This window comes from Mobula hypostoma, chromosome 7 (genome assembly GCF_963921235.1).
Source record: "Mobula hypostoma chromosome 7, sMobHyp1.1, whole genome shotgun sequence".
NCBI lineage: Eukaryota > Metazoa > Chordata > Chondrichthyes > Myliobatiformes > Myliobatidae > Mobula > Mobula hypostoma.
The window spans coordinates 3,885,239-4,029,417 of NC_086103.1; the positions used below are offsets into that span (position 1 = coordinate 3,885,239).

Here is a 144,179-nt window from a genome sequence, read left to right on the forward strand (position 1 = left end):
TGGGTTAAATGTCTTATTCTGTTCCTATGTCTTAAGGTCTGAGGGTCCTATTAAATAAGCAACTCCCTGCTATAGTCATATTCACAGAGTTGTACTTTAAAGAAAACACATTGTTTTCTGCAATCAGAATTCCCTCATACAGTGCCTATAAAAAGTATTCACCTCCATTGGAAATATTCATTTTTATTGTTTTGTAACAGTGAATCACAGTGGATCTAAATTGGCTTTTTTGACACTGATAAACTGATGACTCTTTTGTTTCAAAGTGAAAACAGATCTCTACAAAATTATCTAAATTAATTACATGTAAAGCACAAGGTAGTTGTTTGCATAAGTAGCCTGTACCCCATTTAAGTCAGTATTTAGTAGATGCACCTTTGGCAGCAATTTTAATCTCTCCCTTTCCCAATGTAGAGTGCCCTTCTGCTTCAAAACATCCACCATTGTTCCTGTATCCTGTATCCTGTACCACCCACACTGAACCCCCTATGATTCGCCTACTGACACAGCCAATTGACAGATGACGCAATAACCACAGCTCTACACACCATCCTTACATATCTGGAGAAGAAGGTTACATATGTGAGAATGCTGTTCTTGGACTACAGTTCAGCATTCAACACCATAATTCCCTCCAGGCTCAACAAAAAGCTCATGGACATCGACCTTCACCTTACCTTGTCTAGCTGGATCCTGGACTTCCTATCAGATCACCCACAGGTGGTAAGCATGGACTCCCTCACCTCTGCCCCTCTGATGCTCAACACAGGACTGCATACTAAGCCCCCTCCTTTACTCTCTGTATACCCATGACTGTGTCACCACCCACAGCTCCAATCTGCTAATTAAATTTGCTGATGCCATTACACTGATTGGCCTAATCTCAAATAATAATGAGGCAGCCTACAGAGAAGAAGTCATCACCCTGACACAGTGGTGTCAAGGAAACAATCTCTCCCTCAATGTCTCAAAAACAAAGGAGCTGGTTGTGGACTACAGGAGGAATGGAGATGGGCTAACCCCTATTGACATCAATGGATCTGCAGTTGAAGGGGTGAACAGCTTTAAGTTCCTCAACATACACATCACCGAGAATCACACGTGGTCTGTACATACTGGCTGTGAGATGAAAAAGGCACATTAGCACCTCTTTCACCTCAGGCTGTTGTAGAAATTTAGTATGGGTCCCCAAAACCTAAGAACTTTCTATAGGGGCACAATTAAGAGCATCCTGACTGGCTGCATCACTGCCTGGTATGGGAACCGACTTCCCTCAATCTCAGGTCTCTGCAGAGAGTGGCGCGGACAGCCCAGCGCATCTGTAGATGTGAACTTTCCACTATTCAGGTTATTTACAAAGACAGGTGTGTTAAAAGGGCACGAAGGATCATTGGGGACCCCAGTCACCGCAACCACAAACTTTTCCAGCAGCTACCATCTGGGAAACGGTACCACAGCATAAAAGCCAGGACCAACAGGCTCCGAGACAGCTTCTTCCACCAGGTCATCAGACTTGATTAATTCATGCTGATACAATTGTATTTCTATGTTATATTGTCTGTCTTGTACATACTACTTATTATAAATTAATATAAATTGCATATTGCACATTTAGACAGAGGTGTAACGTAAAGATGTTTGCTCCTCATGTATATGAAGGATGTAAGTAATAAAGTTAATTCCATTCAATTCAATTCAATTACACCCTTGAGCCTGTGTGGATAGGTTCTATCGGCTTTCCACATCTTGACACTGTAATTTTTCCCCATTTTTCTTTAGAAAACTGCTGAAGCTCTGTCAGATTGCATGGGAATCATGACTGAAAAACACCTTTCAAGCCCAGCCACAAATTCTGAATGGGATTGAGGTGTGGGCTCTGACTTGGCCACTCCAGGACATTAACTTTGTTGTTCTTAAGGCATTCTTATGTAGCTTTTGTTTTATGCTTGGGGTTATTGTCTTGCTGGAAAACAAATCTTTTGTCAAATCATCATTCTCTTGCAGATTGCATCAGATTTTCCTCCAGGATTTCCCTGTATTTTGCTGTATTCATTTTACCCTCTACCTTTACCAGCCTTCCAGGGCCTGCTGCAGTGACACAACTTCAGTGGAAAAAGCATGCTTGCACTATCAATATCCATATGCCTGATAATTTTGGATACCTCTATGAAATCTCCTCTCAATCTTCTACATTACAAAGAATAAAGTCCTAACCTATTCAATCTTTCCTTATAACTCAGGTCCTCCTGACCCAGCAACATCCTTGTAAGTTTTCTCTGTACTCTTTCAACCTAATTTACATAATTCCTGTGGGTAGGGGACCAAATCTGCACACAGTACTCCAAATTATGCCTCACCAATGTCTTATACAACCTCAACATAACATCATATCTCCTGTATTCAATACTTTGATTTATTTTGCTGGATCTTCACAAACTTCCAAGAAAGAGGAACCGCCATGCCGTCTTAGTAATGGCATTTATGTGCAGGACCCAGGAACAGATCCTTTGAAATGATAAGTTTGTGCTGTTCATCACAAAACTCTTTTATCTGAGAGATAACATAATCATTGATATTTTCTCAATCCGAATACCTCCTATGATGACCTTGACATTGATCTACATGAACAAAATAAAGCTCGTGGTTTAGTTGACACGCCTCCCAGGTAATAACTTAGAGAGGGCTATAGACTGATAGACAGCACAAATAATATTGGCAGCTCAGTCTTGTGTACTCTGATGTAACATGGCATTCCACAGGCAGGAAGCAAGAAGTGCTTGAGGCAACAATGCTTCTGATATATTACTCAATCTTTGATTGTCTTTCTTGCAAATCTGGATAGTTGAAAAGGAAATTGATATACTATGTTTGGAAGAACATCTCACCATTCTGCTTAAATCAAAGAATCTTGGAAAAGCATGATTAAAAACAAGAAAATATAATTGATTCTCACAGTGGTGTGTTGATCTCATGTGAGGATAAACTACTGTAACCAAAATCAGATCTCAATTTATCTTCCAATCAGTTGAATTGCAAAACATGAAACAGTACAATGCAGGAAAAGATCCTTTAGCTCCCCATCTGATTTTCAATCATAATGCTGATCTAAACTAATTCTCGCAAACTTTGTCCTTTATGTATTACATTTTTGGATGGTAAGATCCAAATTCTTTTGGATGGTAAGATCATGATTGTCTCCTGAGAATCTCCAATCACTTACCAGCAGACAGAAAGTCATAGAGCACTACATCACAGAAACAGGCCCTTCTGGCCATCTAGTCCATTCTGCCTCGACACATTGACCTGCACCTGGACCATTGGCCTCCATACACCCCTACCCCCATCGATGTACTATCCGAACTTCACTTACTTTGAATGTTGAAATCGAAGCCACATCCTCCACTTCTGCTGGCGGATAGATATGATTATCTTCCATTACCTTTTCAGTATGTAGAGAGTGCGATACTTGATCTGCTATTAGGCAGGTGACAGAAGTTTGTGTAGGGAAATGTTTTGCATCTAGTGATCACAATGCCATTAGTTTAAAAGTAAATATGCAAAAAGATAGGTCTAGTCCGTAGGCTGAGATTCTAAATTGGAGAAAGGCCAAGTTAGGTGGTATCAGTTATTATCTGACAAGTATGGATTGGAAGAGGCTGTCTTCTTGCAAAGGTGTTCTTTGTTAAGTGAAAGTGAAATTTTGAGAATACAAAGCTTGCATGCTCCTGTAAAAGACAAAGATAACAAGTATACAGAACACTGGTTTTTAAGCGAATTGAGGCTCCGGTTAAGAACAAGGAGGTACATAGCAGGTATAGGCAGGTAGGAACTAATGAAATGATGATGGAGTATAAGACATGCAGAAGAACACTTAAGAAAGAAAACAGGATGGGTAAAAGAAGGCATAAAATTGCCCTAGCAGACAAGGTGAAGGAGAATCCTAAGGGATTCTACAGATATGTTAAGAGCAAAATGGTAACCCACGTGTCGAGTCAAAAGAGGTAAGGGAGATATTAAGTACTTGGTCTGGAGACGGACACAGTCTATGGAGGTGAGGCAAAGGGGCATCAATTTCATGGACTCTCTACAGACTACAGAGGAGGTGTTTGCTGCTCTGAGGCAAATCAGGGTGGATAAATCCCCAGGGCCTGACAAGGTGTTCCCTTGGACCCTATGGGAGGCAAGTAAAAAAAAATGCTGGAGCCCTAGAAGAGATATTTAAATCATCCTTAGTGACAGGTGAGGTACTAGAGGAATGGAAGCTAGCTAGTGTTGTTCCGATTTTTAAGAAAGGCTTAAACGTAAACCGGAAAATTATAGGCCACTGAGTCTGAAATCAAATGTGGAAAGTTATTAGAAGGTATTCTAAGGGGCTGGATTTATAAGTATTTGGATAGACATGGACTGATTAAGGATAGTCAGCATGGCTTTGTGTTATGTCCAGACAATCTTTTAGAGTTTTTTGAGGAAGTCACCAGGAAAGTGGATGAAGGCAAGGCACTAGATGGTGTCTATGTGGACTTTAGCAAGGCATTTGACATGGTCTCATATGGGAGGTTGGTCAAGAAAGTTCAATTACTTAGCATTGAAGATGGGGTAGAAAATTGGCTTTGCTGGAGAAGCCAGAGAGTTGTAGTAGAGGGCTACCTCTCTGCCTGGAGGCCTGTGACTAGTAGAGTGCCGTAGGGATCATTGTTGGATTCATTGTTGTTTGTCATCTACATCAGCGATCTGGATAATAATGCGGTTCACTCAATCAGCAAATTTGTGGTTGGAACTAAGACTGGGGATGTGGTGGACAGCGAGGAAGTCTATCATGGCTTTTACAGGGATCCGGACAAATTGGAAAAGGGTAGTTGGAACTTAATACAGACAAGTACGAGGTGTTGCACTTCAGTAGGACCAACCAGTGTAGGTTTTACACAGTTAGCAGTAGGGTACTGCAAAGTGTGGTAGAACAAAGGGATCTGGAAATACAGGTCCATAATTCATTAAAAGTGGCATCACAGATGGATAGGGTTGTAAAGAAAGTTTTTGGCAGATTGGTCTTCATAAGTCAAAGTACTGAGTACAGGAGATGTGATGTCATGTTGAAGTTATATAAGACATTGGTGAGGCCTAATTTGGAGTTTTGTGTGCAGGTTTGGTCACCTACCTACAGGAAAGATATAAATAAGGTTGAAGGAGTATGAAGAAAATTTACAAGGATGTTGCCAGGTCTGGAGGAACTGAGTTATCAAGAAAGTTTGAATAGGTTAGACCTTTATTCCTTACAACGTAGAAGATTGAGAGGAGACTTGATACGAGATTATGAGGGGTATAGATAGGGTAAATGCAAGCAGGCTTTTTCCACTGTGGTTGGGGGAGACTACAGCCAGAGATCACTGGTTTAGGGTGAATGGTGAAAAGTGGTGCATGTGAGCTCGATTTCAATATTTAAGCAAAGTTTGTATAGGTACATGGATGGTAGGGGTTTGGAGGACCATGGCCACAGTGCAGGTCGATGGGAGTAGGCAGCTTAAATGGCTTCAGCATGAACTAGATGGGATGAATGGCCTGTTTCTCTGATGTACCTGTCAATGTCTCAATGCTTAAGATTCCAGATTCAGGATTGTTTAATGTCATTAATGTCACAAGTGTAAGTTAAAAGGAAATTATTGTCATTATGGATCTGATGCAGCATAAAAGAGACATTAAAGAAAAAGAACATTGTAATAACAAGAACGATGGACATACAGCCATGCACAGTGAACACAAATATAAGCATTCATTAGTCTTGTGAGACCATGGATTTGCGCCTTGGAAGGTTTCCAGGGTGCAGGCCTGAGCAAGGTTGTATGGAAGACCGGCAGTTGCCCATGCTGCAAGTTTCCCCTCTCCACACCACCGATGTTGTCCAAGGGAAGGGCACTAGGGCCCAGTAGGGCTTGGCACCAGTGTCGTCGCAGAGCAACGTGTGGTTAAGTGCCTTGCTCAAGGACACAACACACTGCCTCAGCTGAGGCTCTAACTAGTGACCTTCAGGTCACTAGACCGACGCCTTAACCACTTGGCCATGCACCAACACACTAAACACAAATAAACACAATAGAATCAACAAAAAATGCACAGAAGATGAACAAACGATTGATATGCAGAAACCAACAAACTACACATTCAAAAAAAACATAATAACAATAATAAAAAAAAATAAGCAATAAATATGAAGAACATGAGGTGAAGAGTCCTTGAAATGAGTTCATTGGTTATGAGAACAGTTCAGTGTTGGGGTAAGTGAAGTTGAGTACAGTTATCCTCTCTGGTTCAATTGCCTGATAGCTCAGCCTTTCTTTGAACACCCAGAAGACAGAATAACACAATTAAACTAAAGGTTCTGCTTTGATGATTGAGATAAAATGGGGGAAATGACTTCCTCAAATCCAGCAATCCTGTGATCTTGATACGTTATGATAAATGTTGCTATAGTGATGAGTTTGCCATCACACTTGGTTCATTGACTTCCTTTGAAATTTGAAATAAATGACAAAAGTGACAGTAATATGTCACCAAAAGCAATGTAATTATGTTAATATAACCTCAATTTCTACAGGTACACATGGAAAACAACCACCCTGTCAAATTAATGTCAACGCCTAACAAAAATCTTAATGAGAAATATTTACTGGCAGAAAAGCTGGAACTTGTTGGTAAAAGAATGCTCAGGTGCTTTTAATTAAAATCCACTCTTTGGATGAAAGAGGGTGAGAAAGAGATTCAGCTCTAGAAGTATTTGTGGTCTGGGATATCTCTGTTCTGACTCTGCTACACTGAGCCATGGCAACCAAGAAACTAGCTTCAAAAGCAGCAGACTGAATCACAGAGTTATACTCCATAGAAATAGGCCCTTCAGCCCAACTTTTTCAGAATGACCCAGATGCCCATTTAGGGTGGTGGGGTGGAAATATATCTCCACCAAATGATGATCAAAACATCAAGTGAAGCCATGGGAGCAGGTGGTGGATAGTCACACAGACAGTTGGTATACATCACAAGTCTTGGTTAGACTGGGAGAAATTCAGAGTTCAGCAGAGGAGGACAAAGGGTTTAATTAGGAAGGGGAAAAAAGATTATGAGAGAAAACTGGCAGGGAACATAAAAACGGACTGTAAAAGCTTTTATAGATATGTAAAAAGGAAAAGACTGGTAAAGACAAATGTAGGTCCCCTGCAGACAGAAACAGGTGAATTGATTATGGGGAGCAAGGACATGGCAGACCAATTGAATAATTACTTTGGTTCTGTCTTCACTAAGGAGGACATAAATAATTTCCAGAAATAGTAGGGGACAGAGGGTCCAGTGGGATGGAGGAAATGAGCGAAATACATGTTAGTAGGGAAGTGGTGTTAGGTAAATTGAAGGGATTGAAGGCAGATAAATCCCCAGGGACAGATGGTCTGCATCCTAGAGTGCTTAAGGAAGTAGCCCAAGCAATAGTGGATGCATTAGTGATAATTTTTCAAAACTCGTTAGATTCTGGACTAGTTCCTGAGGATTGGAGGGTGGCTAATGTAACTCCACTTTTTAAAAAAGGAGGGGGAGAGAAACCAGGGAATTATAGACCGGTTAGCCTAACGTCGGTGGTGGGGAAACTGCTGGAGTCAGTTATCAAGGATGTGATAACAGCACATTTGGAAAGCAGTGAAATGATCGGACAAAGTCAGCATGGATTTGTGAAAGGAAAATCATGTCTGACGAATCTCATAGAATTTTTTGAGGATGTAATTAGTAGAGTGGATAGGGGAGAACCAGTGGATGTGGTATATTTGGATTTTCAAAAAGCTTTTGACAAGGTCCCACACAGGAGATGAGTGTGCAAACTTAAAGCACACGGTATTGGGGGTAAGGTATTGGTGTGGGTGGAGAATTGGTTAGCAGACAGGAAGCAAAGAGTGGGAATAAACGGGACCTTTTCAGAATGGCAGGCGGTGACTAGTGGGGTACCGCAAGGCTCAGTGCTGGGACCCCAGTTGTTTACAATATATATTAATGACTTGGATGAGGGAATTAAATGCAGCATCTCCAAGTTTGCGGATGACACGAAGCTGGGTGGCAGTGTTAGCTGTGAGGAGGATGCTAAGAGGATGCAGGGTGACTTGGATAGGTTGGGTGAGTGGGCAAATTCATGGCAGATGCAATTTAATGTGGATAAATGTGAAGTTATCCACTTTGGTGGCAAAAATAGGAAAACAGATTATTATCTGAATGGTGGCCGATTAGGAAAAGGGGAGGTGCAACGAGACCTGGGTGTCATTATACACCAGTCATTGAAAGTGGGCATGCAGGTACAGCAGGCGGTGAAAAAGGCGAACGGTATGCTGGCAGTTATAGCGAGAGGATTCGAGTACAGGAGCAGGGAGGTACTACTGCAGTTGTACAAGGCCTAGGTGAGACCACACCTGGAGTATTGTGTGCAGTTTTGGTCCCCTAATCTGAGGAAAGACATCCTTGCCATAGAGGGAGTACAAAAAAGGTTCACCAGATTGATTCCTGGGATGGCAGGACTTTCATATGAAGAAAGACTGGATGAACTGGACTTGTACTCGTTGGAATTTAGAAGATTGACAGGGGGATCTGATTGAAACATATAAGATCCTAAAGGGATTGGACAGGCTAGATGCAGGAAGATTGTTCCCGATGTTGGGGAAGTCCAGAACGAGGGGCCACAGTTTGAGGATAGAGGGGAAGCCTTTTAGGACCGAGATTAGGAAAAACTTCTTCACACAGAGAGTGGTGAATCTGTGGAATTCTCTGCCACAGGAAACAGTTGAAGCCAGTTCATTGGCTATATTTAAGTGGGAGTTAGATATGGCCCTCGTGGCTACGGGGGTCAGGGGGTATGGAGGGAAGGCTGGGGCGGGGTTCTGAGTTGAATGATCAGCCATGATCATAATAAATGGCAGTGCAGGCTCGAAGAGCCGAATGGCCTACTCCTGCACCTATTTTCTATGTTTCTATGTTTCTATGATGCCAGATAGACAGACTCTGAAGAGTATTGATAATGGCTGGGGACATCTGTCTTGTAAAGACACTGCCCAGAAGAAGGCAAAGGAAAACCAGTTTTGTGGAAAAATTTGCCAAGAACGGCCATGGTCATGGAAAGACCATGATCACTCACGTTATACAACACTCTATATAATGATGATGAAGATGCCCATGTAAGCTGGTCGTATTTGCCTGCATTTGGCAGTCCTCCAGACCAGGGGTTCCCAATCTTTTTTATACCATGGACCAAAACCATTAAGCAAGAGGTGCATGGACCCCAGGTTGGGATTACCTGTTCTAAACCTTTCCTATCCATGTAATATCCAGGCGTCTTTAAATGTGAAGGTACCTGCTCTACACTAAATATCCTCTACGTAAAATAGTTGCCCCTCAAGTTTCTATGAAATCTCTCCCCTCTTGCGCTATACCTGTGGCATCCAGTTTATGATTCCCTGATTCTGGGGGGAAAAAGATTGTGTGCATTCACCCTCATGATTTTATACACAGCTCTAAGATCACCCGTCATTCTCCATTCTCCAAGTCCCAACCTGCTTCGTGTCTCCGTATAACTCAGTCTCTTGAGCCCTGGTGACGTCCTCATAAATGCTTTCTGCATTTTCTCCAGCTCAGTGATATCATTCCAAAAGCCGGGTGACCAAAACTGGACATAATATTTCACGTAACACACATCAAAGTTGCTGGTGAACGCAGCAGGCCAGGCAGCATCTCTAGGAAGAGGTACAGTCGACATTTCATTAGTCCTGACGAAGGGTCGTTAGTCCTGACAAAGGGTCAGATGCTGCCTAGCCTGCTGCGTTCACCAGCAACTTTGATGTGTGTTGCTTGAATTTCCAGCATCTGCAGAATTCCTCGTGTTATAATATTTCAAGTACTGCTTCATCAATATCTTGTAAAAGTGCTGCCAGAGCCTTCGTTAGATAATGCCAGAATTTGAGACAGGCAATTGCTGAGCTCAGCTGGGTCAAAATTGAGCATAAAATCTGACCCATCACCTGTTAAAACTAACTAACATGACTCAGTCTTGTGCAACAACAGTTCAATACAATAGCTACTGTACCTTTTCAATGCACCTTACGGACTAAAACTTTCAAATACAAAAGTGCATTGTACTGGTGCTCAGGCATAATTATATTACAAACAAAAATACCCATTCTGAGATTTTTCTAATATTTTTGAATCATAAATTCACAGAGCACAGAATCAGGCCCTTCAGCCTATCGAGTCTATCAATGATCTATGGGTTGATGTTGTGTACTTAATATTTCAGTAATATTTGAGTAATGTAAATATATTGTTTGAATAAGCATTCATGCTCATTTAAATAATTTATAAAGGGTTATATGTTAAAATAAGTGAATTGCATGTTATCACATCACCATGTGATACACAAACAACACATTTAAAATAAAACAACAAAGTTAGGCTCATATCCCCAGTCCTGTATCTTTCTTTTAACTAGCTTAATGTTTTGGTGTGACAAAACATAACAGTGGTGATGATGTATATTTAAAATGAACCTGAGATGACTACTTACCTGTAGAAACACAACAAGATATCAGAATTGAAAGAAAACACTGAAGAAACAGTCAGGTTAAATAAAAGCACAGCACTATTTTTTTTTTCTTCAGAGCACCATATTTTCTTCATGAAAGGAAAGACAATTGAGTAAATAAGAAGTCAGATAATGATTTTCTAAATAATGAGTATCGGGTGATAATAATCATAAAAAAAGCAGAAGTAGCTGGCGGCATTGGAAAGATTGACACGTTTGATTACACAACAGACAACTAGAATATGTACACTGAATAGATTGAACAGTGTTTTAAATCAAATGAAATAGCCAATGAGAAACAAACACCAGTTTTGCTGAATGCATTGGGTTTAAAGGCATACAGTTTACTGTGAAGTTCAACTGCTCCAACCAGACCAGCTGAAATACTGATATCGTGAGCTAAAACCGTTGTTGATTGCAGAATGCTTTAGGTTTCATAAGCGGAGTCAAAAGAAAGGGGAATCCAATTCAGTGTATGTGGCTGAACCAATGAAGTTGTCTGAGGATTGACAGCTCAGAAATGGGCTTAATAATGCACTGAGAGATCATTTAGTTTGTGGAATCTTACGAGAAAGCATTCAAAAACAGCTTCTAACTGAAGCACAACTTTTATTTAAAAGAGCAGTTGAAATTGCTGAAACAGCAGATAGAGACACAAATGAGTTGCAGTCAGGATGAAAGCGAGCGTGAACAAAAGTGCAATGTCTAAACAAAAACTGGCCTGGATGGACAAATTGTGCTACTGTTGTGGCCTGGCCTCACATTCTCCAGACCAATTCAAATTTAAAGGTGAAACTTGCAGAAAATGCAACAAAGTAGGACACATTCTGTACAAAACCATATTGGGCAGACAAAAGATAAATGGACTGCAGAAGGTAGAAAAAAAGATAAAAAGTCAAGTTGTAATTTCAAAAAGGGCAGTTACCTGCAATCTGTTGATGAAAAATCTGACAGTGTGACATTGGACTGAGTAGCCTTAATATTTACAGTGTGAAAACTAAAAAGAGACAAGCAGCATGGCTTACACCAAAAATGCAACTTTAAAATGGAACTGGACTCTGGCTTAGCTGTTTCAGCCATTCCACAAAATGAGTTTGAAAGGCATTTCAAAGATAGTGAACTGTAGATCTCCAACTAAAAACTTATACTGGAGAAAAGATAACTCTTGTGGGAAAGACATTCGTAAAAGTGATTTATATGATTATTGGGCGTGTATGAGGTGAAAACAGCAGATCCAGCATTGTGGAGGTGTGAATGGCTGAGCCAACGACAACTTTATGGGAGATCCAGCCACCATTTGCATGCCATATACCCTGCAATAGAGTCAACTGAGAGTGAATTAAGAAAGTTACTAGATGATGCCGCACCAGTATTCAAGGAGTGCAGTGGAATGCTCAAACATATCAGGGGTAAAATAGTGTCAAAAGAAAATGCCACATGCAAGTCTTACAAAGTCCATCCGATTCCTATAACCATCCATGATAAAGTAGCCAGTGAGCTAGATCGTGTGGAGGCTGAAGGAATGTTTCAAAAGTTTAGGGGTGACATGTGGACAAACTTGGATTGTTTACTCTGGAGCAGCTATGGCTGAGAGAAAATCTGAGTGAGGTTTATATGACTATGAGAGACATACATAGAGTAGACAAATGGTATATTATTACTTACTTACTTACTTCCTAACCGGCTGGTGGCGTAGTGGCATCAGCGTCGGACTTCGGAACAAAAGGTCCCGAGTTCGAATCCAGCCGGCTCCCCTGCACGCTTTACGAGCTGGTGATCTCTTTAGAAACTCTCCCAGCAGAAGGCAATGGCAAAACCACTGCTATAACTTGCCTCATACATGGTTCCCCACTACATGGAGGGAAATCACCCACTAACCGGAGAAACTCTGGATCTGACGTACCTTTCCTACTTCCTACCAACTACAACATTGGTGTTTAGGACAAAATGAAGTTCTAAGACTTCTCTCTGTCTTAGCATTCTTCTCTATTGTGCTCAGTGTGGTTCAGGGTCCTCATTTCTGTCTCAACGGTACAATGCCAAGTTGTCTTTGGGCTCCCACATTTCCTCCAATAAAGTGCTGTCTTGATGATGCAGTTGGCCTCTCCTCTCATCACGTGTCCAATCCATCTCCAAAGTTTCTTCATGATGATTGTGTATGTCACTTTGATGACACTGAAGGAGTAGGAAGTGGTTGGCAGTCTTTCTTGACCAGAAGATGAGGAGGATCTTCCAGTGGCTTGTGGTGTGGAATGATGACAGCTGGGCAAGGTCACTCTCTGTCATTCTGACCTGTACAAAAGTGTGGACAGAACACAGCTCTGGTCTATCTTTGGCTGTAATGATTCATTTTTGCAGTTATTTGTGCTAGCATGTCAGTATTGTACATGGTTTATACATTCCAGAAACCAATTTTGGCCTTGGTCTTGGCAGTGTTCAGAGCTTCCTTCATCGTGCTAGCAGCTATCTATCCATTTTCACTACTGTCAGCAATGCAACTTTCGGGCGGAGACTTAAGAATACTGTTGCACACAAACGTTTAGTGTTGTTTCTGTAACATCTTTGCTTTACTGGTCAGGATTGTTATCCCTGAGCTGAACCTCAAAACTTGGAGAACTGGTGGACCATTCTTAATCTAGCCTCTACCCTTTGACCAGTTCAGCATAGGTGACTCCTACCAAAAGTCAGAGCTTAAGGCCTTGACTCCAGTCAGCATAGCTCTCTAGTCATGGAAGCACACAAGTTTCAAAACCATGACAAGGTTGTGGGTTGTGGTCCCCTTGGTGGACAATATTTTTTCCAGAGTCTAAATGTCTAATAGCAGATGGCATGCATTTATGGTGACAGGGAGTAATTTCAAAGGAGATGCAAGTGGCAAGTTTTTACACAAAGAGTGCTGGGTGCCTGGAATGCACTGCAAGGGATTGTGGTAGAGGCAGATATCTTAGGTAATTTTAAGAGGAGTTTAGATAGGCGCATAAATATGAGTAAAATGCAAGAATATGGATGTTCTGTAGGCAGAAGGGATTAGTCTAGTGTGTCATTTGATTATTAATTTATTTGGTTCAGTACAGCATTGTGGGGCACAGAGCCAGTTCACTGTTATGTATACTAAATCCCAGACCAGTCTGAGTTTCATTGTCTCATTCACCAATATTCACATTAGGGAAAATTTACAGTGGCCATTTGACCCATCGGTCATTCTTGGGATGCAGGAGGAAACCACAGCACTCAGGCGAAATCCACATGCTCTAGGGAGAACCTAAAACACCACAAAGCCAGCGTCTGAAGTCCGATTTGAACCCTCGTCACTGAATCTTTGAGGCAGTGACTCTATTACTTGACCCACTATGACTTTAACCAGCCTGCCAAACATAACATTTCAATGTTACAATCATGAGTCATTCTATTCATATTCTGCTTTTGATCTTGAGATCTTGATAGTCACTTACTTTCAGTAACTGGTCTTTGAAAAATAACTCACTGCATATGACAGAATAACATATATAGGCCCAAGTTCTTTGTATTTACAGCTCTCACATTTTCTAAAGTTACCTCATCACTTAAATTTTGCATTAGTTATTCTCATTTGAAATCGAAATTAGCTGCTTAAAATAGCTCAGTCCTTTAAATCAACAATTCAACACAATCACAGCCTTTTCAATGTGTCTTACATGAATAAAGCTTTCAAATATAAAGATGCATTGCACTGATATTAAGCACATTTATATTCTAAAGCTTCAGGCACGATTTGCCCAGCTGTGGGCACTTTTTTAATATTGTCGCGTCTGTTAAGTATGTAAGAATAAATGCCAATGATGGAGGAACTAATAAATGTTGGATGCAGCCAGCAACTCAAGGGATGGCAGTTAAAACTCATTGACTTTTGCCTAACAACACTGAGCAGATGTAATGTTTCATTTAATTAGGTTACAAAGCAATCACACTTTGAAAAGTAGCCCTAGGTTTACGTAAGAGATCTTGAGCCAGCAGACGATTGTGATATTCGTTTGTAATTCCTGCATGAAATCTAACTTAAGTTAACTATTAACCTATCATTTTTAGATGCACCTCCAATATTTTTTTAATTTTAACACTTCTTTCTGTCCTTTAAGCTCCATGTAACATATGAGATTTATTTATTTGTTTATTGAGATATAGCACAGAATATTCTCTTCCAACCCTTCCAGCCATACCACATAGCAATCACTTGATTTAATCCTAGCCTAATCATGGAACAATCCTAGCTGCATCAAGGCCTGGTATGGAAACACCAACCCCTTTGAACAGAAGATCCTTCAAAAAGTTGTGGATTTGGCTTAGTACATCGCGGGTAAAGCCTCCCAACAATTGAGCATATCTATGTAAAATACTGTCATAATAAAGCATTGGGATCCTCACCACTGAGGCCACAAGGCCATGCTCTTCTCTCCTTGCTACCAGAAGGTACAAGAGCCTCAGGACTTGCACCGTCAGGTTCAAGAACAGTTACTGCCCCACAATCATCAGGTTCTTGAATGAAAGGTGATAACTCACTTGCCCATCCATTGAGATACTCTCACAACCAGTGACCTCAATTTAAGGACTCCTTATCTTGTCATTCCATGTTCTGCTTATTTACTGCTATTTATTTATATTTGCATTCGTACAGTGTGTTACCCTTATGCACTTAGTTGATCTTTCATTGATCCTGTTACAGCTACTATTCTATAGAGTTGCTGAGTATGCCCACAGGAAAATGAATTTCAGTGTTGCATATGGTGGCATATATGTACCTTGATCATAAAATTCACTTTGAACTTTGATTTACCAATTAACCTACCACCTGGAACATCTTTGGACTGTGGGAGGAAACTGGAGCACTCAGAGGAAACCTACATGGTCACAGGGAGAACATACAAACTCCTTACCAGGTTTGTAATAGAACCCGGGTCACTGGTACTAAAAAGCATTGTGATAAATACTATGCTATGGGGCCGCCGTGCTTGGACAATTATCATTTAGTATGCAGACACAAAAATCTGGAATTATCGATATGAAGTGTTCTTGGCATTCTGTTCTGACAAGAACAGGACATGAGGAAGAGCAAGTTTAAAATAATATGCATGGATTCACAACTATGTTTGTACTCTGACCTTTACACCAGGTATACTCCAGACATTTTCTTTGTTTGACCTTTATCTCAGTAAGAATCAAAGATTTAATATTCTCATTTCACTGGGGCTTTTCAGGGCCTGTCCACAGTTAGAGGAAGCAGCTAAGCAGTCAGCAAGCTCCCTTGAGGGAAAATAAGACCGAAATGAGCAAAAATCCTTTAAAGGTAGAGTATGATGGGAGGTCAAAGGGCAGACCTGAGGCAGACTTGTCTGACTTGAATGAGTTGCTGCATCACTTGTTTTCCTCTGCAATTTTGGACTTAACTTCTTAAAAAAATCTGAGGAAATGCTAGGTTTGCATTTTGGAAGAGATCCTACAGTACTGTGCAAACATCTTAGGCACATATGTATATATACTGTAGCTAGGGAGCGTAAGACTTTTGCACAGTACTGTAGTAATTTTATGTATTGCACTGTACCGCTGCCATAAAAAGAACTGATTTCACGACATACGTGAGTGATGATAAACCTGATTCTGATATGGACCTCTATTGTGGACTGAGACTGGGAAGGGGGCAGGGAGAGGGAAATCATGGTTGGGAAAAGGGGAAGGGAGCTGGAAGTATCAGTGAGACATTCTGTAATGATCACTAAACCAATCGTTTAGAATCAAATGACCTTACCTGGTGTCTCAAGGCTGGATGTGTCTGCAGCTGTGGCACCCTCCGCCCCGGCACACATTCTCTGCCACATGTCCCTCACCCCTTCTGTGGCTGTTCTCCCTTGCCACTCCCAACAGATTTACAGACCTGCTCTCCGCTCCACATTGACAAAGACAGTACTATGCAAAATGCCTTGGAAAGGGAGTCCATAGGTTGTGGAATCAGTGTTAGGGTGGGGTGTTTTGGACCGAGACCTTTCATCAGGACAACGTCTGTGGAAGGAGAAGGATACACGATGTTTACCCAGCATCAGGAATTTGAATTAATTGCAATAGGTAATAGATGGCTTGACATACCACTCCCAGAATCAGACAAATTAGCTATGGTGGAACATTATAAACACATTTCATTTAATTGAACAGGCATAATTCAACATGAGTCAGTATCACACTTCTAATGACACCCTCGCAGTGACCAGATCACTGTATGTACTCATTGACTCTTGTTGTGTAACTTAGCTGCAGGATCCATGTTTTCCCTAAACAGCAAAATCTGAATGAGCACAGCTTGTTTACACTGGCCTCACGTATTATTGAACTTCACATCCAAAGCTCAGTCGAACACCATTTTGGTATTTAGCTTAACATCGGGAAGTATTTGCATATTTGTTTCAACAACCAAGACTGAATGTTTGATAAATGAGATACCTGACCTCCGAAAAGTGATTGTCAGTGGCAATCTTTTTATCCGCTGCTTGTCAGATTAGTAGCTGTTGTGTGGGAAATGAATAAGGAGTTGCCCCTGTCTGAACGGTGCTTTGCCACCACATGCAAAGGACTCCGTTAGGGTTGTTGATTGGTAAATGTGAATAGCTCCCGGCTGAAGGGATTATATAAACTGGGACACTGAAACGAGGCAAAGTGGCATTTGGAAAACAAAGAGACTGCGAGAAGCAACGTGAGTGCAAGATGTGCAGGTTTTTTCAGGAGATAACATTCTGGAGCTGAAGAAGGTTAATGAAGTTTATTTTATCCTCCATTTCATTTACAGATTTGCTTTGAGTTGATAGCTCGCAGCACTAGAACAGTGACAGGCAGGCACATGTGAATGACAGTCCTGTCTGTATGGCATGAAAATATGTGGGTTGCTTAAAATATAAGTTCTGGCTGTATGACATGAAAATATGTGGGCTGCTTAAAATATAAAATATGTGGACTGCTTGAAATATAAAATAGCAGGGCCAGTTTTGACTGTTAAGTATCTGTAGCTCCAAAAGAATTCATATCTCCTCAATTCTGTTAAAATCTGTTGATATCAATAATGAGGTTACCATCATAATGGGATCTTCAACATATCAACCAAATGGTTGACAATCTACAGTCAGTGACTACATGATTAGGTGCTCATTAATGCAAATATTTAATCAGTCAATCATGTGGCAGCAACTCATGAAAGTGTGCAGACCTGGTCCAGAGGTTCAGTTGTTCAGTCCAAACATTAGAATGGAGGACTTTGAACATGGAATGATTGTTGGTGCATCACTGGAAGGTTCGAGTGTGTCAAAAACTGCTGATCACCTGGGATTTTCACACACAACAGTCTCTGAAGTTTACGGAGAACAGTGTGAGAAACAAAAAAAAAGATAACACCCAGTGAGTAGCAGTTCAGAGGGTGAAAACACCTTGTTCATGAGAGGTCAGAGAAGAATGGCCAGACAGGTTCAAGCTGACAGGAAGGTGACAGCAACTCAAATAAGCACATGACAACAGGGGTGGTCAGAAGAGCAACTATGGATGCACGGCACGTCAGCCTTTGAAGTGGAGGAGCCACAGCCGCAGAAAAGCACGAATATGCACCCAGTCACCACTTTACTAACTGGAGGAGGTACCACGTCAAGTGGCCACTAAATATTTGTGAACTGCTTAAGTTATACAACAGTAGGGTCAGCTTTGACCTTTCAGATCTACGGCCCTCCAAAAAAGCAATAGCTCCTCAATTCTGTTAATAGCAGTTATCAGTTTACTGTCAAGCTGGGACCTTTAAAGTATCAGACAAATGGATTTATGATTTTTTTTCCAACAGGTGTTTTGTCATTAAAATACTTCGTGTTATCAAACACTGTTTTTGGAACATTTATAAAGAACAAAAAAGTCCCTTGTGAGGTGTATAATGCATTGTTGTTCTTTGTGTAACAGTGTATTGAAATTGATGCTGTTGGCTTTGGCAGCGTTTCCTACTGGTGTACAGTACAGCTGTCAGCACATAGCTCCCAGGTGTGATCTCAGCAGTGAGCTCTTCAAATAAACCATACAAGTCACGATACAAGTAGCAGGGACATGGATTGGTAAGGTTTAGAAGGTTATGGGCAAAAGGGACTTGCTTGGATGGGGCATCTTGGTCAACGTGGACCAGTTGGACTGAGGTCCTGTTTCTTGGCTAGATGACTTGTTACTCTATGACTCCATAAGACTCTTGCAGCTTGTGGAGAGCGTTAATACTGAATGAACAGATGCTGCATTATTGGAGTGGATGGTGGGAGAGTGCTCCCATTGGCGTCAAAGAGACCCAGGACAAGCTAGTGAAGATAAGTGAACACAGAAGCACATCATTTGTACTTTGGGGACAGGTAAACCCTTCAGGGATATTTTTCCCATGCAAGGAATGAATGCAGTTAACAAATGCCTGAAATATAGGAATGGTGACAAAAGCCCTCCCTTACGGGTGGAAGTTAAGGTGGATAAAAATCCTTGTCTTTCAGTGTGAAAACTGGGCCATTTCCAGAGCCCAACAATGAACATTATTCTGTGAGATGAGGCTGGGATCAAAGCAACAGCTAGGAATAAACCTGTGTCTGGAAGTGAAGGGTGACCTCGTGAACTTTGGGGACAAAGCATTGAAAACACGTGTGAGGTTATTCTTGATGTATTGAGTTCAAATAGATTAGAAAGCAGAATCATATTTAATATCGTTGACTTACATGAGTGAAATTTCTTGTTTTGTTGCAGCAGTACGGAGCCAAAATATCAGATGACAATAAATTGGTTCGCATCCGTCCATCTCAAAGGACAATGGGCGATGATAATCAATGATATCAAAGATGATATTCAATATTCAGGAGGGATAGACATGACAGAAAAGGAGGTGGGGTGACGTTGCTGGTTAAAGAGCAGATTAACGCAATAGAAAGGAAGGACATAAGCCGGGGAGATGTGGAATCGATATAGGTAGAGCTGCATAACACTAAGGGGCAGAAAACGCTGGTGGGAGTTGTATACAGGCCACCTAACAGTAGTAGTGAGGTCGGGGATGGTATTAAACAGGAAATTAGAAATGCGTGCAATAAAGGAACAGCAGTTATAATGGGTGACTTCAATCTACATGTAGATTGGGTGAACCAAATTGCTAAAGGTGCTGAGAAGAGGATTTCCTGGAATGTATGCGGGATGGTTTCTTGAACCAACATGTCGAGGAACCAACTAGAGAGCAGGCTATTCTAGACTGGGTTTTGAGCAATGAGGAAGGGTTAATTAGCAATCTTGTCGTGAGAGGCCCCTTGGGTAAGAGTGACCATAATATGGTGGGATTCTTCATTAAGATGGAGAGTGACATAGTTAATTCAGAAACAAAGGTTCTGAACTTAAAGAGGGGTAACTTTGAAGGTATGAGACGTGAATTAGCTAAGATAGACTGGCAAATGACACTTAAAGGGTTGACGGTGGATATGCAATGGCAAGCATTTAAGGATTGCATGGATGAACTACAACAATTGTTCATCCCAGTTTAGCAAAAGAATAAATCAAGGAAGGTAGTGCACCCGTGGCTGACAAGAGAAATTAGGGATAGTATCAATTCCAAAGAAGAAGCATACAAATTAGCCAGAGAAAGTGGCTCACCTGAGGACTGGGAGAAATTCAGAGTTCAGCAGAGGAGGACAAAGGGCTTAATTAGGAAGGGGAAAAAAGATTATGAGAGAAAACTGGTAGGGAACATAAAAACTGACTGTAAAAGCTTTTATAGATATGTAAAAAGGAAAAGACTGGTAAAGACAAATGTAGGTCCCCTGCAGACAGAAACAGGTGAATTGATTATGGGGAGCAAGGACATGGCAGACCAATTGAATAATTACTTTGGTTCTGTCTTCACTAAGGAGGACATAAATAATCTTCCAGAAATAGTAGGGGACAGAGGGTCCAGTGAGATGGAGGAACTGAGCGAAATACATGTTAGTAGGGAAGTGGTGTTAGGTAAATTGAAGGGATTGAAGGCAGATAAATCCCCAGGGCCAGATGGTCTGCATCCTAGAGTGCTTAAGGAAGTAGCCCAAGAAATAGTGGATGCATTAGTGGTAATTTTTCAAAACTCGTTAGATTCTGGACGAGTTCCTGAGGATTGGAGGGTGGCTAATGTAACCCCACTTTTTAAAAAAGGAGGGAGAGAGAAACCGGGGAATTATAGACCGGTTAGCCTAACGTCAGTGGTGGGGAAACTGCTGGAGTCAGTTATCAAAGATGTGATAACAGCACATTTGGAAAGCAGTGAAATCATCGGACAAGGTCAGCATGGATTTGTGAAAGGCAAATCATGTCTGACGAATCTCATAGAATTTTTTGAGGATGTAACTAGTAGAGTGGATAGGGGAGAACCAGTGGATGAGGTATATTTGGATTTTCAAAAGGCTTTTGACAAGGTCCCACACAGGAGATTAGTGTGCAAACTTAATGCACACGGTGTTGGGGGTAAGGTATTGGTGTGGATAGAGAATTGGTTAGCAGACAGGAAGCAAAGAGTGGGAATAAATGGGACCTTTTCAGAATGGCAGGCAGTGACTAGTGGGTTACCACAAGGCTCAGTGCTGGGACAATATATATTTTACAATATATATTAATGACTTGGATGAGGGAATTAAATGCAGCATCTCCAAGTTTGAGGATGACACGAAGCTGGGTGGCAGTGTTAGCTGTGAAGAGGATGCTAAGAGGATGCAGGGTGACTTGGATAGGTTGGGTGAGTGGGCAAATTCATGGCAGATGCAATTTAATGTGGATAAATGTGAAGTTATCCACTTTGGTGGCAAAAATAGGAAAACAGATTATTATCTGAATGGTGGCCGATTAGGAAAAGGGGAGGTGCAACAAGACCTGGGTGTCATTATACACCAGTCATTGAAAGTGGGCATGCGGGTACAGCAGGCGGTGAAAAAAGCGAATGGTATGCTGGCATTCATAGCAAGAGGATTCGAGTACAGGAGCAGGGAGGTACTACTGCAGTTGTACAAGGCCTTGGTGAGAACACACCTGGAGTATTGTGTGCAGTTTTGGTCCCCTAATCTGAGCGAAGACATCCTTGCCATAGAGGGAGTACAAAGAAGGTTCACCAGATTGATTCCTGGGATGGCAGAACTTTCATATGAAGAAAGACTGGATGAATTAGGCTTGTACTCGTTGGAATTTAGAAGATTCGGGGGGGGATCTCATTGAAACGTATAAAATCCTAAAGGGATTGGACGGGCTAGATGCAGGAAGATTGTTCCCGATGTTGGGGAAGTCCAGAACGAGGGGTCACAGTTTGAGGATAAAGGTGAAGCCTTTTAGGACTGAGATTAGGAAAAACTTCTTCATACAGAGAGTGGTGAATCTGTGGAATTCTCTGCCACAGGAAACAGTTGAGGCCGGTTCATTGGCTATATTTAAGAGGGAGTTAGATATGGCCCTTGTGGCTAAAGGGATCAGGGGGTATGGAGGGAAGGCAGGGTTCTGAGTTGGATGATCAGCCATGATCATAATAAACGGTGGTGCAGGCTCGAAGGGCCGAATGGCCTACTCCTGCACCTATTTTCTATGTTTCTATAATCGTCGTCATCACAAACTTGGGTGGAAGGTATGGAGATCCTGAGATGTCCAGTCATCAAGATCCCTTCTCACCCTCACCAATGTAGTCCAAAGGAAAGCTTATGAAGCAATACGTTTAGCACCCGCTTGGCTGCTGGAGCTGCCGGAAGGATGTTGAATTACATCCAGCTACCTTAGGGGCTCCACTCTGGAGGCTGCCAACAAGGCAGTGAGACTATTTACCCATAGCTGGGAATCTGGTGCATGATCACTAGGGTATGTCCACACACCAGTGGGCCTTTGCACTACATCTGCAGAAGCCAGACCTCCTGCCCAACCTCCGTAGTTCATCCTGAGTCTGAAGAGTTCAGTTTCCGTGCGTCATCAGCGAGGAGGCACTACAAGAGGCTTGCTGTTGGACAGGCTATATACTGGTCGGGAAAGACTCTCCTTTTCAAAAGACTGTTAGCTGGCGTTGGAAGCTGACAGTGAGAACAACAAGCACCTCCCACTGCACTCCACACTAGATGCATCACGGCAAACTGCAATTGAAACCACAAACTACAATTACACAGGATATTGGTCAAAGATCAAAAGTCCCTAGGATCATAAGACCAATGACATATGAAGAGAATTAAGCCATCCAGCCCACTGATCTGGTCTACCATTCCATCACTGCTGGTCTAAGACCAGAAGATGATCAGGCATAAGAACAGAATGATGCCATTTGGATCTTTGAATCTGCTCCGCCATTTCATCATGGCCGATTTATGATTCTCCTCAACCACTTTCTCCTGCCTTCTCCCTGTAATCTTTTCCCCTTTACTATTCATAACCATATCAAACTTGGATTTAAATATACCCAATGACTTGGACTCTACAGCTGTCCAAGAATTCCACAGATTTACTACCCTCTGGCTGAAGAAATTTCTTCCCATCTCTGTTCTAAGAGGACATTGTTGTATTCTGAGGCTATGCCCTCTGGTCCTAGACTCCTCCACTAAAGGAAACATCATCTCCATGTCCACTCTATCTCGGCCTTTCAGTCAAGCAACCCACCTCTACCCTAAGCAACATACGCAAAATACCGAAAGAACTCAGCAAGCCAGCCAGAGTCTATGGAAAAGAGTAAACAGTCAATGTTTTGGACCAAAACCCTTCAGGACATTTTGTGTTGGTTCCTTTGGATTGCAACATTTGCAGAGTTTTTCGTGTTACTTCTACCCTGCTTGGTTACCTCTTCAAAAAGCTCAATTAGATTTATGAGACATCATCTCCCTGACATGATTCCGTGTTAGCTTCTAATCAGTTCCTGCATTTCTAAGTAATCGTAAATCCTCTCCTTCAGGAACTGGCAAAGTAGCATTATGGTTAGCCCAGAGCTTTATAGTATGGGTGACCAGGGTTCAATTCCCACAGCAGCTTGTAAGGAGATTATATGTTCTCCCCATGACCACATGGGCTTCCTCTGGGTGCTTCAATTTCCTCCCAAAATATAAAGACGTACCAATTGGTAGGTTAACTGGTAATTGTAAATTGTCCCATGATTAGGCCAGGATTAAAAAAGAGGACTGCTGAGTGGCATCACTTGAAGAGCCAGAATGACCTATTCCACTCTGTATCTCAATAAATAAATATTTCCCTAAAATAAATATTACCCTCACTGACCTGTTGTTTGCAGGCTTATTGCTGCTACACTTTCCAAGAAGAGAACATTAGCTGTCCTCCACTGTTCTGGTATCACCCCTGAGGTAACAATGATGAAAACTTTTTATTAGAGCCTCAAAAATATCTTCCTTTTCTCTCCTTGGCCTCCTCTCTGGTCCAGGGGATGGGACAGCATGGTAGCATAGTGTAATACTTCACAGCACCAGCGATCAGATATCAGGGTTCAATTCCAGCAACTGTCTGTAAGGTGTTTGCATGTTTCCCCATGACTGTGTGGGATTCCTCTGAGTGTTCCGACTTCCTCCCACATTCCAAAGATATGCACTTTAGGGTTAGTGAGGTGTGGGTATGCTATGTTGTTTCTGAATCACTGTGAAACTGGCTGGCTGCCCCAGCACATCCCTGGACTGTCCTGGTAGTTTACACACACAATGATTTCACTGTATGTTTCAATGTTTTGATGTACGTGGGACAAATAAAGATTTTTTTTTCTTTTATTTATCGATCCTAATGTTCTCCAGCATTTGTACCACTTCCTCCATCCTGATACAGGCATGTACCAGGATATCAGTGTATCCCTGCATTAACTTCAGCCTCTCACAAGCATCCTTCTCCCTGTCATGAAATTTGTTGTTTTGTGGCAACAGTATAAAGCAAGGCATAAAAAATTGCAAGTAACAACTAAAAATAAATAGATCAATAATGCAAGCGAGGAATAGTGAGAATAGTGAGGTGGGTTCAGGGACCATTCAGAAAGATGATAGTAGAGGGAAGAAGCTGTTTCTAAAACACTGAGTGTGGGTCTTCAGACTCCTGTACCTCTCCACCCACCCCAACTGCTAGTTTATTTCTGAAGTTGACTTCTATATCTTCTATAAATTTGAAAGGACTTGTTGAAATCAATTCCATTCACTTGACATCCTCCTTTCCCTGAGCAAATCTTCAATATCTTTTGTTATCCAAAATTCTCTCAATGTACTGTTTTTGCTTTTTATCCTTACAGGAACGTGCTGAAATTTACCTATTACAGCCTTGATTTATATCCCTCCCATATCATTTAATGTTTTCCCCTCTAGCAGACACTCCCAGTCTACCTCTGCAGGGCCCTGTCTTGCACTATTGAAATCCACTTTCCCCCAAATTAGGCCCTGCACAGTCTGATTCATAGTCCATTAAAAACTCAGAACTTCTCCTAAGACCATTTTACATAAACTAACTTGCTGTTCAGCGCTGCTTCCAGAAGGCAGTCCACAGCTACATCAGCTTCAACAAAGCCTCACAGTCCCAGCATCTTCTGCTCTTTGAAAATTAACACAGGAGCAAGAAAAGTCCAAATTTACTGAAATCCCTGATTTGCCTGCAGTCTTACTAGAAATCTGATATGAAAGAAGTAAGCTGGAATTATTATTATTTTTTGCTTCTGACAAGAATCAAGGCCTAACATGCCAATGGCAAAATGAGGTTTGTGTCAAGTGTTGGGAGAATTCAGAGCTCCCGAGAATATGGCATTAACAGCACGGCAATCAATCTCTAAACCATGGTGGATGAAAGAGGGCTTGGGACAAAGGAGATGAAAATTACTTCACTCAGCTATATTGGACAGTTTCAAAATAGGGAGATCAAAGAGCCTACCTGATTCCCCTTGAGATTACAGCTCTACATGGTGCTATCTACGAAACTTCTACAGACGTACTGTTGAAAGCATCCTGACTGGAGAGTACTGGACTCAGCCCAGTACACTGCAGGGATATCCCTCACAACCATCAGCAGGATCTCTGGGAAACAGTACTTCAACAGATCAACATCCTTCCTCAATTTTTTCCACCATCCGAGCCATGCCATCTTCTTGCATTGGGTGCAGGTACAGAAGCTTGAAGTCCCATGCCACCAGGTTCAGGAAGAGCTACTTCCATTCAAACATTCAGTTCTTAGAACAATTTTTAAAAAAGATCCCTAATTACTGCAGCTTAGCGGCACTATGACCTCTTTGCAAGATGGCGCCAGCAACCAACACAACCAACGGTGATGACTGCAGACAGTTCACAAAAGTACTTCATTTTCTCTTTCTTCTTTTAATTATACTTCTACCACTAAACCGTGTGCAATTGGAGCCTGCAATTTACATTTTGATAGTGTGCATTTGGACCAACTGAGTGATCTGACAGGTTTACTGTATCTGAAGGAATTCAACACGTTGAGAGCAAGGTGGAAAATGAAGAGTGCATAAAAGTGGAGCGCAAACCCATGATTGGCTCCAATTTTCAACCAACTGATTAAAGAGTCGGGCAAGATTGAAATCAACGAGGATGAGAGTGGAAGGGGAGCAGGTGATCAGCAAGGTCTGAATTTTTGAATTTCCACCTGCCTGCATATGACCTGTCTCCCTCGCCATCGCACTCACTGCTTCTGGAGAATGGTGTGGGAATCTTGGATCCTGAGCAAGGTTTGATTGGCACGATTTGTGGATTGGACTAGTTTTTTAGAGAACTCTATAGTTCATGTTGTATGTGTTTCTGATTTCTGGTTACTCCTTTAGTATTGCTATTTTGCTCAAATTTGATCAGGGAGAACTGCCTTTGTGGTCTGCAGTTAATGAATGATACAGTGCTAAATTGAACTGAACTGTATGAAACTGAACATTCCTGGACTGTTACAAAAATTCTGTGGTTTGACGTTTAATATTCTGTGTGTTATCCACTCATTTTTTACCATTTGCACAATTTGTTCTTTTTTTTTGCGCATGAAGCTTTCTTTGAACTGGTCATGGTGTTCCTTTGTTTTTGTGGCTGTCTGTGGGGAAGACAAATTTCAGGGTTGTTTACTGCATACATACTTTGATAATAGTGTACTTTGAATCTTTGAATCTTTGATCATTTTGCACTGAAATGGATTTTGAGCTTTTTGCTTGTTCTTATTGCGTACTTGTAAAAATTATGTATAATTCATGTTTATGTGTTTCTTGTGAATGTTGTTTATGTGATGCTATGTCCCTGTGATGCTGATACAAACAAGCTTCTCACTGCACCTTTTTCCAAGGAGATGAAAAACAATCTGATTAAGATAGAGCAGTGGATGTGGTTTATATGGATTTTATTACCACATTTGAAAGGTTCCCCATGGTAGGCAAATCCAGAAAGTCAATAGACACAGGATCCATGGAAACTTAGGTGCATGAATTCAGAATTGGCTTACCCGCAGAAATGGGCAACTTAGAGGTTCAAGGTGAGATGTTCTGCATCAGTCTAATTTATGACTTCTGCACTTTATGATTTCTATAAATGAATTACCTCAAGAGTTCCCGACCTTTTTTAAGCCATGGACCATGAAGCAAAGGGTCCTTATTGTCTATGAGGAAGTGTATTAAATTGTTTGCAGATGACTTGAGGGTTAGAGGTGTTGTGGATAGTGTAAAAGGATGATGTAGGTTACAACAAGACATTGACAGGATGCAAAGCTGGACTGAAAAGTGGCAGATGGAGTTCAATCAGGAAAAGTCTGAAGTGATACACTTGAACTTGAAGACCAAGTACAGTGGACTCTGGTTAAGCGAAGTCAGAGGTAAGTTTTGTTTTACACCTAGAGTGGTGGGTGCCTGGAATACACTGCAGGGATATTGGTAGAGGTTGATATAAAAGGAATATTTAAAAGACTCCAAGATAGTCACATGGATGTATGTAAAATGGAGGGTTATAGATTGTGTACGAAGGAAAGGTTAGATTGATCGTGGAGTAGGTTAAAAGGCTGGCACAACATCACTGTGTTATAATGTTCTTTGTTCAGTGTCATACGTGTGAATATGACAATAAACTCAAACTTGAAATTTAAATTCTGATCCATTCTGAAATTGTCTTGAGTATTAAGGCTAAGTAGGTTACACCAACCCATCATGGTGAAAAATATTAACTTTCTCCACTGTCAGTAAACTATGGCTATAGTCTGTACCATTTACAAGATGCATGTAACAGGAAAGAAGACTTTATTATAAATGTCTATCAAACCCACAAATGCACTAACCATTTAAGTGTGTAAAAATATATAAATATCAGCATATATGTATAAACTTAAACAGCATTATAAAAAGAGGTTTAAAGTGTTTACTATTGGGGGAAAGAGGAAATAGATGGAGGATGGTGGGGAGGGTCTAACTAGAATTGTTGATCAGTTTAACTGCCTGGGGAATGTCCTGTTTCAATGTGTCAATCTGTGGCCTCCTCTTGTGTCAAAATGAGGCCACCCTCAGGGTGGAGGAGCAATACCTTATATTCCAACTGGCAGAACAAAATTTTCACTGCCCCTTCCTCTATTCCCCTCTCTCACTTTTTACTTTATCTCACCTGCCTATTACTAACCACTGGTTCCCCTCCCCATTCTCTTTCTCCTATTGTCTACTCTCCTCTCTTATCAGAATCGTTCTTCTCCGGCTCTTGACCTTTTCCAACCACCTGGCTTCACTTATTACCTTCCAACTAACCTCCTTCCCCTACCCCTATCGTTTAATTCAAGCATCTCCATCCCCCTTCTCCTTCAGCACTGGAAAACAGTCTTGACCCAAAACCTCAATAGTTTACTCTTTTCCATAGCATGTTGTGTCTGCCGCTATGGATTTCCAGAATTTGCAGATTTCCTCATGTTGGAAACTTTTAAGATGGTGTGAAGTTTTTGTTTTAATAGCCCCAGAGTGCTTTCCAGAAAGGAGCTTTTGGAAAAGACATTTTGCAGGATGTTTAGAATATACAATGATAATTTCCTGCCCACTTATTTTTCCTGAACATGTTCAAAGTCCTTCATTGATGGAACCAATGGCCTTTCCTGCTGCCTTGACAGTTCACTGTGGTTCTCATAGATTGGGAAAGAACACCTCACCAAAGCAGAAGGTAATGGCTGATGTGAGGATGCTCTCACATTGCAGCAAAGGCCAAGTCATGAGAATGACACTGCTGCTGGCAGTAACCTCAAGCCACAGTGATTCATTAACGTTAAAAAAGACACATCAGTTTGCAAGAGGATAAGCAGAGCAGACAATAAAATAAAGAAAAATAATGGATCTTGGCAATGGCTTCATCATATTCTAATGTACACCAAATCCCCATTGAATAAATTAAAATAAGCGTGTCTAAGATTTCAGCGTTCACTTTTTTCTTTTGATTTTGCCTGCAGGTTGATACTGGTCTTGCAACCGGTTGGATTTGAATAGATACTTGGCTGGGAATAAGATTTGCCTGTCAGGTCCGCTCGTACTCGACAGTTTAAACAGTGATGTGTCATTATAGCCAAGCTCATGTCTCTCCTTGTCTACAGAGCATTCAAAGTATACTGCAGAGGCAAAGACCCTGAATAGCAAGTTCTGTCGCCCGCATACAGTATGTTACTGTCATGTGCATGGATTGCTACAACATGATGCCTATAAATTGAGCTCCCTGGCTGACATTACCACAATCTGTTGTTTTCCAAGTGTGACAGTTGCTTTATTCAAGATGGGGTGCCCATAAGGAAACTTCAAATCTGCTTTCTGTTGCTCAATATTTGCCATTAGAGAATCCACCATCACAGACCGATATGGTACAGGTGATAAAGTGCGAGCTTAGAACTTGAGGAGAATGGATCCATAATGATTTTGAAATAATTGAAGTTTCAATATTTAGCTTTAGACATTGATTTTTAAAAGTGGAAATATTTTGTCTTAAAGAGAAAAATATGCACTTTACTTGTCCGATGTACATTGAATCATACAGTGAAATGCATCATGTGTGCAACATGGTCTGAATACTTCCTGAGAGGCAGCCCACAAGTGTCGTCAAGCTTCTGGTGCCAATATAACATGCCCACGGCTCCCTAACCTTATTAACCTCTGTGCAAGGAAATCAGAGCACGCAGGAAGAAACCCATGCTGTCACGGCAAGAACATACAAACTCCTTTCAGACACAGAGGGATGCTAACCTCAGTTGCTGATCACTGCGGCTATAGTAGCGTTACATTAACCACTACGCCACCATAGTATCTTACGCTACAATTACCACTGCAGTTATGGGAAATTACTGTACATTAGTTGCAAGTGTAAAGAATATTTTAACCTCTGCTTCCAGAAGAACTCTTAGTTTTCTCCCTTATTAAGACTGGTGTGAAATTATTCATCATTGCTGCTTGTTGAAACTCTTCACCACTTTAAGTAACCCGGAATTAATCCTGCGAAAGTTAGTTCATTTCTAACTGATTGGGAAGAGCATGCCTGGTGATAAATCTAGAGAATAAACTCAGTGCCAAAAGAGACTGTTTGGCCCATCTTTCAAAGGTTCATATTCTCAATATTATTTATTACTTATTTATTTCAAAGTTCAAAGTAAATTTATAATCAAAGTACATATATGTCACCATATACAACCCAGAGATTTATTTTCTTGGGGGCATACTCAATACATCTATATTTTAAGAACCATAATAGAATCAATGAGCACCTCCCAATTTGGATGATCAACCAGAATGCAGAATGCAGAAGGCAACAAGCTGTGCAAATACAAAAAAGAAAGAATAATTAGAATAAATAAATAAGCAGTAAACATCAAGAGCATGGGATGAAGAGCTAATAAGTATCAATGAGGTAATGACCAGACTTTTTTTCTTATTCTCATTGTCTGATTGCTGTCACAGCATTACATTATTGACCACACTCTTCACTCCTAACTGCATTCAACAATATTTGTGAATTTCCTAATTTCATTTTGTTTCCTTACTTCTATATACTTGTCTGATATAGGAGGAGACCGTTCAGTCTATCAGTTCAATGGGCATGGTGGTGTAGCAATTAGCATCACACTTTACGGATCCAGTGATCACTAATCACAGTTCAATTCCCACCACTGCATGTAAGGAGTTTGAACTTTCTCCCAATGACCATGTGGGCTTCTTCAGAGTGTTCCAGTTTACTCTGACATTTCAGAAAAGACATATATATTTAGGGTGAGTGAGCTGCACGCATGCTCTGTTGGCGCCAGGAGTGTGAAGACACTTGTGGGCTGCCCAGTAAAATCCTCGCTGATTTGATTTGAGACAAATGATGCATTTCACTGGATGTTTCAATGTACATGTCACAAATAAAGTCAATCTTTCTTTAACCTTTTTGTTTCCTTTCTAATTGCAACCCGTTCTCCCCACACAATGCTAACTCTTCCCTGTGTCTACGACCCATTCACGTTGCTGACTGTGGCCAATGAACTTACCAATCTACCACCTTGGAGATGCAGGAGAAAATCAGACTACCCAGACACTGACAGACTCCACACAAATATCATTAGAGGTTACGATTGATCCGAGGTCACTGGAGCTATGAAGAACCATCTCCACTAGCAGCACCACTTTGCCACCCTTGTGCTCAATTTTTCATTCACAGCCACTTCAAAGAAGAAATAATGGGCCAGATGGGATTTTGGTTACCATCAGTTGCTGAAATTTAAGGTTATGCACATTTTACTCTGCCTGGGAGGAATATAAAAGCTAGGATCCTCTATTCCTGTGGTCCAGAATCATGTGTGATTTTTATGATCGTTACTTTATTGCATATAATAAAATACACTTTTGACATTTCGCCAGCAAAAACAAAAGCAATTGTAGTGATATTCTGATGTTGAGCTCTCAAGCTAAGTGCAAAATCGCTAAGAGGGTTGATTTGATCTATGAATGTTTTGGAGTTTATGTGCTCAAAATAATCAATTACAGCAAAAAAATCAAATATTTTGGTATATTTACTTCTCAGATCATTTCTCCTATGCATTTATATTGATGCACTTAATATGCAACCTTCTGAGTGGCTGCGGATTCCACTGCTACTGTAACTGAGGGCATTGCTGTTATATTTTGTCACTCAAAAACATAAACCTAATTGAAAGGTATACATGGGAAGACTGAGAGAATGTGTGTGCTTTGTTACTTTACCTTTAGCAAGGCATGCATTTATGGTGTGGTGGTATAATGACGTATTCCTTTCATGTACTTCATATATAACCCCTAATGAATTATTTAAACAAACAAAGGATGCTTCAGCAAGAAGTATATTTACAATATTACAATATCAAATACACGACACTCCTCCCTGATTAGCTCTACACTCCTCCGCAATATAGAATACATTGCGATATGCATGGAGGAAATTGGCAAGCCTCTGATTCAGTGTTAGTGCATTGTGTTCTGCTGAGATTGCTTGCAGTGTGTTCTTTAGATTCTGCAGAAACCTTTCCACTAAGTAGTGGGGTGGTGTAGTGCAGATGTCATATGTCTTATTCCATTCATTTTCAGGAATGAATGAAGTTGTTCACCACAAATTGGTGGTTGATTGTCACTAAGTGTTCTGGAACATCCGTCCTTGAGTAGAGCCATCTCAACACATCAAGGCTGTGGTGAAGGCTACTGGGTACACTCGAACACTTTTTGCAGCTGCATCCACTACTCTCAAGAAAATAGTGCTCATGAATGATCTAGCAAAATCCACATGAATTTTAAGCTAGCACAATGCAAAGCATTCCCAGGGATGGAGAGGCACCGCTCATGGCATCTTTGGACATGTTGGCATCCCGAGCAGTGCATGTTAAGCTGTTCGATCTGCTGACCTATCCCAGGCCAATAGACAAAGCTTCAAGCCAATGCTTTCATCTTGACCATGCCTAGGTAACTGGCATGTAGCTTCTCCAACACTTTAGCACTCTGCTTGGATGGTACAACAACTCTCAATCCCCACATAAGGCAACCTCCATCAAGGGCAAGTTCATACCAGTGCTGGTTAAGATGGGGCAACTGGAATTTCTGCTGCACATTCCAGCCATTTTGAGTTGCCATGTCGACCTAAAACAGTGTGCAGTCTTTTCTGGGTTCCCTTTGGATCATCTCTGCTGTAAGAGGGAGACATTCGATTGTGTCAGCGAAAATATATCAGGAGGAGTGTCCTTTTTTTGTAAATTTTTCAGGTGTTTCTTTTCCCAAGGGTAAATGGAACAATCCAACAGCATCTCCATGATAAGTCATCCTCTTGAATTCAATCTTGTAATTGTGTCCGCCAAGAAGCAGAGCCCATCTCGCCCATCTCTTCATTCATGCTGCTGCTGTTAGTGGAACACCTTTCTGTGGATTGAAATTGGACACTGGTGATTGATAACCAGTTGTGAGGGTAAATTCACTCCTACACAAGTACTGGTTGAAACGTTTTACACCCCAGACCAGACTCAAGGCCTCCCTGTCAATATGTGCATAATTTTTCTCTGCAGCAGTAAGGGACTATGGAGCATTCACTTAAATCACTCATATCACACACATGTGACAGGACTGCACCTGTACCATAAGGTAAGGCATGACAAGCAAGCTTCACTGGATGGTGTGGATCGTAACGAGTGAGTACAATGGCTAAATTCACCATTTCCTTTGCCCTTTGGAAAGCCACCTCACACTTCTTTGACCATTGCCATGTCTTCCCGATCTGTAGTGATAAGTTCAAGGGGTGAAGCACAGCAGCCAGGTTTGGGAGGAGTCTGTTAGAGTAATTCGTGAATCCTAAAAAGGACCACAAATGTGACACGTACTTTAGCCTTACTGCTTGAATTTTCTCAGCAAACCTGTGTGTCAACGATGTGACCACAGTAGCTGATGCTTGTTTTAAAGAATTCACACTTATTGTATGGTGCCGAGTCCATAAACTCTAATCATTTTGATATTTATTATAAATTACTATAAGTTGCATATTGCACATTCAGACGTAAACATAATGTAAAAGATTGTTACTCCTCATGTACATGAAGGATGTAAATAATAAAGTCAATTCAATTCAATTCAATTCAATCTTGAGATCTTAGAGATGTTCCTTGTCATCTTTATTGGTAAAATAATGGCATCCAGGTAATACTGAGTGCCTGGACAGCCTTGTAACTTCTGGTCCATTGTTTTCTGCCAAAGTGCAGGTGCTGATGCTCTCCAAAAATAAACTTATTATAACAGTGAAGTCCTTTCTGAGAGTTTATGGTGAGAAACACTTTGGAATCTCCTTCCATCTCTATCTGTAGATAGGTTTAATTCCACTTTGCTGAAGTGTTTTACTGCAGAAAGATTTGCAAAGGTAACTTCTATCCTAAGCAGAGGGTACTGATCTACTTTCAGTACTGGGTTAATGCTAACCCTTAAAATCACCACTGATCCATTCCTCTTGGCTACTGGGAGACTGGTGTTGCCCAAGAGCGACACTCAACCTTGGAAAAAATTCCTTCTGCCTTCATTCGATCTAGTTCACTGGCTACTTTATCATGGATAACACAAGGAACAGAATAAATATTTTTTGACTCAAACATCTTGCTACGTTTCAACAAGTAGGTAGCCATCTCACATTAGTTTAAGACACCCTCATTGCCACTGTTATCTTCTGTAACTTCAAAACACATAAAACTAATCAAAATAAAACCATGGGGACACAGGGAGAGCAAGTCCGCTTTCTTTCCTTACTTTTAGCAAGGCTCGCTGTTGTGACGTGGTACCATAATATCATATGCCATTCACATACTTTTACAAATAATTCCTAATTAATTATTTAACCCAATGAAGAATACTTAATCGAAAAATATATTTAAAGTATCACTCAAACATTACCGAAAAATTAAATACACAACAAATTTCAAACAACTCTTATCAGGAACGTAAGTTATCTAGCACATTTCTGGGCCAGTCAGCTATTCCAGTTGATATATCTAATCTACTTCTCAGCACTATTTAGCAGTTTGGCATATTGATATCCCAACAAAAATCTATTGATTCAGGCTTGATGCAATTTCTGCAGCTTCTCTGTCCAGTGAATCATATTTTATAGACAATAGACAATAAGTGCAGGAGTAGGCCATTCAGCCCATCGAGCCAGCACCGCCATTCACTGTGATCATGGCTGATCATCCACAATCAGTATCCAGTTCCTGCCTTATCCCCATAACCTTTGATTCCGCTACCTTTAAGAGCTCTATCCATCTCTTTCTTGAAAGCATCCAGAGACTTGGCCTCCACAGACTTCTGGGGCAGAGCATTCCATACATCCACCACTCCCTAGGTGAAAAAGTTTTTCCACAACTCCGTTCTGAATGGTCTACCCTTTATTCTTAAACTATGGCCTTTGGTTATGGACTCACCCATCAGCGGAACATGCTTCCTGCCTCCAGCGTGTCTAATCCCTTAGTAATCTTATATGTTTCAATAAGATCCCCTCTCAGCCTTCTAAATTCCAGAGTATACAAGCCCAGTCACTCCAATCTTTCGACATATGACAGTCCTGCCATCCTGGGAATTAACCTTGTGAACCTACGCTGCACTCCCTCAATAGCAAGAATGTCCTTCCTCAAATTTGGAGATCAGAACTACACACAATACTCCAGGTGTGGTCTCACCAGGGCCCTGTACAGCTGCAGAAGGACCTCTTTGCTCTTATTCTCAATTCCCCTTGTTATGAAGGCCAGCATGCCATTAGCTTTCTTCACAGCCTGCTGTACTTGGATGCTTGCTTTCAGTGACTGATGTACAAGAACACCTAGATCTCGTTGTACTTCCCCTTTTCCTAACTTGACTCCATTTAGATAATAATCTGCCTTCCTGTTCTTACCACCAAAGTGGATAACCTCACATTTATCCACATTAAACTGCATCTGCCATGCATCTGCCCACTCACCCAGCCTGTCCAAGTCACCCTGCATTCTCATAACATCCTCCTCACATTTCACACTGCCACCCAGCTTTGTGTCATCGGCAAATTTGCTAATGTTACTTTTAATTCCCTCATCTAAATCATTAATATATATTGCAAACAGCTGCGGTCCCAGCACTGAACCCTGCTGTACCCCACTGGTCACTGCCTGCCATTCCGAAAGGAACCCATTAATTGCTACTCTTTGTTTTCTGTCAGCCAGCCAATTTTCAATCCATGTCAGTACTCTGCCCCCATTTTTATCAGGTGTTGTCTGAAATAAAGAGCTATTTGATTTTGTTGGTCCATGGTCTGTCTCTTATTTCAAGATGAAGTCCACATGTTATTTTCACATCTATTTATAGATGCACCCTTGAAAACATTCTTCTGGAGTGCATCACAACCTGGTATGGAAGTTGTCCTGTCCAAGACCGGAAGAAGCTGCAGAAGATCGTGAACACAGCCCAGCACATCACACAAACCAACCTTCCGTCCTTGGACTCACTTTACACCGCACGCTGTCGGAGCAGTGCTGCCAGGATAATCAAGGACACGACCCACCCAGCCAACACACTTTTCATCCCTCTTCCCTCTGAGAGAAGGCTCAGGAGCTTGAAGACTCTTACGGCCGGATTTGGGAACAGCTTCTTTCCAACTGTGAATGGACTGCTGAACGGATCCTGACCCGGATCTGGGCCATACCCTCCAGATATCCAGACCTGCCTCTCGGTTTGTTTGCACTACCTTACTTTCCCTTTTCTATTTTCTATTTATGGTTTATTATTTAAATTTTTAATATTTACTATTGATTTGTACTCCAGGGAGCACGAAGAGCAGAATCAAATATCGCTGTGATGATTGTACGCTCTAGTATCAATTGTTTGGTGACAATAAGGTATAAAGTAAAGTAAAGTAAAGTATTTATTTGGTCTGAGCTTGGTATGTGAGGGCATCCAGCATTACCTACCCTTCAGAATTCAGAAGGATTCGGGGTGACGTCATTGAATCCTATCAAATGGTGAAAGGCCTTTACAGGACGGACATGGAAAGAATGTATTCCATGATGGGGAAGTCTAAGACCAGAGGATATAGCTTCAGAATAGAGGGGCATCCTTTTAGAGAGGAGATAAGGAGGAATTTCTTTAGCCAGAGACTGGTGAATCTGTGGAATTTTTTCCACAGACAGCTGTAGAGGTCAAGTATATTTGTGCACATTTAGGGCAGAGGTTGATAGATTCTTGACTGGTCAGGGCATGAAGGGATATGGGGAGAAGGCAGGAGGCTGAGAGGAAAATTAGATCAGCCATGATGGAATGGTGGAAAAGACATGATGGGCCAAATGGCCTAATTCTACTCATATTTTATTGTCTTATAGTCTTTCAGAAGGCAGTGGTATCATGGATTTTGGAACTTCTACTTTCTTCCTGGGGATAGTGTGATGATATATAAAACAAAGATGATATATAAAGAGAAAGATTAACCTTATTTGTCACACATACTCTACATCGAAACATCGAAACAGTGAAACATGTCAATTTGCATCAACAACCAATGCAGTCCGAGGACTGAAGTGGGTAAAATCAGATTTATCGGAATGACACTGAGCTAAAATAAATGATGAGAATAGGTTCCTTAAGATTGTTTATAGAGTATTAAGTGGTGGTCAGAATAATGTATTCAAGATGTTAAAATGATTTGTGTGTTAGACGCAGAGTAACGGTTTCTTTTGATTGGTAGTTCAAGATCAGTGTTTCTGTATTTTCCCTTGCTTGATCTTTAATTTGGTGTTGACAGGCTGAGTAACTAAATAAGCAATTCACTCTTGTGATTCATTACCTTCTTCGGCTAGCGGTAACTCAAAATTTATGTTGTCAGTTAAATAGGTTTTGTTTAACATTCCAAGTAGCAAAAACAGGAAAGATTTTTAAAAATTGGGAAAAATCAAATAAAAACAATTGCAGTTGCTGAGAATCGGAAACAAAAACAGAAAATGTTGGAATTAATTTACAGGTCAGGGAGCATATGACGGAAAAGAAATAGACAATATTTTAGGTCAGAGAAACATGTTCAGAACTGAAGACCCAAATCCAACTCAGAACTGATGATTGATCTAATCTGTAATTAGAGTTGGAAGTCTACCATTGGTTGATCACATCATCAATCATTGGTCAGTGTGTCATGGGAGAGGTGGCAGGAAATTAGTCAAGATTGCAATCTATAACTGGTCCCCATTTACTGTTGTAAAATACTTCTTCCAGCCTAAGAACTTGACAAATAGTTGTATTGTGATTAAACACACTGGATCAGTGATCCAGCAACCAATCCTACTGTATTGGACACCAGTATTCAAATGCCAGCCCAGCAACTAAGAAACCTAAATTGTTAATTAAGTAAATCTGGATTGCAGTGTCAATTTAAAACATGATTATCTCTAATTTTTCCTCGTTTGGACAAAACAGTAATTGATTTAATTTTCTCTCTTTGCAGATGCTGCTGAGTAATTCCAGCATTTTATTCTTGTGCTCAAGTGATTTGTTTTGCTGACCAAAGATTTGCAATCATGTGAAGAGTTTTTTTTTTAATTTTCTTCTTGTTTCTGGAACTGGGCATTATCGAACAAGCCAGCTATCTCTAATTTATCCATACACGGTATCTTCCATTGATATTTCAGATTTCTAGCACCTGCTGCATTTTCTTGTTTCAATCAAAAGGAAAACTGTACATGAGAGTTAGCAGAATGCTGCCTGCATAAGAGCAGGCTTTATGAGGAAAGCTGAATGAGCTAAGGCCTTCCTCTTTGGAGTGAAAGAGAATGAGAGGTGATTTAATAGAGGTGTACAAGATGATAGGAGGCAAAAAATGAGTGGATCGCCAGAGATATTTTTCTTAGAGCAGAAATGGCTAATAATTTTCAGGTGATTTCAGGTGATTAGAGGGAAGTATGGGGTGAGGGGGAACAACAGAGTTAAGTTTTTTCTTATATAGAATGGTGAATATATGGAACAACCTGCCATGTGTTGTGGTAGAGACATATACAGTACATTATGATATTTAAGGAACTCTTAGACAGGCATATGGATGATAGAAAAATGAGGGGCTATGTAGGAGGGGAAGGTTAAATTGATCTTTGAGTTGGTTAACAGGTTGCCATAAATAATTAGCTGAAGGGATTGTACTGTTCGGTACTGGTCCATCTTTTTATCAGCATTGGTGAAAGAATAAATATTGCCCAAGTTATTGCAAAGGACACTGTGGTTTTCTCCTGACTTTGTTGAATTTGTCAGAACGCTTACAGAGGGGAGGAGCGGCAGTGATTTATCTTCTTTGGAAGAAAGGAAATAGTACTCCCCAAGTCCTTTGCAGCTGGGAAATGCCTCAAACCCACAATGATTTAATCCAAGACAAGCATGTAGTCAACTGAGCTGTAGCTGACCAAATGTGCAAATGCACTTTATCTTTAAGTCAGTAGATTCAGCAACTAAGGAGGGATAACCATTGATTGTGGTGCTGGAAATGTGATAAAAGACAATTTTATCAAATAAAAGGATTAGCCCTGGTGCCTTAATTACATCATTTCTCATGTTCCTTTGTTGATGGTCTGTATACAGTAAGTCAATACTCAGACTGTTTATCTTGATTCCAACATCCTTACATGGGCCTGTCCAAAGCAGCATCAGTACAGTATCATTAAACACATTACACTGTATTGATGAATATGGAGTGAGAAGCAATATTAAGGTGTACTTCATTCATAAAGTACTTTGTCCAAGATTAGGCACAAGAGGATCTGCAGATGCTAGAAAGCTTGGAGCAACACGCAAAAATACTGGAAGAACTTAGTAGGTCAGGCAGCATCTATGGAGGGGAATAAACAGTAGACATTTCAGGCCAAGACCCTTCACCCAAAACATCAACTGTTTATTCTCTTCCATTGATGCTACATGACTTGTTGAGTTCCTCCAGCAATTTTAGCATGTTGCCCTAGAATAATGCCAGTCCTGGGTTGCCATGGAGATGGTGGCTGGTAGTTCATTGAGTTCTGTTGTCCAATTAAAATGACATGATTCCCAGTTGTTTAATCCATTACACACCATTGGTGGAACATCAATCTGCTTTTTGGGAAATCAGCATATTGGGAAATCCTGGATGCCATGCTGGTGGTTCTGAAGAGAGTTACGTTCCTGAGAAACTTCATAGGATATAAAATCTAGTTACAGATTACCTTTATTTGTCACATACACTTTGAAACATACAGTGAAATGCATCCACCAGGGAAAAGGACTCTGGCAATTGTGGGGATGGCTTACAGTGGACTGAAATGTTTGAGCATATAGACATTGGGAAAGAGGATGAACTGGAGCTTTTAAAATGCATTAAGTTAGATAAGATACCAGGACGAGATATACCCCAGGCTACTGTAGGAAGTGAGAGAGGAGATTGCTGAGCCTCTAGTGATGATCTTTACATCATCAATAGGGACAGGAGAAGTACTGAAGGATTGAATAGTTGCGAACATTGTTCCCTTGTTTGAGAATTGGAGTAGAGATAACCCAGGAAATTATAGACCAGTGAGTCTTACTTCAGTGGTGGGCAATTTGTTGGACAAGATCCTGAGAGGTAAGATTTATGAGCATTTGGAGAGACATAATCTGATTGGGGATAGTCAGCATGACTTTGTCAAGGGCATGTTGTGCCTTACAAGCCTGATTGAATTCTTTGAGGATGCAACAAAACTCATTGAATGAAGTAGAGCAGTGGATGAAGTGTGGATTTCAGTAAGGCATTTGATAAGGTTCCCCAAGCTGTAATAGAGTTACACTATCTGCTATGCTATTGTGTCACTCAATAGTTGAACAGACTACAGTTGCCTTCAAAGGGCAGATTTATACAGTTTCTCCTGGTAACAATTGTGCTATACCCATTCTGCGAGAAAAAAAATCAGACATGACTGAATGGCCAACTTCTGTTCCTATTTCTTGTGGTTATGGACTCCAAAGTTCAAAGTAAATTTAATATCAAATTACAGATATGTCACCATATCCGACGCTGAGATTAATTTTTGTGCCAGCATTCACAATAGAATCAATGAAAAACTATTTACAATCAAAGACTGACAAGCAACCTATGTGCAAAAGAAAACACAGAAATAAGCTGTAGAGTACTTGAAAGTTAGTCCATAGCTTGTGTTCAGTGACCGGTTCAGTGCTGAGGTGAGTAAAGTTTCAGCCTGATTGTTGAGGGGTAATTATTGTTCCTGAACCTGGTGAAGTGGGACCTAGGGCTCCTATACCTCCTTCCAGATGGTAGCAGTGAAGGGGAAGAGCATGGCCTGTTCCTTGAAGATGGATGCTGTAGCAGGGCTCCTTGTAGTCATGCTCACTTGTCAACTGAGCTTTTCCTGTGATGGACTGGGTTGCATCCAACACTTTTTGTGGGTTGCTCTGCTCTTTCATTTTGGTGTTTCCATACCAGGTTGTGATACAGCCAGTCTGCTTATCACTGATGTGACCCAATGTTGTTCCTTAATCCATCAATCACATTATAATCAATTTGTCTAGTGAAAGCATGTTATAGCAGACTTAACTGAACTTAACTTTTCTTGGATGGACTCTCTTCAGTCTGAACAGATATTGACATTATATTAAATTTCTTCATCAGATACCTGATAGATTATGGGTAGGTTTTTCATTGGACTTCTGAGAAGTCCTGTGTTGAAACTGGTGAAAGTTGGACAACCCCTCCATCAGTCCTATACCATTGTACCCTCCTTATCCTACTCTGACCTACAAGGATTAATCAAAATAAGTGTCTGATGCAGATGAATGAGTGAGCTAGCACTGTGAGGAAGGGAGTGAATGGCTGACTGGATGCATGAATGCTATCTAATTCTGTAAATGAATGGTTGGCTGGCTGTATCTCACCGTGCACACATTTGCATTAGTGATTTTTCTAAAATATAATCATTGCTGTAATGTAGGAAGTATGTGTATGGGAGGCAGAGTATAGAGAGCGTAAGGAATTTCCTCCTCATCTCTGTTCTAAAGGGGCATCCTTATCTTCTGAGGATGTGGCCCCTGCTCCCAGGATCCCCCACTAATGGAAGCATCCTCTCCCCGTCCACTCTGATCACACGGTGGACAATTTACAGTGGCCTGCAATTCCATGCATCTTTTGGAAGCAAGCGGAAGCTAGATCATCCACACAGTCAACATATTAACCTGCAGCCTCCTCAGAGACAGCACCACATCTCCCCCGCTGCACTGTCCCGTTTAACTACAAGTATTAGCTTTAACAAGAAGTTGGAATGCTCAGTGGCTTTGATCAGTGTTGTCCTCAGGGTATAAATGCCAGGAACAGACTTCCTCTGAAGACAGTATGAGGAAGTATAGAAGCCAGCTGATAACACTCTCTGCAAAACCTGGTTATCGTACTTGAGTTCTTTGCACAAAATAGCACTCTTCGTAGTGCTTCATTCTGAACTGAACCATTCGAACGAAAATGACGCTGGACTCGTGCCTTAATAAAGAGGCTTTGATGTGAATCTGCGCAGCCCTTGATAAATACTGAGTATTGCAATGCATGTCAATGGCACATGCTCATGACAGTCCTATAGCTAACAGACTGCTTTCAAACAGCAGTGATAGGAACATTTTGTCAAAAATCCACTGTTTTCCAGTTTAATGTGAATTCTGTATGATCCTGTAAGAATGGAAATGTTTTTGAGCAAATTCACTGTCACTGACAACCCACCATGTTTCAAAATAGATCAGTGTAGTTTGTCAATGTGTGTCATTCCTGTGATTTTTACTTCAATTTTTCTCATGGCAATTTCTCTGTACTTTCCCTAATCCAGAAAGAAATAAAGAGGGGATGGAAGGAAGTAAAAAGAAAGAGAATCTCTGCCTAACAGTGTTCAGTATGAGTTAATGAGTTCCCTTTGGACAGTAAAGAATAGTAAAACATTGGAACAGGCCCTTTGTCCCACAATGCTGTCATAGAGTCATAGAATCATTGAGCACTGCTCCATAGACACAGGCCTTTCAGCCCATCTAGTAAGGGCCAAACTGTTATTCTGCCTAGTCCCATCCTCCTGTACCCGGACCATAGGCCTACGTACCCTCCCATCCATGCATCTATCCAAATTTCTCTTAACCCACATCCACCACTTCTGTTTGCAGCTTATTCCGCACTCTCACCGCCCTCAAAGTGACAAAATTTTCCCTCATGTTTCCTTTAAATATTTCATCTTTCACCCTTAACCTATGACTCTAGTTGTAGTCTTACCCAGCCTCAGTGGAAAAAGCCGGTTTCATTTGCCCGATCTATACCCCTCAATTTTACATACCTCTGTCAAATCTTCGCTCATTCTCTTTCACTCCAGGGAATGAAGTCCGAACTAATCCAGCCTTTCCCTATATCTCAGGTCCTCAAGTCCTGGTAACATCCTTGTAAATTTTCTCTGTACCCTTTCAATCTTTTTTACATCTTTCTTGTAGGTAGGTTACCAGAACTGCACACAATACTCCAAAGTCGGCTGTGCTGAACAAATAAAACTAACAGAGAATAGCTTAATTAATCTAGTCCCTACTTCCTGCATAAGTCTATATCCCATCGTTCTCTGCACATTCATGTGCCGAATTAAATTCATATATTGTCTTTGCCTCCCAGCATCACCCCTGGTAACACATTCAAAGCATCTAAGGTACTTGTCTGAGTAAGAAAACTTCCAATGTTTCTAATGCCCACATCCAGCCCCTGGAACTCAGTTCAACTGCTCAACTCTAGGCTCTGGTCTGAAAGATCTGGGATATCCATGTTACTTCAGTGCCATGTGAGATCCACATTCTTAACTCTTTGAGTCATTGCATGAGGTGGGATGTTAGGTGGGGCAGGGATGGTGAGTGGTGGTCCTTTTTGGTCAACAACGGAGTTGAATCTCTTTGACCAGAGAGCGGCAAGATGGTACAGCATCACAACTGAATCGGTGTGGAGTTTGTATGATTTCTTCATGACCATGAAGGGTTCCACTGGGTGATCTCCTATGTCCCAAAGACATGATGATTAACATTTGCACTTTACCCTTTAGTCCAGGTGAAGGCAAAAAAGATTAAGAAGAATCTGATGATTTACAAGGAATTTTTCAGGAATTGAGGATCTGAGTTATAGTGAAAGATTGAGGTCAGTGTCATGGTCCGGTCCATGAAGTCTGCATTCCGGTTCACGATCTGGTCCATTGACCCTTGCTCCAGGTTTTCCTGTCTACCCTGTTTCTGTTCCTGTTGAACACTAATTGAGGCAGCTGATTCTCGTTGGGGCTGGCTGCATAAATATCTCCAGAGACAAAGGCGTAGCTGCTGGATTGTTCTTGTCCTTACTCCTTGTAACCCTTCCCTTGCCTTCTGTTTCCTTGCCTGAAGCCTTGTCTTGTCGTGCCGGTAACTCTCGCCTCGCCTGAAGTTCTTGTCTCGCCTTGCATTGCCTGAAGCCTTGCCTTGTCTTGCTGGTATATCTCGCCTCATCTCACCTGAGGTCTTGTCTTGGAGCCACCCTGAACCTAGCTCCCTTCCTGTCCCTTGCCTCCGTCGGGTAAGTCAGGCCAGATTGCTGTTACACTGTGGTGGGTTCTGTCCCTTCCTGTCCCTTGCCTCCGTCGGGTGGAGATCGGCGCCCAGCCTAGGAGTACCGCGCCCTGCCCAGGAGGAGCTTCAAGACCCCAAGCCTCACGCCTCGCCCCAAGACAAGCTTCAAGACCCCAAGCCTCGCCTCAAGTCTCTGGTCTCCCGCCTCACCTCAAGTCTGAAGATTCCTAGCTCTCTTGTCCTGTCCTGTTCTGGGTTCCCGGTTTTCGTGTCCATGTCCTAGCCCTCACCCTGTATCCTAGACCTGTCCCTAGTACTTCTGTGTCTGTGTCTTGCACTTGGGTTCGTTCCCAGCTACCACCTTATGACAGTCAGGGTTTTATCCCTGGAGAGTAGGAGAATAAAGGGAGATTTGATAGATTATATAAATAATTAGGAATGGTATAGATATGGTAAATGGAAGCACACTTATCCCACTGAGATTAGGTGAAACTAAAACTAGAGGACATGGGTTAAGGGTGAAAGGGGAACTTGAAGGGAAACTTCTTCACTCCAAGGATGGTGAGAGTGTGTAATGAGCTGCCAAAGGAACTGATAGACGCAAGTTTGATTTTAACATTTAAAAGAAATTTAGATAAGCACATAGATGCGAGGGATATGGGATATGGGGTAGGTCGATGGGGCTAGGTGGAATAACAGTTCTTCATGAGCTGGTTGGGTCTAAGGCCCTGTTTCTGAAAGTCAAGAAGAAGTTATGTATGGCTTCCTGTCTTGGCTGGTGAGTATAAGGTGATGCTCTCTGTCAGTGGCTGCACTTGCTCATCTACGTGATAAAGGGTTTGAACATATTGTATCTGTTGTGTAGGCGCCATCTATCTCCCTTCTTTTATCTCAATATTCAGACATGGCGAAGTGGTTAATTTACTGAATCAAAACTCTCCCTGCCATACCCGACCACGGTCCGACTCCGAGTCATCCGAAAACTTCAAGCCTCCAATCAGCTCTCTGATACCGAGTACTGAGCGCCATCTCTGTCCGAACGATTCAATCTCAATCTCAGTTGCCAACAGCAGGCAAAGCCGGGGATTATGAGGCCTTCCCTCCGGAAGATTCCTGACCGTGCAGTAAGAACAGCAGCGAACTGGCGTTTCAGAAATTTCTCCAGATGTTCCTCTGTGCTTTCACGTCTGTCTCCATCAAATCAGAATTGTCCACGGCCCCTGTTTAATGGATACAATATCATTTTTCACCCAAGGACTGCGCACGTGTGGCACGCTGCTCTCTCTCCTCCCGCCTGATATGCGTGCAATACTGCTTCGCGTTGTGATGTGAGGTTCAGCAGGGTCACAGCCTCAGGGAAGAAGCTCTTCCTGTGCCTGCTGGTGCGGGAGCGGAGGCTCCTGTAGTGCCTATCCGATGGGAGGAGAGTAAAAAGTCCATGGTTAGGGTGAGATGCATCCTTAATAATGCTTTTCGCCCTGCCCAGGCAACGTTTATGGTAGATGTTCTCAATGGGGGGGCAATTGGGTGCTGATAATCCGCTGGGCAGTTTTCACCACATGATGGAGTGCTTTGCAGTCCGATACAGGACAATTGCCATACCACACTGAGATGCAGTTGGTGAGTATGCTCTCAATGGTACAGCAGTAAAAGTCCGTCAGTATCCTGGGATAGAGGTGAGCTTTCTTGATGCTCCTCAGGGAATAAAGGCGCTGTTGTGGCTTTTTGATCAGGATGGAGGAGTTGATCAGGGACCAGGTGAGATCTTCGGAAATGTGGACACCAAGGAATTTGAAGCTTGATACATGCTCCACTACAGCATCGCCATATATGAACCTGACATTCATTTTCTTGCAGTAATACGTACTGTCCATAATGGAATCAATGTAAAGACCTATTGACACACACTAAGACATAAGACATGCTCTCTAATCCAGGCAGCATCCTAGTAAATCTCCTCTCCATCATCTCTAAAGCCTACACTTCTCTCCTATAATGAGAACTGAACACAATTCACTAAATGTGGTCTATCAAGACCACACTTTGCACAGTTTGTGTGTGTTTTTCTCTCTCTGGTGTTGCTCTTTTTTAAAAATTGGATTATTTGGATTTCTTGCATTGTGACTGCATGTATGCAGATTTTAAGAGTGTATAACTTATACCTACTTTGACAAAAAATGTACTTGAACTTTAAAAAAGGTTTTACTGAGCTGCAACATTAGCTCGTGTCGCTGGAACTCAATCCCCTGACTAATGCAGGCCCACACACCACATGGCTTCTTAACCACCATGTTAACTTGTTCAAACCTTGTCACTCTAAGCACGGCAGATGAGAATACATCTGTCAAATTATTTGACTAGTAAGTCCAGAGGAGCCCTAAGAGACGGCATTGCTGGAATCTGGAGCAACAAACAAGATGCTGGAGGTTAACTCTGTAGGTCAGGCAGGTGCTGTGGAAGGGCCAGCCCAGTTCCCTCCACAGTTTCTGCTTGACCCATTGACTTCCTCCATTGGCTTGTTTTTATCTCCAGATTCCAACATCTGCGGTCTCTTGTGCTTTTTCAAATACATTTCCTTGCCTATGTAAATGTAAAATGACATCTATAAAAAAGGCTGTTGCTTGACTATTCTCAGGATTGGCTGAACAACCCATTAAGGTTCAAGGCCAGCCTCTGAATGCCACAAGTAGGCTGATATTTATGTCCATAAATACCAGATTTGCTGTGACATTCTTATACCACAGCTGATTAAATTAAAGATGCACTTCAAGGGACTTGTTCCTGCATCTCTCTGCAATACTTTTATTTATCATTCTATCCTTATATTCTCTGTTTGCCTCTGTGTCTGCCAATCATCCTTAATTCATTCATTCCCTTTTCAATCCATTTATTTCTCTATAGACTATCTTACTCTTATTGTTCTTTTTAATTCTCACTCTATCCTTCCACGTTAATCAGGATTCAGCTGGCCACTGACTTCACGAAGAATAAGCATCAGCAGCAACCTTAACCTATAGCCCAGAGTAATAATGTGCAAAGAAAATCTTCTGCTAGCGTAAACGATCTTAAATAATCTAAATGTCAGATTTAAGAAAAAAGTGCAGTGGGAACCAAGCTTATTTACAAGAATGATTCTGGGAATGTAAGGCTAACATATGAGGAGCATTTTATGGCTCTGGGCTTGTACTTACTGTAGTTTAGAAGAATGAGGAGAGATCTCATTGATACCTATCAAATATTTAAAGGCCTGGATAGAGAGGTCATGTGGAGGATATTTCCTACAGGAGGAGTCTGGAACAAGAGGGCACAGCCCAAGATTAGGAGGATGTCGCTTTATACTAGAAATGAGGAGGAACTTCTTTAGCTATAAGGTGGTGAATCTGAGGAATTCATTGCCACAATCAGCAGGGGGAGGTCAGGTCATTGGGTACAGTTAAAGCAAAAGTTGATAGGTTCTTGATTAGTCAAAGGTTACAAGAAGCAGGCAGGAAAATGGGGTTTTGAGGGATAATAAATCAACTATCGTGGATTGGCAGAGCAGACTGAATGGACCAAGTAGCCCAATTCTGCTCCTGTCTCTTATGGTCTAATTGTCAGAGTTAAGAGAAAAATGCACAGAGAACCAAGCTTATTTCCTATGGAAGATGAAACAGAGATATGGTTCAGGTCACAGAATTAAATTAAAACTGAAGTAAGGAAGTTAATTAATTTGGAAACTGTGAGATTAGTGCTGGAGAAGAGCAGTGAAGAATTTCAAGCAAAATTTGAAATTTGAAATTAAACATTTTCCCCAGACTATAGCATGTGAAAAAGCTAATTGATTTGTATCAATATACACTTTGAAAACAGAACTGGAACGATAGTGTTTTTATGTTAAGTAGGAGAAAAGGCATTCGTGTCCCTATACAATATGTGATGATGTTTTCCCTTGTATCTAAATTTCCTTTTCAGTCCCTGAAGTGTGAACTAGTGGAGATATGCAGACAATTCTTTATTGTTAGCCCTTTCTTACTACCTAACTTGACTTTGCCAACATTCAGTGCTGTTTACATGGAGACTGCATATTCTTGTAGCAGTGTTGTAGATTCCACCAGTTATTCCATTTTCCAAAGGTCTGTTAACTGACTGATGCAAACAGTTCTGAATATAAGGAGTGAAAAGAGAATCAGGGTGGAAGGAATATCTGAGATAGAGTAGGTTATCGGGAAATGTGAAGGAATGGTACTAGAGGGGTTACCATATGGTATAGGAGCAGAATTAGGTCATTCAGCCCATTTAGTCTGCTCTGCAATTCCATCATGGCTGATCTATCAACTGTCTCTACCCCCTTCTCCTGCCTTCCCTCCACCTTGACTAAACAAGAACCTATCAATCTCCACTTTAAATATACTTAATGATTTGACATCCACGTCCATCTGTGACAATGAATTCCACAGATTTACCACCATCTGGTTAAAGAAGTTCCTTCTCATCTCTGTTCTAAGTGGACACCCCTCTATTCTGAGGCCATGCCATCTCGTCCTAGACTCACCCACTGTAGGAAACATCCTCTCCACATCCACTCTATCTTGACATCTCAATATTCAATAGGTATAAATGAGATCCCTCATTCTTCTAAGCTCCAGTGAACACAGGTCCAGATCTGTCAAACACTCCTCATACGTTATCTCTTCCATTCCTGGGATCACTCTAATTACTCTGAGGGCTAGCATTGATTCAGTAGGCTGAATGGCCTTCTTCTATGATGCAAGAGAATATTATAAAACCATGACGGGCAAAGAAAGAAAAGAATCCATGAAATATTTTTTGCCTGGAAATAGGAACTGGTGGAGATATGCACTCTGGAGTGTATAGGTTTAAGGGAAGTGGTGAAAGTATTAAAAGTGATCTGAGCTGCAATTTTTTCACACAGAGGGAGCTCTATATTTGAGGCAAGCATGATAACAATATTTAAAAGAGATTTGGATAAATACACAGATAGGAGAGTTTGAAAGAGATATGGGCTATATGAAAGGAAATAGGACTAGCTTGGTGGGCATTTTGCTCGGCGTGGATGAATTGAGCTGAAGGGTCTAGTTCCATGCTGTATTACTCTGTGAAAGACATAAGAGTTGTTGTGCTGTGCATTCAACATGCCATCAGTTACAACCTCATACCTTGACACTATTGCTTCTCACCTGGCCTGTCCTTTCCTACATACAACTGCAGAACTTCAGGTGCCGTCCTGTATTCTCGCTTTTGCTCAGGAACTGAAAGAAGTTGCGATCAGCTTGACAGAACAATGTGATAGGTTGATGTTTATATTTGTATCTCTTCTCCCACTTGTACTTCCAATACCTTTACATATATCCTCTGGTCACGTTATCAGATACACCCGTATACCTGTGCATTAATGCAAATACTGTGTCAAATCAGCCAATCACATGGCAACAACTCAATGCATAAAAACATGCAGATGTAGTCACTTGTTGTTCAGACCAGACATCAGAATGGGGAAGACGGGTGATCTATGCGATTTTGGCCATGAAATAATTGTTGGTTCCAGGCTGGATGGTTTGAGTATCATAGAAACTGCTGATCTCCTGGGATTCTCGTGCACAGCACTCTCTAGAGTTTACTGAGAATGGTGTGAAAAACAAAAAAAAACAACCAGAGAGTGCGAGTTCTGTGGATGAAAATGCCTTGTTAATGAGAGAGGTCAGAGGAGAATGGCTGGACTAGTTGAAGGTGACAGTAAGTTGAATAACCACGTGTTACCACAGTGGTGAGTAAAAGAATGCACAACACGTCGAACCTTGAAGCAGATGGGCTACAGCAGCAGAAGACCACAAGAAAATGCTCTGGCCAGCTTATTAGATACAGGAGGTATCTAATAATTTGGCCACCGAGTGTACAACGGCCTACGTGGAAAGGGTCACATTGATGGGGTTTTATGAAAAGGCTTGTATTGAGCAAAAAGGCTGGTATAAAGTAGTTGGATTGAATGGTCTTTATTCCGGGCCTCCTATTCCATAAGTCTGCATAATCGACTTATTTCATCAACATGGATCTGGGCAGGATAACTCTTCAGTAGAGGTTGTCATGGAAAACAAAAATGAAAAAAAGATTCTGTGCCCAGCTCAGTGAAAGAACTGAATAACAATTGAACAGGACCTCTCTGAAGCAGGTTAACAATTTGGAATCCTCAAAATAATATTTTAATAAATGACAGAATATTCAATTACTGAGGCAATCTTTTTTTTTACATGAACTCAACAATACTTGAGGCTTTTCACATAATTCATAATCGCGTTATGCAGCACAGAGCACTGCATTGAATTAAAATTCCTAGTTTAAAGCAGTGTTAAGAACATGATAACTGTAGACAGTTTTAATGGAACTATGTAGAATTAAGAAGGTGTCACGGCTTTAGAAATTTAACAACCTCATTTTGCCTAAAGCTTTGATCATGCAAATTGAGTATTAAATAAATACTCATTTGGTTTTTGTAGCTCCAGGGAACTAAGCAGGAAGGCTCGATTTATGTCTTATGTATATTTCAGAACTTATCGTCATCTTTAATGAGGTTTTGGAGTTTGGTAAGCTAACAATAGTTTGTGTTATAAGACTGAGGGTAAAACTCCATTTCATCTTTCATCAGGTACCTGGCACATGGAAACCCACCTATGGCAGAATCTCCTCGGCATTTGTGCCTGCTGATTCTCATGTTCTGTGGTTGACCTCCACCATCTTCCCATGTTTTTCACAACTCTTTCATTGATTGGTACAATTAATTTAGCCTCTACTTCCTCAGTAGACTAAAATAAAAATTTGGCATGCCCCACCGACGTTTCCCAATTTTCATCAATGCACTACAGAAAGCATTCTGTCTGGATACATAATGGCTTAGTATGACAACTACTCTAGTCATAACTATAGGAAACTGCAGAGAGGTGTGGACACAGCTCAGCACACCACACGAACCAGCCTCCCCTCTATAGACACATGAAATTCTGCAGGTGCTGGAAATCCAGAGCAATAAATACAAAATACTGTGGATTTATTGAGTATGCCTGCAAGATAATGAATCTCAGGGTTGTATGTACTTTGATAATACATTTACTTTGAACTTTCTCAACCCGTCTCAAGTCCAAAACGAAGACATCCACAAGTTCCCTCATCGAGTTCCAATACGCAGATGACAACAATGTTGCAGCTCTTTCAGAAAACCACCTACAGCAGATTCTGACTGCCTTCAACCGTGCATACACTAAACTTGAACTTACCATCAATTCCAAGAAGACTCAGATCATCAATCAACCGTCACCAATTGAGACAAATTGGATAGAACCATCAATTCAACTTGGCAAAACAACCCTGGAAAACGTGGACCACTTTCCGTACCTTGGAAGTCACCTCTCCTCCAATGTTGACCTTAATGACGAGATCCAACATCATCTTAAATGCACTGGAACAGCTTTTGAACGTCTCCGAACAAGAGTCTTTCATGATCGTGACATCTGAACAGACACCAAAATGTTAGTGTACAAAGCAGTGGTAATCCCAACGCTCCTGTATGCATCAGAAACTTGGACAACATACCGACGACATCTGAAGGCACTTGAAAAGTTCCATCAACACTGTCTTCGAAACATCTTAAATATCAGCTGGGAAGATAGAAGAACCAACGTCAGTGTGCTAAATGAAGCAAAGCAACAAGCATTGAAGCCTACGTCATCAAGAACCAACTAAGATGGAGCGGTCATTTTGTGCAGATGAAAGACGAACGTCTGCTGAAACAAATCTTCTACTCCCAGCTTGAGAAAGGCAAACGTAAAAGAGGCGGACAACAGAAGAGATTCAAAGACATCTTAAAAGCTAACATGAAGAAATGTAACATGGACATCAACAATTGGGAAACCAATGCCAAGGACAGGAAACTCTGGCAATCCATCATCCGACAAGGAACAGCAACTTTCGAAGCCGACAGATGTTCAGAATTAGAAGAAAAGAGAAGAAAATGGAAAGAGGGGTAGCAACAACCAAAGCCCGATCTGCCATCTGGAACTACCTGTCCTGAATGTGGAAGAACTTTCAGAGCCAAGATTGGACTCATAAGCCACTTGAGAGCAACAGAATGAAGACCATCATCCTCGACCTCGAGGGATAGCCACGACGACTTTGAACTTTGATCAGGTAGACTCTTGGCCTCATAATTTACCTAGTTATGATCTTGCACTCTGTTCTTTAACTGCACTGCACTTTTTCAGTAGCTTTTACACTTTATTCTTCATTGTCACTAGCTTATCTTATTCGAGCTTGTTGCACTGTGTAATGATTAGATCTGAATAAACAGTATGTAACAAAAAACTTTTCGCTGTTTCTTGGTACCTCTGACAATAATAAACAATAGCAATATCAATACCAATGCCAATAAGCTTGTCTCAAAGAAATTGAACAATGGTGTTTCATTCTTGAGAGATGGCCAGTCCATTTGTGTTTCAACCTAACTGCGTCTTGAGTCTCATCATGTAGCTCCATTTCACCAAGTTAGCTTTCAACCACACAGCTTCTGCACTGAGGTGATTTCGGGCTTCTGAGATGGTCCGTTCTTTTCTCTGGCCCTGCAGGAGTCTGTCCAATCACCCTGGTATCCTTGCTAACCTGGCCTCACTGCCAAGCTCTGTAAATCGCACCTACCATAACTCTTATAGAGTAACTGTTTGATTCTGAGAAACACCCTACAGATGTGCTGGGACACATCATCAGTGATGTAACCTGGGGTCGTCGGGTGCTTCGGGTCTTTCAACATCATACACCCTTGGCCGGGTGACCCAGCCGGGGTTGATCAGACCCCAGCTTGTGTCCCAGCAACATTGGCCCATGGATCACCCCTCCTGATCCACAGCCATCTGGAGGCTCTCTGAGCGGCCTCTGTGATGGTCCTGATGGCTTTCCTCTTGCCAGCCGCAGTGATGCCAAGTAGGGTGTAGACTCTGCAGAGTGAGTGGCCAGCAAAACCCCTGCACCCGACTTTGATGGGCTCGCAGTGAGCCTCCCAGCCTTGCCTTCGGCACTGCTCCACCAGCTCCTGGTACTTGGCCCGCTTCTGCTCATTTGCCTCCTCAATGCGGTCCTCCCAGGGAACTGTCAACTTGATGAGGACAACCTGCTTCGAGGACACTGAAGAAAGGACCACATCCATCCTGAGTGAAGTTGTTGCTGTTTGGTCGGGAAGCTTCAGCTGCCTCCCCTGATCAACTTGAAGCGGCCAATCTGCTGCGGTGCTAAGCAGGCCCAATGATGATGCTCGTCTGGGCTGATGTAGGGGCTGTACTCCGGCTCTGACAAAGGAGGTGTTCTTCCTCTGACCACTCTGTTTGCTGGTGGTCATGGCCATCGCAATGCTCTCTGCCACTGTCTTCAGTACCTGGTCATGACGCCACCGGTAGCGACCTTCCCCCAAGGCTTTAGGGCAGCTGCTAAGGATGTGCTCCAGTGATCCTCTTCCTGGATAGAGAGGAAATGCTGGTGTATCACTCTTGCCCCAGACGTGCTGGGGTTCCACCTGCCAGATGTCAGACCAGGAGATTTTCTGCTCCAGCGCACCTTCCCACCTTGTCCATGCTCCCTGATGCCGCATTCCACCATCCTGCTATTCTCCTCCTCTTCAACACCAGGCCGTACTTACTCCAGGACTAGTTGGCGTCTGTCCTTGCCTTTGGCCTTGTTATAGCGAGGTTGTGAAACGGAGCCCAGCCCCGCTTGCCCAGTTGACACTGTCCCCACCGGAGCCCTGTGTCTCAGCCGGGACTCTGCTACCACCAGCCCTCCCTGTGCCTTCCACTTCCTGCCCATCCGTACCTGGATGCCTGTTGCTGCCACTATAGGGTCTTTGGAATCCCTGTACTGCAGCACCTCTCTTGTGCGGGAAACCCTGAACTCCTCATCCAGGCTGCTGAAGGGAAGTCGCAGCTTACTGCACCTTCTGTACAGTGCTGCACCGCTCAGACTATGAGGTAGGCCCAGCCACCTTCGAAGGTAGTTACTGACCTTTCTCTTCAGCAACTCCACAGTTGTCACAGGCACCTCGTATACCAGTAGCGGCCATAGGATTCGGGGTAGGAAGCTATGCTGGTAAATCCAGGCTTTGAACCTTCCAGGTAAGCCTGACTTGTCCACCGAGGTGTGAGCCAGCTCTCAAGCTCCTTAGAAGCTGATCGGACGGCAGCTGCATCTCTGAGGGTACAGTCGAAGACCTTCCCCAAGCTCTTGACTGGCTTCTCGTTGATAGATGGAATTTTAGTGCCATCCAAGGTAAAACAAAATTTGTCCACCACTTTGCCCTTCTTCAATACCATGGACCTGGATTTAGCTGGTCTGAAGCTCATCCTTGCCCATGCGATGAGCTTTTCCAGGCCCCTGGAGGATCCACCTGCTGCCAGGAACTGATGTTGTCGTGATAATGAGGTTGTCCATAAAGGCTCTGATCGGGGGCTGCCAAACACCAGACTTGGTCAGCGGGCCTCTACACTCTGCCTCAGCTTGACTATCATATTCATGGCAAGGGCAAAGACAATAACAGAGATTGTGCACCCAGTTATAATCCCCTTCTCCAGCCTATACCACCCTGATGTCATAGTCCCAGAAGTGACTCTCAGTCTGAACTTCCCATAGTAGTTCATGATGAGGTCCTTGATCTTTCTGGGAGCATGGTGTTGGTCCATTGTAAACTCTAATAGTATTGGTCAAATACGTTGCTTGAATTATGGCACTTCTCTGCAACATTGTATCTATGCTGCAGGATAAATGCCATCCTCTTTCTGGTGATTCATGCCAATTAGGAGCAGAAAAAAAGACTATTCACCCCTTTGAACCTGCTTCCCCATTCAATAACACTGTTACTAACCTGATTATGACTCCAGTTATACATTCCCAATTACTACCAGTAACCTTTTGTCCTCCAACTTATCGGGTATCCATCAACTTCTGCCTTAAAAAGATTCTGCAGCCACCATCCTTTGAGGAAGACATTTGCAAGGACCCTGGACATTCGGAGAAGAGGAAGCAGATTGCTTTATTCCTTTTGTAAATGAATTGCCACTTATTTTTAAACAGTGACTAGTTTATTTGTGGATTCATGCACAAAGGGAAGCATCCTTAACACATTCAACCTGCTGGAGCCCTCACGAATAATGATGGCTCTCCAATTATCTGGAACCTCAGTGAGACCATTCATGACATAGTATGGTGAGACTCTTTGACTAGTGATCTGCTATCACATTCATTGAGCACCCTGCAACAACTAAATAGGTCTGATCCAATCGTGTGGCTTAAAAGTTAATGGAATGTAGTTGACTTAAGGATGTCGCATATTGCCTGTCTTTTATGCTTAATTATCATGTACTGCCTGTTACACTGCTGAGCATTTGGGGCAGCAATGAATATCCTCCAACTCTTGCAGTGCTCAGGGCTTCCTTCATCATGTCAGTAGCTTCTTCTTGGTTTTCACTACTGTCGGTCATGCAAGTCCTGGTTTGGAGACTCAGGAACACCGAAAGTAAACAGATGTTGAAGTCTTCATTGGTGTTTCTGTTACAATTTTGTTTTACCAGTCTGGATTGTTAGCTCTGAGCGGAAGCCCCAAACCTGAAGGACCGGCAGAGCAATCTTAGTCTGTCCTCTACCCTTTGACCTGTTTGGTATAGGTGACCCTACCAAGAGTCAAGGCACAAAGCCCTGACTCCAGACGAGAGAGCACTCCAGGTCATTGAGACATGCAAGTCTCCAAAACAAAACAAGGTTGTGGCCCTCTTGAAAATGTCTTTTATACATTTCCTGCAAAACATCTTTTCCAAAGAATCTTCCACAAACCTGACCATTGCTTGAGGCCCGAGTGGCAACATTTCAAGTTTGTGTTGATGTAACGATTTCTCAAATTTAAGATCCAATCTTTAAGTACAGTTGGAAACAAATCCATTTTCTCTGATATCTTAATTGCAATGCCTTGAATATTTCAACAACAATTATGTTAACTTCATCTTTTCTATTCTGTGAATGCAATTTTCATGGGATCTGTATATGATCCATTAAAATTCTTAAAAATTCTTAAGCGCAATGTGCCTGAGTTAATAATTTAATTAGTTAAAACAGAACCAGATTGTACTAAGTTCAAGGTACCCAGTTATTTATTTTGATCTAAGCCCATTTTAGGTTTACAGTTTTTCCAAAACAAATTGATTTTATTCAATGCTTCGTTTCACTTTGCCATTGCTATGGCCAGAATCTATTCACCATCACCAACTACCCTTGAGAAAGTCTCAGTGAAACAAATCACTTTCCTGTACAGCTTCAATCCTTTTTGTTAAAAGTAACTCAGTCATGTTCTGGGATAGGAAGATCCACAGCAATAATGAATAATATATTATAATGATAATATATATATTTCCAAGTCTGGATGGTGTATGATTTGTATGGAAAGAACATAGAGGTAATAGCGTTCCCCTCTCCTTGATGTTCTTGGTGATAGAACTGGCTTGATTGAAAGGTGCCATTGGCTTAACTTACACAAGTAGCAACAGTGCCTTTTGTACATTATATGCACCATAGCTCCAAGGATTGTTACTTTGGAGAAGTTTCTGAGCTTCTAACATCCTGAGAGTGATGCTGTCTGATGTTTAGCCATTTGGCACTTAAATCCTGGTAGGGTCACCAATGGCAATTAGGTCAAGGGTTAGGTCTTGTATTCATGCCACTGGATCCTGATCTTGATCTATCAAGGACCATTTGGTAGCTGCCCATGCTTCATCCTCCCATGTTAAACAAGGTCATGTACAGGCATTCTCCAATAGAGGAATCCACAGTAACATCCTATTTATATGGATCCTGGATCGGCCTCTACAGCCACTTGAGAGCCCACCGATAAATAGCCCCTTTGGAGAAGATCATATTCGACTTCACACTACTCTACACGATGGCTACTACAGAAAACAATGTAGTGGTTGCATCATGATGGATGGCATCAAATTTATTGAATTCAAGTGGAACCACACTCATCTAGGCCAGTGGAAATGATTCCAGGCTTTGTGCCTTGTAGACCATAAATCGTAAGATCATAGACATAGAAACAGAACTAAGCCACATGGCCCTTTGAGTCTGTTCTTCCATTCGATCATGGCTGATTTATGTTTTCTCTCAACCCCATTTTGGTAATGGATCATATAGAACCCCATATTCCAGCTACATTGGACCCTTTCAATTTCCTTGGCCCTCAACTACATCCTAAACAATGCCTCATACACCAGGATGAGTTCATCAACTTCAACTTGTTGTTCAATATGATCATTCCTCAGAAGTTGGTGTCTGAACTGTCCTCACTCAGATTCCATACCCCTGTCCGTAACTGGTTGCTGGAATTCTTCACAGAAAGACCCTAGTGAGGCCAAGTTAGCAGTAACCTCTCAAGCTCCATCGTGCTGAGCACTGGTACCTCCCATGGCTGTGTGCTCAGCCTGCTGCTGTTCACACTGTTGACTCATGAACACACTGCCAGATCCAGCTCAAACCACATCTTCAAGTTCACTGATGAAACAAGAGTGGTTGACTGCATCAGCAAAAATGATAACTCAGCATAGAGAGAGGAAGCAGAGAGGCTTGTCAATTGGTGTGAGAACAACAACCTGAGTCTCAACATGGACAAGATAAAAGAGATGACTGTGGACTTCAGGGATGCACAGGTCAACTACTTTCCATTGTACATCAATAGCTCTGCTGAGGAGATTGTGAGACCACAAAGTTCCTTGGTGTTCACATAATTGACAATCTAAGCTGATTCCACAACACTTTCACATTAGTCAAGAAGGCACAGCGATGTCTACACTTTTTGTGGAAACTGAGGTGTGCAGGGTTCCTTGTGCCCATCCCAACAACTTTCTACAGGAGCAACATCGAAGGGGTCTTGTCTGGCTGCATCATTGTGTGGTACAAAAACTGTGAGATGTTGGGCCTCGAGACCCTACAGAAGATAATAAAAACCACTGTGGATCACTGCGGTCTCCCTCCCCCGTATTTGTGACGTTTACTGGGAGCGTTATGGGCCTGAAGCATTGTTGAAAATCCCCATCCCACAACCTTTTTGATCCACAAGTATATAAGCAAGGAATAAGGTATATAAGCATCAGGTCTAGGACTGCCAGTTGGGGTAACAGCTTCTTCCCTTAACCTATGAGGCTAAGGAATATTCTGCCACCACTGATATCTCATAAATAAGAACAGCGAGCTGTTTAACCTTTACTGCATTGTTTATTGTTTACTGTTTACCTCTGCTGTGCACGGCATGCCTTTTGAATTATGTTTCCATAAGACCATAAGACAAAGGAGCAGAAGTAGGCCATTCAGCCCATCGAGTCTGCTCCGCCATTTTATCATGAGCTGATCCATTTTATCCTATTTAGTCCCACTGCCCCACCTTCTCACCATAACCTTTGATGCCCTGGCTACTCAGATACCTATCAATCTCTGCCTTAAATACACCCAACGACTTGGCCTCCACTGCTGCCCATGGCAAATTCCCTCTGACTAAAAAAATTTTTTCGCATTTCTGTTCTGAGAGGGCGCCCTTCAATCCTGAAGTCATACCCTCTCGTACTAGACTCCCCCATCATGGGAAACAACTTTGCCACATCCACTCTGTCCATGCCTTTTAACATTAGGAATGTTTCTATGAGGTCTCCCCTCATTCTTCTAAACTCCAAGGAATACAGTCCAAGAGCGGACAAACGTTCCTCATATGTTAACCCTCTCATTCCCGGAATCATTCTACTGAATCTTCTCTGTACCCTCTCCAACGTCAGCACATCCTTTCTTAAATAAGGAGACCAAAACTGCCCACAGTACTCCAAGTGAGGTCTCACCAGCGCCTTATAGAGCCTCAACATCACATCCCTGCTCCTATACTCTATTCCTCTAGAAATGAATGCCAACATTGCATTCGCCTTCTTCACTACCGACTCAACCTGGAGGTGAACCTTAAGGGAATCCTGTACGAGGACTCCCAAGTCCCGTTGCATCTCAGAACTTTGAATTCTTTCCCCATTTAAATAATAGTCTGCCTGTTTATTTTTTCTGCCAAAGTACATAACCATACACTTTCCAACATTGTACTTCATTTGCCACTTCTCTGCCCATTCTTCCAATCTATCCAAGTCTCTCTGCAGACTCTCCGTTTCCTCAGCACTACCGGCCCCTCCACCTATCTTCGTATCGTCAGCAAACTTAGCCACAAAGCCATCTATTCCATAATCCAAATCGTTGATGTACAATGTAAAAAGAAGCGTCCCCAACACTGATCCCTGTGGAACACCACTGGTAACCAGCAGCCAACCAGAATAGGATCCCTTTATTCCCACTCTCTGTTTCCTGCCAATCAGCCAACGCTCTATCCACGTATGTAACTTTCCTGTAATTCCATGGGCTCTTATCTTGTTAAGCAGCCTCATGTGTGGCACCTTGTCAAAGGCCTTCTGAAAATCCAAATATACAACATCCACTGCATCTCCCTTGTCTAGCCTACTGGTAATTTCCTCAAAAAATTGTAATAGGTTTGTCAGGCAGGATTTTCCTTTAAGGAACCCATGCTGAGTTCTGCCTGTCTTGTCATATGCCTCCAGGTACTCTGTAACCTCATCCTTGACAATCGACTCCAACAACTTCCCAACCACCGACGTCAAGCTAACAGGTCTATAATTTCCTTTTTGCTTCCTTGCCCCCTTCTTAAATAGCGGAGTGACATTTGCAATCTTCCAGTCTTCCGGAACCATGCCGGAATCTATCGACTTTTGAAAGATCATCGCTAATGCCTCTGCAATCTCAACAGCTACTTCCTTCAGAACACAAGGGTGCATTCCATCTGGTCCAGGAGATTTATCGACCTTTAGCCTGTTCAGCTTCCTGAGTACTTTCTCTGTCGTAATTGTGACTGCGCACACTTCTGTTCCCTGCCACCCTTGAGTGTCCGGTATCCTGCTGTCTTCCTCAGTGAAGAATGATGCAAAATACTTGTTCAGTTCCTCTGCCATCTCCTTATCTCCCATTACAATTTCTTCAGTATCATTCTCTATTGGTCCTATATCTACTCTCACCTGTCTTTTACTCTTTATATACTTGAAAAAGCTTTTAGTATCCTCTTCGATATTATTTGCTAGTTTCCTTTCATAGTTAATCTTTTCTCTCTTAATGACCTTCTTGGTTTCCTTTTGTAAGGTTTTAAAGACTTCCCAATCCTCTGTCTTCCCACTAATTTTTGCTTCCTTGTATACCCTCTCCTTGGCTTTAACTTTGGCTTTGACTTCTCTTGTCAACCACGGTTGCATCCTTTTTCCACTCGAAAATTTCTTCTTTTTTGGAATATACCTGTCTTGCACATTCCTCATTTCTCACATAAACTCCAGCCACTGCTGCTCTGCCGTCTTTCCCGCCAGTGTCTCTTTCCAGTCAACTTTGGCCAGTTCCTCTCTCATGCCACTGTAGTTTCCTTTACTCCACTGAAACACCAACACATCAGATTTCGGCTTCTCTTTTTCTAATTTCACAGTGAACTCAATCATGTTATGATCACTGCCTCCCAAGGGTTCCTTCACCTCAATCTCTCCAATCACCTCCGGTTCATTACACAATACCCAATCCAGTACAGCCGATCCCCTAGTGGGCTCAACAACAAGCTGTTCTAAAAAGCCATCCCGCAGACATTCTACAAATTCTCTCTCTTGAGATCCAGTGCCGACCTGATTTTTCCAATCTACTCGCATGTTAAAATCCCCCACAGTTATCATAACACTGCCCTTCATTAATTTAGATGTGGCAATATTTTGTTTTATGTGCTCTGTCATATGTTTTGTGTGTGCACTGTGGTCTGGAGGAACATTATTTCATTTGGTTGCTTGTATGTGCAGAATAAGGACAATAAACTTGAACTTGAAAATTCTCTTTCCTTCTCCCCATAACCTTTGATATCCTTACCAATCAGGAACCTATCTACCTCCACATTAAACACACCCAATGACTTGGCTAACACAGATGTCTGTGGCAATAAATTTCACAGATTCACAACCCTCTGGCTAAGAAAACTGTTCCTCATCTCTGTTCTAAAGGAGTATCCCTCTATTCTGAGTCTGTGCTCTCTGGTCCTAGTTTCTCCCACCGTAGGTGGTGGGAAGACTTCCTTGTATCAGTAGGTAAGTTAATCTTAGCAGGATACTGAATCTCTGAGCTGCTGCATAACTAGATCAGTTGAGTTATTAGTTGCTGCTTACCTCAAGAATATTGATAGTTGGAGATTTGCTAACAGTAATGCTATTGATGGTTAGTGGAGATGGTTAGGCACATCTTGAGAAGATTGAGATGAGCTAGGCTCCCCTCTCCATTCTAACAAATTTTTACAGGAGCACCATTGAGAATGTCCTGACCAGCTGCATCACAGTTTGGTATAGGAATTGCACAGCATCTGATTTTAAAACCCTGTAAAGGTTTATGAGGATGGCTAAGAGGATCATCAGTGTCTCTCCTTCACCAACCGAGATATTTATTAGGAGCGCTGTGTATGCAGGGCCAGTAGCACTGTCAAGGACTCTTCCGTCTATCCCACAAACTCTTTGAACCCCTACCATCAGGCAGGATGTTCTGTAGCCTTAGGACAAGGATTGTTAGGATGGGAAACCACTTCTTCCTGCAGACCATGAGGCCACTGAACTCACTGCCACCATCCAGGTCTCATCACGTACAAAGCACCAGAAGTGTTATACTGTTTACTTTTTGACGTGTTGTAAATGCATGCTATTATTTATTAATTTATTTGTAATATGGCGCCTGTGTACAATGCTCTCATGATTGACATCTTCTGGATAGACCACAAAACTCTTTATTTCACTTCTCTTATGCCTTTTTCAGCTCGAATGTGTTTCTGGAACTGTTGAAGCCTGTGATTTGCAGTTTGGAGATCATTTGAATGATCCAGTGCATCGCTGTCTCAGAGAGGATTCTGCGAGGCGGAGGCAGAGAGGATCAGCCTTGTGGCGCGGAGGCTGACGTTCAACTCCTTTTTGCAGATCAAAGCAACAAGAAAGATTGAAACATTGAGGCAAATGCAGAAGGTGAGTGCCAGCTGCCTGCCTTTTGATCACTGGTGGGATTGCTCTGCTATCAGAGAGGGGAGACTTTGTGCCCTGCCACTGTACCTAAAGGATGTTACTGAGATTTTCTGTGCTTCAGATATAATCTTTGACTGTCGACTATGGACTTTTCTCAAACTTGTAGTTCTTTATGTTCTGTGTTTCTCACCAAGTTTTTCTTGTTTTCTTTGTGCAAGGGAGGGGACTCTGGGGATTGTTGTTCTTGAGGTGTTTTGTGTGCGGGGGGTGTTGGGAGGTCAAAGTTCCTGGTCCATTTTGCTAATTTTTTTGTGTGGGGGAGGGGAATTGTGGGTTGATGATTGTGTTCTCTTTTTTTCTGGTCTTGTGGCTATCTGGAGAGAAGAATTTCAGAATAGTATGCTTTGATAACAAATGAGCCTTTGAACCTTTGTACTAATATTACCTTTGTGTTGTGTGTGTTGTATGTACTGTGCTGTGCACCTTGGTCTGGAGGAATGTTTCATTTGTCAGTATACTGTATATGTATACAGTTTAATGACAGTAAAGAATTTAAACTTGAGACTCTCTCATGTTGGAGATTTTCATTCCCTGGCATTTGTGAACTGAAAATATGGCTTGCCTTTTATCAATCCAAGTTCTATATCTTTGTCACTTCAGATTCTGCAAATGCTGGAAATTTTGAGCAACACACTTAAAATTCTGGAGGAACTCAGTATGTCATGCAAAGTTCAAAAATCAAAGTAAATTTATTATCGAAGTACATGCTGTATATGTCAGCGTATACAACCGTGGATTCATTTTTGCAGGCATACTCAATAAAACCAGGGAATAATAACCATAACAGAATCAATCAAAGATCGCACCAGCCAGCATGCACAAGACAATAAACTGTGTAAACATTAAAGGAAGAATAGTAATAATAATAATAATAAATAAACAGGCAATAAATATTGAGAACATGAGACGAAGAGTCCTTGAAAGTGAGTCCATTGGTTGTGGGAACATTTCATTGCAGCATCTGTGGAAGGGAATAAACAGATAAAATTTCAGGCTGAGACCCTTCAGGACTAGTAAGGATGGGCAATAAATACTGATATCTTCAGCAGTATTAACATGCAGCCAATGCCAAAATAAAAGATTCAGAAATCTAAAGGTCAGAAATTTCTAGTGGTACCCTAATATAAACTCATCTCTGAGGTCGTTGACGTTAATTCCAAAACCTGATTCACCATTCATTTCGATCAGGGGTTCCTCGGTTAACGGTAGGACTCCATGGCATAAAAAAAGGTTGGGAACCCCTGAGTTAGATGACATCTGCTTCATAGTTTGTCTTTCTTATGCATCATAACTCTGACTAGAAGTAGGATAGAATCCACAAACTTCTGCAGTGAACAACAAAACTATGAATATGCTCAATACAAAGAAGCAGATCCATCAGCTGAGGGAGAGCTGCAGGTGGTGGACAGAAGAATCTCTCTGTCATGGAGTCTGAGGCTTGGTTGGGTCTTGAGTTGATGTTGGGAACTCACTAGGTGACCTCCACTCTAACAACATGAATGTTTGTTTGCTCATCGAAGCCCAGGTCTCTGTCCAACTCCACGGCAGCCACCGGGAGAATTTTTTTAGGAGTAGAGCTTGCAAGATGCAAAGTCCATGACTGATGATAGGAGTACAAATAGTCCTCAATAGCAAGACTTCTTGTTCTAAGATCCATTGCATTACTGAATTTTGTCAGTGACAACCTGACTTTAAGGTACAGCCTCCAACGATGACCTAATGAGATTATTTTCACTGCTTCTACTAACAGTAGTGCTTGTGTTGCTAATTATAATTGGTGTCAGCGCTTTGTATTGTTTTGTGCTTGGTCACAGGAGGGCTACCATCTCACTACTACAGGCTGCCAACATGTATGGGAATCCTGCAGTTAGAGCTGAAGATCGATCAAGTGGAAACCGTTTGAAAGAATTCTCAGTGTGGTCGAAATTGTGTTTCTACAGCTTTCACACCTCTTATCCTGGTATCTACCCATGGTGTGCAAAGCAAGAATCCCACAAATCTTCACTGCTCACAGCACAGCCAAAATCACAAAACATTTTGTAAAAGCTACGGTATCAGGAATACCTGATATAATTGGTAATTAGCAATTGGTTGAACTGTATTGGATAGATTGCGAGAATGTGGCAAGTGTGCTTTCAGTCAATCGAATGGGTCTTTCACTAAATTTATTTATTTTTATTCAATGAGATGCAGTGCGGAGTAGGACTTTCTGGCCCTTTGAACCATACAGCCCAGCAACCACCAATTTAGCCTAGTCACAGGACAGTTTACAATCACCGATTAACTTACTAACCAGCATGTCTTTGGATTGTGGGAAGAATTCAGAGCACCTGGAGAAATCTACTCGGTCATGAGGAGAATTGAACCGAGGTCCCTGCTACGTCTCCTATGTGCAGAAGGTCCTCTCTTTTGGATGGGCTTTCGAATGCGCACTTTTTTTCTAATCACCAGGCTTGGCTTATTGCTCCTGCACTGTAAGATGTTCAGTGTGTACCATAGGTAACATGACTCCATAAAAAAGTTTAATCCTGTTACTTTGTTGTTGTTCCTTCTCTGTACACATTCTATAGTACATAACAATTGTCATATGCACTGGGATACAGCGAAAAGCATTAGTTGTGTGCTATCTCAGCAGTTTGTTCCATACATAAGTACATCAAAGTAACGCAAAAGGAGAAACAATATCAAAATGCAGAAAAGAGTGCTGTGGGTGCAGAGAAAGTGCGGTGCAGGTGGACAATAAAATCCAAGGACCACGATGAGGTAAACTGAGAATATAGCATTAATGGCAAGACTCTTGGCAGAATGGAGGAGCAGGGGGATTTTGGGGTCCGAGTCCATAAGACACTCAAAGCTGCTGCGCAGGTTGACTCTGTGGTTAAGAAGGCATATGGTGCATTGGCCTTCATCAATCGTGGGATTGAGTTTAAAAGCCGAGAGGTAATGTTGCAGCTATATAAGACCCTGGTTAGATCCCACTTGGAGTACCGTGCTCAATTCTGGTCATCTCACTACAAGAAGGACATGGAAACCTAAGAAAGGGTGCAGAGGAGAATTACAAGGATGTTGCCTGGATTGGGGAGCATGCCTTAAGAGAATAGGTTGAGTGAACTTGACCTTTTCCCCTTGGACCGACGGAGGATGAAAGGTGACCTGATAGAGGTGTACAAAGTAATGAGAGGCATTGATCATGTGGATAGTCAGAAGCTTTTTCCCAGCGCTGAAATGGCTAGCATGAGAGGGCACAGTTTTAAGGTGATTGGAAGTAGATACAGAGGAGATGTTAGGGGTAAGTTTTTTCACACAGAGAGTGGTGAGTGCGTGGAGTGGACTGCCGACGGCAGTGGTGGAGGGGGAAACGATGGGGTCTTTTAAGATACTCCTGGATGGCTACATGGAGCTTAGAAAAATAGAGGGCTATTGGCACAGATTTGTGGGCCAAAGGGCCTGTATTGCGCTGTAGGTTTTCCATGTTTCTATGTTTCTGTGAGAAATCATGAATTCAGCTTTACTGTACAAAAGGTAGGTTTAAGCCTGTTACAGTAATAGGATGGAAGCTGTCCTTCCCCCTGGTGATGGTGGTTCTCGAGCTTCTGCATCATCTGCCCGCTGGAAAGGGGAAAAGAGGGAATGAATGGGGTGAGGAGGGTCTTTGATTATGTTGGAAGCTTTTCAGAAGAAATGGCAAGTGTAGACAGAGTCCACAGAGGGAAAATTGGTTTTCATGATAGGCAGAGCTCTATCCACAACTCTCTCCAATTTCTTACAAGGTTTGGCAGAACAGTGGTTTCTATGCTTGCTATGAAGCACCTGTGAAAATTGGTAAGTGTCATCAGGGGCATTCTTCTGTGTCATCTGATGTAGGTAATCACATTCTTTCCATGAGCATGGTTGTTCTTGCCAAATTTTTTACTGAAGTGGTTTGCCATTGCCTTCTTCTGGGCAGTGTCTTTACAAGACGTGTGACCCCAGCCATAATCAATAATCTTCAGAGGTTGTCTGCCTGGCATCAGTGCTCACATAACCAAGACTTGTGATATGCACCAGCTGCTCATACGACTATCCACCACCTGCTCCCATGGTTTCACATGACCCTAATCAGGGGTATAAGCAGGTAATACGCCCTGCCCAAGGGTAAAATGCAGGCTAGCGAAGGGAAGGAGCACCTTACACCTCCTTTGATGGAGTCGTACCTCTACGGCGCCTCCCATCACGGACGTGCTGTATAAAAACATAGTGGGCAGTTCTGGTTGCTATACTAAAGCAAGGATGTGGTGGCTTTGGAGAGAGTACCAGTGAGCAATTTTGTTTTTGACCCAGGATAGGAATGCACACATTTAAGGTGGGGGGAGGGCAAGTTTAAAAGAGATATGTGAGGAATATTTTCCACGAGGGAGATAGGTGCCTTGTCCGGACTGCCAGGAGAAGTGGTGCAAGCAGATATGAAGATAATTTTTAAGAGACATTGAGATAAGTATATGAACAGGCAAGGATACAAACCTCTTGCTGGCAGATGGGGAGATGGGGTTAGGTTAAATTGGGATCATGGTTTGCATTAGACATGATGGCCTGAAGGATCTGTTCCTGTGCCATATAGTTCTATTTACTAGATACATGTGAACCTCTGCCTATCTCTATCCTTATCTTCTGGATCAGACCCTGGGACTGCTCATTTACAAATAGAAAATGCTGGAAGTACCACATCTGTAGTAAGAGAAAAGAGATTAATGTCTGACCTCTCAGCTGAGAGCACTCCTGAGTCCTGCCACATCTGATCTCCGGTCTGCGTGTGATTTAGGCATTGCATGGGGAAGGCAATAACGCAAGAGACAGGTTTGATCCATGAGGAGGCCACAGCTGGCAATTCTCTGTGGAACTCAAAGAACTAAAGCAGGATTTGTATAAATGAGTCCAGCTGTAGTCCAGATGAAGGGTTTTGACCTGAAACATTGACTGTCTGTTTCTCTCTATGGATGCGGGTTGACCCCATGAGTCGCTCCAGCAGTTTGCACTTTTGCTGCAGATTCCAGTCTTTGCTGTCTCTTACGTTTTCCTTTTAGCCTCAATGGATGGTAGGTGGTCAGGTTCAACTCAGGTTTAGCCTGTTGATACCATGATTCTATCACTCCATGGAACTGCAGACAAGGAACTGAAGTCCTGCTGAAACAAATGTGCATTTTCAGCATGGTCTGTTGCTACAGCTCTTTGTTCTTTTGTGTCCTTAGGACAAATACCTCATAACACCTGGCCTCATTATACACAGTGTTTGGTCGTGCAGCCTGGGTAATAATAACCATCATTCTTCCCTAAGAATGCACGCTATGTAAATCACAAAGATACATTGATCTCAATATATTGTGCAAATTGTTCCTTCTTATGAATAAACATGCATAATCTGTCTCTAAATAATCTGAGCACAGATGAGGTTAATTGGGAACTAGTTAACAAAAGATTTGCTTTTTCTTAAAAGACTGCACAGCAAATTGCAGGCATGCATTTTTCATGAATTGCTACTTAATACATTTTCTAAATTAATAAGTGGAAATATTTGCAGTGTTGAATATTACATTCATTACTGGTTACGTAGAATTTGTTGGTCCTGGCAGCTCACTTCTTAGTTGCTGTGTTGAGGCAAATCCAATGTTTATTTTGCTGGTGAATTAATATTTTGTCATCTTACTTCGTACTGAGCAAACAAAACCTAATTAGATTTTTTTTTCCACTAAGATGCTTCTGCTCTGCAACAATGCTGTAGTTTCTTTCTTACTAATGCAAGATAAAATGTCGACAAGCTTACTATCGTAAGGGCACTGGTGCTAATGAAGTTTATGATGGGAGCAAGTACAGCAAACCTATTTGAACATAGAAAGACCGAGATAAAAGTGGAGGTTCCATAAGGTTGTTGTAACTGGGGATAAACTATAGTGGTAGTTAATAGTGGTATTCCTATACCTCTCAGTAAGCCATTCCCATATGAGAGGAGTTTACATATTGTACATGTAGTGTTATCAATAAAGTTCATTTGAGTATTCTGTCTGCTGGCATCCTGGTGTGCTCTGCACTGTCCCTCAATAACAAACACAATATGGCATCAGAATTGGTTGATCATCAATGAACTGGTGCCACAGACCAAGTGTGATACCAGACAAGAAAGAAATTACAGTAAGTTTGTTCTGGTCTCCCACTACCTGTTGTGAAGCTCCCAACGGTGTGTGTCTCAAATAACCTCAGACAACCAAGTCCAGCTCTTGGCCTTTACATGTGGCTTGCTACTAATCCTTGTGGAACTGCTTCTACTTACAGGAGAAGAGGCAAAGGCGGGTTACTGGCACCTTCAAACCGGCCTTGGTTGGCAGCAGAGCAAGGAGGAGGAAAACTTTGATCTCAGACATCCGCAGGCTTGCAGCTATACCCACCCACAGGGAAAGCTTCAGGAGTAAACCCTAGTGAAAAATGTGAGCTGGAGTCCCTATCGAAGTCCTAAGTTGAGTTCAATGTTGACTGGCAATTCCTCCAGTGCTGCTGGAGCCACGCTATATTGGACGCTTCCACTCCTTTTGATTCATCAGTGGGGTGGAGGGGGGAGTCTGCTCCACAAGCAACAGCTTGCTGTCCATGTTGTATTCCACTGCTTTGCATATAATGTAAGCAGCTACAACACAATATCTATGGTTGACCCTGACCAATGGAGGGCCTCACAAATAGAATGGACATGGAAAGGATGTTTCCCATGGTGAGAGAGCTTAGGACCAGGGAGTACAGCCTCAGAATAGAAGGAGAAGAGGAGGAATTGATTTAGCCAGAGTGTGGTGAATCTGTGGAATTCATTGCTGTGGAGACCAAGAAATTGGATGTATTTAAAGTGGAGGTTCGTAGGTTCTTTATTAGCAAGGACGTCAAATCTGATGGGGAAAAGGCAGGAGAATGGGGTTGAGAGAGATACTAAGTCAGCCATAATGAAAAGCGAAGCAGGCCAGATGGGCCGAGTGGCCGAACTCTGCTCTTATGGCCAATTATGATAAATATAAGGACTGCTAGTGGAAATAAGCTGTCAAAGAATCACACAAGTCTCAGTTCAATTTCAAGTATCAAAGGTTTATTCTATATCTCCAGTTGGGAGAGAAGCACCAAATAACTCAGGCAATCAACTCCACATAACAAAGGGAAAATCCATTATAATGTAATTTCTCAGTTCTTTCCAATTTATTACATATCATTAATATTAAGAACAACACACACAAAATACTGGACTAATTCAGCAGGTAAGATAGCATCTATGAACAGGATTAAACAGTCAACGTTTCGGGATGAGACTCTTCACCAGGAATTTAAAGGAAGGGGGAGGAGCCAGAATAAGGAAGTGGAGGAGTGGAAGGTGTACAAGCTGGCAGACAATAGGTGAAACAACGTTCTGGGGATGGTAGTTGGGTGGGGGAGGTGGAATGAAGTGAGAATATGGGAGGTGATATGTGGAAAAGGTAGTGGCTGAAGAAGAAGGAATCTACTAGGAGTGGGGAATGGATCAGGGAGAAAGAGAAGGAGGAGTGGTACCAGAGGAAAGTGATGGTCATATGAGGAGAAAAGAAGAGGTAAGAGTGGTGCCAGAATGCAGGACGGAACATCAGTGATATTAATAGTTAATATAAGTAATACTCTATACTTTATACTTTATTGTCGCTAAACAATTGATACTAGACCGTACAATCATCACAGAGATATTTGATTCTGCTCTTCATGCTCCCTGGAATACAAATCAATAGTAAATATTAAAAATTTAAATTATAAATAATAAATAGAAAATAGAAAAGGGAAAGTAAGGTACTGCAAAAAAAAACGAGAGGCAGGTCCGGATATTTGGAGAGTACGGCCCAGATCCGGGTCAGGATCCGTTCAGCAGTCTTATCACAGTTGGAAAGAAGCTGTTCCCAAATCTGGCCGTACGAGTCTTCAAGCTCCTGAGCCTTCTCCCAGAGGGAAGAGGGACGAAAAGTGTGTTGGCTGGGTGGGTCGTGTCCTTGATTATCCTGGCAGCACTGCTCTGACAGCGTGAGGTGTAAAGTGAGTCCACGGACGAAAGATTGGTTTGTGTGATGTGCTGGGCTGTGTTCACAATCTTCTGCAGCTTCTCCTGGACTTGGACAGGACAACTTCCATACCAGGTTGTGATGCACCCCAGAAGAATGCTTTCTATGGTGCATCTATAAAAATTAGCGAGGGTTTTAGGGGACAGGCCAAATTTCCTTAGCTTCCTCAGGAAGTAAAGGCGCTGGTGGGCCTTCTTGGCGGTGGACTCTGCTTGGTTGGATCAAGTCAGGAACAATTTATTATATGTATTGCATGTAAATGGAAGCAGTTGTTTAACAAATATAAGGGGAGAGTCTATTATATTGTGGACGACTGACAGACAGCTCATGCATCCTGGCTGTACAACACTGAAAAGTCTTGGGTACAACATATAAATACCTAGGGTGCCTAAGACATTTCCACAGTACTGCAATAATTTTATGTATTCTGCTGTACTGCCGCCGCAAAAAAAAACGAAGAAGAAATGTATTGACAATGTGAATGATGATATGTGCATAATTCTGATCTGGGTCTCTATTGTGGACTGAGAGTAGGAAAGGGACAGGGAGATGGGAATCATGGTTGGGAAATGGGAAGGAAAGCAGGAAGCACTCTGGTGTTTCAGGTGAAGAGAAGAGAATAGGTAAGAGAGAAACTGTCCATCTAAACAGATGGACAATTAAAGTTAAGGATGCTCAAGAGGTTGAAACTGAAAAGGCACAGATATGTCAAATAATAGTCTGGTTGGAAGAGATTACAGAGTTGGTGAGAAATGGAACCATGAAGGACTTGAAAGAAGGGTAAGAGTTTTGAAATTGAAATGATACTTAAGCAGAAGGGTAAGTCATTCAACAAGCACAGATATAGTAATTGGATGGGAAATGGAATAAGTTCAGACATCAGCAGCAGAGTTTTGTTTAAGCTCAGCATTGGGAGGCTAAGGTACAAGGACACAGGAACACATACAAGATGCTGCAGGAATTCAGCAAGCAAGTAGGTCCTGCCAAAGGGCTGCAGCCCAAAACATCGACCGTACTCTTTTCTATAGATGCTGCCTGGCCTGCCGAGTTTCTCCAGCATTTTGTGTTTGTTGCTTGGATTTCCAGCATCTGCAGATTTTCCCTTGTTTGTGGTTGGACATAAGGAACTACAGATGCTGGCATCCTGAGCAACAAATAAGCTGCTGAAGGAACTTTGGAGTTAGAATCAGATTTATTATCATTGACTTATATATCATGAAATTTGTTGTTTTATGACAGCAGTGCAATGCAAAGACATAAAAATTACTATAAATTACAACATAATTCAATAGTGCAAAAAAAAAACAAAAGTAGTGCTCATGTCCTCGTGTCCTCATTGACCATTCAAAAAACTTATGGTGTCAAACATGATGCAAACAATGGGTCCAACAATATCTGCGGGGAAAAGAAACTGTTAGTACTTTGGGTTGAAACCCTGCATCAGGAAGATTGAAATCATCGAAGCGAGAGTGGAAGACAGGTGGGTATTCAGTGCCGTCTGCTTGTCTGTGAACAGTCTTTCTGTCCCTCTCATTCGACGCTGCTGGAGAATGGTGCTGAAGTCCATGGGTCTTGGGCAAGGTTTAATTGACGAGGGCTGTGGATTGGACTCTGTAGTTCACATTATGATGTGTTTCTGGTTTCAACTTGTTTCTTTTTCTTGCTGTTTTATGCAATTTTGATTGGGGTAGACTAGCGTTGCAGCCTGTAGTTAGCAAGCAACTGAGCTGAACTGAATAAGCTTGGACTCTTTCGATGTCTTCGTGATTTGATGTTTTGTACTCTGTGTTTTTCACTTTTTTGATGTTAACACGATTTGCACGTTGGGGGTTAGATGTTTTTCTTTAAGTAGGTTCCATGATTTTTCTTTGTTTAGGGTTGTGGGAAGACAGATCTCAGGGTTGAATACTACATACATACTTTGCTTAAGGTAAAAGAACCCTTTGGAACCAGTGATCACAATATACATTGATCGTGTGGATAGTCAGAGGCTTTTTCCCAGGGCTGAAATGGCTAGCGCTAGAGGACACAATTTTAAGGCACTTGGAAGTAGGTACAGAGATGTCAGGGGTAAGTTTTTTACGCGGAGTGGTGAAGGCGTGGAATGGGCTGCCTGCATCAGTGGTGGAGGCAGATACAATAAGGTCTTTCAAGAGACTCCTGGACAGCTACACAGAGCTCAAAAAAATGGAGGACTATGGGTAACCGTAGGTAATTTCCAAGGTTAGGATATATTCGGCACAGCTTTGAGTGCCGAGGGGCCTATATTATGCTGTAGATTTTCTATGTTTCTATGTTTCTAAATGTACTTTGACGATTTGAACCTTTGGAATATCAGAGGCAGATGAGACAAAAGCAGTTTCAAGAGTGAATAAGCCATATTGGAATAGGGTCAATTTTGAATTTAGCCACCACCCATAATAGACAAACACTGATATATCTCTCTATAGGTTTTCAATTACAAGGAGAGAGCTTACCCAGCTATTCCAGGGTAACCATAAGACCATAAGACATTGGAGCATAATTGGGCCTTCTGGCCCATAGAGTCTGCTCCGACATTCAATCATGACTGAGCCTTTTTTTCTATGTCCTCCTCAACCCCACTGCCCGGCCTTCTCCCCGTAACCTTTGATGCCATGTCCAATCAAGAACCTATCAATCTCTGCCTTAAATACGCCCAATGACCTGGCCTCCACAGCTGCATGTGGCAACAAGTTCCACATATTCACCACCACTTGGCTAAAGAAATTTCTCCGGCTCTCTGTTTGAAAGGGCGTCCCTAAATGGGGAAGGCCATGCCTTCTTGTCCTAGAGTCTCCCACCATGGAAAACAATTTTTCCACATCTTCTCTGTCTAGGCCTTTCAACATTCAAAAGGTTTCAATGAGATCCCCCCTCATCCTTCTGAATTCCAGCGAGTACAGACCCAGAGCCATCAAACGTTCCTCGTATGACAACACTTTCATTCCTGGAATCATCCTTGTGAACCTCCTCTGGACCCTCGCCAATGCCAGCACATCTTAAGATGAGGACTCCAAAACTGTTCACAATACTCAAACTGAAGCCTCAGCAGTGCTTTATAAAGCCTCAGCATCACATCTCTGCTCTTGTATTCTGGACCTCTTGAAATGAATGCTAACATGGCATTTGCCTTCCTCACCAACGACTCAACCTGCAAGTTAACCTTCAGGGTGTTCTGCAAAAGGACTCCCAAGTCCCATTGCATCTCAAATTCCTGGATTTTTTCTCCGTCGAGAAAATAGTCCGCATATTTATTTCTACTTCCAAAGTGCATGACTATGCATTTTCCAACAATGTATTTCATTTTTGACTTTCTTACCCATTCTCCTAATCCGTCTAAGTCCTTCTGCATCCTACCTGTTTCCCCAAAACTACCTCTCCCTCCACCAATCTTCGTATCATCTGTAAATTTGGCAACAAAGCTATCTGTTCCATCATCTAAATCATTTATATACAGCATAAAAAGAAGTGGTTCCATCACCGACCACTGCAGAACACCACTAGTCACTGGTAGCCAACCAGAAAAGGATCCTTTTATTCCCACTTACTGCCTCCTACCAATCAGCCAATGCTCTAACTATGTTAGTAACTTTCCTATAATACCATGGACTCTTAAGTTGATAAACAGCCTCATACGTGGCACCTTGTCAAAGGCCTTTTGAAAGCCCAAATATACAACATCAACTGCTTAAAGAGTTCCAACAGGTTCATCAGTCAAGATTTTCCCTGAAGGAAACCATGCTGACTTTCTACTATCTTGTCCTGTGTCACCAAGTACTCCATTACCTCATCCTTAACAATTGTCTCCAACATCTTTTCAACCACTGAGGTCAGGCTAATTGGTCTATAATTTCCTTTCTGCTGCCTTCCTCCTTTCTTAAAGAGTGGAGTAACATTTGCAATTTTCCAGTCCTCTAGCACCATGCCAGAGTCCAATAATTTTTGAACGATCATTTCTAAAGCCACCACAATCTCTAACGCTACCTCCTTCAGAACCCCAGCGTGCAGTTCCTCTGGTTCGGGTGACTTATGTACTTTACAGCTCTTTGGGCACCTTCAGGCTTGTAACAGTAACTGCACACACTTCTCTTCCTTCACACACTACAACATCAGGCGTACTGCTAGTGTCTTCCCCAGCGAAGACTGACACAAAATATTCAGTTAGTTCATCAGCCATCACCTTGTTCCCCTTTATTATTTCTCCTGCCTCATTGTCTAGCGGTGTTATATCCACTCTCATTTCTCTTTTTTTTTAACATAATTGAAAAAACTTTTACTATCCACTTTGATATTATATAGAAACATAGAAAATAAGTGCAGGAGTAGGCCATTCGGCCCTTCGAGCCTGCGCCACCATTCAGTATGATCATGGCTGATTATCCAACTCAGAACCCTGTACCTGCCTTCTCTCCATACACCCTGATCCCTTCAGCCACAAGGGCCACATCTAACTCCCTCTTAAATATAGCCAATGAACTGGCCTCAACTGTTTCCTGTGGCAAGGAATTCCACAGATTCCACTCTCTGTGTGAAGAAGTTTTTCCTCATCTCCGTTCTAAAAGGCCTGCCTTTATCGGTCCTTTATCCTTAAACTGTGACCCCTCGTTCTGGACTTCCCCAACATCAGGAACAATCTTCCTGCATCTAGCCTGTCCAATCCCTTTAGAATTTTATACGTTTCAATAAGATCCCCCCCTCAATCTTCTAAATTCCAACGAGTATAAGCCTTGTCGATCCAGTCTTTCTTCATATGAAAGTCCTGCCATCCCAGGAATCAATCCGGTGAACCTTCTTTGTACTCCCTCTATGGCTAGAATGTTTTTCCTCAGATTAGGGGACCAAAACTGCACACAATACTCCAGGTGTGGTCTCACCAAGATTTTGTACAACTGCAGTAGTACCTCCCTGCTCCTATACTCGAATCCTCTTGCTACGACTGCCAGCATACCATTTGCCTTTTTCACCGCCTGCTGTACCTTGCTTTTGTATATGTTAGCTTGCTTTTCATATTTCATCTTCCTCCTTCTATTGAATTTTTTAGTGGCTCTATGTGGGTTTTTAAAAACTTCCCAATCCTCTATCTTCCCACTAATTTTTGCTTTGTTGTATGCCCTTTCTTTTGCTTTTACATTAGCTTTGACTTCCCTTGTCAGCCACAGTTGTACTATTTTACCAAATGAGTATTTCTTCATTTTTGGAATACACATGTCCTGCACCCTCCTCATTTTTCTCAGAGAAACACTCGCCATTGCTGCTCTGCTAACATCCCTGCCAGCAGCTCCTTCCAATTTATTTTGGCCGACTCCTCTCTCATACCACTGTGATTTCTCTTACTCCACTGATATCCTGCTACATCAGACTTTACTTTCTCCCTATCAAATTTCAAGTTGATCACAATCATATTGTGATCATTAGTTCGTAAGGATTCTTTTACCTTACACTCCCTAATCGCTTCCGGTTCATTATATAACACCCAATCCAGTTTAACTGATCCCCTAATCGGCTCAACAACAAACTGCTCTAAAAAGCTATCTCTTAAGCATTCAACAGACTCACTCTCTTGAGATTCGTTACCAACCTGATTTTCCCAATCAACCTGCATGTTAGAATCTCCCATGACTACCATAACACTCCCTTTTGACTCGCCTTTTCTATTTCCCGGTGTAACCTGTGGTGCACTCCCCAGCCACTGTTGGGAGGCCTGGATATAATTACTAGCAGTGTCCTTTTACCCTTGCAGTTTCTTAACTCAACCCACAAGGATTCAACATCTTCCGATCCTATGTCACATCTTTCTACTGATTTGATGCCATTCTTTACCAGTAGAGCCACACCACCCCCCCCTGCCTACCTTCCTGTCCCTCTGATATAACATGTAACCTGGGCCCTTCTACAACCATCCTTCAGCCGCAATTCAGTAATGGCCACAACATCATACCTGACCTAATATTGCAACAAAAGCAATCTGTAATAACAAGAGACAATATTATTCTGAATTATGTCTACCATAGACTCTATTGCAATGGGATGCCAACATTGGTAGCAGAGTATTTTGGGCATCCAAACATACAAAGGTAACTATCTCCCGAAACATAATTCTCTTATTTTGAGCAACACATACAAAATGCTGGAGAAACTCAGCAGGTCAGGCAGCATCTATGGAAAAGACTAAACAATCATCATTTTGGACTGAGACCCTTCATTATGACTGGAAAGGAAGAAGAGGAGTCAGATTGAGAATGTGGGAGAGAGAAAGAAGATGTACAAGCTGGTCGGTGATAGGTGAAACCAGGAGGGGAGGAGGGGGTGAAGTAAAGAGTTGGGAAGCTGATTGGTGAAAGAGATGAAGGACTGGAGAAGGGGGAGGCTGATAGGAGTAGACAGGAGACCATGAAAGAAAGGGAAGGGGGAGGAGCACCAGAGGGAGGCATTGGGCAGGTAAAGAGATAAGAGAGAGCGAAACATGAATAGGAAATGGTGAAGGAAAGGAGAGATGGGGCAATTACCAGAAATTTGAGAAATCAATGCCAATTGACTGTTTCTCCTGCTGGTTTAATTATTGTGTGTTATGTCTCCGAACACCTATTTATCAACTTCCCAAACCATTGCTTTATAAACTTATGACACCAAGGAAACATTGAGAGCTACTCATTGCCTTTCAAGTTATTCACAGTAATGTATGAACTCAAGCATATTTACTTGATTAAACTTCATTGTTTACTGAGGCAAAGTGCATGACTAGATCACTGTTAAATCAGACTGGAGCAATGAGTAAATTAGAATATAGCTTGTAGAACACAATGGTCCAATAATGTTTGAGGAAGTAAAAACACATTCATTCGGGTATGTAATTTTCTATTACCATATGAAAAAGAATGTTCTTTTATCCATAAGAAATCTCTTTACTACAACATTTAATACAAGACAAGGAATTCTTTTATAATTAATCTCTTACATAAAGAGTGTGTTGAGGGCACAGAATGGAGAACTCTGTCATGTGAAGCAGGAAATTAAAGTGCTCAGTGGTGGTTCTAAACTTATTTTAACTCTGTAGTTCTTGATACCTTGAAGCTGTCATTTTGTGTATCAGAGTTCTGGCCTGGTGCTGTTGTAACTGCAAGGAAGAAGAACCTTCATCAGCCTAAGTATTGAGTACAGGAGTTGGGATGTTATGTTGAAGTTGCATAAGATATTGGAGAGGCCTAAGCTGGAATATTGTGTTCAATTCTCATCAAAGATTCAAACATTCAGACTACATTTATTAATTAACAAAGTTTTGTATGCAGTATACAATCCTGAGATTCATCTTCCAACAGACAGCCATAGAACAGGGAAACAACATAGAATCTGTTCAAAGAAAACATCAAATGACCAACATGCAAAAAAAACAAATCGCACAAATGGCAAAAATGAGCAAAAAAATGCAGAATATTAAATATCAAACCACAGAGTCATTGAAACAGTCTAGGAATATTCAGTTTAGTTCAATTCAGCGCTGTGTCGATCGTTAACTGCAGGCCGCTTAGCCAGTCCACTACCTACCTACAGGAAAAATATCAGAAGGATTGAACACTTACATTGACTTTGCCAGGACTTGGGGAACTGAAATATAGGGAAAGGTTGAATAGGTTAGGAGCACTCACAACACACTGGAGGAACTCAGCGGGTCGGGCAGCATCCGTGGAAAAGATCGGTCGACGTTTCGGGCCGGAACCCTTCGTCAGGACTGTAGAGGGAAGGGGCAGAGGCCCTAGAAAGAAGGTGAGGGGAGAGTGGGAAGGAGAAGGCTGGTAGGTTCCAGGTGAAAAACCAGTAAGGGGAAAGATAAAGGGGTGGGGGAGGGGAAGCAGGGAGGTGATAGGCAGGAAAGGTGAAGAAGGAATAGGGGAAAACATAATGGGTAGTAGAAGGAGGTGGAACCATGAAGAAGGTGATAGGCAGCTGGGGGAGGGGGCAGAGTGACATAGGGATAGGGGAAGGGAGAGGGAGGGAATTACCAGAAGTTGAAGAATTCTATGTTCATACCAAGGGGCTGGAGACTACCTAGACGGTATATGAGGTGTTGCTCCTCCAACCTGAGTTTAGCCTCATCATGGCAGTAGAGGAGGCCATATATGGACATATCTGAATGGGAGTGGGAAGCAGAGTTGAAGTGGGTGGCTACCGGGGGATCCTGTCTGTTTTGGTGGACGGAGCGGAGGTGCTCGACGAAGCGGTCCCCCAATCTGCGTCGGGTTTCACCGATGTAGAGGAGGCCTCACCGGGAGCACCGGATGCAATAGATGATCCCAACAGACTCACAAGTGAAGTGTTGCCTCACCTGGAAGGACTGTTTGGGGCCCTGAATGGTGGCAAGAGAGGAGGTGTAGGGACAGGTGCTCCCAGTGCGGCCTCCTCTACATCAGTGAAACCCGACGCAGATCAGGGGACCGCTTCGTTGAGCACCTCCTCTCCATCTGCCAAAACAGACAGAATCTCCCAGTAGCCACCCACTTCAACTCTGCTTCCCACTCCCATTCAGATATGTCCATACATGGCCTCCTCTACTGCCATGATGAGTCTAAACTCAGGTTGGAGAAGCAACACCTCATATACCGTCTAGGTAGTCTCCAGCCCCTTGGTATGAACATAGAATTCTCCAACTTCCGGTAATTCACTCCCCCTCCCTTCCCCTCCCCCTATGTCACTCTGTCCCCTCCCCCAGCTGCCTATCACCTCCTGCTTGGTTCCGCCTCCTACTACCCATTGTGTTTTCCCCTATTCTTTCTTCACCTTTCCTGCCTATCACCTCCCTGCTTCCCCTCCCCTACCCCCTTATCTTCCCCTTACTGGTTTTTCACCTGGAACCTACCAGCCTTCTCCTTCCCATCCTCCCCCCACCTTCTTTATAGGGCCCCTGCCCCTTTCCCCTACAGTGCTGATGAAGGGTTCTGGTCCAAAACGTCGACCGATCTTTTCCACGGATGCTGCCCGACCTGCTGAGCTCCTCCAGCGTGTTGTGAGTGTTGCTTTGATCCCAGCATCTGCAGATTATTTTGTGTTTTGAATAGGTTAGGACTTTATTCTTTGGAACATAGGAGAACGAGGGGTGACTTGATAAAGGTATACAAAATTATGAGGGGTATAGGTAGGGTAAATGCAATTGGGTGAGACTAGAACTAGAGATCATAGATTAAGGGTGAAAGGATGAAAGCAGACAGATATTATCTTTCTTCCAGGGTTGAAATACCCAATACTAGTGGGCATGCATTTAAGATGAGAGGGTAAGTTCAAAGGAAGTGTGAGGGACATGTTCTTTACACAGAGTCTGGTTGGAATACACTGCCTGGGGTGGTGGCAAAAGCAGATACATTAAGGACTTTTTAGAGATGTGTAGACAGGCACATGAATGTGTGGGAAATGGAAGGATATGGACATTGTGTGGACAGATGGGATTGGTTTAGATGGGCATTTGATCACGAATTTAATTGACTTGATACAACACTGTGGGCCAAAGGACCTGTTCCTCTTTTGTACTATGTTATATGGAATGTGAGGGTAGTGTTCTTCGCTTAGAGGATGGTGAGAGTGTAGAACGAGCTGCTGGAGGAAATGATGGATTCGGGTTCAATTTCAACTTTTAAGAGAAATTTGGATAGGGATATGGATGAGCTGGCAGATGGTGTAGTGGCATCAGCACCGGACTTTGAAGCAGATGGTCCTGAGTTCGAATCCAGCTGGGTCCCAGCGGTATCTGTGCAGAAGAAAGGCCTGGCACTCTACTTCCACATCTTGCCACAAAATCCCAATGGACAACTGCACTATCTATAGCGTCACCATGAGCTGAACGGCAACTCAACAGCCCTCAATGGGAGGGGTATGGATAGCTATGATGCAGGTCCAGATTAAGGGAAACTAGGCAGAATAACAGTTTGGCATGGACTAAATGAGCTGAAATCCTGTTTCTTTGTTGTAGTGCTCTGTTCACTTTATACATGTTCTGACTTTCCATCATATCTTTCAGTCTGCCTGTCATTTGTGTGATGGTAGCCTTTAGCTACGGTTGCCACGGTGAAGGGAACACAAGCAGAAGTGATGTGTGTTGCTGATTGTGGTCAATTTATGTTAAATTTGTCCTTTGCTTTTTATGGATTTTATTTCATTGCTTTTCTGAGTGAGTTATGCTCATGAGAAGTTGGAAAAACTATTGTAAATCTGCCTAACAAAATGAAGAAAATCGCTCCTTTGGTGGGGCATTGCTAGTAAGAGGTACGGCAGGTTTACATCGCTTTTCTTATTTTCTAATGTTGCTCTTGTGGTCAATAGAGATAGAATTACTACTGCAATGCAACTGAGGTGGAGATGGTTGAGAACTTCTTGTCCCAAAAATGCATCCTGGTCTACATACTTGGATGGTACTTGTAAACATCCTCAGAAGATTAGCAAAATTCAACGTGTCCCCAATGACACTCACTGATTGTTGTCAATACAGAATAGAAGATTTTCTTAAGGTTATTATAGCTGAGAGTGTAGTGGGGATCAGCTCCCACTGTCTATTAAATGCTCCCAATGGCACGCATCTCAAGTGACCTCCCTCTGACAACCAAGTCCAGCTCCTAGCCTTCACATGTAGCTTAGCTACTAAGCCCAGTGGAAACGTTTCTACTGACAGAAGAAGGAGCAAAGTCGGGTTACTGGTGCTTTAAAACCAGTCGCTCTGGGCAGGTAGAGCTTGTCAGCCATAGTTGGCAGCTCAGCTAGGGGAAGGAAAACTCTGATCTCAAACCTCTGCTGTGCTGCAGCTATACTCACTCATGTGGAAGGATAAATCAAGAGCTGGAGTCGCCAAGGCAGGCCTCTGTTGAGCTCAATGTAGTCTGGCAACCCCTGCGATGCCACTGGTGTCAAACTGTATCCTTTGGATTCATGAGCTGCGTGGAGAGGGGGAGCCTGCTGCAAGGGCAACAGCTTGCTCTCCGTAAAGTATTGCCCTCGCTTGCTTATGCGTAGACAACTAGGGTGCTGATCGACCTCAAGCAACAGAAGGCATCCTGTCCAGATGGATCACAAGTTGGTCTGACAATTGCATTACTTGTGACAGCAGAGAGTTAGAGTGTGATGAACACAGCCCAGTCTATCACATTCCCCTCTAATCACTCCATCTACACTCCTGCTGCCTCGGGAGGCAGCCAGCATCATCAGGTACCATTCCCACCAGAGCCAATCTCTCTTTTCTCCTCTCCTGGTCAATGGAGATGGAATTGCTACTGAGGTGGAGATGAGTGAAAACTTCTCGTTTCAAAAATGTGACTGGACCAAAATCTTGAAAGCACATACCATCAGTCTCAAGGACAGCTTCTATTCCACACTTATCACACTGTCCTACAATAAAGATGAATTCCAGATTTCATTTACACTTCACTTTCCCTATGGCTACAACACCACATTCTACATTGAAGCACTTATATATGCTGTATTCTGATTGGGTGGCATGGTCCTGTAATGGTTAGCACAATGCTTTACAGTACAAGTGACCCGGGTTCAATTCCTGCCGCTGCCAGTAAGGAGTTTTTACGATCTCCCTGTGACCACATGGGTTTCCTCCCACAGTCCAAAAATGTACCGGATGGTAGGGTAATTGGTAATTGTAAATGGTCCCATGATGAGGCTAGGGTTGAATCGGGGATTTGCTGGGTACGCACTCAAAGGGCTAGAAGGGTCTATTTCATGCAGAATCCCAATAAATAAATAAAATAATTTTTCATTGTATCTCACTATATATGAGAATAAATTTCGTTTATGTGCCATATCATATGACGTGGGCGATCATAGTCTTATGACCATGATTGTTCTTGGCAAATTTTTCTACAGAAGAGATATGTGTGATGAGAGTCCTTGACAAGAATGGTTTGGATCCAGATGCTGGGCTATCCGAAGCGAGGTGTGAGGCTTGATATCCAACTGGATTTGAGCACAAAACAAATGCGAAATGATTTCACTAGTAGGCTAACAATTGAGCACCGAACCACAGTTCAGGTGTTCCTTACTCAGTTCTTGGGGCTTGAAACATGACTGCCAATTAGTGGGACTGTCTTGAACACCTAAAAGAGCCGTGTCAGCTGTCCGTACTCCGACAGTCATGATGGAACGGTGGAGCAGACTTGAATGGCTGGATGGCTTAATTCTGCTCATATGTCTTATGGTCTTATAGCTTAAGAAACCTTACTAGTATCTCTACTTCTTCAGGAGACTAAACAAATTTTGTGAGTCCCCTTTCACCATCGCCAACCTATCAGGATGCATTAGTGTTTGGTATGGCAACTGCTCCGCCTGAAGTCACAATAAACAGCAGCGCATCACAAAAGCCAGCCTCTCATCCATGGTCTCGGACTACACGTCGCACTGTCTCTGTGAGTGGTTAGCATAATCAATAACCTCACTCAATCACCTGAATATCCTCTCCTCTCTCTCTCCCATCAGACAGAAGGCAGAAAAGCCTGAAAGCACGTTCTACCAGGCTCAAGCACAGCTTCTATCCTGCTGGTATAAGACCACTGAGGAGACCTTACAGCCTTATGTCTTTTCTCCTTTTGACTGCCTGCACTGCACTTTCATTCTAATTGTAACATTTTATTCTGCATTCTGTTACTGCTTTCGCTTGTACTGCCTCAATGCACTATTGTGATTAAATGATCTGAATAGACAGCAGGCAAAGCAAGGTTTTTCACCCTACCTTGGTATATGTGACAAAAATAAACCAATTTACCGTATATTACTTTGCCTTATTAAAGAGATAAAATCTGTGCCAAGTGGGTAACAGTCAGGAGAGGGAAGGGCAAGAATCAGATACTAGAGAGTATGCCTGTGGCTGTCCCCCTTCACAATAAGTACTCCTATTTGAGAACTGTTGGGAGGCGGATTGCCTACCTGGGGGAAGCAACAGTGGCTGAGCCTCTGGCACAGAGTCTGGACCCGTGGCTCAAAAGGGTAGAGAATGGCAGCAGTAACAGGGGACTCTAAAGTTAGGGGGTCAGACAGGCAATTCTGTGGATGCAGGAAAGAAACACGGATGGTAGTTTGCCTCCCAGGTGCCAGGGTCCGGGATGTTTCTGATCAAGTCCACAATATTCTGAAGTCGGAAGGTGAACAGTCGTGGTGCATATTGGTACCAATGACATAGGAAGGAAAAGGGTGGAGGTCCTGAAAACAGACTACAGGGAGTTAGGAAAGAAATTGAGAAGCAGGACCTCAAAGGTAGTAATCTTGGGATTACTGCCTTTGCCACGCAACAGTGAGTATAGGAATAGAGTGAGGCAGAGGATAAATGTGTGGCTGAGGGATTGGAGCAGGGTGCAGGGATTCAGACTTCTTTTCATTGGGACCTCTTTTGGGACAGGCGTGACCCAAATACTGATTGGCATCTCCCTAGAGTGAGGGGTTTAGAAGAGGGAGAGTTTGTTAGGTGTGTTCAGGAAGATTTCCTGACACAATATGCAGATAAGCTTACAAGAAGAAAGGCTGTACTTGATCTAGTATTGGGAAATGAACCTGGTCAAGTGTCAGGTCTCTCCGAGAGAGATCTTTTTGGGGATAGTGATTACAATTCTATCTCCTTTACCATAGCATTGGGGAGGGATAGGAACAGACAAGTTAGGAAAGTGTTTAATTGGAGTAAGGAGAAATATGAAGCTATCAGGCAGGAACTTGGAAACGTCAAATGGGAACAGATGTTTTCAGGGAAATGTACAGCAGAAATGTGGCAAATGTTCAGGGGATATTTGCGTGGCGTTCTACATAGGCATGTTCCAATGAGATGCAGAAAGGATGGTAGGGTACAGGAACTGAGGTTTATAAAGGCTGTTGAAAATCTAGTCAAGAAAAAAAGAAAAGCTTACAAAAGGTTCAAAAAAGTAGGTAATGATAGAGATCTAGAAGGTTATAAGGCTAGCAGGAAGGAGCTTAAGAATGAAATTAGGAGAGCCAGAAGGGGCCATGAAAAGGCCTTGGCAGGCAGAACTAAAGAAAACCCCAAGGCATTCTACAAATATGTGAAGAGCAAAAGGATAAGACGTGAGAGAATAGAATCAATCAAGTGTGACAGTGGAAAAGTGTGTATGGAATCGGAGGAGGTAGCAGAGGCACTTAATGAATACTTTGCTTCAGTACTCACTATAGAAAAGGATCTTGGCGATTGTAGAAATAACGCAGCAGATTGAAAAGCTTGAGCATGTATATATTAAGAAAGAGGATGTGCTGGAGCTTTTGGAAAGCATCAAGTTGGGCAAGTCTCCGGGACTGGACAAGATGTACCCCAGTCTACTGTGGGAGGTGAGGTAGGAGATTGCTGAGCCTCTGGCAATGATCTTTGCATCATCAGTGGGGATGGGAGACATTCCAGAGGATTGGAGGGTTTCAGATGCTGTTCCCTTATTAAAGAAAGGGAGTAGATATAGCCCAGGAAATTATAAACCAGTGAGTCTTACTTCAGTAGTGAGTAAGTTGATGGAAAAGATCCTGAGAGGCTAGATTTATGAACATTTGGAAAGGCATAATATGATTAGAAATAGTCAGCATGACTTTGTCAAAGTCAGGTTGTGCCTTACGAGCCTAATTGAATTTTTTGAGGATGTGACTAAACACATTGGTGAATATAGAGCAGTAGATGTAGTATGTATGGATTTCGGTAAGACATTTAATAAGGTACCCCATGCACGGTGTATTGAGAAAGTAAGGAGTCATGGGATCCAAGGGAACATTGCTTTGTGGATCCAGAACTGGCTTTCCCACAGAAGGCAAAGAGTGGTTGTAGACAGGTGATATTCTGCATAGAGGTCGGTGACCAGTGGTGTGCCTCAGGGATCTGTTGAGGACCCCTTCTTTTCGTGATTTTTATAATTGACCTGGATGAAGAGGTGGAGGGATGGGTTAGTAAATTTGCTGATGACACAAAGGTTGGGGGTGTTGTGGATAGAGTGGAGGGCTGTCAGGGGTTACCACGGGATATCGATGGGATACAAAACTGGGCTGATAAGTGGCAGATGGAGTTCAACCCAAATAAGTGTGAGTTGGTTCATTTTGGTAGGTCAAATATGATGACAGAATATAGTATTAATATTAAGGCTCTTGGCTGTGTGGAGGATCAGAGGGATCTTGGGGTCTGAGTCCATAGGGTACTCAAAGCTACTTCGCAGGTTGACTCTGTGGTTAAGAAGGCATACAGTGCATTGGCCTTCATCAACTGTGGAATTGAGTTTAAGAGCTGAGAGATAATGTTACAGCTATATAGGACCCTGGTCAGACCTCATTTGGAGTACTGTGCTCAGTTCTGGTCACCTCACTACAGGAAGGATGTGGAAACCATGGAAAGGGTGCAGAGGAGATTTACAAGGATGTTGCCTGGATTGGGGAGCATTACTTATGAGAATAGGTTAAGTGAACTCAGTCTTTTCTCCTTGGAGCGATGGAGGATGAGAGATGACCTGATAGAGGTGTGTAATATGATGAGAGGCATTGATCATGTGGATAGTTGGAGGTTTTTTCCCAGGGCTGAAATGGCTGACACAAGAAGGCATAGTTTTAAGGTGCTCAGAAGTAGGTACAGAGGAGATGTCAGGGGTAAGTTTTTTACGCAGAGGGTGGTGAGTGCGTATAATGGGCTGCCAGCGACGGCGGTGGAGATGGATGCAATAGGGTCTTTTAAGAGACTCCTGGATAAGTACATGGAGCTGTGAAAAACAGAGGGCTATGGGTAACCCTAGATAATTTCTAAAGTAAGTACATGTTTGGCACAGCATTGTGGGCTGAAGGTCCTGTACTGTGCTGTAGTTTTTCTATGTTTCTATGTTTCAAAATACTCAGGGTGCAGTCTTAATAATGCTCTAAACAGTTGCAATCGGACCTCCTTACTGTCATAATCACACCCTCTCATTATTAAGGCCAGAACACTCTGGTCCCTTTGATACACTCACCATTCAAGAAATGTTCTCCCAATCTGTTATTTTCACTTCACACTTCTCATTATATTCCCCTTGCACGGCTATCAATCAAACACTCATCTTATCAATACCCCTTTAAATCCTTATATTCTCTTCTGTTCTCATAACCGCATCTGATTTAGCAACTCTGTATTTTAATGTGTATTTAGTGCTTCCTAGAGTCAGAGATACATAACAGAGAAACAGGCTCTTTGTCCCAATTTGTTCATGGCAGCCAAGGTGCCTTCTGAAGCTTTTTCAGAGCCCTCTTATGGAATACCTCCCTTTAAATCTTTTCTATGCAGGTACCTGTCCAAATGTCTTATAAATGCTCTAATTGTATTGGTCTCTACTATTTTCACTGGCAGCTTGTTCCATGTACACATCACCATCTGTGTGACAAATCTGGCCCTCAGATCTCCTTTAAATTGTTTCCCATTCATGTTAAACCTCTATCCCCTAATTTTAGACACCCCTAAGCTATGGAAAAAGACAGCAACTATCTATGATCTCTATGCTCTTATAAAACTCCACAAGGCCACCCCTTCAGCCTCCTGTACTCCAGGAAAAACAGTTCCAGTCTATCCAGCTCTCCTTGTAACTCAAGTCCTCTATTCTCATTAAGATCCTTGTGAATCACTTTTGTATCCTCTCTAGTTTAATCACATCCTTTCTACAGTATTGGTGACCAATCATCAACTGATCTAGGTTAGGCAATTCACTGCACAACCCTTAATTAATCGAAGCTCACACTTTATTGTCTCTGCACAAACGACATGAATATGTTGACCCCAGGCCAAAAACTTAAAACATGAATTCTACTGATCCCTCTGTACCAATACACATTCAGACCACTTCTCCAATTTATAACACTGAAATAGGGAAACTCCTATTGGCTAAATGATTGATCCTTCTTCTCCTAACCCTGGCATGGATGTCTTCTTTACAATGCTTAAGTTTCCAGAGTTCTTGCTGGTTTGCATTTTAGCCCCTAATTCTTATGCTCTTTCCTTATCAGTTAAAGGTTGCGTTTCGATCTCATTAGCTCCAGGTCAGCTGACTGACTTGCGTCAGACTCCCATTGGATGTAATCCAAGCCAACAACAATTTATTGTCCTTCTGCAAGCGACAACTTTAGATTAGATTGTGAGGACACGCAGACCTCTCTTATTGTCATTTAGTAATGCATGCATTAGGAAATGATACAATGTTCCTCCGTAATGATATCACAGAAACACAAGACAAACAGACTGAAAAACTGACAAAAGCCATATAATTATAACATATAGTTATAACAGTGCAAAGCAATACTGTAATTTAATGAAGAACAGACCATGGGCACAGTAAAAAAAGTCTCAAAGTCTCTCAAAAGTCCCAACATCTCACGCAGACGGTAGAAGGAAGAAAAAAAACTCTTCCTGCCATGAACTTCCAGTGCCGCAAACTTGCCGATGCAGCACCCTGGAAGCACCCAACCACAGCCAACTCTTTGAGTCAGTCCGAAAACTTCGAGCCTCCTACCAGTCTTCCAACACTGAGCACCGAGCACCATCTCTACCGAGCGCTTCGACCCCGGCCCCGGCAACAGGCAATAGACAAATCCGAGGGTTTGGGGCCTTCCCCTCCGGAGATTCTCGATCGCACAGAAGCAATGGCAGCGAAGCGGGCATTTCAGAAGTTTCTTCAGATGTTCCTCCGTGCTTCTCACGTCTGTCTCCATTAAATCAGGATTGTGCACGGCCCCTAGTTAACACATACAATATCATTCGGAGTGGCCGCGCGCGCTGCTTCGCATCGCCATCTTCTCCTCCCCCTTTCCATATTAACTTATAATTAATGTCTCTTTGTTCTGAATCAGCCTGCTGCTAGACTCGAGTTACTCAGGTCAGACACAAACTCCACCATTCATCAACTTGGCTGCGCCAAAAAACACCTCACAAATAACTTCTTATTTGGAAATTATCTCTAGTTTAACAGATTATCAGGAGCATCACTGTGTCCACTTTAAAGCACTTCAATAGAATTATTCTTGAGCAAGAACAGCTCACCAGGTAGCTTACAAAACGGAGGTTACAGAACAGCGTCACAAAATGGCAACTTCCATTCCTTGAAGAACATGGCAAGAACAAAAACATTTGCTTTGTCTACTTCCACTGTTCTTGACCAATTCAAGTTCAATATTTCCTTCCATAATTTATTTCCTTCATGGCCAACAGTAGGGCAATAAGAACTGTTTAAAATGTTCTGGATGCCACCTCACAAACACTTGGTACATCTCCAGCACGTACTCAGTGCCATGTCCAATGAGGCAAACATAGCAGATGTATTCTTCACCATCCTGTCTACTTGTGTCACCATCTATTGTGTAAGTCCTGCCCTGACTTAATTTCACAAGTACCTCTTTTCCCACTTGTCAGAATTGAAATCTACCTGCCATTCTCTTGCCAACTTTTCCAATCATTGTAGTTCTTGGTGTAACCTTAGACAACCTTTTTCACTGTCCACATGGCACCAATTTTGGTGTCATCTGCAAACTTATTAACCCTGCCACTTCTGTGTGTAATGCCCTGCTTCATATTTTTTACTGTTATGCTGCTGTAAGCTGCTTGTTTGGGTTACTGTTGAAGGTAAGAGATAGGAGAATTGTGTGCTATCCAATCAGGATGGCCAGATTAAGGGGAGACTTTTCTGGTGAAGGACACCAAGGTTGGGCTTGGGGCTTTTGCTTGGGGGGAGATAAAGAGAGAAGACGCCAGAGAGAAGAGGTCATAGGATTCGACCAGGAGCAGGGCCATGACTCGATAAAGCCCAGGGTGAGATTGAAGGGTGATCAACGAAGGGGAAACTGTGATCTCCAACTTGTCCATATTAGGCAGTTTCATTAAAACGGGCCTTTACTTTTTTAAAATTCTTTCTTTATTAACCCTGATTCAAATTGAGAATTATAAATCTAAATGTTTTAATTTTATGCGGTGTACTATCTGTTATTTCGTGGCACCTATCTGTAACGGTAACAAATCGCGCAGCGTCCGCACAAACAGATGGGCTCATGTCTCAATGTCACACGTTGGGCTGGGGCCAGAGATTGTCTTTCCTAGAACCTACGCAGCCGATAAAACCAGAGCATTTCATGTGTTTAATACGTGTTTAATATGCAATTTTGATGTTTAACATTTTGTGTGTTATTCAGTCATTTTTTTGTCTTTTGTGTGATTTGTTCTTTATTTTTGTGCATTGGGTGTTTGTTGCTTTCTTTAAGCAGGTTACATAGTGTTTCTTTGTTTCATGGCTCTCTGTAGGGAAGATGAACCTCACAGTTGTATACTGCATACATGCTTTGTAATAAATTTACTTTGTACTTTTGTACTTCGTAAATCATTACATATTATGACAAACAGCAGATGACATAGAACCAATCTCTGTGGTACACCATTGGTCACAGGCCTCATTTGCGAAATGAACCCTCTGTTACCATCGTGCCTCTCCTTCCACCAAACTAATTTTGTAGCCAGTTTTCTAGCTGACTCTAAATCCCTTGTGATCTAACCTTCCAGTCCAGCTTGTCAAATCCTTGACCACCCTGTTATCATCAGCACACTTAGTGAACTCCTCAAAAAACTCAATCAAATTCACGAGACAAAATTTCCTGCACATAGTTATGCTGGATATTCTTAGTTAATCCTTTCCGAATGCATGGAAAACATGTCTCTCAGAATCTGCTTCAGTCACTTTCCCACAACTGAGGTTAGTTTCATTGGCCTGTAGTTTCTTGGCTTGTCCTGGGGGGCTTTCTCAAGTATCGGAACAGTATTAGTCAACCACCAGTTTTCTGGGTCCTCATCCATAGTTATGGAAGATCTCTGCCAGGGTTTTTGCTATTTCTTCCTCTGTTTCTCACAATGTCCTAAGATACTCTAGGGATTTATCTACTTTTATGAACTTCAAGTTCACTAATACCTCCTCTTTCATCAGCCCAATATGTTTCAGGATATCACTGTTCTCTTCTCTGAAATCCCTATCTTCCATAACCTTCTCCATGTGGTGTAGTAGTTTACATAATGCTATTTCATCATCAGTAACAGGGTTTCAATTCCCACCACTGTCTGTGAGGAACACACAAAATCTTGGACAAACTCAGCAGGCCAGGCAGTATCTATGAAAAAAGTACAATTGGCCCAAAATGTCGATAAACATTTTTCATAGATGGTGCCTGGCCTGCTGAGTTCTTTCAGCATTCCGTGTGTGTTGCTCAGAGTTGCAGCATCTGCAGATTTTCTCGTTTGCTGTCTGTGAGGAGTTTGTCCATTCTCTCAGTGATCACATGACTTTCCCCTGGGTTCTCTGCTTTCCTCGCAGATTAGTAGGCTTTTGGGCACATTGGTGTAATTGGGCTGCACAGGCTCGATGGGCCAGAAGGGCCTGTTACCATGCAGTATCTCACACCTTTCCCAAGTCCCATAGCTCCATATATAGACGAACACACTAACGTTTAAAGGGGTCTATTGTCTCCCTAGTTGCACTTTCACTCTTAATACTCTTCAGACTAAATCTCTTCATTCTCTACTTTATTTGCCAGAGATACCTCATGTCTCCTTTTTACCATCTAGATTTCCTTCAGTGTATCCCTCCTTCCCTTATACTTCTCAAGTGGTTCACCTAATCGCAGCTGTAAGACATGACATTTGCCCACTTCTTCTTTCTGATCAATATCCCTCATCAAACAAGGCTTCCTAATTTTACCAGCCTTGCCCTTCACTCTAGGAGAAGCCTGTTGCCCCTGTACTCATTGATAAAGTACTTCATCTGTAATTCAGTGTAAGATAGGAACTGCTTCACTACAGGTATGTCTTCATTCTTGGAAGAGTCCGATAACGTTAATGAAGATATTATTAATTAGCACTTACTCTAATGGGAAAAGCAACAATCCTAACTTGTCGCAAGGGTGACTAAAATTCCTATTCATTAAAATTTATTTTATGATGCTTCATTCCCAGTCTGATATTTTGTAAACTATTATTAATTATCTAAAATGTTGTTAGAACTTTAAATAAAAATCAGAAAATGCCGCAAGGTTTTAGCATTTGTAGAAAGAGAAACAGTGAATGTTTCATTTCTGGGGCTTTTCATTAGAACTGGAAAAGAGAAAAACATGTACCTTGCACCTTATGTCAACTTGTCAATCTTCCGAACATGCCTCTCAGGGACTGCACTATGTGTGTTATGTTTTGCACCTTAGCCCCAGAGGAAAATTGTCGTGTTTAGGTGGCATACATGTGTGTGGTTGAATGACAATAAACTTGACTTGAACTGAAATTAATAGCTTTCAGTAGTGGTGATGGGCAGAAAATCTCTGATCAGGTGAGACCCAGTGAGTTAGTTCAGTAGCAGATCAAATCAGATAATACTTATTTCCCTGTGTAATGTGTTGTTACCCGGACAAGTACAGATAAAAAAGTTTTAGAGGGACATGGCTCAAATGTGGGCAACTCAGACAAGATTCGATGATTCTACCTGAGTTGGGCTAAAGGGCCTGTTTCTGTATTGACCTTATGTTAGAAAGGCTGTAGATCATAGCCAGAAGATTAAGCTATACAATAGAGGGAAAAAAGTTGAGCCAAAATGATTACAGGCAGAAATAGCCAGTTCAGATACAAACAGTAAGAAAAGGCTAATTATCTGGAGTTGGAAGTTCAATACTGAATCCCAAAGGCTGCAATTACCCTGATGTCAGACCTTGTATATTCCTCAAACATAAGCTATTTCACTCTATAGATGCTTTCTGACCTGCTGAGAGTTTCAAGCATTTTCTGCTTTTATTTTGGATTGCCAGCATGTGTATATTATTGATTCTTGATTTACTGTAGAGGAAACTTGTTTTAAGGCTAGGTGTTTATTAAAGTCAAGGTCATATTTACTGTCATATGCACAGGTGCGATGAAAAACTTATTTGCAACAGCATCATAGGAATATACAGATGCACAATATTCACAAGAAAAACACAAATGAACATAAATTAATCAAAATATATAGAACAATTAGAACAAAATGAAAACAAAGGTCAATTTTAGAACAAAATGATCAAAGTGCTGCAAATCTGTTGTGATTTGTATTATGTGAGCCATTCTGATATGCACCAAGGATTTTGCTTGTTGTGTAGTTTTCTGGTCCATTATGAATTGTTTTTTTCTTAGACAAAAACCCCAAGTGTATTAATTCTTCAGTTTTAATCCAGCATTATTCCATCTCCAGGAAGGAGTGAGTGAATCTTTTCATGGGTTAATGTGAACTATAAAGGACAAACTCTTCTCAACTACCCTAGTGCTACCTATAGCTTTGTAGTAACAGTTCAGCCTCTGAATCATTTAATTTGTCAATTTATTTTAAAGCTCAAAGAACAAGGAACTGATGTTTCTAGGAAGCTGGCACAGAGAAGGAGAAGCCGACTGTGGTAGACCAGCCATATTCATATTGAATGGCAGGGTAGGCTTGAGGAGCCTGTTTCTCTTTTATTGTATACCTTTGGTTAAAGATAGTGCAAATATCTGGTCTTTCATTCAATCTTGATGCTTGCAATGTCATGAATTAGTGAATTGTGGTTTATGATCTCACTCATTCACACCATTGTGGGCACCAAGCTCAAATGAGTTATTCAATCCTGCCCGATTTGCCTTGCAGTAGAAGGTCTCAGTCTACAGCTCTTAAATAAATTAGGCTGAATTTCATACCCAGATGAAATATCTTGCCTAGAAGCAATAGAGCAAGATTTAGCCATGCCATGTTAGGGCCAAACTGCATAATTGTTCAACTAGATTTCTATTCTTCTGTCCTGTCAGCTGATCTCCCCACTCCCAGTACTGGTGCCAACAGATATATAGCCAATGTACCGGTGGATGTACAGTAATTGTGGAAAGACTCAAGATTCAAGATTGTTTAATGCCACTTCCAGTACAGTACACAAGTGTAAAGAGTTTGAAATACTTGTAACTCCAGATTGAATACAGTAGAAAAAAACACAAATCATGCAGAACACAATAATAATAATAATAATATATAAATACATGAGGTACAGTATACAAAGATTGATTGTATATCCATAAAGTGAGACTAGGCTGTACATATGGTGATTGATGGGGAATAGTACAGTGGTGGGTTAGTGAGTGGAGGTGTTGATCAACTTTACTGTCTGGGGAAAGGAACTGTTTTTGAGTCTGGTTGTCCAGGTGTAGGTGCTACATAGCCTTCTCTCTGATGGGAGTGGGACAGACAGTCCACGAGCAGGGTGAATGGGGTCCTTTATGATGTTACTGGCCTATTCTGGCACTTCTCTGAATATATGCCCTGGATGGTGGGTAAGCTGGTGGCAGTGATATGTTGGGCTGTTTTGACGACTTGTTGTAGTGCAGCTTCCACACCAAGCAGCGGTGCAGCTTGTTAGGATGCTCTCTACTGCATATCTGTAGAATAACGTTAGTGTGAATGTGAAAAGTCCAGCTCACTACAGCCTCCTCGGAAAGTAGAAGTTGTTTGGCCATGAAGTCACGTGTGAGTCATGTATGGCAATGAGCTTGGCACATGGGCATGGGCACTCATGTAGAGGATAATGGGCAGGCAGGAACAGTTGTGCATCCTGCCTATTTGACATCAGTTGGTTAGGAAGTCCAACACCCAGTTGCACAGTAGTGTATATAAACCATGGAGTAGGAGTCTGATCACAAAGGTCTGTGGGGCAATTATGTTGAATGCCGAACTGAGATCCAAAATCAGCATTCTGACATAAGTATCCTTTATAGATTCTCTTTTAAGTAGCTGGAAGATTCAATAAATGATACAAAGAAGGGTCAGAAAGCTAAAATAATCCAGTTCAACTTCAGACTCATGTTGGTATTGACATTGGTTTATACTCTCATATATTGGGATGGTGGGATGCAGATACATCTCTGCCAAAGGAGGTGTAAGGCACTCCTTCCCTCTGCTAAATTGCAGGTTACCCTTGGGCAAGGTGTAGCACCTGCTTAGCTCCCTGATCAGGGTCACGTGAAGCCATGGGAGCAGGTGGTGGATGGTTATCTGAGCAGCTGGTGCACATCACAAGTCTTCGTTATGCGATCACTGACGCCAGGCAGACAATCTCTGAAGGCTATTGATAATGGCTGGGGTCACCCATCTTGTGAAGACATTGTCCAGAAGAAGGCAATGGCAAATTGTTATGAGAGACATCCAACCACAGCAGCTTCCAGGATTCAGACACTCAAATTCCCCAGAGTACAGATAGCTGAGGCATCCCTTCAGGATGGTCCCACTAATTAGTAATCATGTTTCAAGTGCCAAGAATTGAGTACTTAAGGAACACCAGAACTGTGATTTGGGGCTCAAACGTAAGCCTCCTAGTGATATTGCTTAGCATTTGTTTTGTGCTCAGATCTAGTTGGATTTTGTGTCTCAAACCTTGCTTCGGATACCCCAGCATTTGGATCCAAACCATCCTCATCACAGTACGATTGACACAAAATAGAGCCAGCGGGGTATCAGAGCCTTTTGTCAGCCGTGGTCAGTCACAGCAAGAAATTTCCAGACAGCCAAGAGATACATGACCTACAGGTCGCTGTGTGCTTCCTATTGCAGGACGGATGCCAAAGTCGCTTGGGTGCGGATATCGAGCATTCTGCAGTTGGTTGTCAATCAGTTTTCAAAAGCCTGCAAGTTCATTGCCTTGGAGAAGCTATGTCTGCGATGGAAATGGCTGAGGTTACCCTGGACCTGGTCTTCAGGATCCACCAACTCCCTGTGGACATTGTTTCAGATCATGGTCCACAATTCACATCACATTTCTGCAGGGTGTTCTGCAGACTGATTGGGGCAACAGCAAGTCTTTTCTCTGGGTTTCACCAGCTGTCCAATGGCCAGATGGAATGGACCAACCAGGGTTTAGAATATACCTTAAGGTGCTTGATCTTGGAAGGACCGGAAGAGTGGTGTGACTATTTGACGTGGGCAGAGTTCTGTCACAACACCTTACAGGATTCAATGCATGGGATGTCACAATTCGCGTGCCATTTTGGTTATCCTCCATGCCTTTTCCTGGAACAAGAGGCCGAAATTGGGGTCCCTGCTTCCGAAGCTCTCTTTCAAAGCTGCAAGCAAAGATGGATTAGGGCAAGAGACATTTTGTTTGGCTCTACCCAGAAAGCAGAGACCAAGACAAACTGAAAGAGAAGTCAGGGACATGCTTTACAGCCTAGACAACAGGTCTGGCTGTCCAGTCATGATTGCCTCTCCAAGCAGAATCGAGAAAGTTGGTACCCAAGTTCACTGGACCCTTTGAAATCCTGAAGAAAGTAAATCCAGTGGCTTACATCTTGAAGCTCCCCAAGAGCCTAAAGATAAATCCTATTTTCCACATTTCTGAACTGAAACAGGACTGCACCAGTTCCGTAGCCCTGCCACAACCCAGGTTTGTTGAGGGGGAACAGGTCTTCACGTTAAAAAGATTTTTGGGCTCTCATACTATCCGAGAGGTTCGGCATTATCTTGAGGAGTGGGAAGTATTCGGACATGAGGGGAGGTGCCCGGTGCCCGAAAGAGACATCTTGGATCCAGCTGTCATCCACAATTACATCATCGCCTCCCCCAGCAGCCAAGTCCTTCAGGAGCTGGCCATAGGGGAAGGAGTTCTGGTTCAAGATGTCTCCAGCTGCGCTAGCTTCCGGGATCTCAGGATGTTCAAACTCTTCGGGACTGATTTAATATCTCTCTCAACCTCATTCTCCTGCCTTTTTTCCATGGCATTTGATGCCTTGATAAACCAAGAACCGATCAACTTCTGGCTGAAGTATACCCAAAGACCTGATCTGCACAGCCACCTGTGGCAAAAATTTGCACAGATTTACCACCCACTGGTTACAGAAATTTTTCCTCTGTTCTTCGTGGATGTCCCTCACTTCTGAAGCTGTGCCTTTTGTTCCACTATAGGAAACAACCTCTCCAATCCAGACCATTCAATAATATCCTTCCTCATTCTTCGAAACTCCAGCGAGGACATGTGAATTTATAAGTCTAACAGTTTGTAGAAAGAAGATATCTCATATTCTGTTGGTCCTGGCTTTAAGGCTGTGGTAGCATTTGCCAGACAAAAGCAGCTGAAACAGTTTTTTGTCAGGGTGACTGGTGTCTCCGATGATTTTCCAGACTTTTTTTCGTATCTACTGCTATAAATATCCTCAGTGGAGGGAAGTTCATGTCCACAGATGTGTTGGGCTGTCCATACCACTCTCTGCAGTGCCCAGCGATCAAGGTTGGCGCTGTTTCTGTGCCAGACTGGCATACAGCCAGTCAGTATATTCTCCTGCCAAACCTGATGCCACTCCACAGGTCCAGGGGTGTTATCCTGAAAGAAATAGAGAGCCACCTAAAAGACTGAATCTTCAGTAAAATGAAGTTAGTTGTGGACTATTATTGTGAAAGCATTTTATTTGGGATATGGTTTGTGAAAGGGATATTGATTGTTTTGTACATATATAGTTTTATGTTGCATTAATCTGAAGGAGGAGAAGTGTAATGTACAGTTCTATTTCTTTTAGAGCAATAACCCCCCCCACCTTAGTATTACGTAGGTACTTACCTATAACTTACCTATCCGAATTGATCTGTTATCTACACATTGCTACAGACCTCTGTCTTTCTGTCTCTCTCTCTCTCTCTCTCTCGCTGCAATGTGAATACACTAATTAAAGTCATATCCCACGTGCGTGCTTTTATTTAACTGAGATGTAGTTGCGCAGACACAACAGAAACCAATCCAGAATCTAGTGATTCTTGAAAGATCATTACTAATGCTTCTTCAATCTTTTCAGCTATGTTTGTCATAACTCTGGGGTGTCCATGAGGTATAGATCAGATGACTTATCTACCTTCACAGTTTTCAGCCACCCAATCACCTTCTCCTTAATAATAGCAATGACACTCACTTCTGCCCCTTGACACTTTATAATTTCTAGCACTCTGCTCATGTGTTCTACACTGAAGATGGATGCAAAATACTTATTAAGTACCATTTCTTTTCCCCCATTACCACCTCTCCAGTACCATTTTCCAGCAGTCTGATAATCACTCTCATCTCTCTTTTACTCCTTTAATATCTGAAAAATTTTTGAATCTTTGTTTATATTTTTGGCCAGCTTACCTTCACATTTCATCTTTTCTCTCTTTATGGCTTTTTTAGTAGCTTTCTGTTGGTTTTTAAAAGCTTCCCAATCATCCACCTTCCCACTAAGTTTTGTAAGATTATATGCCCTCTCATTTGCTTTTATGCTGTCTTTGATTTCTGTTGTCAGCCACAGTTGCCTCACTCTCCCTTTAGAATTCTGCTTCATTTTTGCGATGTATCTTTCCTGTGCCTTCGCAATTTCTCCCAGTAACACCAGCTGTTGCTGTTCTGCCGTCTTTCCTGCTAGTGTCCCCTTCCAATCAACTTCGCACAGCTCCCCTCTCATGCCTCTGCAATTCCCTTTACGCCACTGCAATACTGATACATGCGACTTTAGTTTCACCTGTTCAAGCTGCAGGGTGAATTGTAACATACTCAATATACTTCTACATACTCAATGATTTGGCCTCCACAGCCACCTCCAGCAATGAATTCCACAGACTTACCATCCTCTAACTAAAGAAACGCCTGCTCACTCCTGTTCTAAATGGACATCCTTCTCATGTGAGGCTGTGCCCTCTGGTCCCGGACTCCCACATTATTGGAAAAATCCTCCCTATATCTACTCTATCCAGCCTTTATCCATCCTTTCTCCTATGGCCCACTCTCCTCTCCTATCAGATTCTTTCTTCTCCAGCCCTTGACCTTTCTCACCCACCTGGCTTCGCCTATCACTTTCCAGCTCACCACTTTCCATCACCAACCCCCCACCAGCTTTTTATTCTGGCATCATCCCTCTTTCCTCTTGGTCCTGAAGAAGGGTCTCAGCCTGACAAATTGAGTATTTATTCATTTCCATAGATGCTGTCTGACCTCCTGCATTCCTCCAGAATTCTGTGTGTGTTGCTTTGGATTTCCAACATCTGCAGACTTTCTCATGTTTATGATTGTCCACTCTATCTATTTCTTTCAATATTCAATAGGTTTCAATGAGATTCCCCCACTCATTCTTCTAAACTCCAGTGAGTACAGGACCAGAGCCATCAAATACTCCTCACATATCAACCATTTCAATCTCGGAATCATTCTTGTGAACCTCCTCTGGACGATCTCCAATGTCAACAGATCTTTTCTCAGATATGCGGTCTAAAACTGCTCATAATACTCTATGTATGATCTAACCAACACCTTATGAAACCTCAGCATTACATCCTTGCTTTTAAAATCTAATCCTCTCAAAATGAATCCTATCATTGCATTCTTCTTCCTTACCAACGACTCAACCTGCAAATTAACATTAGGGAGTCCTGCATGAGGACTTCCAAGTTCCTTTGTATTTTTGAATTTTCTCCCCATTTAGAAAATAATCTACACCTTTATTCCTTCACCATACTCTTCTCTCTGCCATTTCTTTTCCCATTCTCCCAATATGTTTAAGTCCTTATGTAGATTCCCTGGTTCCTCAACAGGACTTGCTCCTCTACTTATCTTCATATCATCACAAACCTAGCCATAAAAGCATTAATTCCATCATCCAATCATTCACAAATAACGTGAAAAGAAGCAGTCCCAACACTGACCTCTGCAGAACACAACTATTCACCAGTCATCAAGGCATGGTTTTGCTAACAAAGATCTAGGAAGGGAGCTGCCCACGTCTGCTGCAAGCTCGCTGGTGGCTGACGAGGCCAACACGGGACAGGCAGGCCCGGCCACAGCGGCTGCGAGGGAAATTCTGTTCTGGGTTTGGTGCTGCTGTGTCATGGTTCTTCTTCCTTCTCCTTTTGCCCTCAATGCCAGCCCTGCGTGCGTTCTCGAAGGAGGAGACAGACTGGTGAATGGTATGTCGCCAGGCCTCGCGATCAGAGGCTAGGTTGGACCACTGGTGATGGTCAATGTGACAAGCACCAGGGGATTTCTTCAGTGAGTCCTTGTACCTCTTCTTCAGTGCCCCTCTATCACGGTGGCCAGCGGAGAGTTCGCCATTCAGCACAATCTTGGGCAGGCGATGATCCTCCATCCTGGAGACGTGCCCTGCCCAGCGCAGCTGCGTCTTCAACAGCATGGCCTCAATGCTGGTGACCTCCGCCTGTTCAAGGACTTCGATGTTGGTGACGAAGTCACTCCAGTGGATGTTGAGGATGGTGCGGAGGCAGCGCTGGAGGAAACACTCAAGGAGTCGCAGGTGGTGACGGTAGGTGACCCACGACTCGGAGCCGTACAGGAGGGAGGTCAGTACAATGGCTCTTGTACACGCTGATCTTTGTGCCTTTCTTCAAATGCTTGTTGTTCCAGACTCTTTTGTACAGCCTGCCGAATGCGCTGTTTGCCTTAGCCAGTCTGTTGTCAATCTCTTTATCGATCTTGGCATCTGACGAGATGGTGCACCCCAGGTAGCTGAACTGGTAGACTGTCTTTAGCTCTACCTCACTGATGGTGATGCAGGGAAGGTGGTAATCTTCCTGAGGTGCAGGCTGATAGAGAACTTCTGTCTTCTTCAAGCTGACTTCCAGTCCAAAGAGCTTGGCAGCCTCTGTGAAGAAGGGTGTTATATGCTGCAGGGCTGTCTCTGTGTGGGCAACAAAGGCAGCATCATCGGCGAGGAGTAGCTCTCAGGTGAGTTGCTCCAATGTCTTGGTGTGGGACTGTAGTCGCCTCAGGTTGAACAGGCTGCTACCAGTGCAGTATTGGATGTAGACACCGGCCTCGTCATCAAGGTCTTCTGTGGCCCTTTCGAGCATCATGCTGAAGAAGATGGTGAAGAGAGTCGGCGTGAGGTAACAGCCTTGCTTTACTCCGTTGCTTATTGGGAAGGGTACTGAGAGGTCGTTGTTGTGTCTGACTTGGCCACTCTGATCTTCATGTAGCTGGATGACCATGCTGAGGAACCTTGGGGGGCATCCCAGTCGTTCCATGATTTGCCACAGACTTTCCTTGCTCATGGTGTCGAATGCTTTGGTAAGGTTGACAAAGGACACGTACAATCCCTTGTTCTGTTCCCTACATTTCACTTGGAGCTGCCTGAGAACAAATACCTTGTTGACGGTGCTCCTGTTGGCTCTGAAGCCAGACTGGCTCTCTGAGAGTTGTTCTTCTGCAATGATGGGCACCAATCTGTTCAAGAGTATTCTTGCCAGGATTTTTCCTGCGATAGAAAGCAGAGTTATTCCCCGGTAGTTGGAGCAGTCGGACTTTCCTCCCTTGCTGTTATACAGGGCGATGATGACTGTATCTCGGAGGTCCTGTGGTAGCTTACCTTGTTCCCAGCAGCAGTCAAAGAACTCGTGGAGTTTGGTGTGTAACACTGGGCCCCCATGCTTCCAAATCTCAGGTGGAATTCCATCAACTCCTGCTGCCTTTCCACTTTTCAGCTGCTCTATGGCCTTGACTGTCTTTTCTAGGGTTGGAATCTCGTCCAGTTCTGTTTCCTCTGGCTGTTGTGGGATGCGATGAATTGCTGAGTCTTGGACTATACGGTTGGCACTGAAGAGAGTCTGGAAATGTTCCGACCACCGGTTCAGGATGGATGCCTTGTCTGTGAAGAGCGCCTGACTGTCTGCACTGCGCAAGGGACTCCGGACCTGGTGCGAAGGGCCATACACAGTTCTCAGGGCTTCATAAAACTCTCTGTAGTCACTGGTGTCTGCGCAGAGCTGAGCTCTCTTTGCGAAGTTGGTCCACCACACGTTCTGAATCTCTCGAAACTTGTGCTGGAGGTTGCTGCATACAAGATGGAAGGCTGCTTTCTTATCAGGACAAGACAGCTGAGCAAGGTGCGTCTGGTGGGCGGATCTCTTCTTCGTCAGGAATTCTTGGATCTCCTGGTTGTTTTCATCGAACCAGTCCTTTTTCTTTTTTGTGGAAAACCCTAGGACTTCATCAGAGGTTTGCAAGATGGTGGTTCTTAGGTGTTCCCAAAGCAGTTCTGAAGAGGAGCCTGCAGGGAAACTGGGATCCTGAAGCCTCGACTGAAGATTCGTCTGAAAGTCAGCTTTCACTTCAGCTGACTGGAGGTTGCCAACCTGAAACAACTTCTTCTCTTTGGCTTGGGTTTGAAATGGAGACTGAGTTTTCAGTGGACATGATGATGGCCTGTATGACACTCTGCGCTGGGCATCACTCGGGTGAGTAAGACATCCCGAAGGTCTCTCTGGCACACCAAGATGTAGTCTATGAGGTGCCAATGCTTGGACCGAGGATGCATCCAGGTTGTCTTCAGACTGCCTTTCTGCTGAAAAATGGTCTTAGTGATGGTGAGTTGCTGCTCAGCACAATACTCTAACAGAAGGCGCCCGGTGTTGTTGCAGTTTCCAACACCATGTTTACCAAGTACTTCTTTCCAGGCTTCTGAATCTTGGCCTACTCTGGCATTGAAGCCAATCAGAAAAGGCCTTCTTTATTCCCACTCTTTGCCTCCTGCCAGTCAGACAATCTTCTATCTTTGCTAGTATATTTCCTGTAATGCCATAGGCTCTTATTTTATTAAGCAGCCTCATGTGTGGCGCCTTGTCAAAGGCCTAATGGAACCATGAAACTATCAGATTAATGTGATAGGTCTAGCCTGAAAATTTGACTATACTCTTTTCCTTACATGCTCCCTGGCCTACTGAGTTCCTCTAGCATTTTGTGTGTGTTGCTTTGATTTCCAGCATCTGCAGATTTTCTCTTGTAAAAATCCATTTCATCCACTAGTTTTCTCGTGAAAAGAAAATATAGCATTTTATTTAAGCTTCTCTAATTGTGATTACTGTCCAACTAGTTATGGTTGACTGTTAGCCCACAAGAGTTCAGGAAGCAGTTATACATGGCCTGGTAAGGAAACATCAATGCTCAAGAATGGAGGAGTCTACAAAATGTGATGGAAACAGCTCTGGCCATCACAGGCAAAGCCCTCCCATCATTGAGCACATTTACCTGGTGAGCTGCACAATAAACCATCATCCATCATCAAGGATCCCAACATCCAGGCCATAATCCCTTCTCACTATTATCACAGGCAGAAGCCCTACATCCCACAGAACCAGGTTCAGGAACAGCTATTACCCATCAAGCTCTTGAATCAGAAAAGATAACTTAATTCACCTCAATGCTGAACTGATTCCACAACTTATAGACTTTCTTTCAAGAAGTCAGTAACTCAGATTTTCAGTATTACTTTTTAAAAATATTTTTATTATTTGCACGATTTGTCTTCTGCATGCTGGTTGTTTATCAGTCTTTGTTACTTATAGTTTTCATAAATTCTATTGTGTTTTTACTGTGAGTGCCTGTAACAAAATGAATCTCAATGTTTACATATTGTGTTTGTACTTGGATAACAAGTTTACTTTGAACTTTGAAGTTTGAATGCTGTCTTGACGGTGATCTCCACAAGCTGTGAATGAATTAACTAAAATTCTTCCCTGAAAAGCTCCAAGGTATTTTCATGCTATTTTAATTGGTGCATGGTTTCCCATTGATTATTTTCCCTATCTGCTCTACTTCTTGCATGATTGCTACAATTTATATTGTGTAATATACAGCAACATTAAATTCATCAACTCAGTCAATGTTCCAACAGTTCCACTGATGAACAAATCATTCTGATTTTGACAAGGTCCTGACCTGACTCTAAGAGTCAGACACTAGCTTATAGAGTCTAAATCTCTTTCCTCTGAAATTTCTTTAATTACACAATGTATTGACCCATTTAACTTTAAAAGTTAACATCATTAAGGAGAGAGTTACTTCAGAAAATCATGCAATTAGAAAAAAAATAACGGCTTAGAGGAATAGTATTCAACCTATCCTGCTCTTGAAAACTAAATAAAAGCCGAGCCCATTTTTCAGATCTTGGTCCACAGCTTAATGGTTTACAACATTTCAAATACATGTCCAACTGCGTGTTAATTGTGATCGAGATTTCTTTCTTCACCAGCACTTTAGGTACTGGGTTCTGGACCACTTTCAACTTTTCACCTCCCCTCTAAATCCTTCTAGAAGTAATGGAACATAAGAGCAGGCCCCTTGGCCCACAATGTTGAGCTGAACCAATTAAGTTGGTAATCAAATGACTAACTAATCTCTTCTGTCCACATCCTTTCACTTTCCTCTCATTAATGAGTCTATCTAAATGTCTCTTAAAATTCCCTAATGTTTCTGCCTTTACCATTACTGCAGGCAGCACATTCTAGCCACTCACCTGCTCAGTGTAGAAATAGTGCCCCTAAATTAACTTGAATCTCAGAGAGACAGAGACATAAAGAAACTTTCAGAGTTCAAGAACACAGAAACAAGCCCTTTGGGACACTGTATCTATGCAGACCCATCTATATTAATCGCATTTACCAGCACTTTATCAATAACTTATTTTGCCTTGCATTTCAAGTGCTAACTTGATTCAGGACACATGCACTCAGTGGCCAGTTTATTAGGTAAACTCGTACACGTGCTCATTAATGCAAATATCTAATCAGCCAACCATGAGGGCAGTTACTCAATGCAGAAACGCATGCAGGCATGGTCAAGAGGTTCAGTTGTTGTTCAGACCAAATATCAGAATGGAGAAGAAATGTGATCTAAGTTTCGTAAGGCCTTCACACTTCCAACTGAAGTGTGTCCCAGGAGGGATATATGCGAGTCTGTCCATTTGGGAGCCGGGGTTGGATTGACCTTCGTATGGCAACTTATTCACAGCTGTTCCAACATGGTGATCCTGAAATGGCGTTGCCTGATGGAGCCCTTGAAGCACACAAGCCTCCACACGCTGTCAGCATGTTGATCCAGATCGTGGAAGTGTGACGTAAGTGACTGAAATGATTGTTGGTGCCAGACGGGGTGTTATGAGGAACTCAGAAGCATCTGGTTACCTGGGATTTTCATGCACAACTGTCAGACCCTGAAGTGGATTGACTATAGCAGCAGAAGAACACAAACATGCACAGGAGATCCCTAACAAAGAGGCCACTGAGTGTATATTCATCCCATTACCAGCACATTATGGATAACTTACTTTGCTTTGGAAATCCGAGTGCAAAGTTGAGTCAGAACAAATATAATTCAGTACACATGTATGTAATAATAAAATAGAATTTAGAGTCTGATAACAATGGGATAGAAGCTGCCCTTGAACTTGGCGATATGTACTTACAGGCCTTTGTGTTTTCTGCCTGATTGGAGAGGGGAGACGAGATAGTGTCCAGGGTAGGTGGCAGCTTTGATTATGCTAGCAACTTTACTGAGTCAGTGAAAAGTGTAGACCACAGTCCCTTGGACATCAGTGGACATGGTGATCAAGGAAAGTGAACCTGAGAGGGGAGATCTTCATAAGTAGCAAAGCAGGCATAAAGGGCATTGTTTTGCTTCGTTTTTCAATGATCTTGCAAAGCACACAACTAAGTGCAACTTAGCTGCCAGTGATTATGTGATGATGTGAAAGTGTGCAAAGGATGGGGTTCTGTTGCCCCTGTGACTGAGGTCAGAAATGGAACAGAAGTTTTATTCCAAGAGTCAATGGGCATTCAGCAAACACATATCAGACAGCTGTACTTGGACATTCAGCAGTAGACCATATTGGCTGTAACCATGGAAACTCACACCTCGTAAGTGCCACTGACCAGCTATACCGCCAACACAGCATAACAATCAGGAATCTTCATACTGCTGCCTGCTTCTGTGAGCATCATAGTGTATCCATAGCAACCATGGCTTATACTGCACAGCACGACTATATTGAAGTACAAGAGCGACAATGGGGAAAGTTCAGTCACCAAAGAACAAGACAGTTCTTTTAGTTCTTAATGTAACCTCATGAAGCTTCTGTGTGTGTGTGCTTTGTAAATGGAACAACTGAACCTGGAATGCAAAAAAGAATCAGTTCCAGGACACTAGTGCAACTTGAATACTCTCTTCCACTGCTGTCTATTTGCCTTCATGTGTGGACTAGAAGCTGTCTTTAACATATTCCCAAGTGCTATTCTGCATGCAACAAGCAGATAATATCCACACATTTACTCAGAATTTAAAGTGTAGAACCAGATCCTGGGCCCTGTTGATATATCCAAATTTTGAAGCACTACACAACCTCCATTTGAATTCACCCTGTCTTTTTTATTCTTTTCACCATTTCCCAGTTCCCCCTTTCAACATGTAAGGGGTAACTGGTAAATGACGCAAAAAATAAAGCATTTTCTGTTAATCACCTAGGTGATTTCTACCTAACTACACCGTGGGAAAGCTGTTCCTTCTATATGCTGCATGAAATTTATTACTTCTAATATACTGTATACAAACATCCCACCTCTCCAGGGAGTTCCGGGAGTCTCCCGCATATCGATAGTGGCTCCTTGATGCCCGCAAGTTATATACAATATCCCGGAAATCGATTTTTTAGAGAGGGAGAGGGGAAAAAAAGAAAGAAAATGAATGAATCCTGCTTGATCTCGCTTTGTGCTAAGTAGAACTATCAGTTTTCTCTGTGGGCGGGCTTTACAGTCGATCTCTCTCTCTCTTCCATATACCATCAGTTCAGTTACTGCCATCTGTAATGATGCTGAAATCATCCGGACAACTGTCGGTGATGAAGTACAAAAGCCTGGCGAAGAAATTCCCAAGGCTGGCAGTGACAACCCGAATACGCGAGGCTGTCCTATACGGGCGGGGCGTATTGGTGTCTTAAATGCAATTAGAGCGGGGTTTAAATTGGAGCAAAATTCCAAAATCATCCACTAAGACATCTTTAAAAACACTCTCGCAGCAAGCAAATTCTTCGTTTTTTTTTCCCTGAAAAACTTCCACTTACAGGTACATCGAAGCCCGCGATGGGCTGGGTTTAAGCGCAGCCGTTTTCAGAAGAAAAACTGATTTTAGTAAATACCCGGCCCCCACTGAGGTCTCGTCATTAGGACAGCGAACTGTTTACCTGTGCTGCACACTTCATATGCATTTTGAATTACACTTTATTCAATAATATAATAATATATTGTTTTATGTGGTGTGCATGACATATGTATGGTGGCTACACCGTGGTCCGGACAGAGGTTGTTTCGTTTGTGGACAATCAGCCAGGTGACAATAAACTTGAATTTGAAGATACAGAACTTCTAAATCACTCATTTAAAATCCCCCATTTCAATGTAAAAAAATAAGTTCTGATCCTGACTATTGCAGGCAGTGTGTGTGTGTGTGTGTGTGACTACGGACGTATATGCTATTGGACGTTGTCCAAATGGACATTAAGTGGCGCACACCTGTAATAAAGATACATCTTATGCTTTTTTTTCTTTTAGGGACCACAACATATTAGGGAGGCTAATCACAGGGAAGGCTGCTCAAGTATTTCACAGTTCTTTTCAGCAGAAAACCAAAGTCTGACAGAGAAGGCCACTAGAGCTGAAGTGTACTTTACATCTTTCATCATTGAGCATAACCTGACATTCCAGGTGTGTCAGCACACAGGCAAGCTATTCAGGAAACTGTTTCCTGATTCAGAAATAGCAGAAAACTTATGCCTGCTCATCAACCAAGAGCAGCTATTGTGAACATGGCACATTAAGACAGAATTCAGAAGTCAGCTGTCTCACAAAACACTTGTAAATCAGATGTCTTGCAAAATTAACAAATTCATTGACACAGACTGCCATGAGGTTGAGACTTCCGGTTGAGACCTCCCTGAAATGAGTTTTTGCAGGGTGGGATGTCTGTGTATATCTTTGACAAGTAGTTTTGGATTCCCTGATCAGCTGGAAATACTTTCATAATTTTTACCCTGTTCAACCACTTTATCATGCTAAACCTATTAGTTTCTCCCTTACGCATGTTTATGTGTGCACATTCTCTCTCTGAGTGGTGGATGCCTGGAATGCTCTGCTTGGTATGGTGGCAGAGGTAAATACATTTAGAGGCTTTTAAGTGATGTTTGAATTGGCACATGGATGTAAGGAAGATGGAAGGATATGGACATGGTGCGGGTAGGAAGGATTGGTGTTTGGGTGTTTTTGATTTGCTTTTTAGCTGGTTTGTTACAACACTTTGAACCAAGTGTCCTGTCCGTGTCCTGTGCAGTACTCGTCTATATTTCTCTTTCTCTCTCGCACTGTATCACTCTCTCTCTCTGTCTCTCTCTCTCACACTCTATCACTCTCTCTCACACACAGTCAGGAGAAATTCTGAGTTTCAGTTCAATATTCCAATGGTGGAATATGAATCAAAATCTAGACTATTTCCACTGCAAATAATGAGGATTTTCATTTTAGAACTATGATTTTGATTTTAATTTTGAAAATTGTAGGAGTTGAACGTAAGGAATAATTGTACACATGTTTTCTTTATTCAGTCAATATATGTGATGTAGATCACACAATCAAGTATTTTATTGACTATCCTTAATTGCCCTTAACTGAATGGTTAGTGGGGTAATTTCTGGGAACAGTTGCGTGTTCAGCACTTTACATTTGGTTGGCCAAAGTAGGTGAAAAAATGTTTCTTATCTGAATTCAGCTGTTTTCTTTCACTATTACTGATCCTCCTACTTTCTGAATATCTAATTACGCATGTTCTATTTCCCCTCTGTTCAGATTCCAACTATTGATTCCATGTGGTTTGTCCAGTGAGCTGCTTAAATCGTCAAAAACTTCACACCAAATCAGAAGTTTCTTCCCCCAGGCAGTTAATCTGATAGACCATTCAAGTTTTCTCCCCCCAAGTACCTCATGGTACCTCAATCACTGCACTACACTGTAAACACTTCAAACCACTTTTAATAATGTTGTTTACATAGTAAATACATGCTGGTATTTGTGTATTTATGCACATTTTATTCCATATTTGTACTTTAATCTCTAACTAATTGTTGAATGCTGTTTTCTTTGTTGCATGTCGCACCAACAGGCCACAGTAAATTCCGAATATCCTTGACCTTCATTTTCTTTACTTCCTTCTGCACCATCTTCCTCCTATTTTGCAGTCTGTAAGGCTGAGGATGACTTATCACCACTCCAGCTTCCTAGGCTCCAAGGCAATGTTGGAACCACAGACTTGTCTGCAGAGAGGTCAGAAGTAATGGATTAGGAGAGGTGGTCCGGAGGGAGGGGTCAGGTGGCTGGGTCATGCATTCCTTCCTCTGTGAGTTACCGGTGCATGGTGTCAAGGTTCTCATCACAGTCCTCGTAGTTTGTTCTCTACTCTAGGTGGTCAAAGGCTGAAGATTTCAAAGAATCAGCAGTGGTGTGTGATCACCTGGGGACTTTGCTCATGCTTTCTTGCTGCATTGTGGAATTTCACTTCCAACATATTTTCCACAGGAGGGGAGATCATCTTTCAACTTTTCAATCTTTAGACAAACGGGAAGCTGATAAACTTTCAACAACTGCACACCAGTATTATTATTTTGGAGGACCTGTCCTGCAGCAGCATTTAAGTGCAATTACGAAGAAAGCACGAGCATCTCTACATTCTTAGGAGTTTTCAGAGATTTGGCATGATAGCAAAAACTTTGACAAACTTCTATGAACGTGTAGTGGAGAGTGTATTGCTGGCTACATCACAGCCTGATATGGAAAAGCCACTGCCCTTAACTGCAAAATTCTACAAAAAGTAGTGGATAAGGCCCAGTGCATCACGGATTAAGCCCTCCCCACCATTGAGCACAGCTACATGAAACACTGTGGCAGGAAAACAGCATCCATTATCAAGGACTCCAACCAATGTTCCCTCTAATTTGTAGTGACAACTATGCACAGAAATCCTGTGCTGTTCAATTTTTTTGCCCAGTGCCAACAATGTCTGTGCACTGAATAATTTCTTCAATGAAAACAGTATAAATAAGTCCATTCTAAAAACTGCAGAGAAATCATTGCAAACTCCATGTTGTCAACACTGTCTGCATCAGAAACTGGAAAAGGAAGTTTGACTGTGTTTGATCATGAAATATACTTAACATGCCAATGAGGTAGAGGGTGACAACCTATTGCGCGCAGTATAACTTCTTTTGTGCGCTAACAGCAAAGACTTTATATGCACGCACATGCGCACATATTAGAGGGAACTATCATCCAGGACATGCTCTCTTCTCACTGCTGCCATCAGGAAGAAAGTACGGGAGCCTCAGGACTCTCACCACCAGGTTGAAGAACAGTTTCCACCCCTCAACCATCAGCTCTTGAACCAAGGAGATAACTTCATCTATGGAACTTCACTCAACTTCATTTGCTCGTCATTGAAATGTTTCCACAACAAACAGACTAACATTCAAGGACTGTTCATCTCATATTCTTGATATTTATTGCTTATTTGTTTATTGTTATTGTTTATTCTTTTTGTATTTGTACAGTGAGTTGTCCTCTGCTCTCTGGTTGAACAGCCTAGTTGGGTGGTTGTTCATTGATTCTGTTATGGTTATTATTCCATAGATGTACTGGGTATATCCACAAAAAAATGAATCTCACTGTTGTATACGGTAACATACAGTATATGTACTTTGATAATAAATTTGCTGTGAATTTACTTTGAATATCCATCACCAAGGCTACTCAAGCCTCCATAGTCTGCTGAAGTATGGAGATGATGCTTGTGTTTGTATACATGTGGACAAAGAACAACTTAATTGCTGTGTTACCTTCCCCAAGTGGAACTATGAACAAGTAAATCTTTCTTTAGAATAACAGAAATATTTTCTTATTATAATTCAATTCTTTGCTTCACTTTGTTAATAATATGTGATACTATACTGGTACATTTCCCTAATTTTCTTACATAATCTGTGTATAATTAATGCATATCTTAATATCTGTGTGTTGTTGTCTGATGCACTATCAATTACTCCAAAAGACTGGAAGTCGGGTAAATACTGAAAGACTTTTATTAGCAGTAAAATGTGACCTCCATCATGCTGAGTATCTGCCCCTGGACTGAGGAGGAGGGGCAAGGCGCAATCACCTTTATTCAGGGTTCTGTGGGAGGAGCCACAGGGGCAGTCAGCAGAGGGGCATGTCCAGACAGGTAACCCAGTTACAACATATATATATGGTTTACCACATTGTCTAAATTCATTGTAATGAGCTCATTGTAGGCCTCAGTAAAGCAGCCACCGTAATCAAAGATTCAACCCCAGACATTCTCTCTTCTCCCCTCTTCCGTTGGGCAGAAGATGCCAAATCCAGAAAGCACATCCGACCAGGCTCAAGAATAGCTTTGATCGCACTGTAATAGGACGATTAAACATTTCGCTGGTATGATAACTTGGACTCCTGACCTCACAATCTACCTCGTTATGGTTTTGTACCTTATTGCATACCTGCACTGCACTTTCTCAGTAGCTGTTACGCTTTATTGTGCTGTCTGTCATTGTTTCATCTTGTTCTACCTCAATGCACTATATAACGATTTGATCTGTACGAACAGTATGCAAGACAAGCTTTTCACTGTACCTCGATACATGTAACAATAATAATAGAACACAGAACATTACAGCACTGTGCAGGCCCTTTGGCCCATGATGCTGTGCTGACCTTTTAACCTAGTCTCAGATGAATTTAACCGTTCCTTTACCACTCAGGTCTCATCACATATGAAGTTCCAGTAGCATTATACATAGAACATAGGACATAAAACAGTACAGCACAGGACAGGCCCTTTGGCCTACAATGTTGTGCTGACCTGTTTACTTGCTACTTGTGTTGTATATGCGCCTTATTATTTGTTAATTTACTCATGTTAATATTATTTTATGTATTGCGTGTATGTTAAAGATACTATGTTGTCTTTCTTGGACTGCAGGAATGTTGCTTCCTTTGGCAATATACTTGTTTACGATTGAATGACAATAAACTTCAACTTGAACCTGAACCATCCTATATAGCCCTCCATTTTTCACCCATGAGTCTATCTAAGAGTTTATTCAATACTCCTGTGTATCCACCTCTATCAGCACTCCTGGCGGAGTGTTCCATGCACCCAGAGCTGTCTGAGTAAATAATTTACCTCTGACATCCCTCTTGTAGTTTTTATTTATTTATTGAGATGCAGCACAGAACAGGCCCCTTGGGCCCTTCAATTTAGCCCTGGCCTAATAACAGGACTATTTACAAAGATCTACTAACCAACCAAGCAGTACATCTTTGGACTGTGAGACGATACCGTAGCACCTGGAGGAAATCCACACAGCCATGGGGAGAACGTACAAACTCCTTACAGGCAGCAGCGGGGATTGAACCCAGTTTGCAGGTACTGCAAAGTGTTGTGCTAGCCACTATGCTACCGTGCCGCCCCAAGTTTCCTCCAGCACTAGAAGCAGCATTACCTGTTATGCCACTGGCTTTTAGGGCTGCAATGAAGGTCCTCCATCTCTGGCAGAGTTCAGGGCTTCCTTCATCATGTCCGTAGCTTCCTCACGGATTTCACTACTGTCAGTCATGCAAGTCCCAGGTGGAGACTCAAGAATACCGTTGTACACAGATGTAGAAGGATTTTTTATTGCTGTCTCTGTAACAGTTTTGTTTGACCAGTTAGGGTTGTTAGCCCTGAGCTGAACCCCCAAACCTGGAGGACTGGTGGACCACTCTTAGTCAGTCCTGACGAAGGGTTTTGGCCCGAAACGTCGATTGGTCGTTTCCACGGATGCTGCCCGACCTGCTGAGTTCCTCCATTGTGTTATGAGTGGTGCTTTGACCCCAGTGTCTGCAGAGTATTTTGTGCTTAGTCTGGCCTCTATCCTTTGATCACTTTTGTATGGATGACCCCACCAGTAGCCAAAGCATGAAGCCCTGACTCCAGCCAACATAGCTCTCTGTGTCACTGAGGCATGCAAATCTCAACCCTATGACAAGGTTGTGGTGTTCTTGGAGGAAATTACCTCTAATCACCTTAAAATGATGTCCCTTTTTGTGAACCGTTTCAGCTCTGGGGAACAGTCTCTAGCTATCTATAATAAACCACTCCAATTATATCTCACTGTACTTGTGCATTTCACAATAAACTCAACTTAACTTGGCTTGTAACTTTACTCTCCATGATGGACTGCTATGCTCGGCTGGTCATGTATAAATGAATGCCTGGCTGTGACAATCTTGCTCAGTGTTTTTGTTGAGCTATTGTTATTTTCACTGCCATTTATTAGTGAGTAACTTTATTACATTACTGGATATCATGAAATTTATAAGGTCTATGGTACTATTGAGGACAATAGAGCAATATTTATCAGCAAATCTACTGTTGAGCTAAGCTTGGTGCTTGGGGAGTAAATTCACAGGGCTCCCAGAGTTTTCAAGCTCATGTTGGATTTAAGACATATGTCTCTGTGTCCTGGAAACGATGATAGGTAGTTTAATATTGCAGTGATCATTTATATTGATTTCTCCTGAGACAGCTCCATTTATGTTTACCCAGCCAGATTCAATGTCAAGTACAACTCTTGCATTCCATTTGCTTCTCACCAGAAGTTTGTGGTTGAGAGAGATGTGAAATCTGCAGCCAGTCAAATGAACAGAAGAATTGCTAATAGCATGAACGGAACAACAATACTAGATTTGTTAACCAAAATGACTCTGCATTGATGGACCAAGGACCACGCCCAATAACAGTTACTTGGTTAGAAGGGATATGTTGGGTTGAATGGTCCCTTTGTGTGGCTGAAATATCTGTGATATTACTCTGGTTAAAACTTAAAAATAGGTGCTCAATTGTTACAATATTGAAAACGCACCCCTGCTTGATGAGTTGGTTTCATCAAAGATTTTGGCTTCAGTTCCCATTGAGTCAGATGACCAGACCCATGGACCAATGCTGTGAGAACAACCATCCATTCTTACCTACTTTTCCAGACAGAAAGTGAACAGATCAGCAGAGTGACTCCTTTCCTTCTAACTAAGCACTCATCAACGAAATCTTTCCCTCATCAAACTACTTGGAAATTAAGTCTTGTAACCCCTATAGCAGCAGCCACTCCTGTTTTTGAGAATTCTAGCTCCACCAGATGTTTGTAGCATTACTCAACAGCTGATTACAATTGGATACGGATGAATCTAGTAAATACTAATTAATTGCTTGCCCCAAGAAATAGCCAACAAATTCAAACCATTAAATAAAGGTAGGAGTTTGTTTTGACTGTATCTAAAATTACTTTATATATCATGATAATATTAGAATATTTTATTAAGAAATTCAGAAGACAAAGGATCCAGGGGAACTTGGCTTTTTGGATTCAGTATTCACATGCCCATAGAAGGCAGAGGTTGGTTGTAGATGGGGCATATTCTGCCTGGAGTTCATTGACTAGTGGTGTTCTGCATGGATCTGTTCTGGGACCCCTGCACTTTGTGATTTTTTTTATAAATCACTTGGATGAGGAAGTGGAAGGGTGGATTACTAAGCTTGCAGATGACAGGAAGGTGGAGTTGTGGATAACGTAGAAGATTGTCTTTGGTTACAATAAAACATTGACAAGGTGCAGAGCTGGGCTGAGAAGTGGCAGATAGAGTTCAATCCTGAAAAGTATGAAGTGATTCATGTTGGAAGGCTGAATTTGAAGTCAGAATACAGAGTTAAAATCAGGATTCTTGGCAGCACAGAGGAACAGAGGGAACTTGCAGTTCACAAGTGCAGATTGTTATTAATGAATATGATATAGTTGGGATCACAGAGACATGGCTCCAGAGTGACCAGGGATGGGAGCTCAACATTCAGGGATATTCAATATTCAGGAGAGATAGACATGAAAGAAAAGGAGGTGGGGTAGCTTTGCTGGTTAGAGAGGAGATTAATGCAATAGAAAGGAAGGACATTAGCCGGGAGGATGTGGAATCAATATAGGTAGAGCTGCATAGCACTAAGGGGCAGAAAACGCTGGTGAGAGTTGTGTACAGGCCACCTAACAGTAGTAGTGAGGTTAGGGATGGCATTAAACAGGAAATTAGAAATGCGTGCAATAAAGAAACAGCAGTTATAATGGGTGACTTCAATCTACATGTAGATTGGGTGAACCAAATTGGTAAGGGTGCTGAGGAAGAGGATTTCTTGGAATGTATGCGGGATGGTTTTTTGAACCAACATGTCAAGGAACCAACTAGAGAGCAGGCTATTCTAGACTGGGTATTGAGCAATGAGGAAGGGTTAATTAGCAATCTTTTCATGAGAGGCCCCTTGGGTAAGAGTGACCATAATATGGTGGAATCTTTCATTAAGATGGAGAGTGACATAGTTAATTCAGAATCAAAGGTTCTGAACTTAAAGAAGGGTAACTTTGAAGGTATGAGACGTGAATTAGCTAAGACAGACTGGCAAATGATACTTAAAGGGTTGACGGTGGATATGCAATGGTAAGCATTTAAAGATTGCATGGATGAACTACAACAATTGTTCATCCCAGTTTGGCAAAAGAATAAATCAGGGAGGGTTGTGCACCCATGGCTGACAAGGGAAATTAGGGATAGTATCAATTCCAAAGAAGAAGCATACAAATTAGCCAGAAAAAGCGGCTCACCTGAGGACTGGGAGAAATTCAGAGTTCAGCAGAGGAGGACAAAGGGCTTAATTAGGAAAGGGAAAAAAGATTATGACAGAAAACTGGTAGGGAACATAAAAACTGACTGTAAAAGCTCTTATAGATATGTAAAAAGGAAAAGACTGGTTAAGACAAATGTAGGTCCCCTACAGACAGAAACAGGTGAATTGATTATGGGGAGCAAGGACATGGCAGACCAATTGAGTAACTACTTTGGTTTTGTCTTCACTAAGGAGGACATAAATAATCTTCCGGAAATAGTAGGGAACAGAGGGTCCAGGGAGATGGAGGAACTGAGGGAAATACATGTTAGTAAGGAAGTGGTGTTAGATAACTTGAAGGGATTAAAGGCAGATAAATCGCCAGGGCCAGATGGTCTGCATCCCAGAGTGCTTAAGGAAGTAGCCCAAGAAATAGTGAATGCATTAGTGATAATTTTTCAAAACTCTTTAGATTCTGGACTAGTTCCTGAGGATTGGAGGGTGGCTAATGTAACCCCACTTTTTAAAAAAGAGGGAGAGAGAAACCGGGGAATTATAGACCGGTTAGCCTAACATCGGTGGTGGGGAAAATGCTAGAGTCAGTTATCAAAGATGTGATAACAGCACATTTGGAAAGCAGTGAAATCATCAGACAGAGTCAGCATGGATTTGTGAAGGGAAAATCATGTCTGACGAATCTCATAGAATTTTTTGAGGATGTAACTAGTAGAGTGGATAGGGAAGAGCCAGTGGATGTGGTATATTTGGATTTTCAAAAGGCTTTTGACAAGGTCCCACACAGGAGATTAGTGTGCAAACTTAAAGCACACGGTATTGGGGGTAAGGTATTGATGTGGATAGAGAATTGGTTGGCAGACAGGAAGCAAAGAGTGGGAATAAACGGGACCTTTTCAGAATGGCAGGCAGTGACTAGTGGTGTACTGCAAGGCTCAGTGCTGGGACCCCAGTTGTTTACGATATATATTAATGACTTAGATGAGGGAATTAAATGCAGCATCTCCAAGTTTGTGGATGACACGAAGCTGGGCGGCAGTGTTAGCTGTGAGGAGGATGCTAAGAGGATGCAGGGTGACTTGGATAGGTTAGGTGAGTGGGCAAATTCATGGCAGATGCAATTTAATGTGGATAAGTGTGAGGTTATCCACTTTGGTGGCAAAAACAGGAAAACAGATTATTATCTGAATGGTGGCCGATTAGGAAAAGGGGAGGTGCAACGAGACCTGGGTGTAATTATACACCAGTCATTGAAAGTGGGCATGCAGTTACAGCAGGCGGTGAAAAAGGCGAATGGTACGCTGGCATTTATAGCGAGAGGATTCGAGTACAGGAGCAGGGAGGTACTACTGCAGTTGTACAAGGCCTTGGTGAGACCACACCTGGAGTATTGTGTGCAGTTTTGGTCCCCTAATTTGAGGAAAGACATCCTTGCCATAGAGGGAGTACAAAGGAGGTTCAGCAGATTGATTCCTGAGATGGCAGGACTTTCATATGATGAAAGACTGGATCGACTAGGCTTATACTCGTTGGAATTTAGAAGATTGAGGGAGGATGTTATTGAAACGTATAAAATCCTAAAGGGATTGGACAGGCTAGATGCAGGAAGATTGTTCCCGATGTTGGGGAAGTCCAGAACGAGGGGTCACAGTTTGAGGATAAAGGGGAAGCCTTTTAGGACTGAGATTAGGAAAAACTTCTTCACACAGAGAGTGGTGAATCTGTGGAATTCTCTGCCACAGGAAACAGTTGAGGCCAGTTCATTAGCTATATTTAAGAGGGAGTTAGATATGGCCCTTGTGGCTATAGGGATCAGGGGGTATGGAGGGGAGGCTGGTACAGGGTTCTGAGTTGGATGATCAGCCATGATCATACTGAATGGCGGTGCAGTCTCGAAGGGCCGAATGGCCTACTCCTGCACCTATTTTCTATGTTTCTCTGTTTCTACATCCATAGATCCCTATAGTCCTAATATGGACACCAGGTTTAGTCTTCTTCTTGAGCCCATCACTCCTATTGGGACATAGGCTGCCGACAGTGGCTTGCCAGAGTCCTCTGTCTTGGGCTGATAGAAGGTTCATTGGACCCGTGGCTTCTGATTTCACGTGATTTCATATGTTTTCTATGGAAAGATCCTTTCCCTCCCAGGAATGAGGTCTTTGAGGTTTCCGTAGCTCTGGGCCTTTATGCAGTGGGACTGCTAAACCGATGCCCAATCCTCTTCCTTTCACCGCCGGGCTTGGGACCATCCACAGCAGAGTTAGGATCAGTGTGGATGGGCAAAAATGTCAGCATGGCCATACAGTAATGGATGAAAGTATCCTATGACAATTATATATAAAACAATTATTATGATGAAGATATAAAGTGTAATAACCTTGCCAATGAAATGAACCAACAAGACAAACAATGACAAGCAGAGTCCATTGGGATTCTCTGAAGACATGAAAAGAATCATAAAACTGCATGTAGTTGGTTTATTCAGTACGGCTTAATTCAATCATTGAAACATTTAAAATAAACGGGATAATAACTATACCAGAAAAGCATACAGACTAGATTAAATTTGACAATGTGATTATTATTATTATCAAGAGCTTTACAGTGATGAATGTATACAGTCATAGCACTCCATAGCATTGAACAGCCATACACAGTGGTATGCAAAAGTTTGGGCACCCCGGTCAAAACTTCTGTTGCTGTGAATAGCTAAACGAATAAAAGATGAACTGATTTCCAAAAGGCATAAAGTTAAAGATGACACATTTCTTTAATATTTTAAGCAAGAAAACTTCTTTTAATTTCCATCTTTTACAATTTCAAAATAACAAAAAGGGAAAAGGGCCCGAAGCAAAAGTTTGGGCACCCTGCATGGCAGCACTTAGTAACACCCGCTTTGGCAAGTATCACAGCTTGTAAATGCTTTTTGTAGCCAGCTAGGAGTCTTTCAATTCTTGTTTGGGGGGGGTTTCACCCATTCTTTCTTGCAAAAGGCTTCTAGTTCTGTTAGATTCTTGGACTGTCTTTCATGCACTGCTTTTTTGAGGTCTATCCACAGATTTTCGATGATGTTTAGGTCGGGGGACTGTGACGGCCATGGCAAAACCTTCAGCTTGCACCTCTTGAGGTAGTCCATTGTGGATTTTGAGATGTGCTTAGGTTCATTACCCTGTTGTAAAAGCCATCCTCTTTTCATCTTTGGCTCTTTTACAGACGGTGTGATATTTGCTTCCAGAATTTGCTGGTATTTGATTGAATTCATTCTTCCCTCTACCAGTATATGTTCCCCATGCTACTGGCTAAAACACAAGCCCAATGCATGATCGAGCCACCCCTGTGTTTAACAGTTGGAGAATCATGACCCTTTTTTCTCCAAACATACCTTTTCTCATTACAGCCAAAAAGTTCTATTCAAAAGGTTCAAAGGAACTTCCAAACAAGCCTGATGCATTTTGGAAACAAGTCCTGTGGACTGATGAAGCTGAAATAGAACATTTACTGTTCGATCATGCACTGGGCTTGTGTTTTAGTCAGTGGCACAGGGAACATATACTGGTAGAGGGAAGAATGAATTCAATTAAATACCAGCAAGTTCTGGAAGCAAACATCGCACCCTCTGTGAAAGAGCCGAAGATGAAAAGAGGATGGCTTTTACAACAGGATAATGAACCTAAACACACCTCAAAATCCACAATGGACTACCTCAAGAGGCACAAGCTGAAGGTTTTGCCATGGCCCTCACAGTCCCCTGACCCAAACATCATCGAGGATCTGTGAATAGACCTCAAAAAAGCTGTGTATGAAAGATGGTCCAAGAATCTCACAGAACTAGAAGCCTTTTGCAAGGAAGAATGGGCGAAAATCCCCCAAACAAGAATTGAAAGACTCTTCTGCTACAAAAAGCATTTACAAGCTGTGATACTTGCCAAAGGGGGTGTTACTAAGTACTACCATGCAGGGTGCCCAAACTTTTGCTTTGGTCCTTTCCTTTTTTGTTATTTTGAAACTGTAAAAGATGGAAATAAAAAGAGTTTTCTTGCTTAAAATACTGAAGAAATGTGTCATCTTTAACTTTATGCCTTTTGGAAATCAGTTCATCTTTTATTCATTTAGCTAGTCACAGTAACAGAAATTTTGACCGGGGTGCCCGAACTTTTGCATGCCACTGTAGATGCACATTTGTGTAAAGAAAGGGACATGGATGAGCTGGTATCTGGTCTGTACATCATAATTCAGGACGCAGAGAGTCCTGGAGTCACAGAAACAGGGGTGACACAGTAGCATAGCAGTTCACACAATCTGTTTATAGCGCCAGTGATTCCTGTTACTTTCTGCAAGGATTCTATACATTTGCACCATGACTGAGTGGGTCTCCAATTTCCTCACACGTTAGGTTATGTCCACAAAGGCATACGAGTTGCTGCTTAAAGGTTGGCGCCAAGATCACCGCACCATTTGAGAAATGGCCCTGCATGATCCTGACTGTGCTTGATGTTCAAGTGGTGCGACACAATTCACAAACACAATCGTCGCTGATTTGTTTTGATGCAAGAAGGCATTTTTCACTAAATGATTTGATTTATTTGTGACAAATAAACCTAATGAAGACAAAGCTAAAGCTTCAGTCCACTCTGCTGACCATCAACCATCCATTTTACAATAATCCCACACTAATCCCATGCTCTAGCAAGTGTAATGCCCTAGTTAAGATTTTTAGACAGATAGATACTTTATTGATCCCAAAGGAAATTACAGTGTCACAATAGCGTTATGAGTACACAGATATACAAATATTAGAAGGGAAGTAAGAAAGAATAAAAACAAATGTTTCCTTAAAAATAAGATGTACAAGATTTACAATATTTACAAGTTTACACTGATAAGATGGTAGTGCAAGAATTACCATGATATTATACAGTATTGGGTACTTATTCACAAAGTCCAGATAAAAAGTGATGCTAATATTGTACAATATTGCACAGGGTGTCTATAAGCAGGACGTGGTAAACAGAGGTTAAACAGAGTTCTGGTAAATGGAGGTTAATAACAGTTTAACAGGAGGGAGTCATCACATTCCTGGCTGTAAGTTGACTCATTATAGAGCCTAATGGCCGAGGGTAAGAATGACCTCATATAGCACTCTTTGGAGCAGCACAGTTGGCTTAGTCTATTGCTGAAAGTGCTGCTCTCTTCAGCTAAGATGGCATGAAAAGGGTGAGAAACATTCTCCGGACTTGCCAAAATTTTCCAGAGGGTCCTTTGTTCTACCACAGCCTCCAGTATGTCCAGTTTGATTCCTATTAGGGAGCCAGCCTTTCTAATCAGTTTATTGAGCCTGTTGTTAGCACCCATGTTGATAGAATTGCCACAGTGCACCACTGCATAGAAGGTTGTAGACCATAAGACAAAGGAGCAGAAGTAGGCCATTCGGCCCATTGAGTCTGCTCCGCCATTTTATCATGAGCTGATCCATTTTCTCCTATTTAGTCCCACTCCCCTGCCTTCTCACCATAACCTTTGATGCCCTGGCTACTCAGATACCTATCAATCTCTGCCTTAAATACACCCAATGACTTGGCCTCCACTGCTGCCCATGGCAATAAATTCCATAGATTCACCACCCTCTGACTAAAAAAATTTCTTTGCATTTCTGTTCTGAAAGGGCGCCCTTCAATCCTTAAGTCATGTACTGGGATAAGGAAAGACCGGCATACTCCAAAGGAACTCCAAACGAAGGGTCTCGGCCTGAAACGTCGACTGCACCTCTTCCTAGAGATGCTGCCTGGCCTGCTGCGTTCACCAGCAACTTTTATGTGTGTTGCTTGATTTTCCAGCATCTGCAGAATTCCTGTTGTATACTCCAAAGGACCTGGGTCTCCTCAGGAAGTAGAGGTGACTCTCATCCTACTTCTATGTAACCTCTGTGTTGATACTCCACTCATCAGGTATATCCCCAGGTACTTGTCGGTGCTCACCATATCCACGTCCTCACCATCGATAGTAACAGGGAGCAGTGCAGGCTTGGTCTTCCAAAAGTCCATCACCATCTCCTTTGTCTCACTGATGTTGAGCTGCATATGATTCACCTTGCATCATTTGACAAAATCCTCCACCACAGGCCTATATTCATCCTCCTATCCTCTCTTTATTAATTGCTAATAAAGGATCGAATAAGGGGTTTGACTTTTGGAGCAATCATCGGATCTGTGGGTGTGTCACACAAGTATAACAAGTCTGTATGGTTGCAGGCAGGCAGCTACTTTTTGTTTAATTGTGGATCAATTTTGCTTCTGCACAAATATTGACCCAATTGAAAATTTTGGCCACCTTCTAATTCCTTAGCTGCATGTACCCTCAGCGGCCACTTTTTTAGGTACCTTCTGTTCCAGTGAGTGCATGTTTGTGGTCTTTTGCTGCTGTTGCTCATCCACTTCAAGGTTCTACGCATTGTGCATGCAGAGATGTTCTTCGGCACACTATTGTTGTAATGCGTGGTTATTTGAGATACAGTCAAATTCCTGTCAACTTGAACCAGTCTGGCCACTATTCTCTGACCTCTCTCACTAACAAAACATTTCTATCCACAGAACTGCCACTTGCTCGATGTTTTGCTTTTGTTTTTCACACCATTCTCTGTAAACTCTCGAGACTGCTTTGCATGAAAATCCCGGGAGATCAGTTGTTTCTGAGATACTCAAAACACCCCATTTGGCACCAAGGCACATTCCACAGTCAAAGTCACTTAGATCACATTTCTTCCCCATTCTGATGTTTGATCTGAACAACAATTGAACCTCTTGATCACATCTGTGTGCTTTTATACATTGAGTTGCTGCCATGTGATTAGTTGATTAGATATTTGCATTAATAAGCAGGTGTACTGGTGTACCTCATCATGTGGCACTGAGAGTTGTGACAAGAATCACCCTTTGTAATAATGATTGGCTAGGCACAGAGAACCTGTATTTACTGACAAGTAACTTTTATTGTCTCAACTAAAATGCACGCGGGTTCACAAACTAACTACCTGCGTGCACCCCTCTAGAATCCCTGACCCTCCATGAACAGTCAATGAAGATAAAAGGTATTATCTGGAAAAGGAGTCCATGCTTTCCAGGTGCTCCTCGTGGTCGCGATCTCCACATGTCCGTGGGGTCCTCTGGTTGGTCTCTGTTTGCTGAAGAGTTACTCTCCTATGTATTTGAAGCTCTTGACTCTTAAAGTGTACGTCTTCAGTTGAACTGGTGGATCTCCATCCCATCGGCTCAATGTCACGTGACCTACCTGGTCACCTTCTTACAGGTTCTTGTCCAGGGTTACAGCCAACATTGTTTCATGGTTCTGCCCACCCCAGCCTTGTGTATTTGTGTCTTTCAACTCTGACTGGCTTAAACCTGTTAAATGAGGTGACCCAGACAGAGTCTAATGAGATTACAGATCACTTCTTTGGTAGGTCTGCCATTTTACATTATAAGAAGCTACTCATCTGAGAATGGTCTCAGGTTTAGCAGGTCATTACCAGAAGCTTCTTGTATCCACATCCAATTACTCTGATTACATTATCCCAGAACAAAAATCAGTTCAAAGTCCACAAAATGGGGGAAAAAAAACTTGTTTGTCTGCTTCCCCTGTCCTTGATTCATCAAATTCACTAAGTGTAGGCTATAGTTTCTTCTGGCTAACAGAGTATAACTGCCAATTGCAAAACATTCTTCAGTTGTTAATAATTCATTAAAAAACAGATTAATACCTTAGTTTTAGTAAAACAAACGTCTAATAGTTAGTGTGTGCTTGCATCCTTAGCTTGACTTGGTCCGCTGCTTTTACTTTTACCCGTGGTACCTCATCGTGGTTATCCTACCAAAGACTCCGTCTCGTACGGCTGTAATTTGCTGAACACTATCTTAACCCTTGTCATACTGCAGCCTCCACACAATGGAGAAATGATGAGAAGATCACCTGAGTCAAAAGGGGACAGAATTCCACTGCATAGAAATGTGTCCCAGGCCAGAGGCATTGAGCACTTCAGCATTAGCATCAGCTTGTTACAGTCAGATTCTGAAATACATTCAATTTTCTGGCTATGGTATAGATTCTGGAGACATTGTCACGAAATGGAGAAGAGGTTTGACTCAAAAGCAGAGGTGTGGAGATGATTTAGCCATTAATGATACTTTACTAGTAAAGTGCAAAATAACAAGCCACAGGAGGCAACAAAACAAGAGAGAATCGATTCTTAGCACAAGGCAACAGGGTAACTGAAGTCGAGGAGTAATTGGATGAGGTTGACTGTTTTGACTCTGAATTAGAGCTGAGTTTAAATAGACTGTTTGTGATGAGCTTGAAAGGAGGGTCAGGTAGCTCCTGTTAGCTGAGTAACGAATGGGAGGTGCATGCCTGACAGGAACCCCCTATTACGCCCAGCACCCGACTGCCCATGGTGATACGGAGGGAACTTCTCGATGAGTGATGGATCCAAGATGAAACTAGACAGCACCCAAGACACCTCCTCCGGGCCGTAACCTTCCCAGTCCACCAGGTACTGCACAACGACAATGTCAGTCGGTGACCCGATGCACCATTCACACTGGAGCACCTCACACCATTCTAGGTTCTGGAGATGCAGGCTCAGGTGGGCTGAATGGTTCATGGACAATGTGCTTGAGCCAGTACATGCGGAAGGTAGGTGTGATCCTGAGGAATGGTGGTGACTGCGGACGGTATGTGAATGGTTACTGTAAATGGTAATTCTTTTTTTTTTGGCATGTGCCTGCATGCTTGCGAGTCTGTGGGTGTGCGTCTGTGTGTGCGTGCGTGCGTACGTGCGTCCACGATGATGTCTTTTTCATGGCTTTTTACAAGGCGCGGAGCGAGAGAGAGACTGTGTGAAACGTCACTCCTCACACAGACATTTCGCAGTATTTTTCCATTTATTTCATGAGGTCGAGTTGCGATCTCAACACTGAACCGGGCACGGATGGAAAGCGCACTCGAGAGCGGACCCGACTGGTTTCGAATCTGGGAACCTCCGCCCCCAGGTCCGGCGCCAATGTCATTGCGTCACCAGCCGGCCCATAAATGGTAATCTTAAAGCAACCAATGAATCTCTTAAGGAGCAAGAGCCTGCGGGAGTTGATGCACAGCGGCAGATCTTGAGTGGTCCCGAGGCCAGAGCACTCTGGCTGGGTGATGACATTGATTAGCCTGGGGGCAGTAGGGGCCATTGGCAGCTAGGATGGCCTTCCATGCCCTCTTCCAAGCGTCCTGGCATCAGCAAAGAATGGGCATGCCAGATAGGACTTCTGCCATTGACCCCTCTGTGTAGAACAATGGAGTTGGTAGACATAAAGCACTTCAAAGGGTGACATACCTGTGGCACTGGTGGTGTATAGTGTGTGGTAAAGCTCGACCCAGAGCAGATGCTACGTCCATGTGGAAGGGTTAGAGGCAGCGAAGCATCACTGAAACTTCTCGACTTGTTGATTAGCTCTTTCTGATTGACTGATATTCGGTAGATGATAGCCAGAGGACAAACTCACTAAGGCGTCGTGGAGCAAGCAGAAGGCTTGCCAGAAGCCGGAGATGAATTGTGGGCCACAGTCAGACATAATGTCCTGAGGGAAACCGTGCAGGCGAACTCCACGTTGAAGAACCAAGTCTGCCGTCTCAGTGGCTGACTTTTTGGAGATGGCAATGAAATGGGCCACCTTAGAGAATCCACTGGTCCACAACTGTCAGAATCACTGTGGCCCCATCAAAAGGTGGAAAACCCATGATGAAATGCATGGTGATGTAAGACCCATAGGTGCCAGGGGACAGGCAGGGGCCTTGGAGCCCAAAGAGCCACTGGTTGGAGGAATTTGACTGAGCACATTGAGAACAGGCAGTGATAAATTGACGTACATCTGCAGTCATGGTGGCCCACTAGAACTGGTGTAGCAAAAAATCTAGAGTCTATTTTGCACCTGGATGGTCAGATAGGTGAGAAATGGGCACTCTGGTGTACCTCAAAGTGCACAGCCGCTGGCACGTACACGCGATTGTCAGGAGTGTACGCCGGAGCATGCTCATAGGTCCCAGTAGATCTGCTTCTCAAGATCCTAGATGATCAGGGTGAGGATCTGCAAGGATGGGTTGAGGCTCGACCACCATTTCAGCTGGGTCAAGCTGGTGTTACAGGACAACCACCTTAGTGTTTTTGGAGTTGGGTCAGTAGGAGATGGTGAAGCTGAAATGCTTGAGGAAGAGGGCCCAGCATACCTGTCGTGAATGGAGTTGGCAGGTTTGTTGTTTGGATATGAAGTTCTGCAGGTTAGTCCAGATTAGAAAGTGCTTAGGGTTTCCCATCAGCCGATGTCTCCAAGGTCCATTTAATGGTGAGAAGCGCCCTATCACTGACTCCATAACAGTGCTGTATGGAGTTGAACTTGTGCAAGAAAACAGCACAAGTTTGTGTCTTCCCATCCATTTCCCACTGGGAGACTAGGATGTTCCTGCCTGTGCAGGCCTGATATACATATGACATGGAAACTGAATTAATCCACTCGGCTCATTGAGTCATCTCCACCATTCCATTGTGGCTGATTTATTATCCCTCTCAACCCCATTCTCCTATCTTCTCCCTGTAACCTTTGATGCCATGGCTAATTAAAAACTTAGCAACCTCTACTTTGAAAATACCCAATGACATGGCCTCCACAGGTGTCTGTGATAATTAATGCTACAGATTCATCACCTCGCAGCTAAAGAAATTCCTCCTCATCTCTGATCTAAAGGGATGTCCTTGTATTCTGACACTGTGACCTTTGTTCCTAGGTTCCTCCAATATAGAAAATACCCTCTTCACATTCACTCTGTCTAAACCTTTTAATATTCGATAGGTTTCAATGAAATCCCCCTCCTTCTTCTAAACACCAGTGAAATCAGGCCCAGAGCCATCAAGTGCCACTCGCACCTAACCCTGTCATTCCCAAGATCATTCTCGTGAATCTGGTCTGGACCTTCTCTAATGACAGCACATCCTTTCATAAATAAGGGGCCCAAAACTGTTCACAATACTGACCAATGCCTTATAAAGGCCTGTCAAAGGGTTTCAGCCCAAAACGTTGACCGTACCCTTTCCCTAGATGCTGCCTGGCCTGATGAGTTCCTCCAGCATTTTGTGTGTGTTGCTCAGCATTATGTCTTTGCATTTATATTCCTTTTGTTTTTCATTCCTCACAAAGTAAACTTTAACATCATAGTTGCCTTCCTTTTCAAAAACTCAACCTTCATGTCAACCTTTAAGGAATCCTGCACAAAGACTTTAAAGTCCCTCAGAGTCATAGGGCAACAGAAAAGTACAACCCCTTGGCCCATCCAATCTGTTCCAACCTATTTAAACTGCTTGCTCCCATTGACCTGCACTGTGACTATAGCCCTCCTCACCCCTCCCATCCATGTATCGATCCAAACTTCTCTTAAACTTTGAAATCGAGCTCTCATGCACCAATCGTTCTGGCAGCTAATTCCACACTCTCATGATCCTCAGAGTGAAGACATTTCCCCTCTTCTTCTGCTTAAATTCCTTACCTTTCACCCTTAACCCATGGCTTCTAGTTGTAGTCCCACCCAACCTCAGTAGAAAAAGCCTGCTTGCATTTACCCTATCTATATCCCTCATAATTTTGTACACCTCTATCAAATTTCCTCTCAATTTTCTATGTTTCAAGGAATAAAGTTAATCTTTCGGGAATTCTGCACAAGGACTTACAAGTCCCTTTGCAGCTCTGATTTCTGAATTTGGTCCCCGTTTTGAAAATTGTTCCTTTATTCCTTCGAGCTCTAAAAAGATCTCCTACATCAATAAAGGATAGAATTCCACTGCATAGAAATGTGTCGTAGGCCAGGGGCATTGAATATATTAAACATTACACTCAGATTCTGAAATACATTCAATTTTCCATCTATGGAATTAATACTGGAGATATCTGACATAACAGTTATATTATGGTTAGTGCTATTTAATTAGAAACTCATCGGTAAGTGCTGTGATAGAATCATAGAACATTCATAAACACCAACGATTCTGGAAATCCAGAGTAGTACAACAAAATAAGGTCATAAGATCATAAGAAATAGGAGCAGAAATAGGCCACTCGGCCCATCAACTCTGCTCCGCCATTCAATTATGGACTGATCCAATTCTTCCAGTCATCCTCATTCCCCTGCCTTCTCCCCATACCCTTTGATGCCCTTGCTAATCAAGAACCGATCTATCTCTGACTTAAATGCACTCAATGACTTGCTGGAGGAATTCAGCAGGTCAGGCAGCATCTATCAAGAAGAATAAACAGATGACATCTCGGGCCAAGACTCTCATTCAGGACAGTCAGCTCGCCAGCCTCACTGTCCTGCTTTTAGCAACAGACGCGCAGATATTTTGTTCTCAATTACCCACCAAATCTTATTTCGAAGGCTCAGATTGATTTTATTGCTGTTATTTACACAGGCAGTGAAAACCAAATCAACCCCCTTTTGGTGTATCAAAGATTTTCTTCACATCCTCCTTATAGCTTCAGCCCAAAGAGTTAAACACATGTCTCCTGCAACCATCTGCTAAATGGAACTAAACCAGTGATAATCTTATTCCCCTTGTGAAACCCTTTCTTAACTTCTTTGCTTGAAGGAAACAAAGATGTTTTGGATGTCTGTAAGCTGTAAAAGTGTGGAGAATAAGCAGGTGGCTGTGGAGAACTCATTTAGAAATTGAGCCTTTTCTGGGAACAAAACTGAAGTAGATCAGTGAGTATGATGACTTGGGCATTATATAAAGAAAGAAAATGTGCAACCTTATCACTAAGGGAAACTGACAAGCCCTTGATGCTCCAAATTCAGTGACAAGCAGAACCTGCCAGTAACCTGAGAAGAAATGGTTGGAATATCACAATGAGCCTGTGAATCTGCATTTCATGTCGGCTTTTCCCTCATAGTCAGGGCAATGCCAATAACCAGAGAATTAAACATTAAGGACTCAAATGTAGTCCGAGAAATCTTTAATGTAGCAGGGGAAATGGAAAAAGAAAGGAGGGGTCGCAGAATCCTCTAAAGATTGTAGAGCAGATGGGATGAAAGTGTGTTTTTTATGGTAAGCTATAAACCAGAAAGTTGAAGCTCTTATTGAAAATTCAGAGGCAGTAACATTGCTGTAAGAAGACTGTTACATTGATGCAGTTAGGCTCTGAGACCTATCACACATAAAACTATTTGGTTGCTCCATGGGAAGTCAGATACTTACAATTACATCTAGCTCAGGAATTGGAGAACCACTTCAATCTACAGAGACTTGGATCAGCAGAAAGCTAAAATATTATCACAAGGAATCAAAGAAATGGAGAAATATTGCAGCAGTAACGAATCTCTCAAGGCTTCACAGCTTCAGTGGGTTTTATGACCACACATTTGTGAGTGACCTATGTGATAACTGGATGATCTGTGAGGAGCATTTGATGGCACTGGACCAGTGTTCATTGGTGTTTAGAAGAATGAGAGGGAATCTCATTGAAACCAATGGAAAATTGACAGACATAGATAAAAAGGATATGGAGAGGATATTTCCAATAGTGGGAGAATATAGCACCAGGGGGCACAGCCTCAGAACAGAGATGAGAAATTTATTTAGCCATCGGGCAATGAATCTGTGAAACTCATTGCCACCGACAACTGTAGATGCCAAGTCATTGGTATATTTAAAGCATAAGTTGCTTGATTGTTGATTAGTAAGGGGTATCAAAAGTTATAGGGAGAAGGCAGGAGAATGCAGTAGATAGGAACAATGAATCAGCCATGTTCAAGAGCAGAGCAGAATCGTTGGAAAAAATTTTATTCCTATTTTTTATGGTCTTATTGTCTTTTAGATCTGGTCTAACTAGTTTATCATGCAGAGCATTTGACCTGGCCTACAAATTGTGAAAACAAATGGAAAATGCATTGAAAAACATCAAGAAACTTCACCCAATATTAGGTTTAAACTAACATTAGTTGGCAGCAGTGAAAACGTCATGACCTGAACAAGTTTTACATTACCCAATTGCAAAAAGCATGGTCTCATACTATCAATTCAATGACATCCATTAATTTCATGCCTATGCTAAAGAAAACAAAGGAGTTACACATAAACTTAGTGGCTACTTTATTAGGTACCTGACTGTATGTTCATGGTCTTCTGCTCTAGAGATGCTCTAGAAATTCAAAGATGGTTATCTGCATGTCACTGTTGTAATGTGTGGATATTTGAGCTATTGTCACCTTCCTGTCAGCTTGAACCAGTTTGGCCATTCTCTTCTGAGCACTCATAACAAGGTATTTTTGTCCACAGAAATGCAACTCACAGGATGGTTTTAGCACCATTCTCTGTAAACTCCAGAGTCTACTGTGTATAAAAACCTCAAGAGATAAGCAGCTTCTGAGATACTCAAACCACCCCATCTGGCACCAACAGTCATTCTATGGCAAAGTCACTTAGATCACATTTTTTCCCCATTCTGATGTTTGATCTGAACAGTAATGGAGCCTCTTGGCCATATCTGCTTGCTTTTATGTATTGAGTTGCTGCCACATGATTGGCTGATTGTGTATTTGCATTAACAAGCAGGTGTACAAGTGTATCTTATACAGTGGTCACTGAGTGTGTAATAAAGAAAGATATAATGCACCAGTATGAAAATTCAAGAATGTAACAACGAATTATTAGACAAATATTATTTTGTCCTTAGTCATCTTTACTAGCATTATCAAGTACTAAGGAGCTGGTGGTAGACCTGAGGAGAGCTAAGGTACCGGTGACCCCTGTTTCCATCCAGGGGGTCAGTGTGGACATGGTGGAGGATTACAAATACCTGGAGCTACGAGTTGACAATAAACTGGACTGGTCAAAGAACACTGAGGCTGTCTACAAGAAGGGTCAGAGCCGTCTCTATTTCCTGAGGAGACTGAGGTCCTTTAACATCTGCCGGACGATGCTGAGGATGTTCCACGAGTCTGTGGTGGCCAGTGCTATCATGTTTGCTGTTGTGTGCTGGGGCAGCAGGCTGAGGGTAGCAGACACCAACAGAATCAACAAACTCATTCGTAAGGCCAGTGATGTTGTGGGGATGGAACTGGACTCTCTGACGGTGGTGTCTGAAAAGAGGATGCTGTCTAAGTTGCATGCCATCTTGGTCAATGTCTCCCATCCACTACATAATGTACTGGGTGGGCACAGGAGTACATTCAGCCAGAGACTCATTCCACCGAGATGCAGCACAGAGCGTCATAGGAAGTCATTCCTGCCTGTGGCCATCAAACTTTACAACTCCTCCCTTGGGGGGGGGGGGGTCAGACACCCTGAGCCAATAGGCTGGTCCTGGACTTATTTCATAATTTACTGGTATAATTTACATATTACTATTTAACTATTTATGGTTCTGTTACTATATATTATTTATGGTGCAACTGTAACGAAAACCACTTTCCCCCGGGATCAATAAAGTATGACTATGACTATGACTATGACTACAGGGGAAACATCCAAATCAAGCCTAATGACAAGCCTACATATTACAAACCTTCCACATTATCATACTTAACTCCAATTACATGTTTCTTGGGAGAATGGAGTCTGTGGAGTCATATAAATGATCAAAAAGAACAATTATTTCCAGTTTTGATTGATATGACAGAACATGTGGGGTGATGAACAAAATCCTTCGTCAATATCTCAATATCTCTACAGGAACATATTCATCATGAAGTTAGACTTGTCACATGCATGCGCTCAACTAAGCAAGTATGAAGAAAGCCAAAATTGCCACAGCATATGCAGGCAGGATGATTTGAACTTTCACATGGAATTACAGAGTCAAGTCTAAGTGTCAGCGAAAGTCAGTCAGTCCACAATGGGTAAGGTATGGTGTATTAGAAAGGCAACTTGTATTTGCCAGCATTAATGACAGAGAAGATCTTCGCACTTCAGAAAAAGTTTACATGATACCAGACTGGGAATATAAAGAAGCAAGACTCAAGATTCAAGATTGTTTATTGTCATTTCCAGTATACAAGTGCAAATGGGAATGAAATAATTGTTACTCCAGATACGATAGCACAAAAATACACAATAAGATGAAGAACACAATAATAATAAAAAAGCACAATAAATATGAATATGTAATGTAGCTTATAAACATAGATTGATCGTATGTCCGTAAGGTAACACTATGGAAGTGTTTGGAAGTAGGTACAGAGGAGATGTCGGGGTAAGTTTTTTACGCAGAGAGCGGTGAGTGAGTGGAATGGGCTGCCGGCGATGGTGATGGAGGAGGATAAGATAGGGTCTTTTAAGAGACTCCTGGATGGGTACATGGAGCTCAGAAAACAGAGTGTTAATGGTAACCCTAGGTATTTTCTCAGATAAGGACATACTCGGCACAGCTTTGTGGGCCGAACGGCCTGTATTGTGCTGCAGGTTTTCAATGTTTCTATGTTTCTATGTTATGCACAGGAATGTCTGTCTGTACATAAGGTGACTGATGAGAAGTAGTGTTTGGACGAGTGGGTTACTGGGTGCATGTTTTGATCAGCTTTACTGCTTGGGGAAAGTAACTGTTTTTGAGTCTGGTGGTCCTGGTGTGGATGCTACATAACCTCCTCCCTGATGGGAGTGAGACAAACAGTCCATGAGCAGGGTGGGTGGGATCCTTCATGATGGTGCTGGCCCTTTTCTGGCACCAACTTCAGTGCCACAAGGAGCTGGAGCTGGACTTGGATGTACTCAGGATCATTCGGGAGGCTGAAGATACTATAGACGAGACTTTTGAAGAGGTGTTCACTATCAGAGTGCAGGCTTGGGACAGTAGATGGGTACCACCAGGAGAGGGATGGGGATTAAGAAGACATTGCAGGGTTCCCCTTTGGCCATTCCCCTTAGCAATGAGTATATATCTTTGGATACAGCTGGGAGGTGGAGCAGATGACCCATCAGATCAAGGAAGCTGCACTCTGACTGGTTTTGAGAGTCGACAAGGAAGGGTAAAGTCAGGCACTGTGGTACTTATAGGGGACTCAATAGTTAGGGAGACACCAGGATGTTGTGTTGCATCCTGGGTGCTAGTGTCCACAACGTATCAAAGCAGTTGCAGGGTATTCTCACGGGGGAGGGGGAACAGCCAGAGGCCACGGTGCATATTGACACCAATGACATAGGCAGCAAAGGGGAAAAGGTCCTATGGAGTGAGTATATAGAGCTAGGAAAGAGACTGAAGAGAAGAACCTCCAAGGTTGTAATCATCAGATTACTCCCTGTGCAATAGGCTAGTGCCGGTCAGAAGGGGGTGATAGCATGGATGAATGTGTGGCTGCAGAGATGGTGCAGGAAACAGGGTTTTACTTTCTTGAATCATTGGAGCTTTCTCTGGGGAAGGGGTGACCTGTACAAGAGGGACGTGTTGCACCCGAACTGGTGGGAAACCCATACCCTGGCCAGGAGGTTTGCTGATGTTACTTGGGAGAGTCTAAACTAGTTTTGCAGAGGGCTGGGAACCAGAACCTCGGGTCAGTAAGGGAATGATTGGACCAGAAGGTAGATGTCAGGAAAAGTATTAAAGGGCAAAATCAAAAAAAAAAACAGGTATGATGTGTCAGATAATTTAATGCTAAGAGTATTATGGGTAAGGGTGATGCATGGATCAGTACGTGGAACTATGTTGTTGTAGCCATTACTGAAACTTGGTTGAGAGAGGGGCAGGACTAGATGACCAGGTTTTCGAAGCTTTAGAAAATATAGAGGAAGAGGTAAAAGAGGGGGTGGAGTTACACTACTAAGCAGGGACAATATCACAGCTGCACATAGTGGTGATATAATGGAGGGGTTGGATAGTGAGTGCATTTGGGTGGAACTCAGGAATAGAAAGGGTGCAATCACTCTGATGGGATTGTACACTGACCCCTAATAGCCACCGGTATTGAGGAACAGATATGTAATCAGATTAAGGAAGTGTGTACAAATATTTGGGTTGTTGTCATGATGGAATTCAACTTCCCTAGTATAAACTTCTCAGTGTAGAGGGTTTAGATGGGACTGAATTTGTTAAGTGTATCCAGGAAGGTTTTTTAAATCAATATGTGGATGGTCCAATGCGAGGAGGGGCTGTACTGGACTTGGTGTTGGATAATGAGCTTGGTCAAGTGACTGACCTTTCAGTGGGTGGACAGTTAAGAAACAGTGACCATAATTCCTCACCTTTCAGGATAGCTATAGATAAGGATAGGTATGGTCTTTGTGAGAGAATTTTAAATTGGAGTAGGGCAAATTACAAGGGCATTAGGCAGAAACTGAGAAGTGTTATTTTGGAACAACCTTTCTCTGGCAAGACTACATTAGATATTTGAAGGGTATTTAAAGATCAATTTCACAGAGAATAGGAAAGGCGTGTTCTTGTTAGAAGGAAGGATGGGCATAGAAGGATAAGAGAACCTTGGATGTCCAGAGAGGTGATGAATTTAGTCAAGAATAAAAAGTAAAAGGTATGTAAAGCTTTGGAAGATGGGATCAAATGAAGCATGTGAGGATTATAAAGGAGCCAGAAAAGAATTAAAAAAGGAAATGCACCGTTCCTCATCCACAAATTTGCCTTTTGGGACTTAAGATCAATTTTCAGTGTACACATTTCATTAAGAGTATTGGGACAATTAGGACATAGGAGAATGAAGGAAGACTTGATCAAGGTATATAAAATGATGAGGGGTATATATGGGCTAAATGCTGAAGGACGAGTTTCTATCTTGTGACTCCATGACATAGAATTAAATCATCAGGAACAAACTAGGCAACATGAAGGTCATGGACTTATACAAAGTTCAAGCACCAAAATTGGCCATTTGATTCAATGAGTCTGTGCAAACCACGAACACCAATTTACAACATTCCATTGATGCCAGTTCATTGTTTTTCATACTCTATTACCTTCCCCCCAAGACTCTATCACAGATCTACACACTGAAGGCAACTCACAATGACCAATCAATCAATCAGTCAATAAATAGGTACATAAATAAATAAATACATAAACACATAAATATGTACACATATAATATGAAGAACATGTCTTGCAGAATCTTTGAAATAGAGTCTGTTGGTTGTGGAATCAGTTCAGAGTTAATATGACTGAAATTATGCAAGGCTGTTCAGGAGCCTAGTGGTTGTAGGCTAATAACTGTTCCTGAAGCTGATGTTGTGGGATTTAAAGTTCCTATACCTCCTGCCTGCTGGTAGTAGCAAGAAGCAAGCATTGCCTAAATGGTGGAGGAAGGGGAATGCTGGTTTTGATGATGGATACTGATTCCCTGTGACAGTGCTCCATGTAAATGTACTCAAATGTTGAGAAGGACTTTTCCTTAGCTGTACTGGGCTGGTTCCAACACTTCTGTAGATATTTTCATTTCTGGGCCTTGGTGTTTCTATACCAGGCTGTGATGCAAACAGTTAGAATACTCTCCACTGTGCATCTATAAAAGTTAGCCAAACATTTTTGGTGTGGTGCCAAGTGTATGCAAACTTCTAAGAAAGTAAAGGCACTGTTAAGCCATCTTTGTGATGGCATTTACGTACCCAGGATAGATCCCCTGAAATGATCCTGCCAAGGTATTTAAAGCTAACGTCCCCCTTCTCCTCCAATCCAGTAATGAGAAGCAATGACTTCTTCCTCCTACAGGCAAGAATCCGCTCTTTGATCTTGCTGACATTGAGTGAGAGGTTGTTGTTGTGGCACCACTCAACCAGATTTTCTGTCTCAGCTCATGTGTTGAGCTGTGTCCATAACTCCCTTCACTTGCCTGCAGTATTGAGCAGCCACTGATTTCTTGCACTCACAGCGCATCTGCTGGTCAATTAATACTTGTTTCTTCTCATATCTGGCATATAAACAAGGGAATTACTCAACATAGTCAAATCTAAATGGCCCTTTGATGGCACACAGTTTAATAAGAGACCTGATAGATCATAAAAGTGTTCTAGAGCATAATTGCAAAGAATGTTCTGAAGGAAGATATTGGAACCGTCGAATGGTATTATGCTGATTTTACTCAATGTGGCAATAGTTAATGACTTCCCGCATTAGTGGCAATGAATAATGTGAGCTTATTATGTTAATTAAGGCCAGACTGCTGGTAATAGCTCACTCTTGACTCTGAAACTGCTGGAGTGATTAGCCTTCACCACCACACTGAGAGTTTATTTGCTGGATTAATATCCGCGCAGACTGTGCCAAAGTACATGGGCAGTTCTTTAGAGACATAACAAAATGGCACAGGATAAACAGAATGTGAAGAAAGCCTGTGGTGGTGGTGGAACACTTGTTGATCGAATCCAAGGTGGTGACGAATCAGCACATAGGAGGGAGACTGAAAATCTGGCTGAGGGGTACCACGACGATACCTCTCACCCAGTCTCTACAAAACCCAAGAGCTGATTATTGACTAGAGGTGAAGGAAACTGGAAGTCTGTAAGCCAGTCCTCATCTGTGGGTTGGAGATGGAGAGGGTTATTTTGTAGTAGTTAATAGTGCTTTTTCTATGTCAATCAGTTGCACAAGGGAGGACTTCACATAGTGTATAAGCAGCATTGTCAATATGTTCAAAGGTTCATTTATTATCAAATATATCCATATATTATATAACTCTGAAATCTGTATTTCTCCAGGTAGCCATGAAACAAAGAACGTGAAAGTCATTCAGAGAGAAACATCAAATCCGCCTCCTCATACAAAAAAAGAACAGCATCCTGATCATCAACCCCCACAAAACAACACCTCCTCCACTCAAAAAACTAACCGAACACTAGTAGAACATCAACCTCCAACCACCCCTCGTACAACAAAATGGAAAAGAAACAGATGATTAAAAAATCACAGAATATAAAAACCATAAGTCTGAAAAAGTCCAGAGTCCAGAAACTTAGCAGTCCAATCCATAAATGCAGAGCCATGACACCATCTTACAATATCACTGACATTCATCGAAAGAGAGGGATACAAATTTCACAACAGATGCCAGTGATAATAAACCTGATTCTGATTCTGATGAGGGAGAAGCTTACCCACCTGCCACAGCAATAGTATGGTTGAACATCCTGCATGCAGGCGTCCTGGTATGCTGTGCAATATCCCTCAGTAACAATCTCAACAGGTTCTCATTGGCATTATCATTTCAGAAGGTCCGTTCTGGGATCAGCACAAAAGTGCCATCACAAAGAAGCACCTCTACTTTCTTCGAGGTTTGTGCAGATTCATCATGGCATCTAAAACTTTGACAAGACATCTATAGTGAAGAGTTTCCTCACTGCTTGCATCATGGCTTGGTATGGAAACACCAATGCTACACAGTTTATCTTCTTTTTTGCATATTAGTTGTTTGTTGGTCTTTGTGTGTTGATTTTCATAGACTCTATTGTGTTTCTTTGTACTTCCAGTGAATGCCCGCAAGAAAATGAATCTTAGGGTAGCGTATGATGACAAATTCAAAGTTCAAAGTAATTTATTATCAAAGTACATAAATGTTACCATGTACTACACGGAGATTCATTTTCTTGTGGGCAATCACAGTAAGTACAAAGAAAACACACCAAAATCAATGAAAAACTGCATACAACAAAAACAGATAACAACTAATGTCCGAAAGACAATAAATTGTGTAAATATAAACAAGAGAAAAAAATTAGCAAAAAAAAAATATATGTATAACAAATAACAAGTCTATAGGTTGTGGAATCTGTAAAGTGCTGGGGTGAGTGAAGTATACATGAACTGTGATAATAAATTTATTTTGAACTCTGAACTTTGAACTTTGAACACCTGGCAACTCAGGTGATACTTGCAGAGAGAGAAAAAGATTAAATGGTTCTGCTTATTGGCCTTTCAACTGATAAATAAACATGGAACAAGTTTCAAAAAATATGGGAACAGAAGTTTATCCTTGGCCTCTTTTCCTCCTGCTCCTCTTCCTCCCGTGTGAACACAATGTACGCCAACTAAAACAATGCACATCCCATGCAAAAAATAGAGTATGGAAGAGATATGGAGGCTTATGATTTGGATGAGGGTAGATGGGTTGAAGCAGAACAGATCTGCATGGGCAAGATGGGTGGAAGGACCTAATTCTGTGCTCTATATTCCATAACTCTGTGACTCCAGGACATGATTCTGACACCTCACACCTCCAATAGATATAGACATAAAGGCCAATCCCTATCTTAATTTTCAGTGGACATTCCCACACTGCAATCAGTTTCTTCAGACAATCTGGATAAACTTAACACTATGTCAGACTAATTTTTTTATCTGTCATTTGAAATATAGCAAGGGGTTTTGGGTCCCATACCTAAGATAATGTGTGCTGGCTTTGGAAAGGGTCTGGAGGGGTTTTATGAGAGGGATCCCGGGGATGAAAAGGCTAACATATGAGGAATGTTTGTTGGCTCTGGGCCTGTACTCACTGGAGTTTAGAAGAATGAGTCGGGTAATCTCATTGAAATCTATCAAATAGTGAAAGGCTAAATAGAGTGGACATGCAGAGGATGTCTCTTATAGTGGTGTTGGGGGGTGGTGGGGGAGGTCGAGGACCAGAGTGCACAGACTCAAAATAGAAAGTCACCCTCTTGAACAGAGATAAGGAGGAATTTCTTTAGTGAGGGAATAGTGAATTTATTGTTACAAATGGCAGTGGAGGCCAAATCAAAGTTCAAAATTTCAAAGTAAATTTATTATCAAAGCATATATATGTCACCATATACAAACTTTGTGGGCATACACAGTAAATCCATAATAGAGATCCATGAAAGACTGCACAACTTGGGTGTTCAACCAACGTGCAAAAAACAACAAGCTTACAAATGCAAACTGAAGGAAACAATAATAGCAAATAAATAAGCAACAAATATCAAGAACATGAGATGAAAAGTCCTTGAAATTGAGTCCATAAATTGTGGGAATATTTCAATGATAGGGCAAGTGAAGTTGAGTGAAGTCATTGGCTATATTTAAAGTGGAGGTTGATAGGTTCTTGATAACAAGGGTATCAAAGGTTACGGGAAAAAACAAAAGAGAATAGGTTTGAGATGAAAAATAAATCTGCAATGATTGAATGGTGGAATAGACTCAACAGGACAAGCAGCCTAATTCCGCTCTTATATCTTATTTACCAGCATGCAGATTGGATCAGAGAACGTGAGGACAGGTTGAAGGAACTAAGATTTTTCTCTTTGGAGAGAAGGAGGATGAGAGACGACTTGATAGGAGTATGTAAGATGCTAAGATGCATTGATAGAATGGATAGTCAATATCATTTTCCCTAGGGCAGCAATGGTTAATACCAGAGAACATCCTTTTAAGGTGAGTGGAGAAAAGTTTTAGGGAGAAGTCAGAAGTAGTTTTTTTTTTAACACAGTCTGGAAAACATTGCCCCCGGTCATGGTAGAGCTGACTAGTTAGGACGTATGAGAGATTTTTAGATAGCCATGTGGATGAAAGAAAAATGATGGATTATGGGCTACATAGGAGAAAGGTTTAGATTGATCTTGACGTCAGTTAAAAGGTCAGCACAACATTATGGGCCGAAGGGCCCATACTTGCTGTACCGTTCCATGTGCTATGTTCATCAGGTTACCAAAACTGTCATATTTTCTAAATCTTATTTTTTAATTCATTAAAGGGTTGGTACAAATTTGTACTTGTACTTACAGATATTTAGGCTAAGCCTTTCTGTTTCAGATGACTGCTGTTGTGATGTTGGTGTTTCTGTTACAGCCATTAACATTGCTGCTGCTTCACAGTTAAGAAAGAACATGTTGCTTCTCTGAGGCTCTGCTCTGCACATATCACAGTTCCACAGCATGCTCCCAAACTAGTTATTTGCAAGTACCGCAGATCAGCTCATGAACTGTGATCTCCTCAGGAAACAAAGATAGCATCAGCACTTGATTTTGAAATCTTAAGAAGATAAACCGAATGTCAATCAGCCAAGAAAAATGTAGGGGGTCATTGGAGAGGAGAGAGAATCAGGCTGAAAATGAAATGATTTCAATTGCAGTTACAAAATTTATGTAAGGCTTAACCAAAAAAAATTAGTGAGTTTTTATATTTGTTTGGAGAGGTATGTGGCTCATTAATTTGCTGTGTGTTCACCACCACTTTAATCCATCATGCTTAAGTCTATGTCTGAGTGTTCATTTTTAAGGATTTTGAGTTAGTACTGACCAAGTGTAATGAGCCCAAGAAAATTCCCACAAAACTGAAATCTGTAGCTTTGTGTAAGGGATCGATTTTCTTCTAAGAATGGACAGGCTGGGCCACTCCTTGCATGCACACTTAACAGCATTAAGGGAACAGATTTAAATCCATTACAGAGCTTTTAAATCACTGTCCTCTGTTTGAGTACTAGGACAAATCCAATGATGAAAATATGCAGAGGGAATGACCATCTGTAACTATCGATCATGTGTGATTACAGAGCAAACTGTCATTTGAGTCCATGGTTTGACAGTCCATCTGTCTCAATGAAAATGGAAGCTAATTGAGATTCTTATGCTTTACTAAACGAACAGGAGATTCTGCAGATGTGTAAGTCCTGAGCAATGCACACAAAATGCTGGAGGAACTTGGCATGTCAGGCAGCATCTAGGGAGGGGAAATATACAGTGGACTTTTCAGGCTGAGACGTTTTCTCAGGACTTATTCCTGATGAAGTGATTTGTCCTGAAATGTCGACTTTTTATTCATATATTCTGCCTGAACGCTAGCATTTTGTGTGTGCTCCTATGCTTTACAGGGCTTTTGTTTTATTTATTGAGATGCAGTGTGGAATGGACCCTTCCAGCCCTTCAAGCTGTGTCACCTAGCAATCCCCGATTTCATCCAAGCCTAATCGTAGGACAATCAAGGTGTGTAAGATGATGAGGAGCATTGATCGTGTGGATAGGCAGGGGCTTTTTCCCAGTGCTGAAACGGCTAACACAAAGGGGCAGAGTTTTAAGGCACTTGGAAATAGGTACTGAGGGGATGTCAAGGGTAAGTTTTTCACACAGGGAGTGGTGGGTGCATGGAATGCACTGCCAGCGGCGGTGGTAGAGGTGGATACAATAGGGTCTTTTAAGAGGCTCTTAGATAGATACATGGAGCTTAGAAAAATAGAGGGCTATGCGCTAGGGAAATTCTATGCACTCTCTAGAGTAGGTTACATGGTTGCACAACATTGTGGGTCAAAGGGCCTGTAATGTGCTCTAAATTTCTACATTCTGTGACAATTTACAATGACCAATTAACCTACCAAATGGTGCATCTTTTGACTGTGGAAGTACCGCCACTCAGGCACAGGGAGAACATACGAACTCCTTACAAACAGCGGTGGGAATTGAATGCAGTCACTGGTACTGTGAAACATTGTCAAACTACTATGCTACCATTCCTGAGGAAGCCAAAGTCTACCCATTGTACCTTTCAAATCTCTTTCTTATTTCTGCAACATTTTTTCTCATTATAGTTCAACGGTCTTTAAAGTAGTAATTTCATCTTAAAAGTTTAAAAAACTTCATATTAAATTTATTATCAAAGTACGCATATGTCACCATATACTACTCTAAGATTCATTTTCTTGCAGACATTCACAGTAGAACAATGAAATACAATAGAATCATTGAAAAACTATGCACAAAGACTGACAAGCAACCAAAACACAAAAGTGGATGAACTCTGAAAACACAAAAAAGACAAATAATAGTAATAATAAATAATAAATAGTTCTGGGAACTTGAGCTGTAGAGTCCTTGAAAGTGACTCAATATGTTGTGTTCAGTGTTGAGGTGAGTAAAGTTATCCACACTGGTTCAAGAGCCAGATGGTTGAAGGGTAATAACTGTTCGTGAACCTGCTGGTGCGGGAGTTAAGACTCCTGTACCTCCTTCCTGACAGAAGCAGGAAGATGTGTGCATGGCTCAAGGTGGTCCTTGATGATGGATGATACTTTCTGGTGCAGTCCTCCTTGTGGATGCTCTCAATCGTGGGTGTGCTCATTAAAGGCAAAGCAGCACTTTCAACTGGTACTTGCAATAAAATCAAGCAACACACACAGAATGCTGGTGGAACACAACAGGCCAGGCAGCATCTATAGGAAGAAATACAATCGACATTTTGGGTCCAGACCCTTGCAATAAAATGATTGTTTTATGACAAAATGAAGCTATTCAACTCAAAGAAGGCATACTATATCTTGGCGATTGATAATTGGTTTATTATGGTCAACTGTACAGATCAATGACTACAGCTCTGCCTTTAATACCACCATTCCAAATAAACTGATTCCTAAGCTCCGGAATCTGGGCCTTAGCATTCAGATCTGTGGCTGGATCTTCAACTTCCTCACAGACAGGACCCAGGCTGTAAAAATAGGGGACAAGCTCTCCTCTACAATCACTCTGAGCACTGGTGCCCCACAAGGCTGTGTACTCAGCCCCCTGCTGTACTCACTGTACACCCATGATTGCGTAGCAAAGTTTCCATCGAACTCAATATATAAGTTTGCTGATGACACCACAATTGTAGGTTGTATCTCGGGTAATGATGAGTTTGAGTACAGAGAGGAAATTAAGAACCTGGTGGCATGGTGCGAAGACAATAACCTATCCCTCAACATCAGCAAGACGAAGGAATTAGTTGTTGACTTCAGAAGGAGTAGCGGACTGCACGACCCAATTTGCATCAGTGGTGCGCAAGTGGAACAGGTCAAAAGCTTTAAGTTCCTTGGGGTCAATATCACAAATGACCTGACTTGGTCCAATCAAGCAGAGTCCACTGCCAAAAAGGCCCACCAGCACCTTTACTTCCTGAGAAAGCTAAAGAAATTTGGCCTGTCCTCTAAAACCCTCACTAATTTTTATAGATGCACCATAAAAAGCATTCTTCTAGGGTGCATCACAACCTGGTATGGAAGTTGTCCTGTCCAAGACCGGAAGAAGCTACAGAAGATCATGAACACGGCGCAGCACATCACACAAACCAATCTTCTGTCCTTGGACTCACTTTACACTGCACGCTGTCGGAGCAGTGCTGCCAGGATAATCAAGGACACGACCCACCCAGCTAATACACGTTTCATCCCTCTTCCCTCCAGGAGAAGGCTCAGGAGCTTGAAGACTCGTACAGCCAGATTTGGAACAGCTTCTTTCCAACTGTGATAAGACTGCTGAACGGATCCTGACCCGGATCTGGGCTGTACCTTTCAAATATCCGGACCTGCCTCTCAGTTTTTTTTGCACTACCTTACTTTCCCTTTTCTATTTTCTATTTATGATTTATAACTTAAGATTTTAATATTTACTATCGATTTGTACTCCAGGGAGCGTGAAGTGCAGAATCAAATATGGCTGTGATGATTGTACGTTCTAGTATCAATTGTTTGGTGACAATAAAGTATAAAGTATAAAGTAAATAGATAGAATTATGGAAACTGTACAGCACAAAATGAAGCTATTCAACTCAGAGAAGGCGTACTATATCTTGACAATTGATAATTGGTTTATTATTGTCACATGTACAGATCAATAACCTTTGTTTTGCATGCCAACCCATGCAGATCATTTTACCAGTTCCTCAGTACATCGAGGTACTACAAGGAAAGAAGTAATAACGGAATGCAAAATATTTACAGAGAAAGTGAAATGAAGTTAGACAATAAGGTGCAAGCCCATAATGAGGTAGATTATGCGGCCAGTGATCCTATCTTATCATACAAGGGGTCCGTTCAATAGTCTTATAATAGCAGGATTGCCAGCTGGTGGCGTAGTGGCATCAGTGCCGGACTTTGAAGCAAAGGTTCCCAAGTTCGAATCCAGCCTGCTCCCTTGCATGCTTTCCATCCGTGCTGGGTTGAGCGTCGAGCTAGCAACTCGGCCTCGCAAAAATAAGAAAGCCTGCTAAAAAAAAAACGCTGTCATGACGGCGTCCCGATGACTCCATTCGGAGTTAAGGGCTCATAAAAAAAAATAATAGCAGGATAGAAGCTGTCCTTGAGTCTAGTGGTGTGTGCTTACAAACTTTTGTATGTTCTGCCTGATGGGGGGGGTGGAGAAGGGAGAGTATCCAATGTGAGAGGGCTCTTTTTTTATGCTGGCTGCGTTGCTGAGGCAGCAAAAGTATAGATAGAGTCGATGGAGCTGAGGCTGGATTCTGAACTGCGTTGACACTCTTTGCAGGTTCTTGTCATTACAGAGCAGAGCATCTGGACTGGATAGTTTCTGTGATGCATCTCCATTAATCCATATATTCCCTTGCAAAGGAAATCCTTTCAAAGCTGACACGGTCAAGCAGTCCTTCATATGACTGCTGCACATCTCAGGAGACCTCCATGTATGGGATTTGCATATACCCCTGGGACTACTGAGCACATCTCGAAGACATGCTTGCAACGTGCTGCTGTATTTTGTTCCTAGAGTAGGTGGGTGACACTGGGATCAGTCGATGGGTATGTGTTAGAGAATCAGTTCTAGTGAAGCTGTAATATAGCTTATTGGAATTTTCCAAGACCCATCATAGACTCAAAGGGCTGAATGGTCCACTTCTAAGTCTTATGGAAACATGTGCCTTCAGGAAGTGTGTGGTTACTTGCCCCATAGGTGTCCTTTGAACTTTTACCTCACCTTGGTCAAAATCAAGCTTGAATTTATTGTCATATGCACAAGAACCGTACTGCAGGCATAGGTGCAACGAAAAACTTACTTTTAGCAGTAGAGGGACAAAGCAGCAGAGAAATGCCATTTGTAAGGGAAATAGAACCATATATTATACAATAATTTTACAAGAAAGAGCACAATTAAAATAACAAAATGGTCAATTAGTGCAAAGTGATCAAGGAGGTCATCATAGAAACATAGAAACATAGAAAATAGGTGCAGGAGTAGGCCATTCGGCCCTTCGAGCCTGCACCGCCATTTATTATGATCATGGCTGATCATCCAACTCAGAACCCAGCCTTCCCTCCATACCCCGTGACCCCATGCTATGAAACTGCAGTGATTAGGGTTGTACAGGTTGGTTTGAGAATAGATCATGGTGGAAGTCTTTGGTAATTGATTCTGCCTTCTTGTAGATACTAGTAATGGTGGAACATTTCCACTCTGGAATAAAGATGCCAGCTGTCTACTCTCTCAATGATTC

General features: G+C 42.2%; 1 long non-coding RNA gene across 1 annotated transcript; it reads left to right on the forward strand.

Moving 5' to 3' along the window:
• Positions 1–17,350: 17,350 nt before the first annotated feature.
• Positions 17,351–64,156, forward strand: LOC134348835 (uncharacterized). Its single transcript, XR_010018498.1, has 3 exons — positions 17,351–17,364; positions 62,040–62,242; positions 64,114–64,156. It is a non-coding gene; the product is annotated as an uncharacterized LOC134348835 (long non-coding RNA).
• The last annotated feature ends 80,023 nt before the right edge of the window (positions 64,157–144,179 follow it).